Below are 109956 nucleotides of genomic sequence, written 5' to 3'. Positions count from 1 at the left end.
TATGATAACTCACGCCTGTTTTTCTCCCTTTTTGTGAACTGTGGAATTGCTTGGCAAGAAGAAAAATACAGGGGTCTGATTAGAACGGAGCCCAATAATAAAACACTGAAACTGTTAAAGCTTCTCTTCGAATTTCTCAGGAAGCTAATGATGCTTTGGGACAGGGAGGACCCTGTCGCTGGTTCAGCTGCACTGCTGATGTGGTAAACAGGAAGGCTTGCACAGAGCTGAGCTGATCGAGAGGTCCCGATTGGCTGGGGTCGTGCCCGGGGATCCTACGCCTGTTTAAGAACGCAGCAGCGCCAGTTCAAGGCTACTGCACCACAGCCATAGCTACACAGGTTAGCCCCAGAGCGAAAGCTTGCTTTGTTTACATAGAGGAGGAGAGCGTCCGCTCCGCAGAATAACTACTACAGAACCCTTCAACTGCCAGTCAGTCCCGTTGCTGTTTCTGTACTCGGGCTGTCGCATCTTTTGTTGCCAATTTTAATACACGCATCACTTTACTGTACTCAAATTTATGACGCAGTCCATTTTTTTTTAGAAGAAAAAATTGGTTTAAAAAGTGCGTTTTAAATTCAAAGGAATATGATACCCCAGCAATTCATTATGCAATATTTTTTTTTTTTTTTTCACAACGCAAAACTTTCTAATGTGTTTCTCATACTGTGATTTTCATACACCAGAACAGCACAGGCCAGATGCTGCAGTCACTCTATCACATAGCTAAATGTTGACTTTAGACATATGTGTAAGCATAAATACAAAAAATATATATGGTTACAAATACGTAGCCTTCGAAAACATTAGTTGTATAGTCATTTATAAAGTAGCCTATATATTTGTAACAACACTTTCTGGAAATTTAGTCCAGGGTTTATGAATTCCTGTAAATCGTTCCACCTTCAGTCTCACAATTTGCTGTTTTACCCACTTCTAATAAACAATACATTATCTTATTTTGTAGCCAAACAGATGCATTCACCAGGTGTGGCAAACATTTAATTGTGTTACACCATGGATAGAAATGGGTTAGCACTTCAATAAATGAGTCCCTGTTAACAAGCAAGATTGCATTTACCACCTTAACAGTTGTATCTATTTTCGGGGTAGCATTAATTTAACAATAACAACAAGAGAGATTGTTTAATTGAATGGCTCAATACTTACAGCTACTTTGAATTGTCATCATTCCAGTATTGTAAACAATGATGAAGGGCCCAGGAGAGAGGAATTCCAGGAATATTGTATGTTGTATAACCAGTCAAGGCAGGTGAAGCAGCAGCAATCCAGGTGAAAAATGAACATGGAGAAAAAAACATGACAGTTAGTCAAGTCAAACTGCCCCCATGAAAACAGAAAGAACATTAAATGCGCCTTAAATGTGAATGATGAACAAGATCTACTTTTAAAAGCACATTTAAAGTCTACTACAAAAAGACAACAAAAACACCCATGACAACAAAAATACTGTGGTGGATCTCTCAAGTTTACAATTTTATTAACATTTAAATATGAATACAAATAATGTAATCTGCAAGTTGGATCTCTTGGCTAACATATTAGTATCCCCTGGATATCCCTGTAGGATAAAGAGAGATAGATAGAGCTAATTATATATATATATATATATATATATATATATATATATATATATATATATATTATATATATGTATATATATATATATATATATATATATATATATATATATATATATATATATATATATATATATATATATTATATATATGTATATATATATATATATATATATATATATATATATATATATATATATATATATATATATATATATATGTAAAGTTTGAGAAAAAGGAAAAATGCTGTGTACCAAAATGATCAATAAGAAAAAAGAAAAAAAAAAGAATATATTTCAGGTACTTAAAAAGGTAGAATAATTGATTACAAATCAATTATCAGGACGTTTCAGACTACAAGTCCTTCATCGGCCGAATACAAAAAACAGTCTGTTTGAAGGACTTGTAGTCCGAAACGTCCTGATAATTGATTTGTAATCAATTATTCTACCTTTTTAAGTACCTGAAATATCCTTTTCTAGAGAACAAACCCAGTTATGAAGAAACATAAGCTGTACCAATAGAATGCAATAGATAATAAGATGAAAAGCAAAATACCAACAAAAAAATACAAGCAAACTAATAAAAAACACAAGCTATAAATACAAAAAACATCAACCTCATTGTGGCACAGTGATAACTTGTCAGCAAACAGTGTCTGAGACCTATGTACAAATTAAGGCACAACATACACCTTACATGTGTTAAGTTTGTGATATTAATTTGCTGCTAAAAATATGTATTATTATTATTATTAGTTTATTTAGCAGACGCCTTTATCCACGGCGACTTACAGAGACTAGGGTGTGTGAACTATGCATCAGCTGCAGAGTCACTTACAACTACGTCTCACCCGAAAGACGGAGCACAAGGAGGTTAAGTGACTTGCTCAGAGTCAGTGAGTCAGTGGCTGAGGTGGGATTTGAACTGGGGACCTCCTGGTTACAAGCCCTTTTCTTCAACCACTGGACCACACAGCCTCCAAACCTTATTAAACCTTAAACCTCTACTTGGGATTGACTCCAAAACATTTAATCATAAACTCCTATAGACTAAGAATGTATTTGGGTATAATCAAAGTGTTCATCTATTTTTTCCAAATATTTACAAGATTATGTGGATTTTTCCTGCATGTGCATGTATTGTTTTTCAGTCACTGTGATTACATTTTGCATCCCAAACATTACACAGAAAACACACACACACAAAAAAATCACCCCTGCTGTTTAAACTTGCTTTAGTTATTTTTAAGAAGAAACATGCCCAGGCTTATGCATGTATCTAATGTTGTGACCATGGGAAAATTTTACACTTTGTAAAAACTTGAAAAGGCTATAAATATCTACTGAGCATCTGTACTATACAGTGCTAAATCACATCTTATGTGCACCAATGTACTGTAAGGGTTCCCAAACTTTTTTTTCCCCCTAGGTCCCACCTGTTCAGCTACAGTAAAACATTTTAAAACCTGTAACACTAAATAAACGTAATCTAAACTTATTTTTTTCATTGGAATCTTAATTTTTTTCAACACAGAATGTGTTGCTCCCACAGCCCACTCTTTGGGAACCTCTTCTGTAATGCATTACCAGTAATTTTGATTTACAGAGCAGCTACAATTGCCATAATAAAAGGAATCTAATCAGCTTACACTCTACGACATGAAAACATCCTTGAACATAATAGCTTAAAATATCCTTTTTTAGCTGCAGATTAAAATCATAGGGCTATTCCCTAAATCAAGTGGCAAATGTAGCCTACATGTATACAGTAGGTGTAAAGTCAGGTTTAATTGTGTATCTAATTATAACATTCCTATTGTGTTGGCAACACTTCCTCAGTTAAAACAAATTATTATTTTTGGTCACATCAGTGACTCTCAAGAGACAATTCTCTGTCCATTATATGGTACATTGTAATACAGTATATTGTTGGCATCCAATTCAGGAACTTCTGCTTACTTCCTAAACTTGCACAATTTAAAACTGCCTGTGTTGGTTGTGAGGAAAGACATATTTTTATAAACTAGTCATGTTATGCTTATTGTATGCCTTGCTTTTATCACAGTTTGCTTAGACTATGAGACTAGGTTTCAGGTTTGAAACAGGTTTACTTAGCATGGTGGCCCTAGACACCCACTAAAACAAAAGGTAAATTGTGTATTGTCTGTGAGACTCATTATTTGTTTATTTAGCAGACGCCTTTATCCAAGGCGACTTGCAGAGACCAGGGTGTGTGAACTATGCATCACCTGCAGAGTCACTTACAATTACGTCTCACTCGAAAGATGGAGCACAAGGAGGTTAAGTGACTTGCTCAGGGTCACACAATGAGTCAGTGGCTGAGGTGGGATTTAAACCAGGGACCTCCTGGTTACAAGCCCTTTTCTTTAACCACTGGACCACACAGCCTCCTATATTATGCAGTGGTTCTCAAACCAAGGGGTAGATGCAAGATGGGCCAGTCACAGCACAAACATACCGTAATTTGCATTTTCGTTGCAACAATTCGCAAGGTATACATTTTGTCGTATGTACTAAGAGAAAATAGGTTAATGAAAAGAGGCGCAATATACTAATTTAAATATTTGTTGCGTCTTCTTAACAAGATCTCTAGCATACATTGCAAGTGTTGCGCGACATTGTTCAAATAAATAGCGGGAGTTGAGTTGTGGGTGCCTGAAGGATAACGTCTATGCATGCAAGGGTGCAAGAATCAAAATAACATTGTTTTTGTTAAAAGTAAACATCTGTACAATGTATTCTGTTCATTGTACTTATTTTAATACTGATTATTATAATATCACACACACACAGTGCCTTGCAAAAGTATTCAGACCCCTGACCAATTCTCTCATATTACTGAATTACAAATGGTACATTGAAATTTCATTCTGTTTGATATTTTATTTTAAAACACTGAAACTCAAAATCAATTATTGTAAGGTGACATAGAGGCCAACAATCACTTTGAAGGAGCTACAGAGTTCAGTGGCTGGGAGTGGAGTAATGGTCCACCAGTCAACCATATCAAGAGCTCTGCATAACACTGGCCTGTATGGGAGGGTGGCAAGAAAGAAGCAGTTACTCAAAAAGTACCATCTGAAAGCACGTCTGGTGTTTGCCAGAAAGCATGAGAGTGACCCAGCAAAGATGTGGGAAAAGGTTTTGTGGTCAGACGAGACTGAGATAGAGCTTTTTGGCCAAAACTCAAAGCGCTATGTGTGGCACAAACCTAACACTGCCCATGCCTCAAGACACACCATCGCTACAGTGAAGTATGGTGGTGGCAGCATCATGCTATGGGGATGCTTCTCATCAGCAGGGACTGGGCATCTTGTTAAAATTGAAGGAAGAATGGATAGAGCAAAATACAGGGAAATACTGCAAGAGAACCTGCTTCAGTCCACTAAAAAACTGAAGCTTGGGAGGAAATTCACCTTTCAGCAGGACAATGATCCCAAGCACAAGGCCAAAGCAACATTGGACTGGCTCAAGAACAAACAGGTGAATGTCCTACAGTGGCCCAGTCAAAGTCCTGATCTCAATCCCATTGAGAATCTGTGGCACCATTTGAAAATTGTGGTCCACAAGCGTCGTCCAACCAACCTGAACAACCTGCAGCAAATCTGCCAAGAAGAATGGGCCAAAATCACTCCGACACTGTGTGCAAAGCTGGTACATACTTACCCCAAAAGACTTAAAGCTGTTATTGCAGCGAAAGGTGGCTCTACCAAATATTAATGTGTGGGAGTTGAATACTTATGCAAGCAAGATATTTCAGTTTTTTTATTTTTCTTAAATATTTCCTAACATAAAACCAATGTCACCTTACAATAATTGATTTTGAGTTTCAGTGTTTTAAAATAAAATATCAAACAGAACAAAATTTCAATGTACCATTTGTACCAAATGTACCAAATTGATGCAATTGTAAGTGTTGTAATTGTCGTCAGCTTTAGTACATCTCATTATAATATTTATGATCCCTCATTTGCACAATGTCCGCGCAACACTTTAGTACACCTACCCCCAAATGATTTGGTGGCCTGTGGCAGGGTGATTGCAACCACCAACATTTTCTGATGACTGCACTGCAAATTTTTATATTGCAAGAAAAAAAAAGAAAGAAATATAGATATATACAATTTTTTTCCTGTATTTATGTAATGATGCCAAAGTGTTTCCCATTTAAAAAATATAGCAACACCTCTCTACTCTGTACTGAATCTTAATTTCCATTTATTTTCGTTCAGTCTTTCAGTGCGTCTCTTTGGAATATGTTGTGTCCGGCATAGTCGAATGTACAGCATAATGGCGTCTTTAATTGCAAGAGACTACTGTACTAATGTATTAATGTTAAACAGATAGAAAAAAACACTTTCACTTTCCTGTTCCAATCACATGTTGCACAATTGCCAGCTGTATCATACAAAAATATAACGATTTATATCATAAAATTATATGTAAAGAAAATATCCCAGTAGAACATGTTGAAGGCCTTACTTTACCCCACTAAACTAATTATTATTATTTATTATTATTATTTTTATTATTTTTATTATTTTTATTATTATTATTATTATTTATTTATTTCTTAGCAGACGCCCTTATCCAGGGCGACTTACAATCGTAAGCAAATACATTTCAAGTGTTACAATACAAGTAATACAATAAGAGCAAGAAATACAATAACTATTATAAAAGCAAAGGATGTCACACATTAGATAAAGTTTATATATATATATATATATATATATATATATATATATATATATATATATATATATATATATATATATATATATATATATATCTTGTGTGCATTTCAGGCAGAAACAGTACAAAAAGTAGAAATCACATTTAGTTTTTTGTTTTTTAATCCCTGCTATTTTTGTTTCTTCACAATAAAAAAAGGTAAAAAAACACATTAATAAAGTAAGCATTAATGAGGTTTAACAGCTGCTGTTTTCTTATTTGCCATGTTAGAGACTGTCCTGCAAATTCTGGCAAGGTGATAAATCAATGCAAGGCAAAACATGTTGGGATAGTATTTGTCAGTTCTATCAGTTACGTAATTTACGGCGGACACAGACATGGATTTTTGCCTGTTCGTTCAAATAGTCGGGTATTCTTCCAGCACTAAAGATAATATTATTCCATACCGCTATTTTCACATTGCACTACTAAAGCCTTCTCTCGTTCATCAACAAACGAGCACTGACTGAAAGCAAAACAGGTGGAGACTGTGACCCATGACAAAATTAAACTGGTAATGTTTACAACACCTTTGATAAGGTGCAATAGCTTAAGATGAAATGAGCAGCAGACAGTGACTGAGCAGAGCCAAGCATCAAATACTGTATTGAAATAAAGTAAAAAGAGAAGTATAGGCAGAAAAATTATTCTTCATTAACAGCAAATTCACTTTAATAAAGTGCTGCCGTGTTATTGTATGTAAATGGAGTTTTACATGAAGAAAAAGCAAACTGACAATTACAGTTGCTTTTATGACAAATCACTATAGGATCAGACTAATCATAAAGCTTCTGAATGGAGATAACTTGTTTTTTCTGTTGGTGGGCAAACTGACGGAAGTGCTGCGGTCCATCGTAGTCTATATATGCATGCTTGAGGTATTGGAGCAGCACACTTTCCCACCCCCAGAAAGTACTAGAGCCCTTATCTAGACTACTATTGGAAGAATAAAGATCCTACTCTGCAGTGAGGGGAAAAAGTATTGAAGGGCATTAGAATACAGCATTATTTTGTACTGCATAACCAAGAGGTCACCCCCTTGCAATATAGATTTCACAGTTGACTGAATTAGCCTACTAGTTTTAACCTCGTGCAGACAGGATGCTCACTTGTGTCATTTTAGATTTTAGGTTCTGAAAACAAACAGCTGCTGCTTCCTCTTTCAGACTTGCGGTGACCCTGTGCTTTCTCAAACCTCCTGTGTTTCTGTAGAACCTGAACAAATGCAAGCTGCTGTATTCAGACAGTCTGCTAAACCTGTTTGTAGGATTTTTTTCCCCCTGATTTAACCTGCAACAGACCACATGTTGCCGGTCAACTTTCCCTAGTAATGCAACAAAATATCTCAGAGAGCTCATTTGTAAAGTTGTCAAATTAGCGGGCTCATTCACAGATAAAAAGCAGAAAACAATGCAGCAGCTCCCAATGTCACACAGTGACTGTTAGTTGCTGGCTACAGAATTATTAAACAACTGTGAGGTTAAAAGACACAAATGAACTTGAAGTGAGAACTAAGAAGGGTCTGGCCCTTTTTAAGGCTACGAATAAACAATGACAAAAAACGTCTTTGAATTTGCTGTAAATTAGAGACATTCATTAATTTAATTTAAACAAAAAATGCCTACAACTATTTGTATGTTTGAAAAGTATAATAGATAGACAAACAACTAGCAGTCAGAAGGATTACTTGTACTTATTTTAGTCATGTTAAAATGTCCTGTAGCTTCTGTAACTTGAAAGACACAATTTCAGTGACATGGAACGGTTTAGATTTCCTGTGAAATGCTGCAATGTATTCACACAAGTGACACTGAGCTCAAAAAATATTTATACAGTACTCACTCAGAAATTTTGTACAGTATTACTGTTTACATAATCTGATACAGCGCCCATCCACAATATGTAACCTTGTAAAACAAAGTATCTAGGAAACTTGGCACATTGAACAGCTACAGTAGGACCACATTCTTATCATAGGTGAGGGAGCTTCCTTCTCTGAGGTCCAAAACACTTTTACAAGATCATCTTCATGAATAGATAGATTCAAGATTGATGTTCATAAATCTACTGATTGTCCAAGTATCTGCCAAGAGTGACAACAATTACAATACCAGAAATACAGTTGTTTATAGCGTTCATCGCTTTGATAGCTTTTAAAAGCACAATAAAATGTACATATCATTTTCTTAAACTTTAGATCATGACCATAAACAAACGACACATGTTACTGTAATCCACTAAACAATAGACAAATCATACATTTAGTTAATATATCAGTAACTAACTTGCACCCAATGTAACATTGTTAAGAACAGTCAAGACTTTTGATCTGCTTACTTTTTTATTTTTAAGCATAAGATACAGTAACTGAGCTTGGCCAATTCTAAAACCTAACGTTGAACTGTAATGGCTGGTTTCACAGACGCGGATTTGTAGTAATCTTGGATTACTTCACCTAAAGTAACATTAGGTAGTCCAAGGTTAGTGCTAATCTAGTTCTGTGAAACAAGCCCTAAGTAACCTAAATCTGCTTTGACTACTGTATTTGAAGAAGCAAACTACTGTACATGTGCACTTGAAACGTATTCAATAATTAAATACATAGTTCCATAGCACCACTGGCTATTCGTCCTCGTTAGTAATGGGCAAAGGTGTACAAATTTAAATAATTACACAGTGAAATTATTTTTGCTAGTGCCATCCTGCCTTGGTTTCACACTATATCCCCTGTCCCCTCCTCCCAACACAAGCGACTGAAATTAAACATTATCAATGCAGCTGGTGGGTTAAGTCACATATTGTCATTGTATTTACAGTAGAAAATGACTTGCGTTTAAATTTAAATAGGATTTGGGATGTAGGCAAAACCGAGGTTTGAAATATTAAAATAAAACAAACACTACATAGAGTTTTAGATTGAATTGTTAACGGCACGTCTTGGTGAGGTTTGATGTCGACATGTGTGTAACTTTACTTAAATTGTTCACCACCCCCCTCAAAAAAAAGTCAGCTAAACTTTTTTTTGCAGTTTTCATAGTTTTAATTAATGTGTTTGCCTCAAATATTTAACAAGCCTCAAAAGTAACAAAAACATAAATAATATATATTCACGTGCTTTCTAGGTTTATTTATTTACCAATAAATTAAAATAACAACCCCCTGAGTAGTATTAAGGAACCATTAACGCATGATTGTTTGCTGGGAGTGAGCTCACGCCTTATATATTATATTATATATATATATATATATATATATATATATATATATATATATATATATATATATATATATATATATAGTGTGAGCAAACGCCAATATATAAGGCGTTTACTCACTTTAGTATTGTAGATACAGAAAAAATACATAGCTTGTCATAACAGAATACACATATAATCCACTGGTTAGTTTTTTTTTTTTAAGCCTTATAACTTGTAGGTTGCAAAACTGTAGTTTTTCAGCAGCGCCTATAAGAATATACCGGTATATATGTGTGTGTATATATACATTCCAATATTGTTTCATACTCCCACTGCCCTTCTGTAGTGCTGAAACAAAATGTGTGTAAATTAAAACAGCAAAGACAACATAATAACGAAATCGACTCACCCATGATGTTGACGTTCCCAGCTGCCTCACTAGACACTCTTTCACTGACCGACATTCCACTTCCCTTCTCAAACTTACGGTTGCCCCTAGATTCTGCAATATATGTACGAAATGTTTATAGCGTAGGCACACAACTGCTTAGCATAGTTACGCCGTGGAATTTGAGTGTGACATTTGGTGAATCAAAGCACCTCTGATGTCTCGCGATGTTTTTTGGCGGCCACACAAATCATTTTGGGGTTTATGTTACGTTTCTTGGTATCCCTTGAACTATTTACGTTCGTTTCGAGATGTACATCTAAAAACACATTGAGAGGTAGAAGTCGTGACTACTGTTGAGATGTTTAGTAATGGGTAGTAATACAGCTGGTTTACTGTATTTACAAGGTATTTAAAAATGACATGGTTAAGGGTGTCTTAAAAGGAACGTATGTAATGGAACAAGGAATAAATATAAAAAACATTAATGATAAACAAAAAAAAAACATACTGTAAGTGTAGCTAACGATATAGGCATTTTATTTTCTGCGTATTTATATGCAGTCTTTAAGTGTGCTCATCTCTTCTCACGCCTGTGTGCCCCCATGTGGAATATTCTGGTGTTACATTATTGTGCTCTGATGTGTCTCTGAGTTTGAAGGGAGTAATATAAACAAGCAGCAAATTTATTAATATAGTCTACCAGTCATTTTCAAGAAAATCACGTTATCTCCAAGGGCTCCATCAAGACAATAAGCATGCGTCTCCCTTGTCTTCAATCTTTTGTATGGCATGTTTCAGAAGAGATAATTGGTTCTTTCCCTGCCAGCCTCTGCATTCACCCAAGCTACATGCATATAACTCTCCAGAATAACAAAGTTCTTGTCAGTCACTTTGACAAAAGTTACTGCAAGATAATTACTTTGGCATTAAAATGTTTCTATAATTTTATCCTACCGGTTGTTCTCTAGTAAATAACATTTTCTTACTGCATCCTTGTCTTAGATATGACTGGCTCGCTATATGTTTCTATATAGTGGTGATACAGTGATGCCATTATAAGTGATGTACGTACGATACAGGTCAATGGTTTCTCAAAGAACTAAGCTTCAGTGGAACTAGGATCAGATGTCACTGAAGATCATGTTCCCTCATGTGATAGAAATCATATGTGCACTATTTATTCTAAAAAACAGACTTTTCATTATGCAGATATTGTAGGATGTGGTAAATATTGGCATTGATTTACTAAAGGTAAAAGCTTTGGACATGGTAATGTAAGTGGTGTTCCTTATAAATTGAGAAGACCTTGTATATATTTTTAAAAAAATATATTAAGCTGTGATTGTTGGTCTTCTAGAACTTATTTATTTCATATAGATGTCAGACCTGTGTTTTATACAGAGTGATTCATAAACAATGCATCATAGACAAAACATTGTACCCAATATTTTGGACAATGTCCTAGCAAACTGGAATCAAGAGTTTATAAGGCCTTTAGAGGTAAAACGAAGAACAAACATGCCACATAGTTTTGTTTCTGCATCTGTAGCAAATGGATAATATTTGGGTTGCTAGAGCACTTGTGGGAAACATTTGACTATTTTTGAACAAAGAGAGAGGGGGATCAGTTATTTCAAGATACTGTAGCGTTTCAACAATAGGCAGAAAACAGAAGAAACACACTTTTTTATTTTCAGACGCTATCTTCCACCCGCCAGAGTCCACTGTTTTCCGCTTGCCTGCATTCAAACCAATTTATTCCATACAACAACACAAAATGGCGTTGCAGTGCCTTCTTATAACCTTAGCCCCACCCCTTACGCAACTAGGGTACCAGGCCTCAGGACATCCCATTGGCCCTCAGCCTCAAACTAGGACCAATGGGGACAGGCAGATAGCAACCAATTGTAACAGACCAGGGAAGACAAACAGCAGGCTACATGATATACAGGAATACACATACAAAAGGTAAACAAAGCACCGGCAGAATACAGCGGGGAGGGAATAAACACAGCATGTAAACACATATAGACAGCGGGGATTACGTACAAAAACACAGCGGCATGGATCGCTACATTGCCCCCAGCTTAGTCTCTTTTTCTCCTCAAAATGTCTACAGGGCGTAATGCGACTCATGGCCGCAATCGGCCACCTCCCCCCTTAAAACACAACCCCTCTCCACTCATGTCCGGTTTCTGGGCAGTCTGGTGGTGGCGGCTCTGGGTACTCTGGACGTGGCGGTGGCGCTGGCAGCGGCAAGTCTGACATCAGCGCAGGACACTCCGGCAGTGGTGCTGGCGCCGGGCAGTCAGGCGGCGGTGCTGGGCAGTCAGGCGGCGGTGCTGGGCAGCCAGGAGGCAGACCTCTGGCAGTGGCGGCGACACTCCCCATGCTGCGATCAGTGCTGACCACTGCGCGAGGCACTCCAGTTGCTTCTCCTCCCCCAGGAGGGGGCAGTGCACAATGTAGTGCCCCCTCTTCCCGCCACCGGTGCACCAATGACAGACCTCCCGACCATCCAGGTATTCATCCCAACTGCCCTTCCGTCGTGCAGCCGGCAGGGGCGCGGGACATTCCATTGGCACCAGCACCTCCCTCTCCGGAACTCAGTTGGGCAGCACCTCCCACTCCATTACAGGTCCTCGAGGTCCCCGAGGAGATCCTCCCATCCGCCATCCCACTGGATCCGGGACGGGTCGGGGTTCCAGCGGCTCCACTGGTCCATCTCTTTTGTCTCCTAACTGCTCCTGCTCTACGCTGTCGGGCTCAAGCTCTATCCCGCTCTAACACCAATGTAGCGTTTCAACAGGAGGCAGAAAACAGGAGACACATGCTTTTTTATTTTCAGATGCTACTTCACACACGCCACAGTCCGCTGCTCTGTCCACATCTCTGCATTCAAACCACTTTGTTTCATACAACACAAAATGGTGTCTCAGCGCCTTCTTATAACCTTATCCCCGCCCCTTATGCAAATAGGCTACCAGGGCTCAGGCACATCCCATTGGCCCTCAGCCGCACACTAGGACCAATGGGGACAGCCAATCATAACAAACCAGGGAAGACAAACAGTCAAAAGTATTTAGCGGCAGAACGAAGGCTTGCACAGCATAGCTCACACAGGGTAGTGTTGCGTGCGCAGCTCATAATTTACGTAGTGCTTCATTGACCCGCAACACCCCTACCACGTCACCATACCACCCCACGAACCTAAGGTTTAGGGGTTAGGTTATTGTTGTCTGTATTTAAAGTTACGGCCAATACCACATGAACCTTAGGTTTAGGGTTAGGTTACTGTAGCTTGTTAGGTCTTTAAAGAGAGCTAGTTCCCAGTCACTCCTAGTTCTAAAACAGCACAGATAACAATGTACTGCTACCCTAGTGTGTTTATGAACAACACAAGTACAACATTTGTATGATATACAGCTATGGCCAAAAGTTTTGCATCACCCAATAGAATGAACACATTTTTCTTCATAAAGTCGAATGGAACCTGCTGAATAATGTTAGGTTAACATATTAGAATTACATACCGCTTCGTAGTTTTTCTTATACTTAATGAAAAACTGACAAAAACTGAAACCTGTAAAATTTTGAAATCTAACAATAAATACTGGACTACTATTATGGCTTCCCGTAGACTTTTGAGATATCTTTGATTACGATGTTAAATAAAACATTATGTGAACTAGTTTAGTTTTTTTTTGTTGTTTTTTTTTTATATCTCAATCCTAAAATTATTATTATTATTATTATTATTATTATTATTATTATTATTATTATTATTATTATTATTTATTTCTTAGCAGACGCCCTTATCCAGGGCGACTTACAATCGTAAGCAAATACATTTCAAGTGTTACAATACAAGTAATACAATAAGAGCAAGAAATACAATAACTTTTGTTCAAGCAAAGTACAAGTGTGACAAACCACAATTCAATAATACAGCAGATAATAGTGATAGTTACATCAGGATATGATTAAATAGTGATAGTTACATCAGGATGTGATTAAATACAAAGTACTACAGGTTAAACACTTGGCAGATTACAGTATTCTGAAGTACAGGATTAAATGCAGTAAAATAGGGGGCAGATAAGAGCAAAATAAAGCACATTTACATGAAGGGTGATAGTGTCCCAGGATACAAACAGAGGAGTTCTACAGGTGCTCTTTGAAGAGGTGAGTCTTGAGGAGGCGCCGGAATGTGGTCAGGTGATGCAAAACTTTTGGCCATTGCTATACAATATAAATATAGTATATCGTTTTTTTTGTTTGTTTTTTTGTTTTGTTTTTTCTTGACAGACCGCAAAGTTTATGAATGTACTTTATTTTTTATCTCTTCAGCATAATTCTAAGATTATTGGTGACACAAAAAACAATAAAGTAAATAAGTAAATACAAATTGTTGTATGTAACATTGGAGTCCAGCGAGACTAGAGGGAGACCTGTCAGTAAAACTACAGACAAGTATGGTCGAATTCGTTACAGTGGAGATTTAATGAACCCCCTGCTGGTGAACAAAAAGCATTCAGGATCCAGTGAAAAGGCAGTGTTTACCAACAAAATAAAATGTGATGAATCCTGTATCAGTTTTCTACAAGACTGCCGCTGTCGTTTCCAGGTACTAAAAAACATGCGTTATTAATTTTTAGAAAATAAATACATAAATAAACACACAAATAAATATATAAATAAATAAATACAAATACAGTAACTCAATACTGGTACTAGACTGCTGCCCCAATTCAAAGCTGCTGAACGATTAGTGGCACGGTGCCACGGGGACATTTATTTTCTTTATTCTAAACATACAATACGATCGATACCGAATGGTTATTAGCCTCACAATGATTTAAGCATAACTTCGCCGATCATGGGTTCCTTTTTACTTTTAATATTGTGCTTTTCTGCATTCGAAATTCCATGGTTACCAGTCAGAGCGTCAGCGGTCTCCATGGCAAACAAACCCAGTAACATCGCTTCATATTATTGGTCTGGCCTCGACATTCATTTGAAGACTGCGCTTCCTGATTTGTAGTAGAGCTGGCAGCGAGTTCTTTAATGAGTTTGATTGAAAATAAACTGGAGTGTGACAGGTCGCTGGAATATACGACCGCAAAAAATAGAACGATATTTCTAAGGGGCTATCTAACAGTGCAGTATTGTGACAGTTTAGTTAAAGACATGAGAAGGGTAAGTACTATTTTTTTTTACTGTTTATTGTAGTAGGTTACTACTGGGTTACTGTACAGTATGTTGACTGTGCATTTCCAACGTCCAAGGTCCTGTTGACTGTGACCCGAGGCAGTCTATTCTGTCCAACTGCCACAGACTTGCACGATCAAATACAAACAAAGCAAATAATACAACGAGAGTGAATGTGTGTAGTAGATGTATTGGTTAAATAAAAGTAGCTTATATATATAATTTTATATTATATAATTTTCATGTAGTGTCACTGTAACTCAGCTGGCTCTTTGAGCTAATATATATATATATATATATATATATATATATATATATATATATATATATATATATATATATATATATATACACACCTCTGGAGCAGTAAAACAAGTATGTCTAGGAGAATCATATAATCTCTGATAAAAAAAAGAAAAAAGAAATATATTAACAAAAATGCACTTTCTTCTGTCTTCTGTCTTCTAGTTGTCAGCACAGAGGCAGCTAGCATGTATTGTGCACTCACTGTATGTTAAACCATTGTTATAAGTTATTTTCAGGATTGAATGTTGTGGTAAAATTACCTTAATTAAAATATATGTATTTAGAGGAAGAAGTTTTTTACACATAGGGTGTGGGATACTAAACCTGTAATTTTAGCTCATGCCATGATTCCTTATAGGCTTATAAGAATTATTATTATTATTATTATTATTATTATTATTATTATTATTATTATTATTATTATTATTTTAAATCATTGTACAAACATGCAGATTATTTGTAGGTAAAACAAACACAGAGACGCCGGTGTTGTTGTCCTGAGTTACAGTGACACTACATGAAAATTATACATATAATTGTATGAAGTTACATGCAGTAACATTATACAAATAGCATAATCAAAAGAGGAATGTTGAAGCATAACCTTTGTTGTTGTTGAAGTTCCTATTTGTTAAATTAACATATTTAATCAAAACCTAGTGCCTTCATAAATGTGAGACATGTATTTATTTTCAAACTTGTCATCATCATACAATTATGTCCTGTAGCATTTCTTAAATGTACTATGTCAAAAATATGCTACCTTGTGCTTTTATAAAAGGCCACAGCCCATAGAAATAATCTCCACTTTCTGTGTTCATTGCAGTGTGTGAATCCACCTCTTATCGTCTAATGGCACTAGCTTGGAGCTGAGGGGTTATGAACTTGCATATGGGACTTGGGACAGCGTTGTTATGATGACACATTTGAAACTACCAAAACCTTACTTACTTGGATTTTAAAAAACAAAAAGTAATAGTAAAGTTTTTATAAGTCATGCTAGCCAATCAGTCAATTTCAGGCACAACCGAAAGTCTTTCGTTTGGGAGGTCTTCAAGCTCAGCTCCAAGCTAGTGCCAGTGGAAGCACATACTGTTACTTTTTCTTCTAGATCAATCCTCAGAGAATGCACAATTGAAGAAATAGCCAGTTTGGACAGTACTATGTGGCACTTTAGCCTCACCAAAGTGGCTATAAGCAATGCTCGAATGCATGACAAAAGCAACTTCAAAAATCTGCCAAAAATCCAGAATCCCCGGATACCATAATATTTTGCTTGTAAATTTCATTAACATCTATCTTTGGGTGATTTTTTGGAATCCCCCCATGCAAGTTATTACGGACTAAACTTGGTACAAATAGCAAAAATTCAAATTTCAAGGGGGTTTAATGACCAGTGGTGGGACTTGAAACCACGTGTTTTTCACAGAATTTGGAAGACTGGTACCTAAGGGTCTTACAGCAATACTTACATTTTAGGACCAACATCCCCTACAGGGTAAAGGGTTAGGTTGAATTTCGAATACAACTTGTCAGTTACCCCTCGTCTGGCAATTTGCCAGAAGAGAGTAGGGTGCTCCTTTCTGAAAAGCCCTATTCAATACGAGTAGAACAAGGTGCTACACATGATGGTAGCATCTAAATTGCACCCAGGGTGATTTTTCTGGTCAAGGTCCCTTTCTCACTTTAGGTTGATCTTTGCAAGGTCACAGGTCAAAGGGGAAATTAAAAAAAAAATAATGGCGATCATTTCTGAACTCAGCATGTCAGAAAACCCCCAGGTGAATATTTCTAGGAAAATCTGAGAGACGGGCAACGAAATGTCCCTTTTCTGGTTGAGTTGGCGTGGAATGACCCATGCATTTCTTTCACATCCCATCAATGAATGGAATCTTATGCTGATAATGACAAACATCAGTTTTTTTTATTTGACTGGCTTACAACGCAGTTCTAGTAAGATCTACCACTGTATACATATAATTAAGATTGCCCCCATTTTGTCCAAGTTTGCAGTGAGAAAACAATGTTAATGTCACGGTATAAAACTAGCAAGATAACTTTTCTTACAGAGCCATGGTGATGGTTTACTAAACTCCATGTTATCTACTAGTTAGTATTTACATTTGAATGTTTTTACCACAAAGTTATTTATTAACTTCCAATGTGCTTCTAAGACAGTACTTCCAAGACAATGGACTGAATTGCGAAAACTAAGTAATACTTTTTATTTTCTTAAAAGCTGCCTAAAGTTGTATGCATCTGATCGATAGGTAAGTACTGTAACCCTTGTTTTTACAAATAATTTTGTACATCAATTTCAAAGTGCAAGTTATAAGAAAGGGACAGTATTGTTTCAACAGTGAAAGCATTGGTATAGTTTATAGTGGCATGTATTCTTGTATTTGTAGGGATTCATTTTGAATTCAAAGACCCAGAGGTTTTACAATGCCTGACCACGATAAAAAGGCAAAGCAAACAGACAGGACAACAGAAAAGAAAGTGAAGGGGATCCCTGACAGGTAAGAGACATTTTATTTGAATGTTAAGGTTCCTAAGAATACTGTAGATAATTGTGTATTGTGATGTAGGGGTGGATTTTGGTGCTCATTAACAAGCTGTGGTATTGGAGGCTTGATAAGATCAGGGGCACAAACAGTGGCAATGTGACTCCCCCCTACCCCTAAAATGCCAGCACTGTATCATCCAAACTACTTGAAAATAGATTTTGAAAAGATTAAAATAATTCTTTTGTAGTTTAAATATTTGAAAACAGGCAAGAAAAACATTCTATCTATTTAACCTTTGTTGTTGTCTCGTCCAAACTGCACAAGATGATATCTCGCATACTGAATATTGTTGTTTTTATTCACAGGGAATTTTCTGATCTTAAAAGACTGTTGTCTATTCTTACAGTTCCAACAAATAAACGCCAGGTAATTCTTACAGGTTTTATTTAATTCGTTGCAGGATATACAGTAGCCTGTAGTTGTAGAAAACATATGTGATTAAACTACTGGGTGTGTACAGCTATGGCCAAAGGTTTTGCATCACCCTGTAGAAATTACACATGGTGGGCAACGATATAAAAATGTATATTTTTATAACACAATAGCAATGGTGAACATAATTTTTTTTAATGATATCTCAATCCTAAAATTCAAGGTGGTGTAAAACTTTTTTTTGGTAGATCCAGTTAAAATAATAATAATAATAATAATAATAATAATAATAATAATAATAATAATAATAATAATAATAATAATAATAATATTTCTGAATTTTTAATTGCAGTTGCCAGCTGTGAGCCATAACAGTGTCCGCAGCAGTGCTATAAAATCTCATCAGCAATGCTCCTTAGCAAAGAGCAGTGGAAACAGAAACAAGAGCCAACATCAGCAACCCACTGAGGCAGCTGAACTGGAAACCTTTAGGTACAGCTCCCTCCATATACTTTATATAGCTGGTTGGTATGATAAGAAGTCTCATTTCTTGGTATTCCTAAATTATGATGGTCTGCTACAAGGATTGGTTCTCAAAACTTATTTAAACGTATGGATAATTTGCTGTGAGAATTCTTAATTCCAGAGATGTGGATGACATGAGGTTAATTGTAGTTACTTGTCTTTTTCTTTTAAAGAACAATGTCAAGATTCGATCTATAATCTTGCAATTTAACTGTTTCTTTTTTTCCTTTTTATTAATAAAAGTTCAACTTACAGAAATGAAAGAAGTTTTAGCAGCCTGCCACATCACAAACTGTTTCTGGAAATATTCAGAGCCCTGGTTAAGAACAGACTTACTTGCAGGTATGATGCAACTATGATGCAACTTTTTATTATGCTTTGACTTCCAAATTGTTGTTATTCTTCTGTTATACCAAAGATAATACTGAAGACTTTATCTGCAATATGTTGTAGGTCATTTTTAAGAATACATATTATTATTATTATTATTATTATTATTATTATTATTATTATTATTATTATTATTATTATTATTAGGCTTCCAAGCCAGAATGCAATTCAGATGCTAAAAAATTGCGCTCTTGTGTCAACCAAGATGGTGGCCTGATGCATTTTCTTTTATAAACTTTTCAAAATCTTCTTCTTGGGAAGCGGTGAACTGATTGATCTGAAACTTTGCCTACATCATCAGCAACCAAACCCGCTTCAAGTTTGTAAAGCAGAAGTTGCTGCAATAAATTTAACTATCAAAATGGCTGCCACCAAATTTGCCAAAACGCGCCCCTAACATCAAACGGCTTCTATTTGCAAACTGTTTAACCAACTAACTCCTAACTTGATAGGCATCATCCTGGGGACAATGGAATTCAAATAGGGAAAAATTGTGTTCTTTTGTAAAACAAGATGGCCGCCAGACCTACATTTTCTTCTTAAATTTAAAACCGCTTCAGTTGAAAAATTGTTTATTTGATTAACTACCAAGTTGACAAGCATCATCCCCATGTCAATACAATTGACTTTTTCAAAAATGGTGTTTGTGCCTAAACCAATATGGCCACCTGACGCATTTCTTTAAAAACCTTTCAAAATCTTTGGTCAAATGTAAAACTAGCGTATAACTCCTTACAAAGTGCACATAGGGTTATGGTTACTATACAACACATTTAGGAACCCATATATGCTCTATTCAAAAATTACCTTGATTGTGACCTTTGACCTCTCCTTAAGGTTATATGTAAAATTAGGTTATACTCCTTACTGTGTGTAGATAGGGTCATGGTTACTATGGTGTTTAAAGTTATAAAGCATTGTGAGGTAATGAACAAATGTAGTATTTTGAATTGAAACTGCTCCATAAAACTGATCTGTTACTGACACTTGTGCTGCAGTTTTACAGCTTGCCACAATTTCCAACTAGTATTGAGCTTGGAAGCTGTTAAACTGCCTGACAGTTCTTCTTCTTCTTCTTCTTCTTCTTCTTCTTCTTCTTCTTCTTATTATTATTATTAGTAGTAGTAGTTTTATAATTGTAGTTTCAGTAAAAAAATAAACTATTATAGTATGCTCTGTGTGCCTAAAGTACACATTTTGTTTGCAACTACTGTACCATCTCAATTTCAGTGAGTGGATTAATCAAGCCCCTCCTGATAACTTCCTGCGAGTGTTGATATGTCTGCGATTACTAATGAGAGAGACATTTTACCAGGTATGTGTTATACCCTACATAGACTTTCCTTTTTAAAACATTATAAATACACTTGACAACTGTATTTTATTTGAGCCTGTTGTTTCTGATTCCATTAGCACACTACTTTGTAAAAATATTGAGGAGCATAGTAAAGTAACTTCAAATCTTCAACAAACACACAATAACACTTGCTGTCCAGATGTAAAGTACACATTTCCCAAAAGTTAGATTTTGAGTGGTTTGGAAGAATAAAATGTTTGTTAAAAAAAACATCTTTACAGAAATATAGGTACTACAGTGCTTTTAATATCTATACTGACTTTTTTCTTTTCTTTTAGAAAGAATTTCATGAGCTTCAAGGGGTTGTTTGTCTTGCAAAGGTAATAAAATAATAATTATCATGTTTCCTGTAATTATGTTTTGTGAATATTCATTTGATTCATCTAGTGCTGTGTTCCTACTGTATTATACTAAATATTTCACTTAAATTGCATAGGAATATACATTACGTTACCCAATCAACAGTCTACTTCACAATCTACAAGCTGAATTCTGAATACTGAATACTTTAGAATTCAATACTGATTAAATACTGAACGAGAAACACATGTGCAACAGTATTGTTGTATTTTAAATGCCATGAACAGTCTTGACTGATTATACATTTACCTGATTTCTTGTTTGTTCAATATAACTATAGTTATTCATTGAAGTTTAGGTCACAGATTATTACACTGTGCTATGGGCAGAATGTGGGGTCTAATTACATACTAAATGGAATCTGATTTAATGAGTCATAAAGAAAGATTCATGAAATAAAAAATCCAGTCAATTTACCTAGTTATTCCAAGGGGACAGGGTGTATTGCTAAGCACAGGGAGGTGATTAGAGCTGAAAAGAACAGTATAGGACCATAAATTAGGTGTGGGGAATCTGTTTATTAAAATCAGTGTAAACAATATGTTTGTCACTAGTACACAGAGACAGTTGCAAATGGATATCTGGAATGTGGAGAACAGCTGTTTCTTGTGGACAGACTGGTCAATATAACATGTAAGCTTTTTCATGATTCTTCATTATCTGATCTAAATTACATAGAAAAAGACTGCACTAAGTTATACGTTGTCAGCAAAGTTATCTCTTATTTTCCGTTTAGATATATTTCAAAAACTGGCTGCAGTTGCAGAGCAAAGAGAATGGATTGTTGCATCTGGGGCTCACAAGGTAGGCTTTCAGTCTGAAGCATCCTTTGCAATGCCTTGTTGGCTGAGGTGCTAATACAGTAAAACAAGCTCTCACTTGCTCAGTTGAAACAAATGTAAAATGCTTGTGATGACAAGACAAGGGACAATATAGGGTATTTTTAAATCATTTTTAAATTGGATAATGATTTTTTTTTTTTACGTACTGCAGAATTGTTCTTGTAACTATTTTAACACAATAATCTTTCTTTGTAGACTTTAGTCAAACTCCTTGCAGCCAGGGACAACAGTGTACTGTTGGGTGCTCTTTTGGCTCTAACTAGCTTAGCAGAAAGGTAACTTTTGTATATTTTTTTTACATGTATAATATAGCATGTCTATGCAATTACATTAGTAATTTTACATTTGTTGGTCTAGTAACAATTCTGTTATAAATGATTGTCACTTTCTGATGGGGAGACCCTCCTGGGTAAAAATGATAGCAATATCACTTTCAATAAACAAATAGGTCAACTTTGCAATTAGTCTTCTTCAACATTAGTTTGAGTCAAACAGAAAGCTATGTTAAAAAAAAAAATAACAATTTGCAGTTACTTCTAAAACATGTATGTTCCTTGTCCCTTGTCGTAGCCCAGAGAATAAAATGAAGATAGGAGAGCTCGCCATTGTGGAAAACCTGTTGATGATGTTACAGGAATATGATTTGCTCTCAAAAAGGTATGTCATTTTTTCTTTAAAACTCTCATAACATTTTGTTTAGGAGTGATAAACATGTATTTTAGACAACTTAACTATCGGATCATACAGACAAGTACCGTAGTAAGCTGATTTGTGGGAAACATCTTCTAACCACACTCTTCATTAATGTTTCATTTTTAGAATATAAATCTGTATGACGTCAGCAACAATCTTAAAGTGTTTTTGTTTCTGAGTAATTACACTATTTAAATAGCCTTACGTTGGCGGCTGGTGGGCTGAACCCCATGTGTTTCTAAAACCTGCTTCTCCCAATGTCCCCCTGTGTGTCTCCCCAGGATGGCAGCTGAGCTGCTCCGGCTTCTCTGTGCAGATGCCCAGGTGAGGGAGCAGGTGAAGGTCTATGAAGGGGTTCCCATTCTGCTGAGCCTGCTTCACTCGGAGCACCTTAAGCTGCTGTGGAGTGTGGTGTGGATCCTGGTGCAGCTCTGTGAGGACCCCGAAACCAGTGCAGAGATACGGATCTGGGGGGGCATCAAGCAACTTCTGCATATTTTACAGGGGCAAGTCTTACACCTTTTTTAACATCAGCTGAAACACTGCAACCAATTAATAAAAGAAGTACAAGTGCATGTCATCAGGGATCACTATTATTATCACAGTGAAAATGAAGGGAAAATTGTACAGTATATTATCCTGATATAAAAGGACTTCAGAATATTGTAATTGTAGGAATAATGATAAGGGTTTTAGGGTACAGGCAGGAATAGTAATTTAGAAGCTCCAAATTCTCTCTTGATTGTTGTGAGAATGTGACATAGCACGCACATATCATGCCCATTCCTCACGCTATAGAAAGTGCACGGCCAAAACATGGTACACCTTAAAAGGTGGATAAATCACCTTCTCACATTAAAAAGCCATGCATATTGACCAAAAACTACAGTTTTTTGCATTGAAACAAGTCCGAAAGCCATACCTTAGTTCACAAGACTTCAGCACTGAAGATCCCATTTGTGATGTAACCTCAGCTCACAACTTTCTACTATAATTAAAGGTCATACTAAGCAATTCTTTATTAACAACTGAGATCTGCTGAAAGTAGCCCTGGCAAGCTTCTTTGACTGAATAGAAAAAAATAAGCATGTAGTACAAGGGGTTTAGAGACCTCTTCATTCAGTATTTATTTTTTTAAGTGACACAATTTATTCAGTGTTTCAGATTATTGCCATTTCATTAATAAAATGATAGTATTTTATAGTTTAGTAACTAAGCTCTTTGCAAAGCACAGATAGATTTTTTTTTTCATCCTTTACACTTGTTATTTTTGTGTTTGGTCATCGGACAGCTGATTGCATTAAGCCTAGACTTTTCTGTCCTTTAGCAATAGGATGTAGTTAATTGTACACTAGCTTTAAGTAGCATCTATCATAGGTACCTACCAAGGACAAAAAGATCATGTTTGTACCCCCAAATTTGTTGATATTAGTTATGTTCAAACGTATGAACATGACTAATATTGTTTTCATATTAGACTCCTTCCTATGTCATCACCTTCTTCAGTGTGCAGTGCCTGTGGCACAATGTCAGCAGCTGCCATATTTATCATTACTTAGAACAAGCACTGTAAAGCGTACAATAATAGGCTACATTTAAAACAAAGATATGGACACATAAAAAAATGAGATTCACACAATAACAATAACAATAATTTAAACAAACGTTTTTAAAAGAGTACGAAATTGAAAATATAAGAAAAACACTGACTCACATAACCCTCACAGTCGTATTTGCGTTCCGTTGGGGTGGCCAACGCCGATGTCAGTCCACCAAGTGAGGGGCTTTCTGGGTTTGCTGACATCGCCCGCCCACTGCACTCCATCACCGAGAAGGGGAAGAGGTTCAGCTGGACTGAGGAATGTGACCGCACGTTCTGCCGACTCCGACATGTGCTGACCTCAGCCCCCGTCCTGGCCTACCATGACACAGCACTACTCTTCCTGCTAAATGGTAGCTAAATCTCGTAGCCATTTTAGCAGCAGAAGCTGTATGTATAATATACCACACGTAATTCATCATGTGCTTACAGGTGCGTTCGGTTGATTAGACAGTACGGTTGATTAAAGATCAGATAATTGATTCTCTACTGTATACATATGTAGACGTTAACAGATATTTGCATATGAAAAGCAATAACTTACTTTAACTTAGTGGTGCTTTGCTTCACAATATCCATGGAGAAAAATAAGGTCTTGTTATATTGTTTTACTATTCCATCATCAGCCACCTCAAAACCGAAATATTTCTATACTTCACTGTGCAACAGACTTTGGGTTTTTTAATTTTCTAGCCAATCCGGAAGTAATTGAATCTTCAGCTGCTGTGCATATAAATGCTGACTCACGACATCTCTAAAAGTATTAAGTATGGTGTCATGCCAAATGTTGCATTATTTTGAGATGTGTTTTGATGTTTAAAAATCACATCTCGTTTATAATACCGAAAGTTGACATTAAGGTTTTTGATAAGTCGGATTCAGGTTTTTATTATTATTATTATTATTATTATTATTATTATTATTATTATTATTATTATTATTATTAGTAGTAGTAGTAGTAGTAGTCGTAGTAGTATTAGTAGTATAATAATATTATGTAGTGGGAATTGTGGGGTAGCCTATTGTAGATTTACTACCAGTATTTTGAAAAATGTACTGGATTAACCTAGTGGTGGATTTTAGCTTAGTTCGTAGACTACCATAAGGATCAAAATTGCTGAAGCTACTATATATATATATATATATATATATATATATATATATATATATATATATGCCGTCAAGAAATGTTTTTGATGATTTTTTTTTTTTTATTATATGTTTTTTGTGGCCAAATGAGGCAGGCTGCACTTGCGGTTCTTCAACACAACCTCAACCCAGTGTAAGAAAGCTGCACGATGTCAGCAAGTCGTGCAAGGCCAAATTGAAACGCAGACAGAAACATTTAAATGTACCCTCCAGTATTTTAATATTAATTAGTCCATTTGCATTTGGAAGGAGAATTTCTCTCCCTAACAGAAAACTACATTCTTACACCAAATATTTATAGGGTGTTTGTTTACCAATACCTACCTTAAAGTGAAACTAGCATTTTTTTCTTTTTTTGGCCTTTCCTATAGAGACAGAGAATTTGTATCTGATCGGTCCTCAATCGGAAGTTTATCCAGTGCAAACGCTTCTGGAAGAATTCAGCAGCAGCACATATCAGAAGAGCTGAGTCCTCAAGAGATCCGGGAAAACATAGTGTCACTGCAAGCAGGTAGGCATTTTGGGTTTAGAATTCAAATGAAGTATTTTGTCATTTGATAACTGCAGCTAACTGTAGGGACTGAATACTGTCCACATATCTCATAAGCATAGGTGACAGGGATACACACACTAAAGCAGACATTCTGAAGACCAGCTATTACTGTCTATGGGTGATGAAAACATAACATAAAATATGCCTTAACAGTCCTTACTTGGTGTGCATATTTTTATAGTTAGAATTGTCTTATGATGGTGAACAGACTGTAGGGTTTCCAACAAAACACACAACTTACTGTGGCAGCCGCTGTGTAGTACCTTTTACCCCAAATAACCACAATTGTTTTGATATGTGTCCTTCGTCATCAATCAGTTTTGAACACTTATTTTATTCATTGTCTTGTTGTATCATAATATCATATAATATCTGCATGTTGTCTGAACCATACATTGTAAAAAGCTGTCATTTGCAATACAGATATTTCAGTAGTGTTTGACAATTGTGTATCATTGTGTAATCTGTTTCCATTCATTTTCATTTCAGCCTGCTGTGCTGCTCTGACGGAACTTGTTCTAAATGATACTAATGCTCACCAAGTTGTCCAGGTAGACTTTACGTTATCTGAGGTCACAAACATAGAGAATAATACTATAGCGAGGTTGCAGGCCCGTCGAGAGAAATTTTGGGCCCCAGCACATCATGTTGGCTGGGGTGTCCCCCCCCCCCCGTCCCCCCCCCCCCCATTGTATTTTTAAATTTAAACAGAAGAAAATCTAAATGGGTTTTATTAATCAGTTTTAACCGGAAGTCCATCTTGGATTTATTTTGCACGCTGAACTAACTTTGAGTTTCAGTAGTTAAAATAACATAACAATTCAAATAAAAAAGTGAACATGTGCTGCATTGTTTTGACTATAAACCACCTGTCGAAAGTGGAAGGCACCGATTGAGCAGCTGCTCCAGTGCTGCAGCCTGTACTGCAGTACAACATGTAGGAGTCATTTTAAAAGGGTACCGCTTTGTTTACAACATATCGAAATATGATCATTAAATACTTATGTTAAAGTAAATTAATTTGTCTCTTAATAAGTGCAACATTATAAATGCTGTATTATTTTTACTAATATTTATTTGGAGGTTACCAAGACAAAATAGCACAATTGTTACTTTTTTTCCTCGTTGATTTGTGCAATAAGTTGTAAGATTAGACATAACAATATATATTATGCATATTTAACTTTAGTCGTTATATATTTGCCATTGGTTATTCTAATCTTTTATATATATATTTTTTTTATAAACAAGTCAAATATGAAATGTTGACCTGTTTGATATCCTGCCATTTACACTTATTACTTAATTAAGTGTTATAATTTATAGATTTTGCTCAATGTGTGACTGTTTATCCCTAATTATTTTCTACAACTTAAAAAAAAAACCAAAACTTGGTACGGTATGATCAGAATTGCTTGGTGGTCCGAGACTGGTCAGTCGAACTTGAAAGTGCGTCACTTATTACCACCCCTATAACTCCGACATCACACCTGATTCAAAGAGGTATGTCTTCTTGACACATACCCCAAGCCAATCATCAACTTTTTGAGCGAGTAATAGGTGGTTACGGCTTTGAAAATACCGCCACAAAGTTGTGTCGCCCCCTCACCCTCTCGTCAGCACTGATTTATATGTATTGAAGTCACCACCATGTGTCATGATGATTTACTTGTTCATGACAGGGGATGTAAGTTACTGATATACTTGTTGCATTCATACAGTATCTGTTTATAATTTTAGACAACATGTGAATGAAATAATACTGTACATGCTAAAGACTGACAACACATACATTTCTTTTCACAGGAAAATGGAGTGTATGTAATAGGAAGGTTAATTCTGCCACATAAGCAAAAGATTGCACCAAAAAAAGAAATGCTGCAGGTGTGTAATAAAACAGTGTTTTGCCATTTGAACTTTAAAAATCTGCTGTCTGTATCTTTCTTTAGTTCACACCTAGAAACTGTTACACTTTATCCATTTACAGTATAATCTTAAAACAAGCTTGAGTGCAACTTTCTCACACATCATCCTGCATGCATAATATTACGTAAATCTAAAGGTGTCAGGGGTAGGCTTCACTCATTTTTTTCTTTTGTCTTCTGTATAACTTGTGGGATTCTCATGTGTTTTTCATAGGATGAAAATGTTTTTCTCATACACCATAATGGAGAGTAAATGTGCTTTTCTTAAAAACTCTTCCCACTGTGTGTGCCTTAGGCTTGTGAAACATTCCTTGATTTTTGCTGGCAAATCAAATAACTGTAACTTACACTGAAAATGTATGCTGAACTGAAAGATAATTCAACTGTAACTGAATGTCAGAAAATTATTGAATTTTGACTTGCTTTTTTCTTCCAGTGCTATGCATTTAGGGCTTTGCGTTTTCTCTTCAGTATGGAAAGAAACCGACATCTCTTTAAAAGGTATTTATTAAAAAAAAAAATCACAGAATAATTTTCCATTCTTACATATTCAACTGGTATGTAACTTGATTTACAGAAATGCTTTGTAATTTTAGACTTTTTTCTGCAGAAATGTTTGAGATGTTTATTGACATTGGACACTATGTTCGCGACATCACTGCCTATGAAAACCTGGTCGCTATATTTAATACATTTTCGGTAAGTGTTTCTTTTTTTTATATTTGCCTCGTCACTAGGGTTACTGTTCCATATGTTCTATAATCATTTTTTACAATTTGATTTAGGATGAGGAACTAAATCAAATCAAAGAAAGCATTGAGACCGTGAACCAGAACAAAGCTCCTTCAAAAATAATCAATGGTTATGCAATTTTAGACCACCTTGGAAGTGGAGCTTTTGGCAGTGTTCATAAGGTTTGTGTGTATTTTTCTACTTGTTTTTACTAATTTGTATAATTCGAAAACACTAAACACCATTACAACTTATCATAACATTTTATCCACCAAGTCCACCGTTTTTTTTTTTGTTTTTTTTTTGTGGTTAATTGACTGTTACCACCAGTATTTTTAAAATATATATTCAGTTAATACTTTTCATATGGTCTCCTTATAAAATATCAGCTGTATATTAACAGAACTTGTAATGTCCTTGGATTACAAAGGCACCCTTTTACTAAACAGAATACAAATTTAGTTTGTAAAATATATGAACTTGACACACTTGTTTAGCATTCCAGACCAGTAAGGAGCATAGGGCAGAAAAGTTAAGCTTTAGCAGGAAACTTTCTTTATTGAGTCACTTCCTCTGAAACAAATTTACTGATAGATTCAATCCTGCTTGAAGTACAAAATATGGATATTTTCACAGGTTTTATTGGGCACTTCGGGTGCTCTCTTCTGGTTTAAACTGTGAGTATGGTTTTTACCACAGGTAAGGAAACACGGTGGACAGAACTTGCTTGCCCTGAAGGAAGTTAACCTGCACAATCCTGTCTTTGGGAAAGATAAGAATGATCGAGACAGCAGTGTGGAGAAAATTGTGTCAGAGTTGACCATAATCAAAGAGCAGGTACCAAAATCATTCACTTTCTGCACATTAGGAAAGAGGGCTATGCAAGATACATCATTTGCATATAATGTTTACACACAGGGGTATTTCATTTAGGAAAGAGCAGCAATTTTAAATGACCTTTCATATTCACAACCAGAGATTTTAGACATGTTTCCAGACAATCTGCCCCTGAACAATATTTCTGTTTGTTTTTTTTCAGTTTTAGAATTTTTGGCAGAATAGAAATACAACTTTTTCATAATTCCTCAATGTGTCGTCATATTGCCAAAGTATGACTACCGGTATGCAGGATGTTCATTCTTTTATACTGTCCCATTTTGAAATTCCCAAACTAGATGATTTATCAGTGATCAAGAAAAAGGAAGAAAAAAAAGACCTTTGATATATCTCTTATGAAGACATACAGAATATGGACATTGACACATAGTTGTTATTTGTCATGTATTGTAAACAATAACAAGGGTGGAGTGAATACTTTAATCAATAACCATGTAATTTAGTATGTACTGTACATTCATGTTTTTTCCTTTTTTCTTTTTACTGCCATTTAAGCTGCAACATCCAAACATAGTCAAATATTACAAGACCTTCTTAGAAAGTAAGTATATATTTATGTATTTATAAATAATATCATTCTATTATGTCCTAATAATATACATTCATAATCATATACAATATACAATACACAATACAGTACACATTTATTTGTATACAATAGCTTTATAAGCTATTACAGCAACTTTAAAATCAATTCGGTAGCTCACTGGTAACCAATGTAAGGACCTGAGCACTGGAGTAATGATGTTGAGAACGACGAGTATGAGAAAGCAATCTGGCAGCTGTGTTCTGAACAAGCTGAAGCTTTCTGAGTTTAGTGGCAGGTATACCAACAAAGAAAGAATGGCAATAGTCAAGACAAGAAATTATAAATGCATGTAGCAACATCACTGAATAGTATAGTACAGTACAAAATCTATAGTACAGTTTTTGGCATTTTATTTGATATTATAATCCAGTATTTTTTATTTTTTTAGATGACAGATTGTTAATAGTTATGGAGCTAATAGAAGGGGCTCCTCTTAGAGAACACTTCAATTCTCTCAAGGAAAAGCAGCAACAGTTTACAGAAGAACGAATCTGGAATATTTTTATACAAGTAAGGACACACAACTTGTATTACTGTACAACAATAATATTATATGTAATATGTTTATATTACTGTTGTATGATTTACCTGCACTTTATATTATATTATATTTGTTGGCAAATATCAATATGTACCTTGTTTTTGTTTCATTTAGTACCAGTTCCATTTAATTTTTAAACATGCTGTAGTACCATTTGCCCAAGGCTCAAATGTCTGGATGTATGCACCTGGTACAGTTCTATATTTATATTTTTCTATATTTATGTTTGGTAATTTTGACTATCACTTGCTATACAAAAATAAAGCACATTACATACACATGTGATGTTGCGAAAATGTTATAGCCTCAATGTTTTTGTTTTGTATTTTCAGATATGTTTAGCACTGCGTTATTTGCACAAAGAGAAAAGAATTGTACATAGAGACCTTACACCAAACAATATCATGCTGGGTGAAAAGGATAAAGTAACTATAAGTAAGTGTCATGTCTGATACTAAACAGAATAATTGTGTTTCTTACAGTAGGGTGTGCAGCAAGTCTGTCTCCCAGAGTTCTGTCTCAGTTAACAGAACTCACAATTATCAGTGTCCCAATTAAGTGGCGCCGACTGTTCTTCCAAAGATACAGTAATTAAATAGACTTCATTTGGAACACTTTACTTAATACAGTATGTGCATTGGTGAAAACTGCATTAACACACTAGGTGGCAGTGTTGAATTAAGAGATGTTCACAGTAGCTTACAAATTAAAACTTGTAAAAAGGTTTATAACTAAATCTAAGTATGCTGGCACAAATACTATATACTAAATACTAAACATACTAAATCCTGAACTGGTTACAGTTATATGATTTTTAACTGAGGGTAGAGCCTTTAACGAGAGGGCACTATTGCTATAAACAACTTTAGGGGTTTTTACATGAAGATAGAGGAAAGATGGACTGCTTCTTGGGAATATGGAAACCTGTATAACCACCAGGGTTGGGGTCAATTGCTTTTTTTTCTAATTCAAATTCAATTTCCAGTTCATTTTTAAAATCAATTCCCAATTCCAATTCCCATTCCCTTTTAATCAATTCCAATTCCAATTTAAATGCCAAGTCCTTCAAATGATTGGAATTTGAATTGATTAAAAGGGAATTGATTAAAAGGGAATGGGAATTTAATTTAAAAAGGAATTGTCATTGAAAAAAAAGGAATTGACCTCAACCCTGATAACCACCAACATATGCATTTTTTTTTTTTTTTTTTTAAATTTAGTCGTCGCCAATTATTTTACCCCCGTTTTCACCCCAGTTTAGCATGCCCAATTAGTATCTGTATCCCCGGCTCACCGCTCGCAACCCCCCCGCCGACTCAGGAAACGGAGGCTGGAACACGCGTCCTCCGAAACGTGCTCCTTCCAAGCCGTCATTTTTTGCACTGCAGATCCACAGCAATGCCACCAGACCTATAGTGCCGGAGGACAACACAGATCTGGCGGCTCCGCTGCAGAGCCACAGGCGCCCTATCGGCCACAGGGGTCGCTGATGCGCGGTGAGCCGTGGATTCCCCTGCCGACCTAAGCCCTCCCTACCCGGGCAGCGCTCAGCCAATTGTGCGCCGCCCCCTAGGAACTCTCGGTCACGGTCAGCTGTGACATAGCCTGGACTCGAACCTGCGATCTCCAGGCTATAGGGCACATCCTGCGAGGAGCGCCTTTACTGGATGCGCCACTCGGGAGCCCAACATATGCATTTTAATGTCTACCCTGTACTGAGAAAAAAAGTAATTAAAAACAATTATAAAGAGAATATTGACAAACATTCCATATGTCTCCAGCCAATTCATTTATCTGAATAATATAAAACAGAAAGCACAGTCAGTTAATGCTGATCTGTTCACAAATGGTATTTTGTTCTCAGTTTCTGGTTAAATATGTGAAATGAATAACAATTGAATTAACCACCTGTAATTTCTATTTTAGCTGACTTTGGCCTTGCAAAGCAAAAACAGGAAAACAGCAAGCTTACGTCAGTGGTTGGGACCATTCTGTACTCCTGGTAAGTATTAACATGAATCATCTATCTGTATAAATGTATCTATAGATCTGTATATCTGTCTTTTTCTCTCTATCTATCAAATTTAACTACACATACTGTACATATTTAAACCATGTGATATACAATGAACGGGTTTTATCCTTACAAACATTTGTGAGATGTATGCCTTTTTTCGTATGCATTTCTGCTATTAACATCTGTGCATTCATTTTAAAGGTTACCAGTATATATTTACTGCTTGACGTAATTGATCTTTAAGTTTAATATAACAAAATGGAAGAGAAAGCTATTAGTTATTGTGGCAGAGCTGAGGCTAAAAAAAAATTGTTTAATTTATAGAATTGAAAGGAATGTGCAGCAAGTGGTCAGGTGTCAATTGAAGAATTGATAATCAATTAACCTTGGTCACCTGCCTTTAATAGGGGTTGGAGAGCCAGCCCTTTGTTCTTTGCTTGTTCTTCATTACACAATTAATAAATGCTTGCAAGATGAGCCCACAAGTTAAAATGTCTTTGTTTCATATATATTCAGATGAATGACAACTGTCTGATTAGTATTTATAACCCTGTTAAATTGGCTGTCCAGAAAGTACTTGGATATGCTCAGATTCAGTGTCTGTACTTAATTATATATTAAGGAAGGAACCTGTGGGTAATCCTAATTATCTAACTGCTTTAAGTAGTTGCTGTAGTGACTTCAATGTGACAGCTATACGTTAAGTATGCTTACTGTAATTTCTATATGTCTGCTTGTGACAGGGTAGTGTCACTGGCAAGGCTGTTTCTACCAGGAAGGGTGACTGAGAGACAAGAAAGTTGCAGTGAAGCGCTAGTGCACACGTTTAATTCACAAGCACAAACAGCAAGGAAAGACAGTACACTAAACATAACACATGAATAAACAAAAAGACACAAGGGCCAAAACAAAAGGTCTACAAGTACGCAAGGAAATAAACACCTCTATCACCAACATTAATTCTAACATTAACACCCATGATCATCCTTTTTATACACCTGTGGCTGAAGACTTATAATCATGTATTCAATTTACGACTCCACCCGCAATCCCATGTGTTTTGACAGGGAGGAATTGAACCCCCTCCCTGCCAACCCAATATTCCCCACACACACCTTTCACCCTGCCACACTGCTATTCATAAACAATTCAATACTACCACCAAACGTGGTACAGCATATCACAACAGAGAATTCTTAAGTATAAGCAGCAAAATGTTATGTTACAGTGTGTGATCACATTCCATTTGCTTCAGATTAATAGTCACAGATATTGCAGTAATAACAGTTATTTATAATACAGCGGTGGCAACCGGGTGGTAATATTGCTCGTTACCCTCAGGGTTGCTACTAACAATGGTATCCCCCTGAGGTACAGAAAACATAACAGTAATAAAACTACAAAGTAAAGTGTTGCTTGATGCAGTGTCTTGCCACCTCCGCTAACCTGAGAGGTACGAGTGATTCTGACTATCTGCTATTCCTTATTACTTTATTGGGGTGCCCAGATTCCCCCCTGAGCTAAAACTAAATCATGTCCCCGGGAGATTGACAGGCGGGTCAAACAGGGTTTCCAATCCCCCCCTGCAGGATCACGCATGTGCCCGATAGCCAGCACAGACCTCCCTGTCACAGGCACTTATGGAGTTCAAGCCCGCCAAGTTAAGGAGCTTCTCTATCATGAAAGACAAAGTAGTGGATAAGATGTTCTATATTGATGGTGAGGCCATTCCAACAGTGCCAGAAAATCCTGTAAAGGGTCTTGGGAGGTGTACGATGGGGATTTAAAGGATACAGTCCGAGTGGGAGCGGTGGGACAGCAGGCAGTGCAAGGGCTGAAGAGGATTGACAGTAGTGCACTACTGGGCAAGCTTAAAGTGGCGCTTTCAGTTTCATCTTCTTCCAAGGTTGTTGTACCCGGTTACTGTGCATGAGATTTCCCTGTCAACAGTTGAGAGACTGGAAGCCTTGATTAGTTCATACATTAGTAGGGTGGGCGAAACAGGCGTCTGGCGATTATGGAGAGTGCTGCTCGGTGCTACTCATGAACTTTGAACTTGTCATATAATGGAATACTAATCAGTGAAGCACAATATTTCTGCATTACTTTGAAGTATAAATACTCCAATAAACATAAACAAAAATCACAATACTTATACTTTGACAGTTTTTGTTTTATTTCCCTTTAAAAAACAACCATTTCAGAAATATAATCTCAAGCATTTTGAAACTGGTAAAAATGTAATCAAAATAGTAATTTAGTCGAAAATACACATTTAAGTATAATATAGTAATTGAATAAGACATGCCATGTGCAATATATTTTTCGTTTGCCGCAGTTCTGTGGGAGTTTTTTTTAGTGCTACCCTTATTCAAGCTCCATTTTTCTGAGGCTTTTTGTTGACTTTGATTTATGTTTGTATCATCAATGAAAAGTAGACAGTCTAGGCTTTCTGACTGAATAAGCCCTTGATTGTAGGACATTCAGAAAGGTGAAACATATTTATTTCCTTTACTCTGATCCAATCAGGGCCTAAGTTACAAAACTACATTGAGAAGAAGTAGGCCATCTCACTGCAGTCGCTTGTCTCTGCTAATTGAGACATTGAAAAACGTATTCTATGTCATTCAAAACCATTATCAAAATACAGTGTCAGTTCACAAATATATCTTCCTCAAACACTTTGCTAAGGCTGAAAGCATCATCGCTTTGTTTAGAAGCATGTTTGCAGTAGAAAGATTGATGTTTGCAGGAGAAAAATGCAAAGGCAAATGATGGTGATTGATAGTAAAGTAGAAATGAATGGAATGTTCAAGTGTGAGGTTACCGTCGGTGAGAAAGCTGAGCAGTACTGAGACTTGTTTTGTATAGTGTGTAGAATAAAAAGATGTTCATATGAAAATTACCTTTTCCTTGGCTTTGTTCATAGAAACGCAAACATAGCAGTAACCATTGTATACCATAATTACGATATTTTATAGCAGTATAGCATAACAGGAACAGTATCTATACCATAATGTACCTAAACCGCAATAAACCGCAAAACCGGTATACAGACTCAACCCTACCGGGTTGGGTGGGAGTGGTGCAGGGATGCCAGTATCACTGTTGAGCAAGTTGACGAAACACCGAAGACAGGAGGTGTCCATCTGATGACCCCTGTGAAGTGACCCGCCCAGCCCAAAATAGTTGCCATGCTGAGGCACTAAGGAGGCCACACTTTGGTTGATCCCTGGCGTCAGCATATCCGCCGCTGTGTGTGCTGATGCATCAGGGAGGCCGCAAATAGGCTGAGCCAGCATTACACTTCAGCCATTAACACCAGGCCAATAAGAAATCTGCGTTACCTGGCTGAGGAAAAGCACTGAGGGCTCATATATTACAGTGAAGCTACGTCTTGGTTGGTCCCCACCATTATTATCTAATTTCATATGGGCGAAAGCCGAGTCCAGTATTATCATTAATTAAATAACAGCTCCTCGCATGTAATACAAATCTAATTATGTCTTCTGAAATAAGCTGACAAAGCACAAGGCTCATACATCCACCAGTTTTCATTCTGCCTCAGAAATCATGAATTACTGATACCTCTTGCGTTCTTCTACATCAGGAATCAAAGTTTACCTAAATTACACACCTGGTTCCTTTAAGACCACTAATTCATACTGCCATAAATCGGTACAAAAGACAGATGACCTTCTGGTATGCTTGGTTCTGGACAGACCACCTCTCATTTGCAAAGGTTAGAGGTAGTAGAAAGTGAACAGACAATTTTAAAAGGATGCTTCTTGGAAACATTTTTTGCAGAGTCTGATGCGTCTACATTCTTCCACCCCTGTAATCAGATTTCCTATTAATCATGTTGGACTAATTAGTTTTTTTCTTTTTCAGTCCTTTTTATCAGTTCATTAATTTGCTGTTAGTCGTTATCAGTCATTCTTTGGGTTGAGCTCAGTGGAAGGCAGTGTTTACACGGACAGTGTTGACTGCATATATGTACAGTGGAAAATAAGAAAAGAGTGACTAGTCATCTTTTCTACACACTCCCCTGGGGGTTAATTTAACCATTCATGCTACAGACCTGTGGAACCATAAATTATTTTTGGTAGCCCATCAAGCAATTACTGTTTAGGTTTGAGTAGATATTGGTGTCATTCACATCAATTTTCAATACAATAAATACTTATATAAATAGTAATTGTTAGGAAATACATGTTATTATCATAACTGCCCTGGAACAAATTATAGAATGATGCAGATATCTGCACAATAACAAATATTTACTAAGGTATTCTTCTTTGTTTTTAAATTCACTTTGTGTTGCTTTCTATTTCATCATCACATCCTGTGGCTGTCTAAAACTCAGAAGCGGCATCAGTGGCGCTTTTTCAGTCTTTTTTTTTTTTAATTTAGTAATCGGCAATTGATTTTACCCCGTTTTTCTCCCAATTTGAACATTTACAATTGTATTTTAGGCTCAGCTTACTGCTACCACCCATGCACTGACTCGGGAGCGGCGAAGATGAACATCCGTCAACCAACCGCTTCTTTTCACTCCGCAGGTCCGCCATGTAGCCAACCCAGAGCTCCAGCGTCGGAGGACAACGCAGCTCTGGGCAGCTTACAGGCAAGCCCACAGGCGCCCGGCCAGTCTACAGCGGTCGCTGGTGCGTGGTGAGCCGAGGACACCCTGGCCGACCTAAGCCCTCTCCCCCTGGGCGGCACCCTGCCAACTGTGCGCTGCCCCTTGGGAGCTCTCGTCCATGGTTGGCTGTGGAATAGCCTGGACTCGAACCGGCGACCTCCAGGCTATAGGGCGCATCCTGCACTCCACGCGGAGCGCCTTTACTGGATGCGTCACTCTGGAGCCCCTAGAGCTCATGTCTAGCCTACAAACACCAATGTAACGATTTTAACAATTGCAACACTGCCTCTAGTGGCCACACACCTGCTTTGCCCACCCTACTACTGCGAGGCGCAGACAGCTATAAAAGCTGTACGGGTTCACGCCGACTATGCAACAAATGTTGAAATTTTTTCAACATTAAAAGGCTGTAAGACTTTCCAAAAAAGATGCATGTCGCAAGAGTGTGGATGACGTAATTCTGACCTGTCACACAGGATGGAGACCCTCGACTCCGACCAGAAATGATGTCTGGATTATGAACCAACCTTTATACCAAAGAGCAAAATAGTATTACAGAGGGAGGTTAATGGTTACACTGTGGTGTACCATATACCGTATACAAGGAGGCAGGTTCTGAGAACTACATTAATTAAGATAACTCAGGTATTTCATACCCATACCAGCCTGCTCTTTAAATGTCAGCTTTTGTCTGTCACATATTTTGTTGATGTCAAAGGAAAAATTTGAAAGTTTTTTGATACACACCACAGCAAAATAAAGTATACATTTCTATGTACATTTAAAAAAAAAAGTTGCAACAGATTTAAAATCTATGTTAATAAAAAAACAACAACAGTATAATGGGCTCATATGAAAATCCTGGATACTAATTTTAAACCATAGTGCATTCAAACTGGCATATAGCGACCATGAAGAGGACCCTTTAAAAGTGGTCAATACATACAGGTTATTTAGCATGAAATGTAACATGGGGATTTATCAAAGTGGTCATTATAGACAATCTGTCTATGCTGACCATTTTATAACAATTCTTATTTTGCTTAATAAAGTTGAATGAAGGCTGCTGAATAATTTTACGTTAGCATATTGAATTACATACCGCTTTGTAGATTTCCATATTCTTAACGAAAAACTGACATAAATTGAAAAATGTGACATTTCAAAATCTAACATGAAATACTATACTACTATTATGGCTTCCAGTAGACTTTTGCGATGTCATTTTGTAGTTCCTTTGATTAAATGATCTTAAGTAAAAGATCTAAATTATGTTATATATATATATGTGTATATATATATATATATATATATATATATATATATATATATATATATATATATATATATTTCTTTTTAAATTATGTCGCAATCCTAAAATTCTAGGTGATGCAAAACTTTTGGGCATATCTGTATTGCACTTCATAGCTTTAATGTAAACCAACCTATTAAACTGCAACCAATAGCAGACAAGAAATGTAATTACATCTCTTGTTAAAGGTCCCCAGATTGAATTGTATTATTAAATGTCAATGTAAATAACAAAATCTAATCTTTAATGCCTGTTTGTGTGAAATATGCATAAATAACTGATGAAAAGAACAAGGATTATGTCTGAATCTCTGTCAGGGCCAAGCTCGCCAGGGGAGGCCCCAGGTGGCAGTTTCTGTGAGAAGTTAAAAGGCATAAAGGAAAGTGCAGCGACTAGCCTGACAATGTGAAGTTGTAGAACGAAACATTCTCTTGTTTCTTGTCAAAAGCTGCAATGTTTTAAAATTGTTTTGACTAAAAAAAACATCATAGCAACAGCCTCTCTCAAGTTATTGCGATAAGTTGCATTTATTGAAATTCAAAATTAACTATAGCAGCTATTGTGTACGTTGTGTTACAAAAAGCAAAAGAGAAAGTTACGTTTTACTAATAATTCTTTTCAAGTATTTAAGATGTGTTCTGGAAACATGGCAGTAAAAGTGCTTAGCATATAAGATTTATCACATCACAGCAACTAAGCAAATAGCAAAATAACATAGTCGAAGAGGTGAACGAAAAGCTAAACTCGTGCCACCGGTAGTTTTTATTCTCTTTTTGAGCTGGTGCAACTCTAAAAGGATACTTGCTATTACTTATGCTTATATATTACTAAACATTATCAAGGTAGCCATCACTCTTTCAGTAACCAGTGCAAGCAATGAGTGTCTGTTAAAACCAATCCTCGTCTGAGTGATCTGCTTGTAATGGCAACTGAAAAATCATTGGTAAAAAAACTTGATTTTGATGCCCTGGTTGACATCAAAAGCCTAGATGATATCCAGAGCAATGCTAGAGGTTTATTTTTTTATTTTTTTAAAGTTTGTTGCAGAGTATTATTATCATGGAGAGGGGGGGCCTAAATGCATTCTGTGACCCCTCTCCCCCAGCCTTTTGTGAAGTGATGCCCCTGACCCAAGGGGTTGTAAAACTTTGCATAATTCACTGAGATGCCCAAAGCTTTGTCTATCTTTCAAAAATCTTGAATATATAAAAATGTGATAGGGTAAATACCATTCACTAAAGTAGCTGTCCATTTATATGTATCTTATTATGTACAATCAGGTTTTTGTTGTTGTTGTATTTTAAAACTCTCACCATGTGTATCTTATGATTGAGTACCTGGTCTGAGAAGATCACATTCATGAAGAAACCCAGGGAGTACCAGATCAAGAGACTTGCAAGTGATAGCTTTGACATACTGGGGCATATACATAAACTGGATTGTTTATTTATGGAAATTACATTTTTACAATCATAACACACGTATTATATACTTCAAAACACAGATTATAAAATGGCTTATCATTCCTGACATTGTGCAGTGTTTAACAACACCCACACCTTGCTGTGTCTTATTGTTTAATTCAAATTGGTTTTAAGAGATGTCGTTTTCAGTTAGACCCTTTAAGGCACCAGTAAACCCTCATTAAATGTAATTAATCATTTTATTAGTACAATGTTTGTAACTTTTTACACTATAAACTACTAAGAAGATATCCAGATTCAAAACCACGGCTGTTTACAGGGCGTTCCTATCAGTAAAATAAACACAGCACATGTATGTTCTCAGTTTGCATGTTTGTTACAGGTACATTTCCTTGGTTATTTCTCCTTAGCAGTGACTTCAGGGTCAAAGGATCTTACTGTTTGCAAAGCATGTCCCTTACGGAATGAAAATATATTTTAATATATTGAGAAATATAATGTAATATATTGATTAATATATTTCAATATATTGAAGATTACAAAATGTATTATAGAATGTATGCCAATATATTTTCATTATAATATACAATATATAAATCATACTCTAATATTACTTTTTTTGACATGTGAATACTTTTAAAGTAGTTACACACTGCAAAAAATAAATAAATAAACATTCAAGAATATTAAAAACCTTAAGACTGAAAGGACAATATATTTTATGTCAATATATTTACAAAATATATTTTCCTTCCATAAGGGGTCAGTCACTGAACGCAGTAGGGATTCAAGAAAATGCACGCACATGGATTAGGGAGTGGTTAACATGTAGAAAACAGAAAGTACTGATTAGAGGAGAAACCTCAAAATGGAGCGAGGTAACCAGTGGAGTACCACAGGGATGTATTAGGTCCTCTGCTATTCCTAATCTACATTAATGACTTAGATTCTGGTATAGTAAGCAAACTTGTTAAATTTGCAGACAACACAAAAATAGGAGGAGTGGCAAACACCATTGCATCAGCAAAGGTCATTCAAAATGATCTAGACAGCATTCAGAACTGGGCAGACACATGGCAAATGACATTTAATAGAGAAAAGTGTAAAGTACTGCACACAGGCAATACAAATGTGCATTATAAATACCTTATGGGACATACTGAAATTGAAGAAGGAATCTATGAAAAAGACCTATTATTTATTAATATTTGTTTATTTAGCAGATGCCTTTATCCAAGGCGACTTACAGAGACTAGGGTGTGTGAACTATGTATGCATCAGCTGCAGAGTCACTTACTACTACGTCTTCACCCGAAAGACGGAGCACAAGGAGGTTAAGTGACTTGCTCAGGGTCACAAATGTCTTCATCTAGACAATGTGGGGAAGCTATAAAAAAAAGGCCAATAAAATGCTCGGATATGTAGTGAAAAGCGTTGAATTTAAATCAAGGGATGTAATGTTAAAACTTTATAATGCATTAGTAAGACCTCATCTACAAAATTGTGTCCAGTTCTGATCACCTCGCTACAAAAAGGATATTGCTACTTTAGAAAGAGTGCAAAGAAGAGCGACCAGAATTATCCCGGGTTTAAAAGGCATGTTGTATGCAGACAGGCTAAAAATTTTAATCTATTCAGTCTTGAACAAAGAAGACTACGCGGCGATCTGATTCAAGCATTCAAAATTCTAAAAGGTATTGACAATGTCGACCCAAGGGACTTTTTCAACCTGAAGAAAGAAACAAGGACACAAATGGAGATTAGATAAAGAGCATTCAGAACAGAACATAGGAGGCACTTTTTTACACAGAATTGTGGGTTTCTGGAACCAACTCCCCAGTAATGTTTTTGAAGCTGACACCCTGGGATCCTTCAAGAAGCTGCTTGATGAGATTCTGGGATCAATAAGCTACTAACAACCAAACAAGCAAGATGGGCTGAATGGCCTCCTCTCGTCTGTAAACTTTCTTATGTTCTTATGATCAAAGGCCCCAAAGCGGTGGGGACAACTGAATTCTCCAAATCTGAAATGAAGGCCTACAAACAGAGATTTCTTTAACCTAGTGTAGTAACAGTAAATGCGTGCAAAGCCAGAACTACATATTAGAGACCTATATAGCAAATGGATATGCAGTGTAGAAAATGTATGGAATATTATTTTGTAAGATACAATCCTTTTAAATGAAGCTTCATATTTTCTTAGCAATGTTCTCCCAGTCATCCTGTTGATGGATTTGTATGAATGCAAGATTATTCACCCTGTTGTGTTGAATAAAAAAAAGTTATTCAGCGTTAGAACTTTCAAAACATGCTGTAGGAAGAGAGAGTGAGATTTATTTATTTTTAATTTTAACAAATGCTCAGCCTCATTATTGTACAATTAAATTCAATTACATGATTTTGAGTGCATTCTGGTAATAAAAAGCACTGCACATTACACAAGTAATTGTACTTTTAGCACAGCACATTAAGTTGTACTTCACCCCTGTCGTTTTTTTTTTCTTTTTATGCAGTAAAGCACAGGTTGAGGCAATGCTTTTGTAATGAGCTGTATTTTAAATAGTCAGTGATACAGCATTACTTACATTAATATTTTAGCTTGGTACTCTTAATAAAGAAGCTCTAATGTCAATACTAATAAAAGCACTCTATACATGTTTATCATCTATCTTCACTTTACATTTAGCGATTGAAATACATTAATCAAAAATGAATCGGTTGTTTATAAATTGCCTCTGAATTGACAGTTTCCCTTTCTTTTGTAGCCCTGAGATTGTGAAGAGTGAGCCATATGGAGAAAAGGCTGATGTCTGGGCAGTGGGGTGCATCCTTTATCAGATGGTTACTCTAAACCCACCCTTCTACAGTACGAACATGCTTTCACTGGCGACTAAAGTAAGACCCTAACTCAAGCATTGATCCCAGGGAAACAAGACTGTTATCATTAAAAAAAGGTTAATGACTTGAGACAAAACCAAAGGCTAAATCATTGACAAACTAATTGTTCATTGCAGTGATAGAAGTGTAATCATGCACCCCTTCACTTCAAGTCCAGTTGAATTGTGGTACCTGATTGATTCAATCTAGATTCAATCTTCTTTTGGTGCTACTATCCCAAAAACAATTTATAGCCCTGAACAATTTTAGGCTTTGATAAATATGTTTTCCTGAGTGGTGACTGTGCACTGCTATTCATCCATATGTTTTTTTTTTTTTTTTTCATATCAATGGTAGGAAACCTTTATTTAAAAAAAAGGGGAGGGGGGGTATTAACAAATGTCAGAGTTAAGACAGTATTACTAAAACAGATGTACCCTCTTTTTGCCATATTAAATTGTTTTTAGTGATATTAAATATGTTATGGCATTTGTTTCTGTTTTTGTCAGACCATTCTGTATACTCACTTATATAGTGATTCATGCATTTTAATACCTCAAGTATGTACCTCAAAGCCAAACTAACTGATTTAATCTTTGTTTTTGTAATTTCTTATAGATAGTTGAGGCTGTTTATGAACCAGTCCCAGAGGGAGTCTACTCTAAAAAAGTGACAGACATCATTAAATGGTAATCCAGCTATATTGTTTCACTTCAGTTGGCTTTGCCTACAGCTGCATTCATTTTGTTTAAAAAAAGCAAGTTTATTTTTGAACTTCTGTACATCAACCTTATGATGTTGGTTTCATCTATGGTTCTAGAAATGCAATACACTATTGAAGGATACTATGAAAACAGAAGTAATGAGGTGGCAAAAACAGCAAGAGTGTCTACTTTTTCAATCTTTAACCTCTGTTATACTCACCTCAAACAAATCTGTAGGCTAGTCCATTTCTTGAGTTACTAACAACCAGATATCACAGTTGCTGAATACTTTTATAAATGAAAGGGAAAAAAAAATATTTCATGAATCTTCAATTTATGCTTCTAGATCAGTGGTTTTCAACCCCGGTCCTCAGGGATCCCTGTGTTTTTCATTCCTACTGAGCTCTCAGTTACTTAACTAAGCCCTTAATTGAACTAATAATTAGCTTAAATATACCTTTTTAATTGTTCTCAGCTCCTAAGAAGTTGCAGATGTCAAGTTATTGTAATATTTTATAGTCAAGTGGAAATCTCCAACTGTTTAAGAGCTGAAAACAATTAGAAAGGCCTAATTAAGCTCATTATTAGAATAAAAAGCAGAAGACACAGGAATCCCAAGGACCAGGGTTGAAAACCACTGTTCTAGTTCCTAGCAGTAAGTTTTTACATATTAAAGTGCCCCCACAGACTTTCTACCAAGGAACAAAAGAGCAAAGACATTCATGAACTACCCTGGCATTTATTCATTTTAAAGACACAAGTACACTAAAGCTACTCAAACACACAGATCAATCTAATAGACGACAGTGTAATTTCTATGGAAGTAAACATGTTTGATGAAAGGGTTACACATAAGTTGTATATAAAATGCAGCCAGATAAAAGAATAAACAAAGCTAACAAACAATTAACTACTGCACCTAAAAACAAAAAAGAAAAGCAACATTTAAAATTGGACTTGGTCAATTGTTGCAGGTGTTTGACCCCAGATGCTGAGTTACGTCCAGACATTGTGGAAGTCAGTGCCAGGATCTCAGATGTCATGATGAAATATGTAGATGGTTTGTGCATGTCCCAGCTTGCCCTGGAGAAGAAACTCGACAGAGAGAGGAGACGCACACAGAAGTACTTCCTTGAGGCAAACAGGAGCGCGTTGAGCTGTCCTGTATTATCACAGGTGACAAATGTTGAACTGTACTATAAAAAGTGCTCATGTGTCTCTTTAGTAGTGAACACGATTCTAGGCTTCTTTAACCAAGCTTGGAATCTGAGACAGTGAACTTTAAAATATAATATCTATACATATGTACAGTCAGCACTCACATATCCGACCCTATAAAATTTTGACTTCAGTGACGATTAAACGCGTGTGAGACGCATATCTGATTATTTCATTTGGGCCAGTTCCAGCACTTGTATCTTTTTTTGTGTTCCCTGAAAAATTGACAATATCAAAAATACATATCTGAAAGGACTGAGTTTTAAAATAAGTAGGCTTCCATTTAGATGTACTATATTGGTTTTGTTGGTACAGTACTGTATTTTTAACAGAAGTAGTATTTTAATTCAGAATGGTATGATTCTGAAAATATCACTTACCAAAACTGAAGAGACAACACGTTAACTGTAATACAGTACATACATTTAAATCTGGTACGTATTGTAGTGGTATGTAAAATTTCCCATTAACAACCTAACAGCAAAATGAAATCTAAATGTTATTATTATTATTATTATTATTTATTTTTTAGCAGACGCCCTTATCCAGGGCGACTTACAATTGTTACAAGATATCACATTATTTTTACATACAATTACATTATTTTTTACCTACAATTACCCATTTATACATTTGGGTTTTTACTGGAGCAATCTAGGTAAAGTACCTTGCTCAAGGGTACAGCATGTGTCCCCCACCTGGGATTGAACCCAAGACCTGTGTAAAATGTAGAATGCAGTGCAATTTTACAAAACCAAAAGATAAAAAAAAAAACAGGTTTCCAGAATTAAAACAGTGTCCGAAGTCAGTATTCAAAAATTGCAGAATATAGTGCTCAATAAGGCCCTAATGTCAGTTAACTTGCAAATAAAAATGCACAAAAGCAACAAAAGATCACAGATAAAAAAAAGAAATATATCACAGTATCTAAAACTGTTTAACGATTAACTGTTACGTTACCCTAGCTTGTCTCGTTCACTTTGTTTTGGATGCATTTTTGTCAGGTGAAACTGGAGGAAGCGCTGTGTAACTGCACAAAATAAGACTGGTTTGGCATTAGAGAGAATTTAAATCACATTAAACAAAAACGCAGGCTGTGACGGATATTCAGATAAATTGTAACATTGAAGAGGTGGGCTTTGTATCGGAAATCACGTGTGACGAGTAAATGCATTAATTTGTTACATATATATGATGGGGATTCATTTTATTCTTAATACAAGGGCGGTAAAACGTGACTGACGTGTATCTAGGTAACGGATATCCGAGTGCTGACTGTAGTTGGTTTGTAGAAAAAAAATAAACACACACACACACTTTATTGTTATTCTACACAATCTAAATGTACTTGAATGTACTTAAATGTACTTACTCTGCTAAGAAATACTTAAATATCAACTGTGTTTCAACCAGCAGTATACCATTCTATACTGTATGTCCTTGGATTGTTTTATTTTCCATGATAAACTGGGCAAGTGCTGTAAATATGAAGCACAGTGTGATTTGTTTCAGAAAGGAGAGAAAAGATTATAGGAATGTTTACTTTATACTAAAGTTGAGTGTCTTTTTGCAATAAAGGAGCCTTATGATAAATCAAGCAGTCTGAGCAGTAGCAGCGGAGCTGCCAGCATTAAGAGTGAATCATCAGAAATGACTGAAACTCCATCGTACAGTTTTCAAACCAGTCCAGCGAAAGAGAGGGATGATAAACCGAATGAGGGTTACTTTCCAGAGGATAACTGTGCTTCAGAGAGCACTGAACGGGGTATGTCACCTCCTAACTTAGCAACCTTATTCTTATTCTTAATTGTTCGGCGTTTTGTGATAACTCTGTTATGAAAGGCGCTATATAAAAAAAATATATATTAAAAAATGGTATTGTATTGTAACCAGATACATATGTCTTTTGATGGGAAATTTACTTTAAGGCTTTGTGTACAAGATGGCTTGTGGTGACGTCAGACCAGGAAGTGACAGACAACAATACTGCGAGTGAAGTGCTGGTGCGCGAGTTTATTATAAATAAAAAAGGCTGAACAAACAGAAAACAACACACTTTCACCAAACAAAATGGCACAGTGGCCAAAACAGACAAACACAACAGATATGGAACAAACAAGTATTGTGCTGGCGTAAAACCAGCATGGCTAGCAATTGTTTTCTAGATTTATTCTTTTTATCTCACGACTCACAAATCTTTTTCTGCCTCTGAACACACACTACACAAAATAACCCAAACTACACCCTGGGGTGGGGGGTGCCCCATCACACATCTCCCCTCTTGTGTGCAGCACACATGGCCTCAAAGACCACCTTTGCCCTTAAAATCCCAAAAGTCACGGGGGGTACTTCTGGGCCAACATACCAACATACATTTTAAAATCACCTGTACTGCATAACCCACACTATACAAAATAACCCAAACTACACCCAGGGGCAGGGGGTACCCCGTCACAGGCATGCATAAGCTGTATCAAGGTAGTTACATGTTTTATATGTTGTTTATTACATACTTCACTTGAAAAATGTGTGAAGCAAATGACTAAGCTAACAGATCCCTTCGCTATCGATTCTCTTTTTAATAAAGTGGGAACTGTATGTTCTGACACCTACACTGCAGATGCCACCTGTGGTAATGGTGATGCATGGCAGCATTTGTGAGTTTTCTGTAAAGCTTTGTTGCAGCTGCACATTTTTTTCTGCCACCAGGTTTCAGACTAAAATTATTAAGAAAACAGCAGGGGAAGCTATGGACTTCATTAAATGCATGCTTAATGGAAGACAACGTTTTATTTGAGAATGCTACCACTTTGTTTCCATGTTAGATTGTGTAGGACTTGAAAATGTGTTGAAAATATTAAAACTCTGATGTTCAGATGAGGTATTCCATTTCTTTTTTATAGTAATGGTATGTTTAAAGTGTTAGCCGACACAAAGGAGTATTCAGGGTCTCAATCTAAACAATTTGTAGTTAAGAGTTATTTTTTAAATTTAGCTTAATGCAAAATTCCCTTATATACATACATAATTTGTTCATAGGGAGCAGAAAGATGTCAGCAAAGCCTAAGGATTCAGTTTGCAACAGCCACTGGTGAAAATATGTATTTCTGTTACACATTCATTCTTGAAATTTCCATTTCTAGCCACTTAGCCCTCTAGTGCACAACACACAATGTCTGGTTAAACTAATATCCCAGAGCCCTAACCTCAGTTGTGCTGCAAACTGTGCAGGCTCATTTGCCGGCACAGGTGTCAGAACATGTGGTTCCCACTGTAAGTGTTCTAAATAGCAGAACATTAAAATGCACAGCTTCTGATGTTATTTGTATGATAAAATTGGACCCGATTTGACCCAACTAACTCCTAATCTGTATATGCATGGAAACAAAAGCCTAGTGAAACCTTTTCTTTTTAAATAAAAAATAACACCACTAAAATATTATCATAAAAAGTAATGCAATTACTAGTTACACTACTCTCAAACAATAATTGGGACTGATGAAGTAAATTATTAAAATTACTTGTGGGACAAATTGCTCATTAAAGTTTTTTTTTCCACATGGACTATGAACTATTCAGGAATAAAATATTCAGGAATGCTAACATATTTAGAGTGTATAGGCAACATATGCAGCACCCCAGTTATTCTGCGTGTATTCATCTGTCTAATTACTTGTTTGATAATAGTGTGTAACATTTGCATAAAAGATGTGTTAGTTATAAATGGTGTTCTACATTAAGAAGTATATTTTATACCAGAATGTGTAATTTCATAACTGCTTAATAGCTGAAATACTGTAGTGACATACCCTGTTATTCTGCAAATGTTTTCACTCGTCTCATTATTTGTTGGGGGATACATTGTAACATTTCCGTTGAAAAGTGTGTTAGAGGAAGGTGTTCTACATTATTACTGCTTATATTATAAGTGTTTTCTATCATTCGTGTTTGTAGAGGATATACAGTTTCCCTTTAACAGGAAGCAGTGTATAAGACATGGCAGGGATTCCTTTTGGTTTGCACTAGTGGAATTGTAATGTCATATAGGGGGTGATGTAAGGATACGCAGAAAGTGATTTGTGGGTGCAAAACTCCCATAATGCTGCCGTAAATCGTATTTAGCAGCCGTAAAGACTGATGTTACCGGCCGCTAAAAATGCGGCGTATGTAAAGAATGGTGTTCACCTGGCGTTCTGCACCCGCTATCAAATTTGCACTTTGCCATCATTAATAGATTAAAATGATATTGAAATGCATTCAATCAAGAAAAGAGCATGGAAACATTATAATGTGATGTAAGGATTTTGCCTTGCACTTAGGCAATTGCTGAGCCTCCAAAAACTTTACAACCCTTGTAAGGTGCAAACCATTATAGAAGCGAGTAATTAAGAGCTGTATTAAAGCTTGTCATTGGCTTCAGGCTGATGCGACACTTGTCTCTTCTTGAGGAGAGGCAGGAATACATTTGGAGGAGAAGAGCAAGATGAAGAAGACCCCACATATTGAATCACAGGGTCACTTAGTTTGGGATGCCGGAGGATGCGGCGTTATCGTCTTACTCCACAAGTCATGCTAGACCTCATAGCTGAATTGAGGTGATGAGCTGATGAGCTAGATCCCCACGTCAATCTAGGTGAAAGTGCTGTTCTCTGCACTGTTAGCCTCTGGTTCCTTTAAGAGCACAGTTGGAATGTCAGAAAGATAGCCCAATCCACCTTTTCCAGAGTGCTTGGCAAATTTTTGGATGTCATGCTGAAAAGGGCAGGCCAATACATATCATTTCCTAAGGATACTCGCATAACTGATGTTGACTGATGCTTTTCCAAACAACTCTGTTTCATGCTGAGTGACATGAGCCGTAAGGACTCTCAGCTCCTTCTCAGAAAACTTTTCTTTTTTTTCATGCGCCAAGAGGACTTTGCTGCCCTTTGTCTGACATTTTTATTTGCTTTGTATTTTCGTGCTGCACAAATGTCATACAGCGACTACTGCTCTCTGTACTCCTCTCTTCAAGTGCAGCCTCTAAATAGACTGATGCACTCATTGAGACCCTCATTATCATAATTGCGGATCATTATTTGTACGTGTTCAGTAATTTGCATTGCTCTTAAGCTTACATAGGGCGCAGTGCAAAATAATTGCCTGGCCGTAATGCAATTTTAATTTTGCATCCGCAATTATTTGCATTACGCCTATACTTACATCAACCCCATAACCCCATAACATCAAGAGTGGATAATTCAGTAGGTTAGAACCTCTTCTGTATACCTTGAAGGGACTTTCTCAGTATTTTTCACTCAAAATAATCAGCCAGTCAAATAGTTTTTCTGTCCCTGACTCCTTTACAAGATTAAAAATTCTGTTTACAAATGAAAACATTATCTACAAGTACATGCTTTTCTCAATGAATTGTTCCTTTTTGCCATATGTTTTTGTTTTTTGTACAGTATTACTCTGAAGACCTGATGGTCATACTCCAAGAAACACATGCTGTAGTGTGCAACTTCAAAAAGAAAAAGTTCTAAACTTGTCTTTTATTTTTCAAATGTAGGTTCTGATGAAGAACTGGATACATCTGATACATCAAACAGCTCCACTTCAAGCCCTAGTAAGGATTTAGCTTTGAGTAAGTGTTCAGGGGTATATTTAGTTTCATTGCTTCAATGAACTAGCACAGGGAGGTACGTTTTTTAACCATAAAACCAGAATGAAAATTGCCAATCGTTTCATCTAATACAATGTTAATGTGTTCATAGAGATTTCTATTAATGTAGCAATGACGTTAGAATGAACAGCACATACTAGTCAGGCCACACTGCACCATCATTTAATGCACCCAGGAGAGCTGTACAAATAACATGTCACATCAGGCTGCCATAGTTATTAGGAGCAGGAAACATTCACAGATCACCCCCGAGCAATACTTTGATAAACACAGCCATTCGTCTTTATTATTCAAATAGTTTCTGGGAATCTCCCATTTTTGTGAGTGTTCCAGATGGTAACAATTCAGTTTTATTCCAGATCTCATGTGTATCATTCTACAACGAAGAGCTAGCTGTTTTACTGTTCTTATTACACTGACAGCTATTGTTTTCTTTTTTTCTGTAAAGTAGAATATAAATATGATGGTTTTTTGTTTTTTTTAATGCTGTCCATGGCAATATAGAAATAGAAAATTAAATAATTTAAAAGAGTAAGTAGTGGGGTTCTGAAAAAAAAAAAAAGAATAAACACACAGTCACCTCCAAAAGTATTGGCACCCTTGATAAAGATGAGCAAAAAAGACTGTATAAATAAATAATACCAGTACTGAGCAATATATGTGGAATATATTTGACTTTATTAATGATTCAATAGAATCAACCAAAATTACACATTTCTCAAATTATAAATTTATTTCCAAAGAAAATGAAGTGTCACAATTATTGGCACCCTTGTTTTCAGTACTTTGTGCATCTCCCCTTGCAAGGATAACGGCACTGAATCTTTTTCTATAATGTTTAATGAGATTGGAGAACACATTGGGAGGGATCTTAGACCATTCCTCCATACAGAATCTTTCCAGATCCTTGATATCCTTCGGTCTGCGCTTATGGACTGCCCTGTTCAATTGAAACCACAGGTTTTCAATGGGGTTCAAGTCCGGAGACTGAGATGGCCATTGCAAAATGTTGATTTTGTGGTCAATTAACCATTTCTTTGTAGTTTTTTTTTTATATAAATTTAGTCGTTGCCAATTATTTTTATTATTTTCTCCCAATTTGGAATGGCCAATTATTTTATTATGCTCAGCTCACCGCTACCACCCCTGCACTGACTCGGGAGGGCAAAGACGAACACACACTGTCCTCCGAGGCGTGTGTCGTCAGTTGACCGCTTTTTTTCACACCGCAGACTCACCATGCAGCCACCCAAGAGCTCAGGGGTCGCTGGTGCGCGGTGAGCCTAGAACACCCTGGCCGACCTAACCCTCCCTCCCCCCAGGCAGTGCTCGGCCAATTGAGCGCCGCCCCCTGGGAGCTCCTGTTCTCAGTCGGCAAAGGAATAGCCTGGACTCAAACCCGCGACGTCCAGACTATAGGGCGCATCCTGCACTCTACGCAAGTGCTTTTACTGGATGCGCCACTCGGGAGCCCCCTTCTTTGTAGATTTTGATGTGTGCTTGGGGTCATTGTCTTGTTGGACGATCCACTTGCAGCCAAGTTTCAGCCTCCTGGTAGAGGCAACCAGGTTTTTGGCTAATATTTCCTGGTACTGGGTAGAGTTCATGATGCCGTTGACCTTAACAAGGGCCCCAGAACCAGTGGAAGCAAAACAGCCCCATAACATCAAAGATCCACCACCGTATTTTACAGTAGGTATGAGGTTCTTTTCTGCACACGCATCCTTCTTTCGACGCCAAACCCACCGCTGGTGTGCGTGGCCAAAGAGCTCTATTTTCGTCTCATCTGACCATAGCACCCGGTTCCAATCGAAGTGCCAATGCCGTTTACAAACTCCAGGCGCTTACTTTGTTGGTTGCTCTCAATAAAGGCTTTTTTCTGGCAACCCTTCCAAATAGCCTATTGGCATGGAGGTGGCATCTAATTGTAGATTTGGAGACTTGGTGACCCCAAGATGCAACCAAGTTCTGTAATTCTCCAACTGTGGCCCTTGGATTTCCCTTTGCCTCCCGAACCATCTGCCTCACTGTGCGTGGGGGCAAGATACACTTGCGTCCTCTACCAGGCAAGTTTACCACTGTTCCAGTGGTTTTGAACTTCTTAATTATTGCCCTAATAGTGGTAAGTGGTAGATTTAGTTTTTTAGCTATCGTCTTGTACCCATTGCCTGATTTATGAAGGTCAACAACCATTTGTCTCTTTTCATTTGTGAGTTCTTTGCCTTTCCCCATGGTGATGTATGACAAATGGATTTCATATGCGTGTTACATCATTTTTATACCCCAGTGAAACAGGAAGCCATGGAAGGCGAGATGAACTTAAAGAAGTAGAATATTAATGCAGATTTAATTTTGTTTGATTTTATTTATAAGAATCTTTAGGGGTGCTAATAATTCTGGATTTTTGAGAAAATGTTTTATTACCTGTTAATAAAAAACTTTTTCTCTGAGCAATTGTATTAGAATAAAAGAATATGGTTTTCCCAGCCTGTTTTTGCTCATCTTTATCAAGGGTGCCAATAATTTTGGAGGTGACTATATGTATATATATATATATATATATATATATATATATATATATATATATATATATATATATATATATATATATATATATAGCGTTATATGTCCCCACGTATTTCTACAACTGTTTAAATAATGTACCTGTAATTTTTCTTTTCATTGTTAACATCCTGACAGCCTTTTACACTTAGAACTTTAAAATCTGTTACAAAGCTCGGGCTTGAGATCTGTCCTCTATATCACTGCAGGAAGAGCAAGCAAAAAAAAAACAACAACATAACAATTTCTCTGGCTTTTCTGTTCTGCACCACATCATGGATCGTTATTGCTGTGTTACCTGGTTGACAATGTGGGCAATAATCCTTACACTATCAGTGCACTAGAGCGGACATTTTGAAACAGACTTTAAAGTTACACGTGTAAAAAGTTGTCAGGATGTTAAAACAAAACAGTTATTTAAACAGTTGTAGCAGCAGGTGGGGAAGTGTAATGCTGCATCTTTCAGAACCCTGCTACTTACTCTATAAACACTGTGACATACTGTGACAAACTGGGTATCAAGTGGAAAAAAAAATTCTAAAGATATTTAGAGCCATTTTTTTATTTATTAGGTAGCTATTTGTTCATTACATTTGTTATATTATAAGGCATCTTTGGGGGTTGGACAAAAAAACAAACAGACGCCTGTAGTATGTAAGTCACACAAAACTCAAACAGCATGTACGTACACTTACTATGTCAGACCATCAAAATGACTGAGATTTGATATTAAGTTTCCTTGGAGATTGTCTGTGTTTTGGGACAAAACTTAGGGGTTCATCTGGGTGCATAAAACAGGTGTCTTATAAAACTAAAATGATGTTAAAATAGGTCTGTGGGTTTAATTAAACACAGTGCACAGTGTTTAATAATGTAAGTTGGATAATAAGATACCTTCATTTATGGTGGAATGATGTAAGTAAAAGAGATAAAGCACCTGAAGTTGAAGCTTGATTATGATAATAAGACAGAGTACCCTAAATTATAGCCAATGATGTAAGAAGAAAAGACAATGTACCATAAGTCATGGATTCTAGTGTATAAAATAGATGGATCCAAAAGTCCAAAGATCACTGTTACTCTAAAGAAGTATTTGAAATACATCTGAGAACGTTAGGTTACTTACCGTAACCCTGGTTCCCTGAAAGAAAATATGACCACCAAAACATTATGTATGGGATATGCCTGCCCATTGGGTACATAATTGCTAAGCTCTCTATACCAGAGCTGCCGATAGGCCCCTTCCTGGGATGACGCACTCAGTCCCGCCCACCGAGGGATTAAAACCGTCATCCTGAGGAAGCCATTTCTCTTTTTCCGTTGAACCCATGAGGGCGACCGATGCCATCCTCCCAAATATGCATGCAGGAGCTGTGCATGGACAGCGCCTGCAGCTCACTGACCCGCTTAGCGGAGGTGATAGCCACGAGGAAGGCTGTCTTCATAGACAGATACTTCAACTCTATGGAGTGTATGGACTCAAAAGGGACCTTCGTGAGAGCCTCCAGTACAATATTAAGGCTCCATTCGGGGAGAACAGTCCTCCTGGGAGGGCATAATTGCCGAGCGCCTTTAAGAAATCGGGTAGCCAAGAAATGCACACCCGGAGACACTGAATCTACGGGGGCATGTCATGCAGAAATAGCCGCTAAATACACCTTCAAAGTGGAAGATGACCTACCAGCATCAAGCAGTTCTTGCAGAAACTGTAAGATAACTGGCATAGGGCAAGAGATTGGGTCATGGCTTCTAGCCAGACACCAAGCTTGAAAATACCTCCACATGTAGGTGTACAAAGACCTAGTGGAGTCTGCCCTAGCGTTCTGCAAAGTATCCACAACCGCAACTGACAGCTCTAGGGCTAACCAGCGGTCTCTTTCAGGGGGCCAGACCCATAGCCGGAACCTGCACGCTTCCGGGTGCCAAAGAGTGCCTATCGCCTAACTGAGGAGATCCATGCACAGTGGGATCTCCCAGGGCAGGCTGTGTAACAGCTGGCACAGGGTCAAGAACCAGATTCTCCCTGGCCACCTGGGGGCCACTAGGAGAACTGACACCTCCTCTAACCGGACGTTTTCGAGAAAGGCCGGGAGCAGCGGTATAGGTGGGAAAGCGTACAAAAACGCTTTGGTCCATTTGTGCGCTAGGGCGTCGACGCAGAGCGAAGAGATCGACCTACGCCCTCCAGAATCTTTCCCAAATGCGCTCCCCTATCTGAGGGTGGAGTCGTTACTCTGACAGAAGGGGACCCTCCCTCAAGAGGAGGTCCGGTGCCCAGTTCACCACTCTGGGAATGTGTGCCGCCCGCAGGGACAGCAAATTCCTCTGAGCCCACATCAAAAGCCTGAAGGCAATGCGATGCAACTATGGGGATCGTAGGAAGGAGCCTATTGGCAGCTCTGGTATAGAGAGCGCAGCAATTACCTACCCAATGGGCAGGCATGTCCCATACATAATGTCATTGGTGGTTGTCTTCTAATTGAAAGGGAACCACATGTAACGAAACATTTTTTACACGTATAACTTTAAAGTCTGTTGCAAAGCTCTTTTCAAAATCTCTGTTCTAGTGCACTTATGATAGTGTAAGGATTATTGCCCACATTGTCAAACAGGTAACACAGCAATCTAAATCACTGCAGGAAGAGCGAATAAAAAACTAAGTGATCATGGATCGTTATTGCTGTGTTACCTGTTTGAAAATAATCCCGATTACGATTATCAATTATTCTAATAACATCATTCTTTGGGGAAAAAAGACACAAAAAGGTTCCTGATTAAATGTTTTTTTTTTTATTATTATTATTATTTCTAATTAAAAACTACAATAAAACTTCAATAACTTTTTTCAACAGCACCTTCAAACCTACAAAACATACGATATGCATCATATTGACATTATTATTATTATTAATAATAATAATAATAATAATAATAATAATAATAATAATAATAATAATAATAATAATAATAATAATAATAATGATAACAATACATGGCTGACAGTGCATTAACTCATTAAATATGACGTAATACAAGAAAATGGCAACGTGAAACAAAATATTATAAAAAATAATTATAATTAATAATTACAATTTTTATAATATTTTGTTTCAGGTTACCATTCTTATATTACGTTTCATTTAACAATTACTAATTATTAAATTAACGTAATACAAGAAATAGTAATTTTAAACATTTGTTTATTATTTTAAAAAAAATAAAAAAATGTAATTTCTTAAACCTGCCTCGCTGACAAATTAAAATGAGAAAACGAGTCAACAATAACAGATACATACAAGTGAAAGTCCCAGTAAACTAATACAATAACTTTGGGTAGCTCACTTATAAATCCATATTCATATCAACTTCCATGAAGCTTCAGTTTCGAGGGTGATTGATCTGACATGGACTGACCATATATTTACATAATTTAATATCCGCTGCTTTTCTCTTGCGGAACGATACGTCATTAATAAGGTTATTGATAAATGTGTAAATAAAATAAAAATAGTTTGTATTTATGAACTTACAGTATTTAAACATTCACTCACCTTCTTTCGCTGACAGGTATTTATAATAACGATTTCTGGTACTACACTAAGCTCCCTGTATGTTTTTGTTTGTGATGCCGTTTTGTAGGCATTAAACCCGGGACACACGCGTCACTTTTTGATATAATGGGTTTCGATGAGACCTGTCACACAGGAGCTTGGCTTTGTGTCCAGATTTCTCAGAGCAATTTTTGAAGCGCCGCTTCACTGACTAGTGTGCTCTCGATACAGCTGTACCGTTGTTCTATTATTTTTTGAACACCATTTGTTTGCGCATCTTTTGGCAAAATGAGTTAATTAGTAACAATAATTAATAACAATTTCCAAATCTTGTTTAAAATCTTGTAACAATTGTAAGTCGCCCTGGATAAGGGCGTCTGCTAAGAAATAAAAAAAAAAAAAAAATCTTGTATTGCTATATTTTGTAAATATATTTAGAAATTTCTTTATAATACACACATTTTACTGATTATATATGTTGAAGGGGAAAAAAGAAGGTTTTACAAATATGATTTGCCCATTTAAGGATAGTTGTTTTTTCTGGAGTTGTTTTTTTGTTTGGGTGCTTAAAAAAAGCTGCAGGAGCACAAGAGCAGTTTGTTGTAGGTATGGTACAGCTGTATTTTGTTTTACTATATTTTCGAAAATAAGTTTAGAATTTTTTTATATATATATTAATATAATAAATACCAAGTATGAGAAAGTTGGTAGAATTTTGTGTTTTTGAGTGTGTGAGTTACGTGTACCGTAGTGGTGGTTTATGTCCATTTGCGTCAAATCGTCAGAAATTCGGGCATAAACTTTCTAATTTCTGACGCACTTCTATCTGCCCACAAAGAAACTAGAGCCTGCACTTCCTCAGCATCCCAAGGCTGTACTTTTCTCTAATCACACTCGCTGCCCGCCATATTGCTTGTTGTTTGTCTTTCTGGAGTTAGTGACTGATGCAACATAATGACAAAAATCCTTAACCCCGCCCCTGGCCCGGTTTGTCTCTGAGCCAGACTCAGATGTTTTGTGAGGCCAGAGTTTCACTGTTTGGTTCTCGCTCGGCTCGACAAATAGCCAATGGAGAACCACCTGTACCCGTACTGTACAGAGCCCTCACGGGTCGGATGTGCTAGTGGAGAAGGGGTATTACTGGCTGCAAAGCATGTCAATCATTAGGGAGGTGGTTACTGACAGAACAGAAGGGCCTGAATGGGAGGGGACAATTTCACTCTCCAGGTGAAGTTACCAGAGAAGGTCTAAGACAGTCTGAAAGGAAATCTTGCAGTGAGTTTGTTTTTAACCTACTGTAGTACCAGATATAATAAAAAATAAAAAATAAATGAAAATACATGTATGTGTTTCTTGAGACCTATATAGTGAATGGATGTGCATGACAAAGGAAATTTATTAATTATGTTAGCTACAATTGCTTTAAACACCAAAAAGGAATTTGTTTCCTTAGATCAAAATTTGCATCTGGTTAGCAATGCAGAGTGAATTAGAACAATTCGATTTGTCTGGTCATTTTGTTGTTGGATTGGAATGAATACAAGATGTGAAAATATTTACTCAGCAGTGTGACAAAAAAAAGTTATTCAGCACTGAGCTCTCAACAGTATGTATAAAAAGTTATACATACTGCAGAGGTTTCCAGATTTATGCCCTTGGAAATAGAAATGTAAAATGGAACTGGAACATATGGTATAGTAAAATAAATACAAAATAAACTTACTATTATAACAAAGCAAAATAGTACAGCACGGTCACTTATAAAAACATAGGCCGTCTATTATAATGATTCAGTTCAATGGAGGGATGAGATTCCTGTGTGTGTTTCTTTTGCAATTATAGTAATTAAATTCTAGTTATGTCTAACATATTACATCATGTATAGTCCTGTATGCGGGTTATCAAGCCAAAAACACCCTTTCGGTTGTACCGTTTTTCATCACATGCTTCATAAAAAATAAAGAAAATAAAAATTGTGCTTCAGTGTGTTCTTCCTGGACTGTCAATAACCATCTGATTAACGTATCTTTCAGGAACAATCAAAAGGAGTGTAAGTGCCTCTGGAACTGAAGGACACCACACTGGGTCAGTGGCTTAAAGTATTTACAAGTAACAATACAATTTATGTTTAGTTTTCCATTACAGTTTAGCATTTATTATTTGCGTATTACTTGTGACCTGATAGACTTCTTCTGAATAGCAATGTAGCATAAAAAATGGATTGTTCTCCTCTTATCCTGATGACCTTAATCCGACTGGGCACTCAAATTCTTTATTCTGTGGAGTCCCCACAAAGATTATGCATTTTAAGCACCACGGTGTCTGACTTCCTTCTCTGCCAGTAGGAAGGTCATATTGTACCTTTTATGCCTGCTGACTTCAGTCATTTTCAGTTGAGCCCTTTTAGTCTCTTTAGCAACTTCCTTGAAGAAGCCATTATTATACTGCCTGATGATGCATCACATCTCTAGGTCTTCCTCACAGTTCAGTTGTTTGTTGGAGCTTTAAAATCCTTTGCTTCTGGTTATACTCATACTATTTAGTAACCAAGAAACTCTCAGAAAAACATTGTCATCCATAATTGCCATCCATATTTTTACATATATATATATCTTAATTTATAAATATATAAATAAGAACGTTTGTCTGTCTGTCTGTTCCTTTATGCATTTGGAACCCACAGGAGCCAGTGCAACCAAGCTTTGCATGACCTCCTCTTTCATCCAGGGGAAGGTCGAGGGCTATGTTTGGATCCAGAATTTTGACCCCTGGGGTACTTTATTTAGTAACACCATTGCTGGATCACTACAGTAGCCACGTATCTCAAATTAAAGAAACCCACAAAACCAAAAAAATAAATAAAAAGAACCAAAATTTAAAAAAATTTTAAATGGCAAAACCCCCCAAAAAATAAAGTTAAAATAAGGCAAAGGGGTCCGAGCGCATTGTACGACACCCAAGATCGGTAACTTATAGGAAACCATGAGGCTACTGTTCCCCAATTTGCCATGCATGAAATATTGAAATATTGAATTTCAGCTAGTCTCTCTCTCTCTCTCTCTCTCTCTCTCTCTCCCTCTCTCTCTCTCCCTCTCCCTCTCTCTCTCTATATATATATATATTTTTTTTTTTTAAACTTTTGTTTTCTTACAGATGTGGAGATTTTGTTGTACCTAGCACAAAACCTCGGCCAGGTAATAACGTGCATTTAAAAAATATTTGATAAGTTCTTCTGCAACTGTAGTTAATCAATTGTATTACCTCGTTTTTTTTCTCTTTAGCTCAGCTGTCTTTTTCTTCACTTAAGTCAGTGACTACAGCCATTGCTCTGGCTCACTCGGGGGAGATAAAGCAGGCTGTAGGATGGCCGGGTTGTAGTCTTCCAGCAGTAGTACTTCACAGTATTAAGTGCAAAGGTGGTATTAGATGCTTTAGGTGATTTTTCACAAACAGGGAGAGCTTTGATTTCTAATTGATGTCTATCCCAGACAATAGAAGCATGTTAGTAATTGGCCTGATATGAAAAATTCTCTGTTACTGAAATAATTCAGTCAACAGGGTCAGTGAAATAGTAGTTTAAGTTAGGACTGGAAGTTAGAAGATAATGATTAGCGACGATTGATGGGGTTGTGGGATTGACAGGTCCACAGTAAACTATGATGTGATCTTAAAAACAAAAGCATGTAATGTGTTTATTTTCTAACGGGTGCCTAAAGCCTACAGAATATAAAGTGCATGTATTGAGTGTTCAGCAGATTGATATAGAGTAATCAAGCATTGTAATCTGAAAAATGTGATTCAAGTTTATATCTCCATGTGAAAGTTTCAAATTTGAAGGTGCTTTTCCAGACATATGTGATTACTTTGTAAACCTTGAAATGTATGTATTTCATGTCCATTTATTATACCATTAATGAGTATTTGTTTTGTAAAATCTTCATGTGAAGCATCTGCTGGAATTGCAGTGTCACAAAGAAAAGTGCGTCAGATAAGTGATCCGATCCAGCGCATTCTCATTCAGCTGCACAAAATGATCTATATTACACAGGTAAGAGATTTATCTGTTGATCTCAAACACTCTCAATCTGGTTGCATGACCAGTTTTTGCCAAGGTCACTGTTAATGCTACTTTAAGAGTACTCAGCGCAATTTAAAGCCATTTTGTGTTTCTAAAAAGAGCTACCATTTATCTTGCTTAATATGACACATTCTTTAGCAGTAATATAATACGATGTATGTTTTTCAATATATCATCATTATATCTACAGCAAAACACTTCTGACCTTCTTAAGCTGGCAGGAATGAGTTCTGAATTAATCATTTGCAGCTATCATTAGCATTGTGATTTATAGGTTATCATTTGTATTAATCATACTGGTCAGCATCTTAGGAAAGATCATTTTTCTCCTGAACATTTTAACTAGTGTACAGTATATACATTTAAAAAAGAATGGAAACAATTACTACATAATTACATTGATCAATAATAGTCAGTATTCTTGGTTGTGTTGTGTTGTTTGTTTTGCCTAATTGTTGTTAGGCCTCAATTCATGGCTTTAATTAATAATTTGTAACCCTATATTTAGTGGCAATAGATGATAACTGAGTTATCATGTACTATGTTTTCCATGTTATACTGTAGGAAGGAAGCAGACTATTCTCATGCTACACTGTTTCCATTATTAGAGTCATCTAGTTGCCATTGTCTAATGCTGCAAGCACTGAATTTAGGAACACAGCCATGAAATCCTTGTTAGCCAATCAGAGCACTTGGTTTTTCCTGACCATTGTATGATGAAATAATTTAATAGAGTAATTAATAGAAAAAGACAAAATTATATAACCAAAATAATTTAACCCACTTTTTCACAAGCTGTACTTTTGTGAAACATAGCTGTCTGGCATTGCTTGAGAAATATATTCCATGTTTTCTCAATGGTTATGAATAAAGAAGAGCAAAAAACGTAGCTGGTCAGATTTGGTCAATTAAAAGCTTTCAGTTTTACAACACAATCATTGTATACATGTACCTGTAGCTTAGCAGAGAGAAATAGATGAACATTGTACTGTGAGTTTCCTTTGTGAATCAGCAGTTATTTAATGTACTGTATAAAGCAATGGGTTTATTTGTCATTTGCCTCCCCAAAGGGGTTACACACTGAACACGACACAGGTGGGTAAACCTGGGAGAGGTTACTATCAGACAAACAACTTCATCTACTGATCACAGCTGTATGACCTTGTTTTCAAATACATTAGAAAGATTTCAAATGAGGCAAATCAACAAACTGATAATACCAGTGTAATGATTTAGCATATACAGAAGCTGGTCTCATGCTTTTTATTAGTATTAAAGCAAATTGTCAGTATCAATGTGTATTTTTATTTCTAAATTGTTTTACCTTACTTTGGTCTTAGAATACATCACGTAATATTCCCATGCACAATAAATACATATTTTCATTAGAATTGACATTCACCATCAACACAATAAGCAGATGTACCATGACCATTGTGAATTATATGCAATTGGCAAGGGAACCGAACCATCCACAGGGAAATTACAGTATTTTCCATACATCTATGACTAGCTCATGAGAAGGAAATCACAAAATACTAACAAGCATAGTACAGTACAGTTTTATCTTTTCAATCAGCAAATGGAATCAACAGTGTGCAGTGTCTTTGGATTACCTACTGCAGTCTCAGTTGTAATACTATATAGATTGATATTGAGAAGGCTCTATTATTGATTATTTTTGCATTTCCCACTTTGAACCATTACTTTTCCTCTGTTTCCTTCTAGTTGTGCACAGAACTGTTCAAATTGAAGATTCTGATACGATTTAGATTACCTGACTCATAGGAAAATAACACTTCAAATGGGTAGTGAAGTTAATCACATTACCTCACCCTTACTAACAAAGCATTAAGTTGTGTAACATGCTGTGTTACATTTGTATTTGTTTTGCAGCTTCCACCTGCTTTGAACCACAACTTCAAAAGGAGGGCAATTGAAAGGTTCAAAAAATCACTTTTCTGTCCACAGAGTAACCCAAGCAACTTAAAAGTAGAAATAAAAAAGGTTGGTTGAATGAAATTCTTTCTTTCTGCAACACTCTTTTGTTCCCGCACAGGAGTGACATGTCATTACCAGGTACAGGGTGGCTTTGGCTGGCCTTAGAAGACAAGGAGTCATTTTAAAGCCTTTGGAAGTTTAATGGATCATCCGTTTACCAGCTAGCAGTCATACCCTTGCTGGAGAAACATAAGGGTTTTAGTTCCAGCACAAAAATGCCCAGTCTACCTAACAGAAATCACAACTGTCCTCCTCTTAATTGGAATTCAGCTGTACAGTAGCAGTATAAACAGCTTTGTTAAAATAACACAATAATTAATTATAATTCAAATGTAAGAATTCAAAGCTGTAGCAGTATAAACAGCTTTGTTAAAATAATACAATACTTAATAATACTTCAAATGCTATTTATGGTATGACATCAATAATAATAATAATAAAATAGTAGCCTAACTTGTTTTATAGCTATTCAGTGAGTCACCCTCATATTGACTAGATCTTTATATTGACAGTCCCTTTTTATTCTCTGCTTTATTTTCAGCTTCTGCAAGGCTCTCCAGAATTAATAGAGTCCATCTTCATAAGTACAGATTGCCGATTTTTATGTCATTCCTTAGGGGGAAATTCAATTGTCCCTGAAGATAAGGCAGGTAAGAAAACATTTGCATTACAAAGACCATAAAGGGTTGTTAGGAATGATGTGGGTATTAATACATTTCTCGCATGCCTTTCATTAGTTGTCAGTTATATGACTTTTAGTGAAGCCTTGAACTTGGGCATTGTAAGAGGAAAACTTAATGGTTTACTAAGAGCTATTCATCCCCAGGCATGCAATTGTTTCTGATCAATAAATAAACCTTGCATGACATTTTTGAAAGAGAAGTGTCAGCAATTATAATTATTATTGTTATTTATTTCTTAGCAGACACCCTTATCCAGGGCGACTTACAATTGTTACACAATATCACAGTGCAAAGTATCACTTTACAAAATATCACCTTATTAAATATCACATTGGAGCAGCTCAGTGCAAGTACAAGCTGATGCAAATACTAGAACAACTGGGTGCCATATAGTCCAGTATTGTCGAGAGTTGTGAGGTTTACAGATGCTGTCTGAACAGGTGTGTCTTGAGGAGGCGCCGGAAGGTGGTCTGGGACTGAGCAGTCCTGATATCCGTGGGTAGGTTGTTCCACCACTGAGGGGCAAGGGTGGAGAAGGAGCGGCCTCTGGAAGCGGGGGAGTGGAGGAGGGGTACAGCTAATCTGCCGGTGGTGGAGGAGCGGAGGGGGCGAGAGGGGGTGTAGGGACAAATTATCATGGAGATAGAAGGGAGCAGAAAAGTAGAGACCGAGATAGGCGAGTAGAAGAGTTTTGAATTGGATGCGAGCAGCGATAGGGAGCCAGTGGAGAGAGCGGAGCAGCAGTGTATTGGATGCAAGCAGGGATAGGGAGCCAGTGGAGGGAGTGGAGCAGCGGTGTGCGTTGGTGATCCCTGGAGCCAGCATCTCCGTCGTTGTGTGTGCTGATGTGCCAGGAAGGCCTCAAATAGGTTGATTCCTGGAGCCAGCATTACACTTCAGCCATCAACACTGGCCAATAGGAAATCCAAGTTACCTGGTGGAAGAAAAGCACTGAAGGCTTATATATTATAGCAAAGCTACGTCTTGGTTGGTCCCCACTACTACTATCTCATTTTATCTTGGCGAAAGCTGAATCCAATATTAGCATGAAGTAAATAACAGCTACTCTCATGTAATGAAAATCAAATCATGTTTAACAGGCAAACAGATTCTGCTAACTGCTAAGGTGAACGTAGGAAAAGCATAAACATTTATGTTCAGACAGTCCTGTTGCAGCACTATCACTGATCCACGACCTATCTACAGGATTTGTATTATGCCACCAGAAGTTGGCATAATGGTGCAAAATTATAAAAATTAAGCATTTCTTTGCTCACAATTGTGGTTGATATGCACTGCCTACATTCTGTGTGTATTTATTGACCCCTTTCTGAGATCTAAATCCTCTGCAGAAGTCACTTCCCATTCACACTTATGATGTGTAGATGTGTTCTGGGACATTTCTCACTCCTAACGCATAACACGGTGGTCTGAGATACAGCTTGTCTGACATCCTATCACAGTAATACTCAATTAGATTTCTCAAAGGGCACCTTTAGGAATTACATAAAAGAAGCTCTAATTCAGTATTTATTGCCATGGCAGGGGATGTTCTGTACTATATCTAATTCAAAACTTAACATTTTTAAGTTTACTGGGTCAGTTGTTTCACCTGTATTAAAATGTGCATTTCATTCATAGGTAACACCTGCAATGTTGACTATCAAGAAGGCGTAACATATGAACAGATGCAGGTATGTGTTATATTTTCAGGTCTGTAACTATCTTAAAGATGTATTTTAATATTTTTCTTGGATTTTATTTTTGTACAGTACTTAAATCATGAAAATAAAAAGCTTGTCATAAAACTGTACTGTTTTCAAACACTACAATTTTGCTGTTAACATAACATTCCTTTGACAACTTGGGTCATAGACTACAATTCATATTTTTGTTACTTATTAGTTTATTTAACCAGGAGATTTAGCCATTGAGACCGAGGCCTAGTTTACAAGGGGGTCCTGGAAAACAATAAAAAGACAATTACAAGTACAAGCAGCACAATAACAACATGTGTTGTTCAAACTTAATCAGCAGCACACAGAGATCAAAGAACAGAATAAATAGGATATATCTATTTGTTAATGTGGACTGAAGGAGAAGCATTGGCAAGAGGTTCTAAGCAATTCCCAAATGCTATCTTTATAACCAGAGAAAGAAAAATGATCAAATTCCATCGTCATATATGATGGAAACAGTTCCATGTCATCGGGTTTTGATATGCAAAAAATCATTCTCCCAAATGTGTTTGAACCCTTGGAACAGTCAAATTAACAGAATCCTAAGAGTGTAAACTATAACCAATGCTTGTCCTTTCTACCAGTGCACTCAAATAAGAAGGTACCAAGCCTTTAAAAACCTTAAATACAAAACAATACCAATCAAAAAACACTGATCAAAAAACTCTTGCATAAAGTATAGTCTTACATAAACATCTATTTTAAGCTTTAAAATAATGAGAATAAAACACAAAATACTTTTCAATATAACCTAGTGCACAATATAACCACAGTGCAGCCACTGAGCAACCACAAAACAGCCTAGTGTCCTTATTCTGTTGTCCTTTCTCTGCTGCTGCTGTTGAATGCAACCACTTACTCAGTAACTGTTGGTTATGTGAACTGTTGGTCAGATAATTAAAGTTGAATGAAACTCTCTTTCATTGTCTGGGAGAGCTCTAGAAATTACCTCTAGAAATGTTCTAAGTCATACAAAAAGATTTTTTCCCCTTTTTTACTTCATCACCACAGACCATGATTGAAGAAGTTCTGGTGGAAAATGGATACTATAGTGTAACATCAAATAGGTAAGTTTATCGGTGGCAACATCCCTTATAATCCGTGACAGAAGGTGGGCATGCCTGATGGAAAACACACAGGTTCCTCTAAAGTTGTTTGCAAATGGAATTTGAATAATATGGGTGCAGCATAGATACAAAAGTAAATTAAACTGCAGTTATTAAAAACAGTCTTGCTCAGTAATTATTAAATGTACTGTTCAGCTTTGAGCATTAGGCATATTTTACATGTGGTAACAAATGCACCATTGAAATAGAAATTACTGGAGATGATATTTGAAGAGATAATTTAAAGGTCAAAGACTAGCTATTGTTCTATTGTTTGATTGTGTTGCTTCTGAAACCTTTTGAAGCAAAGTAATTAGTGAGTCACGTTAGAAACACAATATCCTATACCCATGGTTTGATTCATTATGAATATTAAAATGAAACAATGAAATGTTATTTAATTGTTTATTGTGGCTTTATGCTTGGTATTGGATAGCAAAGCAGACACCACATTTTAATTTCTGTTGGTTATGTAAAAAATCTGTCATAGCTGTACAGTGTGATGTTTCTCAACCTCTATGATATTCAAACAGTGGGTTAACTAGTACATGAAGATACACTTGATTTACAAATAATTGTTGTTGTGCACTGGCTTTCCCAAATGCATATCCACGTATTACTAAAAATAGGGACTTTTTTATTGGCTGCACTAATCATTTTTGTTTGTGTTGATCGCAGGAATCTTTCCTATCCATGGGGAAGCAAGAATGTTCTTGCTGCAAGGAGATAATTACTGTCTAACAGTGTCTGTGATACTATTGCAAGTGGAAGTCCTCATACTGCCAATACTGCACTGAATAGAAATGTGCTTCCCAACCATGCCAGTGGTAATCAAAGAGCCTTAATATATGAGGGCTTATCTCTAGGTCCCTTATGCAATGAACCCTAATTAACCTATTGTCACAATACTTTAATTGTGATATTCATATATAGAGTATATCCTATGATATTGCATCTAAGAAATGCTAATGAGAATAATGTGCAAAGCAACTAATATGAATAGCTTGAAGGTTATGGATGAATATGTCCTTTCAAATCACTACAACTGGCAAATAGTCTACAAAGGCCAATTAACACCATCCATGTGTTTCCATTGAAAATGTATTGAAATTTTGTTAGAAAAATCTTTCGAAGGAAGATTATACAAAGCTTCATTTTACAGCTGACGGAATTTACAATGGATCCACAACAGATTAATTTACCCAGTTGGACCTTTAATTATCCACGATGAAGGTCTTGAAAATAAACACATATTTCATATATTGAAATATGAAATATATTGAGATACATAAACTTGTAGGACCCAATCCATTATGCTTCCTGGCTTTTTTTTCATAACAGCACTAATGATTCCAATACTGGACAAAAAATTCGAAACATGTATATATTGGGCCTGATTTTGATGATGGGGCAAACCTCCAAACGCAAGGACAAAATGCTTTCGCCCCTGATTTTGATGAAAAAACACTGCGCAAATGGGAGCAAACCGCCTTTGCCCTGTAATGGGATTTTGGTGGCATATTTTGCCCGGTACGCTAGTGTCAGTGATCGGCATAACTGTCGGGATATGGCCTCATTTGCATGTTAACTTTGAGCGGTTTTGATGAAGTAATTTATTCTAGAGTGTTTTACATTTGAACATGCAGTTAAACATTAGTTGTGTGGCATCTTCACAAAAGAATATTCACTCAAAAAATACATGATCTGGAATAATTAATTCACAGTACTGGCTTAATATAATTTAAAGAAATATTTTTTGTTTGTCAGAATTTTTCAGAGCAGCATTAAAATATATGAAGCCAGTAGGATCATTCTGCCTGTACAGTGTCACTTTGACATCCTAAAAGCTGTATTGGAGAGACTTGATTTATACCTAGTGATACTGTGAAAAGTTAATCCATTCAAGTAATGTATTGGATTAGCAAATAGCTGAACTTATAACGATGTAAGCAGTAGACAAAGTTAAGTATTGATCCCCGATCTGTCCTACAGACAGCATTGTATGCAGTTGGCAAATGGGGGAACTCTGGTTAGGTGTTACTGGCATTTTGTAAAACTATAGCATACAAAAAATAGTCATGTTTTCTAAATCTAGACTCCTTCAGAATGATTTATTGGATATAACTTTTTGATTTCTTATGAGGAAAAAGTTAGGTGCAAAACAGGAAATGTATTATAATTATAATTGAAGTACCGATAACTGATTTAACTATGCCACCTGAGTTAACATACGTTTTTTAATACTTCAAGTGCTAATAAACATTAGTTAGTATGTGCATTTTGTCTCAGTTGAAATTGAATTGAATTAAATGTAAAATTTAGTAAAGGTTAACTGTTTACAATGTACCGCTGTTGAATTTTAGGACAGCTACAGTACTTTGTTTTGCCACTGCACCCTGATATAAAATTAGGTTTATAAAAAAATAAATAAAAATAAAAATAGTTCTTAAATATAAAGCCCATATTTCATACCTGCATTTAGTAGTTTATTCCTGGTCATTTAATATTTTTAAGTGCAGCTTTTCTTTGTGTGTTGGATTTGAAACGTATGTGCGGTTATTCAAAAGACTGACAGCAAAATAATAAGTGCATATTCAAATTTAAAACATGTAGGACTAAATTACTTCCAGAAATTATGAAGTATGAGGTGTATGCCCATGTGTTTAAAAAAAAAAAAGTTTCATAGATATTTGTATTTTTCACAGCTGCTCTAAAGTTAATGAATCTCAAATAAGCTCTATATTGCAGAGGCTGGAAGTATAAAAATAATGTTTGTGAATATCCAAAACACTGCAGTCACATATGCCAAAATTGTTCAATGAATGTAAATATTTCTGAATACTGCATTAAAAAATGGTGCTATAGCTATAAAACAGCTTTTTGCTCATCAAAATCACAGCAATAAGACAAATACTAGTGCTGTTGGTTTCTTAAAGGGAATGTCAGTTGCTCCTGATTTGCAAGCAGCTTCTGAACAGAATTTTGCCTGCAGAAAATATAATGGACAAAACACACTGAAAAATCTAAATGAAGTAGATGGCGTAATCCTGTGCAAACATAAAGCTCTTTGTCCTTACATTTGTGTTTTACCTGATTTCCTCAAAATTGGGCCTATTATATTTTCTGTAAATGAGCTGTCCTTCACCTGACTGATTCATTTGTTATTGCAGGTGGAATCCCTTACATGTATATTGTATTCTAAGCAAATACTTTTGAATTTCTTCAGAAACTTGGTTTACAGTGCATTTGTACATAGGAATACAATATCTGTAATTTAAGAGCACAAGCACAAGTGTTGAATAGTGAAAATAAAGAAAAGTAGCATTAAGCTGTGGCAGTGACCCAGACTGCACAAAATACTGATGCTTCACAAGGAACAGTCACTGTAGTAATTGCTCTATAAGGCCTTTCTGGAGAAGGCTTTTCTGCAGAAACATTGTAAAATATCCCTTACAACTTAAGCACTTTGCATACTCATCACATCAAATCAGTAGCTCCCTGGCTACCCATGGTGGCCCTACAGAGTAGTGAAAACATGAATGCATACTGTAACTTCCTACAGCTTGGAAAAATCATTGTTGGTGGACATCAAATCCAGTACTCAACTAAGGCTTCAAATCCTTGGGTCACTTTTGTTCATGAGTTAAATATAATATTAAACATGTCTTGAAGACAACATTCTTTCACCATGGCCTCCCCCAAAGGATTCTGAGAGGCTGATGGATGCTCTTACTGTAAAACCTACAGTAATTCTCAGGAATTTCAGATCAGAGAAGTTTAAATCAATCAATGTAGTTATTTACTTTCACTACACCATATCTATTGAAATAAAGTTAAGAAAAAAATTGTAATATATTTTGATTTTAAATAAAGTGTAAGAAATATAAAATCAGTTGCAAGGAAGTTTTCAATGAATTTTATTGTAATATCTGAACATAACATTTAGGTCATCAATCTTGGTTTGTAGATATTTGTTTTGTTTTTGCATTTTTTTAGGTGAATGGGGCTGTAAATAGTTTTACTAGATTTAGATGGTTTATTCTATTAAAAAGGGATGGTGTTTGGCTAATGTTTGCATTGGGCTACTTTGCCTTATTTGTATTATTTTTTTATTACCCTTCCTTGGTGTGCAGAACAGCTAGATACTTACAATTAATCAAACATATTCTGAAGAGTGCCTTTGTAAATTTGAGTGTACTTACTTTTTTACCATTTCTTGCACATATCCTGGTGTTACATTTCTATCTGTGAAAGAGAGTATGTTTTGGTCTCTGTGTCCAAAGCTTTGATATTTTGATTTGTTAATGCAATTTGTCTAGGATGTACCACTTTTTACACTGAAATATACTGTATGTGGTCAGTGGTTTTCCAAAAAGATACAATGGCGAAATGCAGCCTACAGGTGGAATCCCCTTCAAAAACAAGCCTTTAGCAAGAAAATATATAGAGCAGTTTTATACGCTGCCCTTCATTAACAAGATTCATTTTTCCATTGTTGTGAAATCCACTATAATGAAGTTAATCACCCAGAGGTGTTTATTTCTAGTTTGGAAGTGTTATAGCTTTTTATTGCTGCTTTGCACTTCAGAAAAAAAAACAACCTTGTGTGTTGTTTACTGTGCAGGGACTCTATCATAATTATCTAAAGAGCAGACACACTAGACTAAACCTGCTCTTTCACAGACCCCATTCCACCCTGTTATTGTATTGTGAAATGATAGTAAGGAGATTTATTAATTAACGCCTTTTAATACTGGTGGTAGTAAAGGGTGTCAATATTTAGATTTGCTTCTGTTGAGAGACCTTCTTATTTAAACAAGTTTAGCTTTAGGTAACTTTAGTATATCAGTATTAGGGTCATTCACTTTATTGGTAAGTCTACAACAGTGCACAGCTGTACAATATTTAAATAAAGATATAATATAGAGTACAGATTTACCTGTAGGCGCTTCAAACACATCAATATAGTGGAAAGACCCCTGAGCAGATTACAGGCAGTTGTGAAATGTACATGATCTGAAAATCTGTGTGTTGTTACCACCTTTTTTTCTGTTTGTTTGTGAGTGAGGGATTTTTGTACTTTGAAATGTGTGAGGTGCATCTGTGAGTTTTATTTAATATTATTCAAAATGTATTCAACCTTTAATTTGCACAGTAATAGCGCATTTTCACAAGTCATATTTTAAAGTTATTGATGCCACTTAATTCCATAATTAATATGTCAATTACCACAACCTCAGTGCTTTTCTGACATCTATACATTTCTTTCATCATGGACACAAATGTCTATCCTAGTAACATGGCTTTTTAAAGAGTAAGTAACAGGGTTCCGAAAAGTATAGTGTTACATTCTGACCCACTAAAAGTTTACAGTTCATGAAAAGTACACCTTGGACACACTCTATTATCCCTTTGTGAACAGCTAAAAGAATATATATATATATATATATATATATATATATATATATATATATATATATATATATATATATATATAGCGTTATACATCCCCACGTGTTGCTACAACTGTTCAAATAACATACCTGTAATTTTTCTTTTCATTGTTAACATCTGACAGCTTTGTACACGTATAACTTTAAATACTGTTTCAAAGTTATTTTCAAAATGGCTGCTCTAGTGCACTTATGATAGTGTAGAGGATTATTTCCCACATTGTCAAACAGGTAACACAGCAATAAAGATCCATGATGTGGGTTTGTGTTTGGATAGGATTTCAAAATATAGTATGTTTTTAGGCACCCATTAGAACAGAATTTTGTGTTTCATGCTTTTTTCCCCACAATATTTATTGGGCTTGAGTGTCAAGATTTCTACTCAAAATTGTCACAGACCCTGCTATGTTAAATAACATCCTTATTTAACATCGTGAAGAGGCTCTCACTTTAGTGACATCCCGTCAACACAAGGGCAGTGCTATGTGTTTATGCTATGTGAGTAATGTTTATAACTCTCATTATATTTTGATAACCCTTAATAAAATGTGACTTTTTATTAAATATATAGTTTTTATTATTAGAATGAACATCCTTTAGTGCAACAGGTAGCTGTGGGAGATTATTTTATGATGAAATAGTTATTATAGGAAATCCATATATGTTGACTTAATTTGAACTGAAAAAACACAGTACATCTTTTTGAGAACATTTTGAAAATATTATAGCTTCAACACATGGGCCACAGAAGTATGTAACAGGAGATACTAGGCTATAACTATCTTAGAGGTATTATAAACTTAAACCGATAACATTCACGATGTCAACTAGGTGGTGTGATTCCAATTAACAGCATGCTTGCTAAACCCACATGGTATGAATATAATTTACAACATACCTTGTTAAGATGCAAATTGTTTGTGTGGGGTTTCCTTTGAAAATTAAGAATTTAAATTACCCAATCTGCTATGTATAGATAAGACCAATAGTTTTCAGAGTGTAATGTTTTAGCATGAAATTATAAAATCTAAGAAGGATTTATTTTTGTTAATTAATACATTTTATATTCACAATACTTAAACCATTTCTATGTTCTGCTTTTGAATTACTCTGCATTGTTTTGTATAATACTGAGTGGTATTAATAAAGTGACTAAGAGTGTGTCTTTGCTTTAGTAATAAAGTATGAAACAAAATGAAAAGGAGTAGTTAATAAATGTGTTCATAAAAACGTATCTGTTATCTGATTTTTAACCTTACAATATCTACATCAACCAAGCTTCATACCCTTTCTGAGATTCAACAGAGTGGTCACTAATGTTTATACAGATGTTTAAATTATGTTTAGGTTGTCACAATTATGAATGCTGGTTTTAATACCTTTTCAAAATAAAAACTTGTTTCCACTTCCAATTAGGGCATGTTAAGTAGGGACTTTGTTATAAACCTCCCTGATTGATACATACATGCAGAAATTACTGTGTGCGCAATTATTTTACCCCAGATTTTCTCCCCAATTTAGAATGTCCAATTATTTTCTTCCCCATCACCGCAGCATTTCCCCACAAAGCTCAGAAGAACTGAAGGTTTTTAGATTATATTGATTTTTTAGTATTACTATGCAGGACAGGTGCTATAATATCGTTACCTTTATAAAAAATGTACACAGATTAATCTACTGATTAATTAACTAATGCCCATAAATTAACCGATCAACATTTTTAATTGACAGCTCTAATATTTTAAGTAGCAGTAACAAATACCTTTAATTGTTTCCCAAGGTGCTTAAATTTGCGGCCTCCCTTTAAAAAAAAAAAAAAAAAAAAAAAAATGAATATTTAAAAACCCTGTATTACTTCATTAAAATGTAATAAAGAATATTGAAGCCAGAGAAGAGATATGAAGTCACAGCCCTGAGGCACTTGCTGTACAATAGGGCTAATTAGCCACCTATAACTTGTGATTTATGCTAATATCTGGCTTGATTACATCCTGCTGAAGAAGGTTCTGCTGCCAAATGAAAGAAATTAAGACATTTACATTTCAATATGACAATTAAACGGAAAGGAAAAAAACAAACTGAAAATAGTTGTTATTTCCATGGATTTGGTTGACACAGTTTGCCAAAGGGATTGATGTTGTCAGTTTCAAAGGTCACGCAGGAAAATCAGGATATTGTCGCCATTGCATCATTTTCTGTCTGTAGGAGGACTGGTGTGAACTACAGAGTGACATGAAGACGGGACTCCCACGGTACAGTTCAATTTTGCGGGATGGGATGGTACAGGAGTGAAGCTCACGGGAATGGGCGAGACCGGGAAATAAAAAGAATAAACCTCTTAGGATGGGCAAAAACAGGATTTAAGCTTCTGGGAATCAGAAGGAACGGGACTACTCTGCCACCAGCAGACAGTAAGAGTGTTTTTATACTCTTTATAGTCGTAAAAGAGCCTATGACATGGAACTTGACTGTTACCCTAAACATACAAAATAATATTAACAGGTCTCACTTGAACATATAATCACATTAATTTTACCAAATTATGTTTAATCGTGCTACAATGAATCAAATAATACCTGGAAATACAGAGGGCGATCTCCATTTCCTGGTTTGGGGCCAGGAGACTGTGACGTCACAGAGGGAGATACCCGCAGGTTACTTGCATCTGCCAGTATGGATGACAGCGACAGTGAAAGTGAGAGTAGTCTAATTTTATCAGTTTCAGACACCTCTTATGAATGTGAATCCGCGGAGAATCAGCATCTTGGCAACACGGAATGGTTAATAAAAACCCTTACGTTTAACATAGATTGATACTTAAAATATTTCATATTACCCATGATTGTACAGTTATGTCAGTTATTTAGTTAACAATATTGATCCATTAATTATTGATACTAGCAGAATAACCGAATGCTGTGGATTGCTACTGGCATGTATTTAACATCTCTCTCACTATATACATATGTGCAGTATATTAAGGATGTGCACATTTTCGGTTTTTATGATTATTACCCCTAATCACTATGATTTGGCCGTAGCAGCTACAATTTTTTGGAGGTACAGCTTCGGCGCTACGTTGAAGGGGTATGTATAATACTACGATTTTTAATAAATAAATAGATGATGGATACTCCCTGAACGTTTATGAAATATTATTTCAATACCATGTTTTTTTATATTACCGAATTTATATATTACAACATTATATTGCACATTGTGCTTATAAAGACCCTGTGCTTGCACTGTATTTTTTTTCTGAAAAAACAAAAACTAAAAACAAATTACTAGTCGTATACCGGTAGTGTTTAATGCAAAACCCTATCAACCGTAATGTTATACATGAATACGAAAATATCTGTACCTCCAAATAATAGTTGATCTCTGTTTATCACAGGATGGGATGGGACAGGATTTCTTTGACAGGACAGGATGGGACAGGAATTAAAAAAAAATTTAAAAAAAGCTATGGGATGGGAACAATTTGGACAGGACAGGATGGGACAGGATTGGAAATGATTACTCTTTCATTGGATGGGATGGGACAGGAACATTTTTGATAAGACAGGATTGGACAGGACTGAAGTTTCATTCCTGTGTCACTTTCTAGTGTGAACCTTTCAATTGATCAAGCCGAAGCTAACTAAACTGCCGAACACAGATAATTTCCTACTGCACCTAATGTCACTCACTAACCACAAAAAGGACCGTCTGACCTGGCAACCTACAACAATTGATCTTGTAGACCAGTCAACTTCAAGAACAGTGTTTTCAAGTTTTAACTGGATTATATACAGTAATATCCACAGACTTTTTGATGTTTTGAAGCAGGCAGCAGGTTCCCCATTAGGCAATTGTTCACAATATGCAGAACTGTGCACTTGACCTAAGTGCTTCACAAAGCTGCTGAAATGATCAACAGGCATCTCGTTTGAAATATTAAGCACAGGGGGACTGATTACCACAGTGGAATACAGACAACTAGGTAAGAGGAGTTGAGGTATTATGCAAATCACTGCAGTTAGTCACAAATCAACCCTGTTTCATTGGTTTCCATTCAGCTTAACAGCCATAATTTAACATTATATATGGCTGCTACAATTAAATTGAAAATCAATTTGTCAATTGATTCCATTCCTCATTATATACATCGAGATAAATACTGGATAATCAATTAAATAATTACATTTTTTTAACACACATAGTTAATAACATTATTTAAGTTTATCAATGAAACTACACCGAATGCCCTGCCTTGCTATTTACAGTATTTATTAAATTTACAGTATTTCTGCCAAAGACAAGCAGTAGGCGTATTCTTCTTTTCCTGCTTAAATCCTTTCAAGGCCAGGTTTATTTAGACTGCTGTGCTGGAATTCTGAGTCGGTTTTGTTTTGGAATTTTTAAAGAAAATGCACACCTGTTTTTAAGAGTCATAAGTCATTCAAATGGTATCTAACCACCATAAAACCATATATCATTTAAAAGAATATTATTGTCAAACTGTTTACAGAATTCAGAACATGGTCACATGTAAAAAGATGCAGAATTGACAGAAAAAAGTTTCCCCTTAACAATTTATCCTACTATCCCATTTCAGTGTTTCAGGTCCCAAATTATGATGCTACAGATACAGGAATGTGGTCAAATAAGTAAATAACAAAATAAATAAATAAAATAGTAAATAAATAAATACATAAATACTTAAATACATACAATATAAAAAATATACAACATTGTAAATAACACTAAACATTGTGAATAAATCAAATAGTAAACAAACAAGACCAATAAATAGATTTCAACACACATACATACATACATACATAAATAAATAAATAAAATCACTGTTGGGTCACAATTTAGTTTTATTTTATGTTGTGTGCCAGAATGGTGCATCAAAGTGGAATGTTCCCACAAGGTTGCAGGTAATTTATATATAAAACATAGTAAATAAACCAACTTCCAAGGAAACTGGCAAACACGATAATGAGTCTGTGGCAGGGTGGCTGAGTGGTGACGTCAGGCGAGAGTCAGGAAAGAAAATCACTGACAGTCAAAAAGAGACGCTGCGAGCGCCGTTTATTTAAATAATACAAAAATAAATAAAATATTTAAACACAAAACACTTGCTCACAGAGCAAAATAAAAGGCTTAAACAAAACAAAATCACGAACACAAATAACAAACAATGCCGTTCAGGCCTGGCGTTCAGGCTTCACTGAACCTATATGTGGCAAAGTGCCCCGCCCCTGTGTGCATTTGTGTGTTCTATGTTGTATATATGCGTGCGTATCTTAATGTTGGTGTATAGATTGGTACACGGGATATAAACGGGTCTGTGTTTCACGTGTGTTTAAATTGTATATTTGTATTTAGGCACGGGATTGCACATCACGCACGTGCATTTAAAATATAATATGTGAACACGGGGTTTCACGTAATTAATTCACGTGCTGGGATTCAAGTGAGTAATTAATTAGTAATTGAATCCCAGCACAACAGTATATATAGATGCACGTTTCTTGCACTAGGGGTTGGGTGTTCGGAAGAGGAGAACGGGTGAGAGAGAAAGGAGTAATTAGAAGTAAAGATCGTAAACGTAAAGTGTTTGTTCTCACCGTGTCTGTTTGTCTGTCCGTGCACCGTTTGTTTAGTGTTAGTCCGTTTTGTATGTCTGTTTATTTTGGCGCAAGTGCCGTGTCCTGTTTTTGTACTGTTTACAACCCTTTTATTTGTTAATAAACGCTGAGTGCAGCCATTGCACTCAGCTCATCACCATCACCGTCTGTCTGTGTATTGCTTTTCTGGTCTGACGCCACCCACTCTGGCCGTCTTTGTGACACTATATTATTATTATTATTATTTATTTCTTAGCAGACGCCCTTATCCAGGGCGACTTACAATTGTTACAAGATATCACAATATTTTTACATACAATTACCCATTTATACAGTTGGGTTTTTACTGGAGCAATCTAGGTAAAGTACCTTGCTCAAGGGTACAGCAGCAGTGTCCCTCACTGGGGATTGAATCCATGACCCTCTGGTCAAGAGTCCAGAGCACTAACCACTACTCCACACTGCTGCCTATACGTTTTGTTAACTAAATTACTCTCCTCTCGCTCTCCTCTCCCTCTCGCTCTCCTCTCCTCTGAACCTATACGTTTTGTTAACTAAATTACTCTCCTCTCCTCTCCCTCTCGCTCTCGCTCTCGCTCTCCTGTACGCTCCTCTGTACCACCCACCTGGAGTGCAGAGAGCTGCAGGTTTATATGCAGGTGACCATCTCCCGATTTAGCAACAAATTAATCACTTAATTAATTCAGGAGATGGCCACCTTCTGCATGAGGTTTTTAATTATTCCTGGCAGAGGACGAGTACCCATTCTCGCCTCTGCCAGAACACATTTTGAATGAAACAATAACAAACAAAACACACGGCTACGCTGTCATATTTAAATACAATAAATAAATACAAAAACAATACCGGCGACGCTTCGCCGTCATATAAATACAAAAATAAATCATAACATAATAATAATAAACCACAAATACAAAATAATAAACTGCACAGTGGCGGAGGGGGAGACCCCGTTCTAAAAATAAATAAACAAAACACTGTACAGGGCTCCTCGCCCTGTTACAGCGTCCTATTACTAATGTAAGTTAATATGTCTTGGGCTCATGGCATATTAGTAAGGGGAATATGAGAAAGAACATAAATAAAAGAACAGATACAAAATCAAATAATAATTCCGTGTCTACAGCGAAAATAAAATCCAAAAGCTCTTCATCCTCTAAATCAGGATCCTCGACCACTGGAGTAATCACAATTACCCCCATTCGCTAAAACTAACTACATTGCAGCCTGTGCAACTACCTTGCGAGATCGCTTGCCAAATTCCATTTTACAAAATTAGCTCTCTGTTTTCACTCCTAACTACAATCTTATCCAGGTTCAAGGGTCATCAAGCCTTCCCTTTAGTCCACGTGACCATTTTAAGCCTATCAGTACACACAGATCACATTTCAGCACCATTTTAAATTATGCAATTGACAGGCAGCGCTGTGAAATGATGGGGCCCGAAATATTTGGGCTTGTCCCTGAAGTAGATGTTCCAGGCTCGGCCTTGAAAGGGTTAAGTGTTAACTAGCATCTGATTTGCTGGTCTCATCCTGACTGCCAGCGAATCAGTTTTGAAAATGCTTCATAAGTAGTAGTACGTGTCCTCTGTGTATTCGAAGTAAACAAGAAGTGCACCGCCTTGGATCCAGAGTAGGCTGACAAGCTTGTATAACTGGCAAACAACTTGTAAATAAACTGTGAAGACCACTGTATTTAGTTTGTGCTTCTTTGGAGTTTCAAAATGAACTGTTAATCCTGCGAATAACACTGTTTTTTATGGTTTTTTTACAATGTACTTTTCTACCGGGCTGCGTGCTCCGTCTGGGTTTCCTGATTGATGACCACATCTAGTCGATGTGTGCCCGTCTTCTAAAAACATATAAACTTTATGTTTGACACAACCAATTGCTGCACCTTCCAGCAACATGTATAAACGTTGCTACAACGTTATGTCTCACACAACCAAATCACAACCATCCAGCAACGTTGTGAAATGTTGTAGGAACGTTGTGTGTTAGTAGGGTTTATACTTTACATAAATATTAGTTTACACTGATTCACAATGTGCTTGCCCCTAAAATTGAACTCGACTACACCTTATGAAGTCTATTAAGTACTGCATACTGTATACACGTAAGATTCACATTTCTATTTTTTATGCATGCTGAAATGAAAAAAAAAAACATTATCAATTTCACACAAATATAATTAAACATCAACAGCGGTAAGGTGTGCACTCTCCGTACTCCATGCATTACATATTCTGTTTTCCTTTTCTTGTGTCAGATCGGGACATGCATAGCATCAAAATAAAGGGAATGAATTACTATTTAATACATTAACAATCCATACTACGGTATTCAGATATTTTGATTGTAAACACGAGAAGTTTCGTTTCCACCTTTCCGTTGATAAAGGAAGGGGCCAATCCTGGTCCCGGACAGTTACAATCCTGCAGGTTTTCTGGGTCTCTTTAAATCATCAATGGCCAAAGACCTAGGAAACATGTTAGTGTTGACCAATTAAGAAAACAATTGGTCCACTTAAGAAAACAGTTGGTTCAATTAAGTAATTGAGAACTCTGGTGGAACAAAAACCAGAGACCCTGCGGCTCTCCAGGACCAGGACCACCCTGGCACTATATCACACTCCGTTGTTCAATGACGCGTTTTGTCATGTGACTGTACAGGCCTGCACTATCTCATGAGGTGCAGTTTCTCATGCTACACCAGTACTCCAACAGTAACACTCGCAAAGCTGTACTTAATAGCAATGATATTAAAAATAATCACGTCAATGCGAAAATATCTGTGGGTGGTACAATCATCGATATTTTTTCGAACGATTATATTTTGTGTGCCTAATTAATCGATTGCTATTTGGTGGCTTAACATTATATATATATATATATATATATATATATATATATATATATATATATATATATATATATATATATATATATATATATTGCGACAACCCAAGGGGCAGGGTAATCAATGGGAGGTACGTAAGGGCAGAGGTTTTAATGGGGTTCTCTCGAGACATGGTGGCAGCGAGAAGGACTACAACAGACAAAATGTCAGACCAAAAAGACTACAATGACCAGAACCCAGGATAAGCACACAGGGGTGTGTGGTCAGCACACCTGCACAGGGTGTTGTCAGCCTAGATAAAAGGGTCTGGTTCCCAACAAAATGGTGATAAAGGAGAAGGAGGTGTTGTGTAATTGTGTTGTGGGAAATTGCAAGAAAACAGTGATATTGCTTTGTGTATGACATCAGACTGTTTTGACTACCCTGCCAGCTGTAAAACACTGTTTGTGTATGAGAACCTGATTTGTGGACCAAGAACTTCCAACGCGGCTCACTGGAAACAGTGCCAAAATAAACAAACAGGCACTGCCCTGTTTGAAAAGAACTTACTGTGTGCGACTCTTGTGTTGTCTCCAGTACCGATTTCACTGAGAGGGCTGTACCTAAAGATATACTGCAGTGCTTACACAGTAATATAAAATATGTTATTGCAAATGACTGTGGACTGGATATAATATGTTATGTTTGTATAAATTCTCCGTTTGCACTAGTTCTTTTGATTGTTTCCACTCTTTTTTAGAATCCCTTTTTTTAATGAACTTTGAAATGTTCACTGAAATAAAAATATGTTCTAAACTATTATTCTAAACTATTATGATGCTAAACCACTGGCGGATATAAATACACTTTAACACTTTAATAAAACAGATCTGTTTTAAATCTGGTCTTCAGCAATAAAATGAGTCAAAATTTAATTGGAAAAGGACATGAAAAGACTAATGTGATCATTAAAAAGCTTCTTGGGGAACCAAGGCAACAACAAAACAAGTGCTTAGTGGGCATTATAGGTGTAATAACCATGTATTTTATGCTTGTAAACTTTGTGGGGTCAGGTGGGATGTTAACACAGAAAGTGAATATTAAATGGTACATCAATCTAATACATATTACTGTATTTAATACTTTATTCTTCTGCATTTCCTGAGCATCACCACTCCCTAGTTTTTTCAGAGCAATAATGTCCAGATAAGCTATTTCACACAACTAATTTAATTGTTGAATCTGATTCCTTATTTCACTGTACTATACAGCCAGTATTAAATTCCAGCATGTACCCATCTGTGCACTGAACCATGAGGGATTGTCACCTTAACCTCAGCTATCCACTGGCAGTCATGCTATTGCCTTATTTAGTATATTCTGGGATTCCTTAAATAAATGCCTCAGATAGTACTGTAGTGCACTAAAGTGTGTGTCGTAATGCAAACAAACTTCAGTATGTTTTATGACGAGGATGGGACCAGCAAGATCAAGGTTGTTAAAACAATCTGACATTTAAGCCGAGTGTTTTGTGAAGTTGCTTTAGAATGGCAAACCACATGGGGGATAATTACCACTCTGCTGTGCAGAATTGATAAACTGCCTGCAACAAAGCAGCAAAATAAATAAAATGAAAAGAACAACCAAAAAAAAAATACATCTGGTAAACAGTTTAGGATGAAATAGGGGTACTGTCAGGAAGTTTTTTGTTTGTTTGTTTTTACAACTTTATGACCTGAAATGTAATGTAATTTCAGAATGCTGTTTTTGAAATACTTGCATGTATTTACAAAGTTTATATATATAGGCTGAGCAAGGTACTACGTTTTAGGACATGTTTTCAATCCCAAATGTCAGTTTATTTTTTTGAGTAACCTAAATGTATGTCTCTATTTCTGGACCATGGTATAATAAATACCATGCAAGAAAAATTCCTGAGCTCTGATTGGCCAGCCTTGCACTAGACCTGTGATGTTATCCCAACATAATATCACAGATCTAGTACCGGCAACCTCCTCACTGAAAACCTAGACAAACCTATCAATACTCCACAACTGTCAATAACACAGAATAAATTATACAATTCCTGAAGTGAATTTTACCTTAAACAACATGACAACTGTGTAAACCTTGTTTGGCAAAGAGCCTTCAAACACCAGGTGACCAGACAGCACCTCTCAATGAGAGAAAAAGCAAACAAACATTAAAATAAAGACACATTGAGATCAACTCTGAGGGACTAGACAAGATAGAATCTGACAGAAATGAAGCATCCATGGAACGACAAACCAACTGGGCAATCAAAGTTTTTTATGACTGGGTGAGTGAGAGTAACACAAATATAGACTTGAAAACTGTCGCAATAGAACACCTTAATACAGTTCTATGACAATTTTGTACCTCTGTCAGAAATAGCTCCGAAGAGCCGTATGGCATAAGCAATTACGTGGGGCTCAGAGCGGGATTAAACAGACACTTAAATGAACCGCCCCTGAGCCGTAACATTAATATACTACTTGAACATCATAGTTAATACTTTACTACAGTTGTAAATGGAAAAGAGGAACTATTTGATGAGGCAAAATTTTATTTCCACATTTGTCTAATTAAAATCACTTTTAAACAGATGAAATGAGTCTTATTTGCATTTTTGTACAGTGTGAGCCATTGTATAATAGGAATAATGCACTCCAGGTTGTGTGTTGTGCTGTTGGGTGTTGGACACACTCGGCCTGCAGCCTCGTGCCCAACCACCCGAGGCGTGATGTTATCCAATCACAACAAGCCCTGTCGTGCATTAATTCTATTATACGTCTCATCAAGTTAAAACTGATACCTGACAGCAAACATCCTTTATGACACCAAACAAGTGCTAAGAGTGAGCAGGGTTTGGCTGCTTAAGAAACAAGTAGCCACACCATAGAAAGAAGCTCAGGGAAAAATATCATTCGACAAAAGCAACCTAAAAGTAGCACTTTATATTACATGTAATGAATAACCAAGACATAACATGGTAATAACTTTTCTGCTCTTACACTGTACTTATTTGTTGAATAAGCATGTGAAATCGGAAATTGCCTGTGGGTTATTACAAAGTTATTACAATTTAATTGCATGACTTTTCGTGCCCTGTAATCTGAAGCACTACAAAGAAAAAAAAAAAATACAAAACTTTTTTTTTAAATTCCTGAATTTGTTCATATTGGGGGCTGAATCTTTTGTCTATCTCCATAACAGCCAAGTACACTTTCACAATTGATGTCTATCACATAGTTTGCTTTCTCCCAAGAGGACAACTCTGGATATGTTTCTTTGAAATAGACACGTCTAAAAATATTCCCAAGTCATTGCATACATGCTAGACTAGCACAGCCAGGGTTTCTTCAGACTTCAGCAAGATGTTATTAGTGTCAATGTGTTTACACTGTATTCTAGTCCATAGCTACATCAATGGATAAGGAAGTCTGTTTGTTACCTCAAGCTCAAGACTACATTTGCATAATTTGCTAATCTTTTTGTGAATTCTAGGTTAGTTAAATTAATCCAGGACCTATGCCAAATCTGAGGAACGGTAAAGGACATACATGTCAAAACAATCACAGTTTTACTTAAAAACAAAAGATGACAATAGAGACAGTAACTGTAAGGAATATACTTTTGACCTTTACAGATCGACTAAAGGAAGATTATCCCAGACAAGCTGCAATATTTTTCTCACGAAGGGGAATTGATTAAAATAAAACACACCATTTATAATACATAAATTGTCTCAAGTCATTTAAATTTGCTTTTGAACTTTTGAATCGTATCCAAAATGAATGCATTATATATTTTTTTCCTATTTCTTTTTAAGTGAAGCTGCAACTTATTGGCTGCAGCAACTTCTTTAAGTAGTTGAAAGTGTTATACATCCTGCAAAAAGGGCCTTTGAAGTTGGTTATTCAATCAAAACTCCCAAGCTGCCTAGGAGAAGACTCTGATTAATTTGCTGAACTAGTACTGTACACGGTTGATAGCAATTATGTAAATTGTGATGCTTTAGTCAATGTGTTATGCAACAGTTTGAAAATCCTTAAAAATTCACAATATCACTTACATTTATTTTTAAAGAACATGGCAAAATGTGTGTTGTAAAACATTCCAGCCCCCTACAGATTAGTAAAAGAACTATAATTCCCACCAATTTTCTTCAAACACTGTTCACTGAAAGCATACTCACAATATATTTTTTCATTAAGGCAGATCAACCCATTAGCAATAGATGAAATGGACAAAAACAGAATTTAAATCATCTAAGAAAATGCAGACACTAAAATAGCAAATATGATCAAAATACAATGTTCATGCTACAAACACCAAGTACTTTTTAACCTTTCACAACATAATTTGCCGGTAAAATTGCATACAGACACCTTTGCTGTGGGATATAGATAATTATTTGGGTTCTTGTTTTTACTAATTGTCATCAATTAATTCCACCTTTTTAAAATGATACTTACTGTTTTTCAGTGATATTCTCCCAAACTAAATGTACACACACAAGAACATAATACTGGCGACGAAGTGGGATTTTTCAGGCTAAGCAAACGCGATGACAATACAAAAATAAAAAAAAGAACTGTCTCCAGCGGTCACGTCTAAAAGTCAGACCACCTGCATCCTACAAAGAACATTGAAGAAGGTCATGGTAATCCTAGTTGTCTTTTTTCCTACTAACCACAAGTTAGAGCCAAATATTAAGTCTACTTTATCTGCTTCTAAAGACCAGTGTAAAACATGTTTTGAATTTTTTCAAACCAATATTGATAATATTTAAACTAGCTATGGTCAAACCCTTGCTAAAAAAAAAAAAAAAAATTAGATTGTGAAGTTCTCTGTAATTAAAGGCTATTTCTAATCTACCTTTTTTGGCAAAAAAGTTTGGAGCGTGAAAAATGAACTTTACGAGCCTCTTCAGTACAGAAACAGCCCTTGTTAAGGTTATTAAGGATGGTTAATGGCTGCTTATTCAGGTGCATTATCTACTCTTGTTCTTTTAGACCTTAGTGCTGCATTTGATACTGTTAACCATGATAAACTTTGTTGTTTTCACACACCTGTTTTCTGCTGTCTCCAATTAAGGATTGCTACTGATTCATTTTCCCTATCGGTGTGTGGCAATCATGTAAGGAAATAGGGAAAGGATACTGGACGTTTTTGGGGCTGTTCGGGGGTGTTTCTGTGTTGTTAAATGTTGTGTTATTTTATTAGTTAGTTAGTTGTGTATTTTAAATATTTATAATTCTTAATTTGCTTTTATATGTCGTCTATGTCTTTTCATCTACCATTTCTCTCTGTATCCTTATTCTCCTTTTCTATTTTATTTTTCCTTCTTTTAAGAACCATTTTATAAACTTTAGTTTATTATCTTATTATTACATTAAAAACTACATTTTGTTGTTCTTTCCCCTCTGCTTTCAAAATTGCTCATGAGAAACTCTTGACCCTTCTTCTGCCCAAAACTATCACCCTGGCTCTCTCCTCCCATTCCTCATCAGCTGGCTTCCTTCCTCACCAAACATTCTCTGCTCCAATCCGGGTTCCACAATGCGCATTCCACAGAAACCGCCCTCCTCTCTGTAACTAACTCTCTCCTGTCTGCTCGTGCTGCTTCACTCTCCTCCATTGTAATTCTCCTTGACCTCTCCTCTGCCTTTGACACTGTCGATCATGCTTTTCTCATTTCCTCTCTCTGATCTAGGAATCTCAGGCACTGCTTTTGCCTGGTTTTCCTCCTATTTTACTGTTCTTTTCAGGTTTCTTGGCGTGCCTCTCTCTCTCTTCTCACCCTCGCTCTACAGGTGTACCTCAAGGATCTGTCCTAGAACCCCTTCTATTCTCACTCTATATGCTGACAATACACAGATCTTTCTCTCTTTTCTTTCTCTTTGACTCCCAGATCTCCTCCCGCATTTCAGATTATCCAGGGCAATTTACAGTCGTAAACAAAAATACATTTCAAGAATCACAGTACAAGTAATAATACAATTAAGAGCAAGATAAATACAATGACTTTGGTTCTAGCAAGTACAAGTATGACAAAATACGATTCAATAACGGAGCAGATAACAGTGTCAGTGATAGTTACATCAGGATATAATTAAATACAAAATACTACAGATTAAATAACACTTGACAGATTACAGTACTCTAAAGTACAGGATTAAATGCAGTAAAATAGGGGGCAGATAAGAGCAAGTAAAGCGCAATTAAGGAAGAGTGATAAGTGTCCAGAGGGAAAAAAAGAGGAGTTCTACAAGTGCTGTCTGAAGAGGTGAGTCTTGAGGAGGCGCCGGAAGGTGGTCAGGGACTGGGCAATCCTGACATCTGTAGGAAGGTCATTCCACCACTGCGGAGCGGGCTCTGGAGGCAGGGGAGCGTAGAGGAGGTAGAGCCAGTCTTCTAGTGCAGGAGGAGTGGAGAGGTCGAGTGGGGGTGTAGGGAGAGATGAGGGTCTGGAGGTAGCTGGGTGCAGTCTGGTCAATGCATCTGTAGCTAGTACAAGAGTCTTGAACTGGATGCGAGCGGTGATCGGGAGCCAGTGGAGCGAGCGGAGTAGTGGAGTAGCGTGGGAGAAGCGAGGCAGAGAGAACACCAGGCAGGCAGCGGAGTTCTGGATGAGCTGGAGTGGACGGGTGGCGGACGCAGGGAGGCCAGCCAGGAGGGAGTTGCAGTAGTCTAGGCGGGAGAGTACCAGGGCCTGGACCAGGAGCTGGGTGGCGTAGTTGGTGAGAAAGGGTCGGATTCTTCGGATGTTGCTCAGGAAGAGTCGGCAAGTGCGTGCCAGAGTGGAGATGTGCTGGGAATAAGAGAGGCAGGGGTCCAGGGTGACTCCAAGGTTCTTAGCTGAGGAAGAGGGAGAGAGTGTGGTAGATTCCAGAGGAACAGAGATAGAGAGATCAGAGGAGGGGGAGGAGGAGGAGGGCAATGAAAGGAGGTCAGATTTAGAGAGGTTGAGTTTGCGGTGATGCGAGTGCATCTAGGAGGAAATAGCAGACAGACAGGTAGAGATACGGGAGGGGATGGTGGAGTCAGAGGTGGGGAAGGAGAGGAAAATCTGAGCATCATCAGCATAGAAATGGTATGAGAAACCATAGGATGCGATGAGGAGGCCCAGGGAGCGGGTGTAGAGAGAGAACAGGAGAGGACCCAAGACTGACCCTTGGGGGACTCCTGTTAAGAGAGGGCGAGGTGTGGAGGTTGCTCCACGCCAGGTTGTCTGGTAAGTGCTGTTGGAGAGGTAGGAGGAGAACCAGGCCAAAGCAGTACCAGAGATCCCCAGGTCAGCGAGAGATGATAGTAGAATAGAGTGATCAACAGTGTCAACGGCAGCAGAGAGGTCAAGGAGAATTAGGACAGAGGAGAATTAGGACAGAGGAGAGAGAGGCAGCTCGGGCAGACTTTAGTGAGTTGGTGACAGACAGGAGGGCGGTTTCAGTGGAGTGAGCAGAGCAGAAGCCAGATTGGAGAGGGTTGAGCAGAGAGTGGTTGGACAGGAAAGCAGAGAGCTGGCGGTGTACAGTCCGCTCAAGGGTTTTGGGGAGGAAGGGTAGGAGGGAGACAGGACGGTAGCTCTGGAGGGAGGTGGGGTTTTTTGAGGAGGGGAGTGAAGGCAGAGGAAAAGAGACCAGACAGGAGAGAGGTGTTGAGAAGGGAGGAGATGAAGGGAAGTAGAGCAGGAGCAGCAGCTTGAAAGAGGTGAGTGGGGAGGGGGTCCAGGGCACACGTGGTGGGTTTGTGACCCTGGAGCAGGGAGGAGAGGTCAGAGTCCGAGAGGGATGAGAAGGTGGAGAAGGAGGGTGAGTTAGTAAGGGATGCAGTGGGTGTAGGGGTTGGAGCAGGAGGGGGTGCGGGGGAGGGAGAGGTGTTAAAGAGTTTGCGGATATCTGAGATTTTAGAAGAGAAGAAGGAGGCAAAGTCATCAGGGGAGGTAGAGGAGGGAGGAGAAGGTAGCAATGCAATGCAATATAAGCAATGCATTTTAATACCATGCATTTTGCAATATATCTAATTGCATTTTGGAGAATGTTATGACTATGTAATACAATAGATTTTTTTTTTTTTTTTTAGAAATCTATAATTTTTCCATAGGAGTTAAGGTATCATTGGAACAGATTTTTTTTTTTTTTAGCTTTGTTAATTGCAGGATTGCTTATACATGTTTGGAGCATGGTCTCACCCCATAGAGCATACCAGTGGTGACCATTAGCTTTAGTGAAAATAAACAGTAGGTATGAGACACAGGGTGAGAGGATGAGGAGGAGGAATGCTAGTGGAGTTTTGCTTGATTACTTTGTGTTCAATTTCTCATAAATTCTCATTTTGAGAGCTGCTGGTTGTCTGTGTTATTACATTATATTACGATATATTTTTTTCTACAGTTCACGGTTTTGTGAAAGTCGATACAAATAAACAAAGAACGGACAAAGAGTGCCGTCTGTACTTCTCAGAAATGATAGTGCTGCAGCTAATACCAACTGTACAAGATAAAATGAAATGATCTGTTTAGTGGTTTTGGGTAGTTTTTTTGTCATTCTATCCCTTGGGCTTCAAAAAGAAAAAATGCATTCTGGTGAAATTACACAATTTTTATAAGCAATGGACACTGGCAAGAATAGGCCTGTATTCTTACAATATTTCTCTCACCATGGAGTTTAAGCCAAGGTAATATTTAGTTTAAAACATTTATTATATAAATAAATGCTGTTACAATCATATTTATAGGCAGCACAACATAATTTCATTGAAAGTTCTTGATAGTACTTACAAGGTTTTATAGCTGCAATTTCCATTATGACATTTAACTATACCCACAGGTTGGACAACAGCTTTTAGAAGAACTAACTTATTTGGGGAAATAATTTTTTCTCTACAACAGAAGGACATTCTGATTGATTTTCAGAAAGCAACGAGACAAGAATCATACATTGTCATGATTTTAATGGCTTTCCCTGAAAATGTTAAAGCGCAGCATTAATTTCACCAACTAATCCCTTTAATACAGCCTTTTGAATATATTATTCTCCTTATCCTTTCTCATCAAAGGAACCTTTTTTTATTCCCAGTCAATTCCACAGGCTTCACAATGATCTACAGCAGAAAGAGCCTCTACTGTAAATGTCCTGATAAAGCTCAGCGCTCACCATCACAGCTCATGATTCATTCCAGGAGAACAAAAAGGGAAAACGTAACTTGTACTGGTTATTGTACCAGCTAAGCTAGGATGTGTGTAACAGGGGTGTTCTTTTAAGGTGTGGGTATCAGCTGAGAGACGAGAGAGACAAAGGGTTTGACGGTGAAACACACAGGCGTCCAGGCTTTATTTAAATCACAGGCAGTTGCAGTGGTTGGTGTCCGCCACTAGGGTACCAGTAATGGGAGCCCGAGTGTGAAAGGGTATTTTCCAGAGGTGGCCAAACTTCCTGACCCTACGAGCCGCATACCAACATTTTCATATAGGTGAGATCCGCAAGACACATACTGTAAAGCATTAAGGGGTAGGTGTACTAAGATGGGCCAGTTGCAGTGCAAACATACCGCAATTTGCATTTTCGTTGCGACACTTAACAAACTGAAAATGTTATTGTACGTACTAAGAGAAAATATGTTAATGATTACAGACGCAATATACTCATTTAAATATTTGTAGTGTCTTCTTAATGAGATCTCTGGCATTATACATTGCAAGAGTCGTGCGACATTGTTCAGATAATTAGTGGGAGTTGAGTTGTGGTTCGCTGCAGCAGAGGGTGCCCGAAGCATAATGTCTATACAGGCAAGGCTGCAAGAATCCAAATAACGTTGTTTTTGTTAAATGTAAATGTAAACTGTACAATGCATTCTGTTCCGTCTTCATTTTAACAATTAATAAAAAAAAAAAATGATAGGCTGTTTAATCCGAATCTGGGGTCCCCACTTTCACCCCTAAATAAAAAAATGTGTTTCTATCAAAAAGCTTTTCATAATGATACAGAAGTAGCCCCCCGCAGTGCAATGTGTAAATCATTGCACTGAAATAGCACGAATGTGTTTTGGGTTGGTGTGACAAGGCTGGCTGAGTAATGACGTCAGACCCAGGAAAGGAAACACACACAGGACGGTGAAATGATGAAGGTGCTTGCTTGCGCTGGTTTATTTCAAATAAAAAGGTTGAACAAAACAGAGAACACTAACTGCACAAACAAAAACGGCGCATTGGCCAAAGTAAATAGATTGACAGACAAACAAACAACGTGGACAAACCAAACAAGTATTGTGCGAGCCCTCTCGCACAAATAGCATTTGTTATTTGCGTTTCTCCTCTTTCTCTCCCGTTCTCCACTCTCGAACACACAACCCCGAGTGAATTAAATGTGCATCTATATATACAATTGTACTGGGATTCAATTACCAATTAATTATTCACTTGAATCCCAGCACGTGAACTAATCTGTGAAAACCCCGTGTTCACATATTAAAGTACTTTAAATGCACGTGAAGTGAAGTGCAATCCCTGTGGCTAAATACAATTAACATTTTAAATAACTCGTGCTGCACACACCCATTTATATCCCGTGCAGCCATATCTATACACCAACATTAACACACGCAACATATAACATAAAACACAAAAATACACACAGGGGCGGGGTACATTGCCACAGTTGGCTACATATTACATTATGAAAATAATATATACATCTGTACAGTACGCCTACACAGTATACAGTACAGTTGTAAAATCAAATAAACACATAGCACACTTTCTTTTTCATTTGGCCGAGGCTGTGTGGTCCAGTGGTTAAAGAAAAGGGCTTGTAACCAGGAGGTCCCCAGTTCAAATCCCACCTCAGCAACTGACTCATTGTGTGACCCTGAACAAGTCACTTAACCTCCTTGTGCTCCATCTTTCGGGTGAGACGTAGTTGTAAGTGACTCTGCAGCTGATGCATAGTTCACACACCCTAGTCCCTGTAAGTTGCCTTGGATAAAGGCGTCTGCTCAATAAACAAATAATAATAATGGTACACAAAATAAATCATGCTGCTGCATTGCACACATTGGTGTAATGCAAATTACTATTTTAAATTAAAACGAAATGATTTTAGCAGGGTTTTTTAAAATTATTATTATTATTATTATTATTATTATTATTATTATTAGTAGTAGTAGTAGTCGTAGTAGTTGTAGTAGTCGTAGTAGTATTAATTGGCAGCCTAGACAATTAACACAAAATAGATCATGGTGCCTCACTGACAAGTTATGACGACAGTCAGTTCTAGTTAATCCAAATTTCAAGGGACTAGGAACACATTTTGCATTATACCACTAATTCGTATTATCATTAGTAGCCTATGAGCAAAATATATACTGTCTGTTTTTATTTAAGTTAGTCAGTGGTGCAGTGCTAAATTGTGCACAATCACAAACCACCTGCACATTAATAGAAAGATGCTCAGAATGAGCTGGAGGGGTTAGCGGCACATGTGTGCAGTCTATTGATCCCTGTTTTAGGGGAAAATAGGTATTTCGCAGTTCGCCTGAAAAATATATTGAGCACAACTGGTAATGCACGAGAAAATGCGGACTAGGAAATGCCAGCAACAATTGTGACTTAAAACATGGTTTCAAGACTTCTTAAAAAGATGCAATTGTAAGTGTCACAATTGTCTGCAGCTTTGGTACGTCTCATTATAATATTTGAGAACCCTGATTTGCACCACCTTTTTGCGAATTTATGCAGGAGCGCCCATAACTACATATTCACCTGAGGTTGAACCGCAAAGAAAAACTGCAGCCGCAAAGCATTCCCTAAAGACTTGCTAACAGCATTGCACATGTTTAGTACATTTCACCCGAGACTTCCCACTTGTTTGCAACTGGTTTGCGACTATTGCGACAGAGCACTGTGACTTTAAATGCAGTGAACTATTTACAACGTGCAGTTTGGATTCACAGGGATTCCAGGGAGGAAGTGCTTCAGATCGCCAGGAGAACAGCAGAGCTGTAGTATAGAGAGAGTCAGGTGCTGCAGACAATGGTCTGGAGCGTGGGTGTACTCGTGGGTGCACTGGAGAACCGTGTACCTCGTCAGGCAAAGCTTTTAAAAGAGTTTAGTGATTTTTCTTTGAGTGCACAGCCATCTCTCGCCTGTTCCATGAACACTGCCCTGACTAGTGGAGAGGATGCCCCTGTTGTACACCTTAGCTCCGCCCCCTACCTGTTTAGCTGGGATTGGACCCAGGTGTACATTGTTCCTCTGCTGATGGGAGGTGAGCTTTTCAGTCCAGGGATTCTATCTACCCTGTCACAAAGGTACTTCCTCTGTTCAGTAGTTGGTATCTCTTGATGGCAGCAAAATACAAGGTATAGAACATTGCAGAGCCTACAGTTTGTGTAATTTGTATTATACTGTAGATCTCCAGTGTATTAAACTTTAAATGTAAAACTATGGTGTTTTTCCATTATTTCTATTTATACTGTATATATCACGCACTTTAAATCAAATATATTCAGTTATTATGACGCAAAATATGATAACTGCCCTGATTTCACCAAAAACACCACACAAAGACACATTTTTGCAAGGATTCTTTTTGATAAGCTCTTCCCATGAAGATCTGAATGCTCAGTTTAAAAATAATAATAATAATAATAATAATAATAATAATAATAATAATAATAATAATAATTCTGTATGACTAATACTTTGTTAAATACTTTTGAGAGCTTTGTGGATGGCAAATGCACTGTATTTATTTGGAAAGGGATTACAGTACCTGCTCATGACGAGACGTAAAATATGTAAATATAATATTCATTTTAGACCTGCAATATAACATTTAAACATGCATTCTCTATTCTAGCGCCAACACTCCAATTTTGGCACGAACGGTATTCCATGCCATATAAAACTTGCTTGAGTCACTACAGCTTCTTAAGGGGCATCTGCTGACTGCTGAGGCATGCTTTTAAGGAGGCCTGCTTGTTTTGTTATTATTATTATTATTTGTTTATTTAGCAGACGCCTTTATCCAAGGCGACTTACAGAGACTAGGGTGTGTGAATTATGCATCAGCTGCAGAGTCACTTACAATTACGTCCCACCCGAAAGACGGAGCACAAGGAGGTTAAGTGACTTTGTCCTCAATTGATCCAGGAGGATATTCAGATGAAGATTTGTTGTGGTTTGCTTCATAATGACGTTTGAGGTTGCTCGTCTTGTACAGACTACAGTGTGTAAGCAATTTGTTACGAAAAACAGGTTTACCACTTTTTTCAGTGAAAGCATACTTCCTCCCATTCTGGTTTAAAGCCTCATACTTTCATTTATAACTTGTGGAGGGTTTGCTCAGTTCTCTCCACGAAACGAACAAGCAGTTAATTCAAAATGATGGAATTGACTTTCAACTGTACATCTGGCTTTGCAGTGAACATGCAGGCTGAAAGAAAGTGACGAGAGAGAAGTCAAAATAATAAAATGAATAAATACAGAGAACAAAAATTATAAACTTGTATTTATTTTTACTTCTCTCTTTTCATTTTTGTTAATTATTTCATTCGAGGTGCAATGTGTGCGTCCCCAGCATTTCACCGGTAGCCACATGTGGCTCATGAGCTGCAGTTTGGCCACCTCTGGCATATACAAACAGTGTACATAGAATCCCAAAAATACAAAATAAAATACTGTGCAAAAACAACGAGAAAACAAAAAGTGGCCAAGCTCGGGCCGTGCGCTACTTCCGCTACTCAGGAATTCTGGCAACAGGAACCTTCTTCCTACACAAACTAAATAAACTTTGGTAGGATTAAAATCCCCAAAATGAATCCCTACCATAAACACCAGGATCCCTGTTAACACGCGGTGATCCTCAGTCGTGGTTCACTCTCCATGGCTATCTACGCAGTCATAAATTCTAACGCTGATACACAAAGAACAGGAACAAAGGACTGACTTTTTCAGCTCCTTTTTAACGGCATGTGGCCAGTGTTAATTGATAATCAATTAGTCAATTAACACCTGGCCACCTGCTGCACATTAAGTTTCAATTAGGCAGGAGGGAAGTTAACCTCCCAGATCTGCCATATCTAGCACATACTTTATTTTTACAAATACCAGGCAGCACAAAAGTTTAAATACCTTCTGACATGTACAGCAGTTTTGACTTGTACTTTCTCAACAAAGCCCAATCTTATTTGCAATGTTTTTTTCCGATTATATTTTGAATTATAATAATTCACTGTTTATAGAAAATAATTATTGGTATTGTTTTTCCTGTAAAGCATATTTAAAGTCAGTATTTGTGTTAAACTGGCTCTCTCCGAAAGAGCCTCACCTCATATTTAAAATATTTCCGACATTTTTGGTTTTGTTTTCTAGCGGCTGAATTTGTGTTAAATTGTCACTCTCAAAAACAAAACTAATGAAAACTTAAAAGCATTTTTATTCAACTCATATTTAAAATGTTTCCTAGACATTCTGTTTTTATTTGTTTAACATAGCCTGTAGTAGAATGTGTTTGAATAAATGATGCTTCTGAAATATTGATTTGTAGTTTGTAGATTTTCCTGTCTTGATTATTGCTTTAATATTAATGTTCACAAGAGTGTCATACATTTGCAAGGACATCCAGCAGTGATGCCCTTGCTTCCGGGAATGAGTTCCCTGTTCGTTCTGCTCGCTAACCCCATATGAAAAACAAATATACAAATCTTGCCAGATTAAGTTTAGAATTCTCAATATATATATATATATATATATATATATATATATATATATATATATATATATATATATATATATATATATATAATATATATTGCCCTGCTATATTATTCCACAAAGTAGAATGCAATAAATGTTGATTTTGATTAAATCTTATAAAACTATGGCACTATGGTAGCAACATCAAGGTTCTTGGTCTACAGCCAGGCTATGTCCAGTTCTGAATTCAATTAAGCAATACTGGATTCAGTTGACGAGGTTGGTGAAAATAAGACAGTGTTCTGAGCAGTTTGAAATCATCTGTAGAGTACATGCTGTGTGACAGGTTGTCTAGTGATACTTCCAGGTTATAGCAGATTTTAGTTTACACTGAATAGGTTTACTTTTCTTTAGTAAATGTTAAAGAGTGTAGGGAAATAAAGTATTTTCTTTTATGCTGAGATGTGGTTCAAAAGTTCATGCACTAACCACAGTAGCCTAACCAGGAAGCTAGCTGAGACCAGTTAAGATAAGAATGACAAGAGCAGAACGGTGATACAATGATCCGAATGAGTGCATAGCAACAGCTGTCTTACCCAATTATAAGAGAACACAGTTTGTGTTAGAATAGACAGCCAATCAATTTAGAACACACACATTGAGTGTTTTGTGGGTATAAAATAAGGAGTATATTTGTCATACAAGTGAGTGATTCGGGGAAGAAGACCAGCCATGCCTTGAGAGAACACTCCTGGTGGACATGTAGATCTGATCAGCCTAACGCTGTTAGCATGTTAACTAGTATGACTAATATTTCTTGTCTAAAGAAATGTTTGCAATAACTGTCTATTGTATATAATCATGAAATGATGGAATGAGTGTTATTAAAAAAAACTGTGTAATTCAATTTGGTTTACCTAAATAAGTTGTCATTGTTTCTATTATATATTTCTGAGATAAAAGGCATTTAATAATTAATCCACAATCCTACTAGAGTAAGTAGCGGGGTTCCGACAAATACAATGTTATACATCCCCATGTGCTGCTACAACTGTTTAAATAATGTACCTGCAATTTTTCTTTTCATAAACATCCTGACAACTTTTTACACTTATAACTTTAAAATATGTTTCAAAGCTGTTTTCAAAATGACCACTCTACTGCTTTTCTGTTCCGTACCACATCATGGATCGTTATTGCTGTGTTACCTGTTTGACAATGTGGGCAATAATCCTCACACCATCATAAGTGCACTAGAGCTTTGAAACAGACTTTAAAGTTATAAGTGTAAAAAGTTGTCAGATGTTAACAGTGAAAAGAAAAACTACAAGTACGTTATCTAAACACTTGTAGCAACATGTGGGGATGTATAACGCGATATTTTTCAGAACCCCGCTACTTTCTCTTTTAGCTATTCACAAAGGGATAACAGAGTGTGTCCAAGGTGTACTTTTCATGAACTGTAAACCTTTATAGGGTCAAAATATTTACCAAAACAATGAACAAATCTAAATTAAATATGTAACATGTAAATGATTAAATATGTGCACTTGATGTACCTTTTGAAAGGTCAAGAGTGGACCAAGCACATCTCCAGGTGTCTCCCAGTCTAATTAATGATATGAACTACCAGCAACAAAAATATGAGAACAGATGATCCTTTCCAATGTTGATTTAAAAAAAAAGTGTGCAACATGAAAAACCTGTTGGAGTAATAATCAAAGTATAATTAAATAATAATCAAACCTGCTGTTGCAATTAGAGGACAATAACAATTAGAATAATAGAAAACTTTAATTACAACTTCATTGAACCATATTCCTTATGTTGTGTGTAAGGGCCGGTTTGGACGATCAGTTATCTCTACATGTTTTCATGTCAGGATAGGATGATGTCTGATGGGCAAACTGGTGAGTAAGATGGTGACAGATTGTAAAAAAAAAAATTTTCTGGTAGTTGACTGACTTAATGCAATGAAGACACATATCAGCTGCCTAAATGGAGCTCAACTTCTTTGGCATAGCAGACAGGTCTCTGGTCTCTGAACCTGGAGACCTTGAATTGATTATCAGTAACTACCTCTGCAGTACATATGCTAAGCCTCTGAAACTGGGGATCCACGTGTAGAACACAGATAGACAGAGGGATGCAGATGAAACACAAATGGCACCTGAGATTTATTTACAGAATTATAAGTTGTTGCATGACAACAGACAGCCGCTAGGCAACCAGCGATGGTAACTCCAGCACAATAATACAGAAGTCAGACTTTCACATAAGCAGTCAAAGCAAAGGTTTGCCATAGAATGGCTGTGGACTATCCTCCTCCTGAGGAATCTCGCAGCTAGAAGACTACAGTGACCAAATCCTATGTGTTAGCTGAGAGTTCTGGTTCCTCTGCTCTCACAGTGGGTAACAAAGTACTGTACTAAGATTTTACAGCTGTTTTGTTATTTACTGCTTAACATATTGTTGTGAATGTAGTGTTACCCCAATCCAAGATGTTCTACTTGCTGTAACCATACAAAAAAAAAACAGTTTTACATTTTAGTAGAGTCACAAGGTCAAAAGATCTATTTGTGCGTTGCAATCTTCAGAATGTTGTAAACAAGACTTCCCTTAACAGAGACTTCATTTGACATCTGCCAGACAAGAATCAATGCTTTCATGTTACAACAAACAGAAAAAAGAAACTTTTGCAGGTCACCAATTAACAATACAAAACCAAAAATATTCTGCTTTTTCACAAGCAAAGAAAAGGTAGAATAATTATCACCTATCTCCACTGTTAGAGAAAGGCATCAGTTAAAACTTCAATACGATGCTGATTAGCACTAAAGCCCTAAAAACATTGTCAGAACAGAGGTGATCAAATATGCTGCTAACTGTGTAATCCTCCATATTTTTAACAGCTACAAATCAGGAAAGCCCGGCATCATTTCTCAGAATCCCTGCCATCAGCTTCGAGATCAGGCATTCCAGCCACTCTCAAGAGATTCAATCACGTCTAATTTAGAATCTCTGCTATGTTTTCATTTTTTACTTTAAAGATTGATTTTTTTTCTTTTTAATCTTACAGAAACTATACCTGTACATCATTCCTTTCAATGGAAGCAATCAGTGTACGCTAAGTACATGTCACCAGGCGTTTTCAAGTGGTTTAATTTGTGGGTGTAGAACTAAAGTGTGGTACCTGAGCAAGAAGCCCTGTTACAAACACAAACTACAAAAAAACAAAACAAAAAAAACCCCCAAAACTTAAAATTGCACGTGGAAGGCTCTACCCTTAATGTGGTTTTCTTGCATAAATGTTACCTGCTCTGCACTTCCATTCACTTTATAAAATGTGCAGAAACTATGATGTCACAAACATGTATATTCATTTTAATATTCTCAGTTTGCTTGCCCTGCCATCCAGGAAATGTTTTATGCTTGCACTTCTAGGTTAAGTCACCTCTGCAGTGTCTTTAGTGTTGAGCTTATTTATTTCTGGCTGCAAAGCTGTGTCAGTCATTAGGGGAAGCAGTTGGTTACTATAAAGAAAAGGAGGTGCTGAAAGGGTCGGAGACAATTTCACTCTGTAGGTGAAATGACTATGAAAGTGTAACACTCTGAAAGCATTTGAAAGCAAGGCCTGCAAACAGATATTTCTTTAACCTAGTGTAGTACCAGATACTGTGTTTTAAAATGAAAATACTTGTTTACTTTAACATATATTTCTTTCAAAATTACACTTTTGAGACCTATATCGTGTATGGATGTGCATAGCATGAAAAATATTATGGAACTATTTTCTTAGGTAAAATCCCTATAGTCAGCTTCTCATATCAGAGAAGGGGGGCTAACCTAGTCAATTAATCAGGGAGGATAAACAATAAGAATGGGAACAGTTGTTTCTCTGCAAGGCTACAAATTTTTTTCTGGGCCCATACATTTTTTCACAATACTATTTTGTTTTTGTATCATAGTTTTTCCTTACATATCTATAAAATCTAGAGATTATAACTGAAAGCCACATTTTATGAATGTATGTTATTTTTTATCTACTTTGCATTTCTATTCTAAACAATTTGCATTCATTTTCAAGATCTTTTTACATTTTGAACTAACATTAATGCAAATATACCTGACAGCCTTTCGCATGCAAAGTCTTATCTTATTTTCCGTCTGATCTGAAATTAATTTAGGTTCTTGACAGTCATAGAAGCTACTGCATACAACTTATATTGCCCTTGGTAAGTTTTACTGTATATAGAGAATTCTTAGAAACTGCAAGTGTTTATTGAAGAGTGTTTATTGAAGAGTGTTTATTGAAGAGTGTTTATTGAAGGGTGTTTATTGAATAGTGTTTATTGAAGAGTGTTTATTGAAGAGTGTTTATTGAAGGGTGTTTATTGAATAGTGTTTATCGAGGAGTGTTTATTGGAGAGTGTTTATTGAATAGTGTTTATTGAAGAGTGTTTATTGAAGAGTGTTTATTGAAGGGTGTTTATTGAATAGTGTTTATCGAGGAGTGTTTATTGGAGAGTGTTTATTGAATAGTGTTTATTGAACAGTGTTTATTGAAGAGTGGTAATTGAACAGTGTTTATTGAATATTGTTTATTGAACAGTGTTTATTGAAGAGTGGTAATTGAATATGGTTAATTGAAGTGTTAATTTAACAGTGTTTATTGAAGAGTGTTTATTGAAGATTGTTTATTGAATATGGTTAATTGAAGTGTTAATTTAACAGTGTTTATTGAAGAGTGTTTATTGAAGATTGTTTATTGACGAGCGTTTATTGAATAGTTTTTATTGAAGAGTGTTTATTGAAGAGTGTTTATTGAAGATTGTTTATTGAAGATTGTTTATTGACGAGTGTTTATTGAATAGTTTTTATTGAAGAGTGTTTATTAAAGAGTGGTAATTGAAGAATGTTTATTGAAGATTGTTTATTGAATAGTTTTCATTGAAGAGTGTTTATTGAACAGTGGTAATTGAACAGTGTTTATTAAATAGTGTTAATTGAACATTGTTTATTGAATAGTGTTTACTGAAGGGTGTTTATAAGCATTCTCTCAGGTCAATCAGTCAGAACCTACAAAATGTATTTAATTGAATTTAGTTTAAAAATACACAATATGCTCAGGAAAGCAATCAGAAAGAATATATGAAATAACACTGAAGACATGACCAGAGACAGAAAAGAAATCCGGACTGTTATGCAACACATCTGCAAACTAAATATTTGACAACCTGGGAATTCCAACTAAAAATGATGAGCCTCGCCGTGGTCCATTGCACAACAAATTGTACACATCTATCAGCCACTTCTGAGCTGGACAGAATCCATAAAACATGGAACTGTGACGGTCCACATTTTTGGATGATTTTTATGTGGTTTCTAAATCAGTAAAGTGTCAGTGCATAACATATTTTAAAATAGCTTCTGTAAAATAAAAAAAATATATAGTGCCACTTCTCTCGCAAAAAAAAAAAAGAAATCTCTACCAGGATATTCTGTAGAGCTGACTCCCAACCTTGAGAACCAATTTATATTCAGTTCCTTGTCATTAATTCACACAATAATATGTAGATTTGTGGATAGTGTCTAGATGACATCCTGGAAAAATAAATGTCTCAGATCATGTTTATTTTCCCTACCACACTTAGAAAGCAAATCAATTAAATACAGTAAACACATTGGACAGGCTCGCCTAGAATATTTCAAACATGTCTTTTTTAACTTTGACAAGGAACTAATAAATAAAGCAACTTGGTGAGCAATAATTCTGGGTGCGGAAACTTCTATTTTTTCCTGTTTTGGTATTCAGCACCAAATTATAGCGTGGTGTGCTTGGTGTCCCTGCTTCTAACCAAACATGTTACAATTTTTTTATAGATCAGGGGTGGCCAAACTTCCTGACCCTAGGAGCCGCATACCAAAATGTTCATATGGCCGAGAACTGCAAGACAAAGACACATGCTTGAATTCAAAAAAAAAAAAAAGAGTTGTCTCCAACATTCTAACGGAATCTTGCACTTACTCTGTGCAGTAGTTGTTATCTCTTGATGGCATCAACATACACAAGAACAAGGGATAGAACATTGCAGAGCCTTACAATTTCTGTGTATTTTTTTATTGTACTGTAGATCTACAGTTTATTCAACTTTAAATGTAACACAATGACGAGACGTAAGATATGTAAATATAATATAAATTTTAGACCTACAATATAACATTTAAACATGCATTCTCAGTCTAGCGCCAACACTCCAATTTTTTTAAAAGATTAATTAATCTGAACAAGGACGTTTGCCACAAGCGATATTCCATGTCATACAAGACTCGTTACATCAGCTTGACTGTAGTGTGTAAGTGATTTGTTGTAGGTGAGACACAGACACTGTTTTTCAGTGAAAGCAAACTCTTCCTCCCATTCTGACTTAAAGCCTCAGTTTTCATCCTCATACTTTTGTTCATTACTCGTGGAGGGTTTACTCAATTGGTTTTATCCATCGCATTATATATTTACCAAAACATTTTGAGGTGCAGCGCTATCTTTCAGATTAGTCTATTAATCTGTGCCACTGGGAAGCCCATTTTGAAGGTGCAGATTTTCAGAACATCAGCTTTTACTCCAGGTGATTGCAACATGCATGCACCAGCGTGTTGGGTTGCCAGACACTCCTCTCAAAATTCCCCTACTGGTGAATAAAATATCCCCCATTTTGAGCAGTTTTCATCAGTTTTCCCCCATGAACATGTGTATGACATATTCCTTAAGAACGTAAATGAACATATCCTTTTGTTACAGCTTATGATATTATAAGGTGTACTTTGCATGGATATACAATATGAATGAATAAATAAAATGATTCATGCAAAATTATTAAATATGTAGATTCTACCAGGGATCCCTCTGCAAAATTAGGCTTCCACCAGTAGAGCTTCCAGGCAGTCCTGCTCCTTGGCGATGTTATATATGTTGCTGTTGAACTTCTGCAGCATTTGTGGAGTTGGCTGAAAGCTCCCGTAGTGCAGTCCCCTCCACCAAGCTGTATTTGACCTGTAGCTGGCTTTCCAAAGTTCTGCACTGAAGTCGATTTCTCTGTTTTTTTTTCATAATTCTAACAGTGCTGAGAGTTTGTTCCACTGATGCATTTCATATTGGTATTATTTTTATTATTATTTTATTTCTTAGCAGACGCCCTTATCCAGGGTGACTTACAATTGTTACAAGATATCACATTATTTTACTTTATATATTATTTCACATAAGCAGTGTCCCCCACCTGGGATTGAACCCACGACCCTCTGGTGAAGAGTCCAGAGCCCTAACCACCTTTCCACACTGCTGCTGGTAGTGTCTACATGGCGAGGCAAGCAGAGCCACATGACCGAACCGCCTGTCCCCTGCAGCATTCCTATCTTCGAAGACCTCAAAGGATGACTCACCTGCACCAGCATCCCCTTGCACTTCTCCTTCACTGGCTCTACAGTTGTTTTGCCTTTAAGAGTGTCTGAAAAGTTTATTTTTACCATCTACGTAATATTGCGCGTATTCGCTCCTGTCTTACTCAGGCAGATGCAGAAAAGCTGATTCATGCCTTTGTTTTTTCATGTATAGACTATTGTAATGCTTTATTTGCTGGGGTCGCAAAAAACTCTCTTAAAAAATTACAGTATGTCCAAAATTCAGTGGCTAGAACTAAAACCAAATTCACTGGCCATATTACCCCAGTCTTAGCCATGCTACATTGGCTCCCAGTGGAGTTCAGAGTAAAATTTAAAATCCTATTGCTGACTTTTAAGGCTCTGCATGGGTTAGCGCCAAGCTATATCTGAGAGCTTCTGGTACCATATACCGCAATGCTCAGTCTTCAGTCCTATGATTCCGGTCTACTTAAAGTACCAATAACTAAGCGGCGGTCTTTCGGGGACAGAGCCTTTTTGTTTACAATCAATGCAGTACACTTGAAGAAGTACGATGAAGTGCAAGTGTCTTTAGAAGAGTAGATTGGGGATCTAGGGATGGTAGTAGTTCTGATAAATGGTCAAAAAGCTACTGCACTAACAAGTAACTACGATGTGATAGGTGTTACAGAAACTTGGTTGTCTGAGAGTGATGGAGACTAATATAATATTAGTGGGTACACACTGTATAGGAAAGACAGGCAGGACAGAAGAGGCAGAGGGGTAGCGCTATACATAAGAAATAGTCTTGAAGCCCAGGTGTTAAATCAGGACAAAGAAAACAATGCCGAATCAATATGGGTCAGAATAATGGACATAAATTCAAAGGGCATAATAATAGGAGCATGCTATAGACCGCCAAATTCAGACGCTGAGCAAAATAATCTGTTATACAATGACTTTCGAAATGCATGTAGAAAAGGAGAAGCCATACTAATGGGGGATTTCAACTTCCCCCGTATAAAATGGGAGAACCCGGTGGGGAGCATGACAGACGGAATTGAAATGGTGGAAATGACAAATGACTGCTTCCTAACGCAATTTGTCAAGGCACCGACTAGAGGGGAGGCATGTCTTGATTTAGTCTTTTCAAATAACGAAGACAGAATAACTAAAACAGAGGTCAGAGAGCCATTGGCAAACTCAGACCACAACATGGTCTCAATCGAAGTGATCTTTAAAACCCCAAAAGTAATGACTAAAGCTAAGGTTTACAATTTTAGAAAAGCAAACTATGAAGGTATGAAACAGAGACTAAAAGAAGTAGATTGGAGTAAAATAGAGAAAACAGCCACAGAAAAAGGATGGCTGTTTTTTAAAAATGTAGTACTAGAGGCGCAAAACAATTATATCCCAAAAGTAGACAAATCTAAATCTAAAACAAAATGGCCAAAATGGTTTAATAGATCAATTAAAAAATATATTCAGCGAAAAAAGGCACTTTACAGAGCGTTTAAAAGGGACCAAAAACAAAGTACACAGGAAGAGTACTTGGAACTGCAAACACAAGTCAGAAAGGAAGTCAGAAAGGCCAAGAGAGAGATAGAAATCAATATTGCTAAGGGGGCTAAAAACAACTCCAAAATGTTTTTCCAATATTATAACAGCAAGAGAACATTCAAAGAGGAGGTTAAGTGTCTAAGAGACACAAATGGCAAAATCATAGACGAAGAAAACAAATAGCAAATATATTAAATGATTACTTTTCACAGGTTTTTACAAAGGAGGACACGGACAACATGCCCCACATGTCGACCTGTTCCTATCCAGTTTTAAATAACTTTAGCATAACAGAGGCAGAAGTGTTAAAGGGACTAGGAGCTCTTAAAATAAACAAATCCCCTGGGCCGGTTGAGATCCTCCCAATAGTACTCAAAGAAATGAAAGAAGTTATTTACAAACCGCTAACCAAGATCATGCAACAGTCTCTTGACACAGGGGTTGTACCGACAGACTGGAAAATTACAAACGTAATACCGATCCACAAAAAGGGAGACAAAACCGAACCAGGTAACTACAGACCAATAAGCCTGACTTCTATTATATGGAAACTTATGGAAACTATAATAAGATCCAAAATGGAAAATTACCAATATGGGAACAATATCCTGGGAGACAGTCAGCATGGTTTTAGGAAAGGGAGATCGTGTCTAACTAACCTGCTTGATTTTTTTGAGGATGCAACATCGACAACGGATAATTGCAAAGCATACAACATGGTTTATTTAGATTTCCAGAACGCTATTGACAAAGTCCCGCATGAAAGATTAATTCTCAAACTGAACGCAGTAGGATTCAAGGAAATGCATGCACATGGATTAGGGAGTGGTTAACATGTAGAAAACAGAAAGTACTGATTAGAGGAGAAACCTCAAAATGTGGTGTACCACAGGGATCAGTATTAGGTCCTCTGCTATTCCTAATCTACATGAATGATTTAGATTCTGGTATAGTAAGCAAACTTGTTAAATTTGCAGACGACACAAAAATAGGAGGAGTGGCAAACACTGTTGCAGCAGCAAAGGTCATTCAAAATTATCTAGACAGCATTCAGAACTGGGCAGACACATGGCAAATGACATTTAATAGAGAAAAGTGTAAAGTACTGCACGCAGGCAATAAAAATGTGCATTATAAATATCAGATGGGAGATACTGAAATTGAAGAAGGAATCTATGAAAAAGACCTAGGAGTTTATGTTGACTCAGAAATGTCTTCATCTAGACAATGTGGGGAAGCTACAAAAAAGCCAACATGATGCTCGGATATATTGTGAGAAGTGTTGAATTTAAATCAAGGGAAGTAATGTTAAAACTTTACAATGCATTAGTAAGACCTCACCTAGAATATTGTGTTCAGTTCTGGTCACCTCATTACAAAAAGGATATTGCTGCTCTAGAAAGAGTGCAAAGAAGAGCAACCAGAATTATCCCGGGCTTAAAAGTGCAAAGAAGAGCAACCAGAATTATCCCGGGCATGTCGTATGCAGACAGGCTAAAATAATTGAATCTATTCAGTCTTGAACAAAGAAGACTACTCGGTGATCTGATTCAAGCATTCAAAATCCTAAAAGGTATTGACAATGTCGACCCAGGGGACTTTTTTTGACCTGAAAAAAGAAACAAGGACCAGGGGTCACAAATGGAGATTAGATAAAGGGGCATTCAGAACAGAAAATAGGAGGCACTTTTTTACACAGAGAATTGTGAGGGTCTGGAACCAACTCCCCAGTAGTGTTGTTGAAGCTGACACCCTGGGATCATTCAAGAAGCTGCTTGATGAGATTCTGGGATCAATAAGCTACTAACAACCAAATGAGCAAGATGGGCTGAATGGCCTCCTCTCGTTTGTAAACTTTCTTATGTTCTTATGTTCTTATGAAACATTCATGACTATGTTTATAAGCAGATCATATACGAATATGACTATTATAATAAATATTACCAATTCTCTATTTATGTAACATGATAAGCATAACTTTTCATTAAGGTGTCAAACTGTTAAAAGAAAAACGGCTGACTAATCTGCAGACTAAACTGATAGATAAAGAAATACTAAAGACTAATCTGCAGACTAATCTAATCTAGTGGGTTCTGTAAGAAAGTTTTCAATACTGTACTTTGCTACCTTCTTAAACTTCTTTGTTGATTTTTGTAACAATTATTAGGGTATTTACCCTCAGTTAAAAAATGTAAAGTACTGATTCAAAATGACAATTTGACAATTTTTGGCAAAGATGGAGGAAAAAATATTCTAGGCATGCGCAGATGAATTTGCATGACTGCGCATGTGTTTTTTTTTTTTAATTTAGTGGTCGCCAATTATTTTTTTTTGTTTTCTCCCCAATTTAGTAATGTCCAATTATTTTTAGGCTCAGCCCACCGCTACCACCCCTGCGCTGACTCGGGAGGGCGAAGACGAACACACGCTGTCCTCCGAAGCGTGTGCTGTCAGCCGCCCGCTTCTTTACACTCTGCAGACTCACCGTGCAGCCAACCAGAGCTACAGCATCGGAGGACAAAGCAGCCCTGGGCAGCTTACAGGCACGCCCACAGGCGCCCGGCCAGACCACAGCGATCGCTGGTGCACGATGAGCCGAGGACACCCTGGTCGACCTAGCCCTCCCTCCCCATCCCACAAGTGCAGTGGTAATATTATCATTTTATTACCAGTATATGCAATGCATACTGTATATACATATACTGTATATATACATAGCATTACAATTTAAAGCCGTTTTCCGTTTAATTGATTTCATTGATTTTTTAAAAATTATTTAATGTATTCTTAACTAAGCTCTGTGTATGAACAAAATGGATTTTCTCAGTTGAGTAAAGAAATGCATTTTATTCCTGACAAAACACTTAAAAGGTTAATGTTCTTTAGTTAAAAAATGACCTTTTAAATTAAGTTTTAATTTAACTTTGATGATCATCTTTCTGTATTTGTACAAGTTCAAGGACTCAAGAACTATGCCCACAAGGGTGGTAAATCCTTTGTGGTGAAGTTCAATTATCCGCTATGATGTTGTATTATCTTGAGTGATTGAGCTCCCATGGAACACTCTGTGAGGACACTGATATGCAAATCTGCTTGTTACAATCACCCTAATTGCTCCAGTGTGTTTTTCTGTCAGGATTATAGCAAAGAATCTAATTGACTTTAGCAACTTCCTTCTGATGCAAGACTATTCTGCAGATCCCAAACAAAACATTAATTTTCTTATTTTGGGTATGTAATTATAGCCATGATAATTGCATCACTAAAGAAAAAAGCTTTAAAATAATGCAACACAGCCCAGATTTTTTTTTTTTTTTGCACAATCAACAGCCACAATTTCATCTATTTTTTTAAGTATATGTTTGTTCATTATAATGTTTATTCATTTGTAAATAATTAACGATAATAGGGTACACTTCTTCAATATTTCACCAGCCAATAGATGTTAAAGTTTACTGAAAGTGAGGGGTCCCCGAGTGGCTCACCTGGTAAAAACACAGCCCTGTGGTGTGCATGTTGAGTCATACATCCTGGCTGTACGAAGTTGCCGGTCTTTTCTGGTTATTACAAAGGGAGTGTCTTATTGGCTCTGTCCAGAAGCAAACCCTGGTCGGGTGACCAAACAATAAACCTCCGGCAATACACACCAATGTGTAATGCACGGAGGTAACAATAATAAATGGATTACAGTCCAAATAATAAAGACACCCCACAATAATACAATACACAGTCACCAGAGTGTGTGCAGTAGTGCTCGTGGTGGGTGATAACAATTAAACAGTGACTGTGGTGTAGTGTTGTTCCGGGTAGTGCTGGAGACGTGTTAGCTGTCTAGTGATTTACAAAAACAAAAGACAATTACTAACTGTGACAAAACACTCACAAACTCTTTTTTTTAGTTTATAGGGGTTTTCTCCCGGACCTTCCAGTTCCTTGTCTCTCGAACCAAGCGAAGGAAAAGATTGCGATTCTCCGTCCCCCTTTATGCTATCATGCATTACCCCTTGGTAAACTAGTGCAGCTGTCTCTACTATCTGCAGCTGCTACGTTGTTTCCCTTCCGGGTCAATACGTTCCTGCAACGGAGTCTCACCTTCTTCCAGCCTGACCGACTTCCCGGCTAGGGGAAAGAACAACAAAACTGAGGGAAGAGTTGAATGAAATAAGGGTATGTCTGAACTGAAGGGAGGCGGCTTACAGCTTCGGGTGTTCTAATATTCTGGCATTGCTGATCTTAAAAGATAAACAGCATGTTAATGACATGTGCAGTCCTTCTAAGTAGTTGTGCATTTATCGTTAGACTCCTTTGCACTCGCTTATATTTTGTGATTGATAAAGTCATACAAATCATAACAGGGGGAGTGTACAGGACAGTATCTTTTTTTTCAGTATCAGTCTTTTTTTCAATATTTCACTGTAACAGTAGCAGTCAAATTAAACTAATAAGCAAAATGTTTTCCATTATTGTAAAATATTACATTGTTGGCTTGATAAATGAAATGATTCGTTTTATCTGAATGATTAAGAGGATAATCCTGATGTCTATAGACAGCTGTGCTACGTTATCGTGGACAGGAAGTATTCTGTGTTAGAAAGCTGTCTGACAAAGTCTCATTTCTAGTTTGTCATTGAGTGAAAAATGTGGAAATATGCCACAATTCTCAGGCAGCAGTAGTGGCACAGCATGTTTGCGCTTGATTAGCTGTGCCAGCAGTCTGGGTCTGCCTATTTGGACTTAATGTTTAAGCCAGAGCAGTGAGAGATGGCAGAGTGACTTCATAATTACACTGAGTTTAACAGCTGAACAGAATTTTGAGGGGAGCAACACAGCTTCCGGCGAACATGCCATATCAATAATTTGATCTTTTTTTCATCATTTATCCAACTTTGATACATACAGCTGTTGTAAATGTAATGATTTAGTTAATTTTTATTTGGGCATCATTTGTAAAACTTCAATGCAAAGTTTGCTCAATGGTGCAATTTCCATGCAAAAAGAAAAAAAAGGTATTTTTTTCATATTGTACAGCTTTCTTAAACTGGGTTTCCACAAAGTTTTTAAATTGTGTTAGAACACTGAACCTGCAGCCTACCTCATTTGGCCAAAAAAAAAAAAAATTAAATTAAAAAAGCACGTGAATACCTGAATCTGAATCCCTCAGTGACAGTGCAAGGCTCTCGGCAGTAGAATGTGGTTATAATATCAGGGCCGTAGCACTTGCCCATGCACCACAGCCTTTCTTTTCTGAATAAGATACTGTTATAGAATTTGCAGGACCTGTGTGGTTTTGTGCAGAGCAAATAAGTAGCTTTTTCTTTGCAACATTCAAATTCAATATAAAAGAAAATAAGAAATGTAGCCATGCCAGAATATTTGTTGTAGACCCTGTTGTAGTTTTAAATCCTAATCTATCAAACTTGAATTTTAACAGTGATGTCATTATCCAAATACAGAGAAGACAAGAGTGCTTGCATACATAAAGTTTGGTGTGGTAATAATTATAAAATCACAGCCAGCAATAGCATTATTATTATTATTATTATTATTATTATTATTATTATTATTATTATTTATTTCTTAGCAGATGCTCTTATCCAGGGCGACTTACAGTTGTTACAAAATATCACATTACAGATAAGGGCAGTTATAAAATATAGTAAAATCAGTAGAAAATAAGACCAATTTCAAATAAGAGCAAAATACAGTAAATAATTACATTTAAGAGCGAGTTTGACTAAGAGCAGTTAAACTTACAGTAAAAATATTTGCTAATACAAGTAAAGACTATTAAGAGCACATAGTAAGTACGACAGATGGATAAAAACTATTTCAAACAAGAGCAATTACAAAAAAGCGTGACTATGGATACCTATAAGAGTAAAATCAAGTACAAGATACAGGAAATAATTATAATTAAGAGCAGTAGTAGAATACGACAAGGTGTGGAGCAGTTCAGTGCAAGTACAAGCTGATGCAAGTACTGGTTCAATTGGGTGCCATATAGTCAAGTATAGTCGAGAGTTGCAAGGTGTACAGATGCTGTCTGAACAGGTGAGCAGCAGAGTTTTGGATGAGCTGGAGCGGACGGATAGCAGAGGCAGGAAGGCTGGCCAGGTGGGAGTTGCAGTAATCAAGGCAGGACAGTACCAGGGCCTGAACTAGGAGCTGGGTGGAGTAGACGGTGAGGAAGGGGCGAATTCTGTG

General features: G+C 36.7%; 1 protein-coding gene across 1 annotated transcript; it reads left to right on the top strand.

Moving 5' to 3' along the window:
* Nucleotides 1-15038: 15038 nt before the first annotated feature.
* nek10 (NIMA-related kinase 10) lies at nucleotides 15039-71554 on the top strand. The gene is made up of 36 exons (XM_059012837.1): nucleotides 15039-15145; nucleotides 17872-17982; nucleotides 18336-18396; nucleotides 18755-18894; nucleotides 19171-19269; nucleotides 20548-20632; nucleotides 20953-20994; nucleotides 21589-21667; nucleotides 21771-21838; nucleotides 22072-22151; nucleotides 22447-22533; nucleotides 22851-23075; nucleotides 25690-25829; nucleotides 26361-26422; nucleotides 27678-27755; nucleotides 28233-28297; nucleotides 28393-28495; nucleotides 28582-28710; nucleotides 29228-29365; nucleotides 29921-29966; nucleotides 30403-30524; nucleotides 30888-30990; nucleotides 32482-32557; nucleotides 42719-42848; nucleotides 43449-43519; nucleotides 44509-44710; nucleotides 46331-46517; nucleotides 50304-50378; nucleotides 58564-58615; nucleotides 59684-59724; nucleotides 60478-60578; nucleotides 62505-62615; nucleotides 63151-63259; nucleotides 64934-64986; nucleotides 66043-66098; nucleotides 66816-71554. Exons 2-36 carry the CDS (start codon nucleotides 17909-17911, stop codon nucleotides 66865-66867), a joined length of 3342 nt encoding a protein of 1113 aa, XP_058868820.1. The 5' UTR covers nucleotides 15039-15145; nucleotides 17872-17908; the 3' UTR covers nucleotides 66868-71554.
* Nucleotides 71555-109956: the final 38402 nt, after the last annotated feature.

The sequence above is a fragment of the Acipenser ruthenus genome, chromosome 3, assembly GCF_902713425.1.
Source record: "Acipenser ruthenus chromosome 3, fAciRut3.2 maternal haplotype, whole genome shotgun sequence".
Lineage (NCBI taxonomy): Eukaryota > Metazoa > Chordata > Actinopteri > Acipenseriformes > Acipenseridae > Acipenser > Acipenser ruthenus.
Note: the sequence above shows the minus strand (reverse complement) of the source record. Positions and strands in the feature narration are given on the sequence as shown.

What these genes read in the sequence shown, in the direction of transcription:
- nek10 (XM_059012837.1), top strand. Translation starts at nt 17,909, where the DNA reads ATGCCTGACCACGATAAAAAGGCAAAGCAAACAGACAGGACAACAGAA. An exon ending in AAGAACAGACTTACTTGCAG is followed by an intron (nt 19,270 to 20,547) that starts GTATGATGCAAC and finishes TCTCAATTTCAG; the next exon opens with TGAGTGGATTAATCAAGCCC. An exon ending in CTTTTGGCAGTGTTCATAAG is followed by an intron (nt 28,711 to 29,227) that starts GTTTGTGTGTAT and finishes TTTTTACCACAG; the next exon opens with GTAAGGAAACACGGTGGACA.